The sequence below is a fragment of the Epargyreus clarus genome, unplaced genomic scaffold (assembly GCF_041222505.1).
Source record: "Epargyreus clarus isolate Ecla_fem2 unplaced genomic scaffold, WU_Ecla_fem_2.2 ptg000007l, whole genome shotgun sequence".
NCBI lineage: Eukaryota > Metazoa > Arthropoda > Insecta > Lepidoptera > Hesperiidae > Epargyreus > Epargyreus clarus.
The window spans coordinates 27,044,680-27,188,858 of NW_027332215.1; the positions used below are offsets into that span (position 1 = coordinate 27,044,680).

A 144,179-nucleotide genomic window follows, 5' to 3' on the forward strand; every position below is an offset into this window, starting at 1 on the left:
TATATATTTTATAGAGCGTAAGAGGTGGAGGTAACAAAATAAAGGAAATGAAAAGGACGCGATTAAAAGAATTTTACGGTCTTTCCCTTTTTACAATGATACCTTTTTTTAACGCGAAGAAATCCTCATGGATGCCCTTCTGCACGGGGGAACAGAAGGGGTATGTCGGACTCTTACCGACTAAAACTCCGCGGCGTTCCTCTGGACGTTCAGTGCCACGTTTTACAATGATACCTACCCCAACTCACCTTACAATTATTTTAATTAACGCGTAGAAAGACGATTTTAACACTTTTAATACTTTATATAATTATTCATATAATTTATTCACTAAATATAAATATTATTATTTAGTTCATGTAATTCGTTATTCGTAGTTATGCTCAGACTATGACTGTGAGATTATATAGGTATTAATCTTAACGTAGTGACAGTTGCATCCTCCCTTCCTCGTTTCTTACAACCATGAGTTGTATTACATTCGAAACAAATAAAGATTGATGAACTCATCAAAAAATATATATAAAAATGCTTCGATTAAGACGTCGTATAATTTTAAAGTTATCGAATAAAGTCAATATCAAAATATTTTGAATTTACCGATGGCATAAAATTTGGGCTTTCCATTATTTTAAATTGTAGCTATTATAAAATTGTAATATGGAATTCACTTATTTTTTATCTCTGTGTATTTTGACATAATAATGATTATGCAAATGGAAGTTATTTATCGTGGTTGACCTGAAGGAACTTATCGACTATCAGAAACATAAAAAGAATAGGTATCGCTCGAAACTTGAGTGCACATCATATCCATTTAAGTGCAAATTATGAATTAGCTCCAACTGAAGTAATTGCACCAAATAAAGAAATATTTTCCGTTGAGAGGTTGTAAGGTTGTTGGCAAGCTGATAAGCAGGGCAAGATTTTTGACAACCAAGTCAGTTTCTCAGTAGTAGAAGAGGGTCTTGTACCTTCGATTATCACCGACTGGCACTTAGTGCTGGAGAGAATACTTAGAAGAAACCCCAAGTCACTCCTAGTTGCATGCGCAAACACTATTATAATTAATTTTCTATTCATAAGTATTAAAGGGCTGACAATTAAATTTTATAGTCGAAGGAATCTGTAGCTACCGAGAACACTCTTCTTATCATAGTGGTTAGAAGCATAACAAATATAAGTTAATCAAATTACACATCCACTATAAAAAAAATATAATCTACTAATATTCGCGCTGTACACTAATATTGGTCTGATTGAATTAAAAATATTTATAAAATTTTGAAAATTTACCAATCTTTTTCCTTGCCTATGTACGCATGTGAAGAAACTCGAAACAAAATTGTGAAGTTCGGTTATATGCTTTGTGTGTGATTACGCTTTATTAATACATTTCGACTGATGTCCTTTATATTGAATATAAATGTTTTCAATACAAATACAAGTTCGAGTAGTGCGTTCGAGTAGTGCCTTCGAGTAGTGCGTAAAATAAGTGCGTGTAATTACAAAAATAGCGTAACTGTTATTATAAACCAAATTATATAAACGTGGCTTTAAAATAAGTTCGTAAGTCGTCAAGATGTTTGAGAGTGTAAGGCACGAGGCGGCGTAAGGGTAGCGGCAGGGCGGCAGGGCGCCAGGGCGGGCGCTCGTTTGCTCAGTCAGTCGGGCCCCGGCACGCAGACCAGTCGTGTAGAATGATGGCGCGCGAGTACACGCTTGTTCCCGAGTTCTATATCCACATGCACGACCTGCAGCCCCCTACCCCGCACTATCACCACCACCACCAGTTTGATCTGACCCAGTAAGTATAAATTGTAAATCGGACACTCACTAAATAACGCACGGAAAAGTTTTAAACTAGTATGAAAAAGTTCGTAAAGATTATTGTATCTGTAACGACTTATGCTTATTTGCAATTTTTATCAAAAACTAATTATCTTTTACTGAAATGTAAGGAATCGGAACTACAGAATCATAATGGTAGGTAATATAAACAGTGACACGTTGTATTCAATTATTTACTAAAGTGTTATTGCCAAATATATTGTATATTATCAGAAAAGTTTTGGAAATACAAGGACATATCAAGATAGATATATGATGAACAAAATCGGCTTGGAAAATGGCAGTTGCGGTGCTTATGCGCCTTGAATACTAAAATCTAAAATGTACTCGTAGTAATTGAATACTAAATCTTCTTCATAAATATTTAAAGTAATTATTGTTATACCAATTCTCACTAAAGCAGAGGCCCAGTTTATTCAGCACTGGGACAATAATAAATATAGTTCCAAAAACTAAAAAAACACGTATTCTATTTCATTCTTTCATACATGCAGGGTAAGATAAGGATGTATGTTGATCTATTTCTACTGAAAAACGGAGTTACTCACTGATAAACATACAAGTGAAGCTAATATAAAGCGTGTAAAAAAGTATATTTAATTGTAAAAAAGCGTGGGGTGCACACTCTCGTTAGTTATAAATATTTTATTGACAGACATGAGCAGAAGGACCCCACGCTTTTTCTACAATTAAATATATCTTTTTTTGTTGTTAATACAATTTTTCATTAAAAAGTTTATTTTATATTTTTTAGTTTGATTTCTATAAAAGCGTGTACTTTAGTTATTTTAAACTATATTTATTTTTTATTTTTTACTTAAATTTCTTATAAAAGCGAGTTCTTTAGTTTCTTTAATTATTATTTATTGTATTATTTATATTTCTGTTACACATTAAGCATCCACAAAGCGTCATAATTATAAGGATGTATGTTGAGCTCTTTCTACTGAAAAACGGAGTTACTCACTGACAAACATACAAGTGAAGCTAATATAAAGCGTGTAAAAAGATTGTAGCTTCGAGCAAATGTAGCGTCGTGCGGGGTGTTTTCGATATGTTGCGGCGGTTAGTTGCGCTTTGGAAATTTTATATTTTAAAAGAAATTAATTCATAAGTAACATTATTTATAAATGATAATTTAAACGAGTTCTGAATAATATAAGTAAATTAGCAGCAATTTCGTCACATAATTTCTTCTTTCATCTTTCAAGTGCAGCTTAAAATGTGGCAACTTGAAAAGTTACGCAGTTGTTGCAGTGTGTGTTGCGGCTGTACAGGCAACTTTTCTGGAACTAGATTACTAATGTGACATAATAATATGTACTTTTTACGTTAGATAGCAAGTGGAAAAGGATCTACACACTGTTATTATTATTCTCTTATAGTGAAATAATGTATTTCTTATTACTTTTTTAATTAAATCTATGATAATTATTATACTGCTGCTACCTATGATCTGATGTTTTACGAGTATTTAGTAGCGAATACAGTTCCCCACGAAACTTTTACAATGTATATTTTATAATGACTTTTCGTTTTTTAAAAATGTTTACTTTAATATTTGCTTAATTATTTTTTAATTACCTACTGTCACGTTTTAGACTTACAAACATTAATGAATATCATATGATTTTTTATTTCACTAAACACAAGCGCAGGCAAGAAATTACGGTTCAAGTGATAATAAGTTTTGGGAAAAATATTAATAATTAAATTGTGACAAGGTCGCAACACAAGAACAATCATTAAATCGTGTTAAAAACTGTAATTATTTTTTTGCAAAGTTCGTAATATAAATATATAATATAGATGGGTATCGCTGCTGGGTCCCGGTTTACATACATAGGTGGCGCTTAGACGACAGTGGTCATATAACCTAATCTAAATGCTCGTTTACTGTTTTTAAGGAAGTATAAAAATATACAATTACCCAAATATACTACTATATAAACATGCTTTACACGTTGAAAGTTGAAAATTATCTATCACACTTGCTAACTATGTGTACCTGGTTTAAATTCAGTGATTCACTTGTACAATAACCCTCGCAAAATATGATAATTTTGTAACACTAATTACTTTAATTAAAATATTTCGTATATGTTCGCGGCTGCTTGGTAATATGATATGATGAGGTATGATGATATGATAATATTGTATCAAGCATCGTGTTTTAGCCGAATTATACGATACGCACTTGCAGCCGGTTATTCAAGCAAATTATATGTTTTTTTTGCAAGAGGCACTATGATAAAAGGAATAACTCAGCAGATTGTCATATTGACGTCGAACACGATTAACGATTTAAAATACCAAATTCATCCAAAAAACAGAACCTCTTACTAGAAATTTAACTGCTTCTTAGTCGTTACTTCATGGCTGCATATCCAGCCAGTGTGCTCGGTCGTCTGCTTTTCTAAAGCACTCCGTAACAAACATAGAATAATTATATTTACGTGATAACGAAACCACAAAAGTTACGACAAAATATCATTTAATAATTGGCCAATTGCAAGTCGAATTCGCACACGGAGCGTTCCGTATTGTAGTAGCCATTGAAAGTAAATGTGTTGTGGAAATTTCAAAATTTTCACCTATTAGCGAAAAATGTCGAAAGAAACCGCTTTCTTGCGTCATGTATTTTGAACTTCTTTTTAATTTATTTGTTATAGCGGTCACCCATATACATACTCTGTAAAACTTTCAAGGGTTCAGGAGATAGAAGCCTGTGACAGACGGACATAGGGCCGACGGACAGACAGCGGAGGCTTAGTAATAGGGTTTCGTTTTTACCCTTTAGGTACGGAACGCTAAAAATGCTCTGTCAGTTTCTTATTTTTAACCGACTTTAAAAAGCTGTATTCGACCGCTATGTATGTATGTAAACTTAGGCCACCATTTTCTCAGACACTACTGATCCAATTTGGATGGGGTTTTGGTTATTTGAAAGTGTTAGGGTCCTGGGACTAAAATCAAAAAGTAGACTGTAGAATGCTGGTTTAATAAGGCCGCTTAATCACATTAGGGTTATCCCGGTCAAACAATATTTTTAAGAGTAAATCGTCCGTGGCCGACGGAGGTCGCAAGCGTGAGTAGTGTTCGGCTCGTACCGCCACCGCACCGCCCGCGCCGATGACGTTGCCCGCCTCCTCCGCCCGCGCGTCTCTTCCCGTGCGTGTTACGTAGGAATCTTAACAGAAAGCATATCCTACTAGGAAGGTTTTCCTATAGAACATATAAGGGACTTTTTGACAAGATTTCCTAGAAAATTGGGGAAAACGCGATTTGTCTAGAACTTGAATAAGTCAAGTTTATTTGCGGGGTGTTTGATTGCAGTACTTTCGTACCTTATATTATATGGGTATGGTCTTATTATGGGATCTACGAGTTATGGGGTGGAATTCTTCATGGCTACCTCTGTTTTTTTACTTAATTTACTTAGCTTCTGCCGAAAGCTATGTTCGAAACTTTAACCTTCAAGTTTTCAATTCTAATGACGCATAGAAACTGCTTACGAGGGGGAAACCTTCAAAAGGACGACCAACAACCGAGTCGTAGATGATTATTTAGGCATAGGTATGTTCGCTATCTCATATGCTAGACATATTCTACAATGGCGATTAAATTAGCTCGTTATGAGCAATTTCATGTCGCAATAGAAAAAAATACACGAGCAAACTGTGTGAGCGAACCTCATACAACGTACGCCGGCAGCGGCGCGGCGTGCGCAAGTCGCCAGGCCGGCCGGTTGTTATGTTCCGCGCGATAACCGACCGCGCACCATAACACAGCCTCGGCCACCTTAACTACTGTTATTGTTATTTCATCACCAACCTTTATTTGCTGTTACTACGCGACAATCTATGCGCCTTGTAATTAATGTCGCTTTATGATTGATATTGCTTGTTATTTTTACCCGACTGCCAAGGAAGGGATCTTTCAAACGGCGGGATGAATTTCGACAGTTAAGGTGCGTTCTATTTGTCTCAAATACGCAAGTGTCTTTAGATAGGTTGGTATTTGAGAAAAAAAGCAAAATGGCAGATTTTTGGCGCGAAATAGTAACAAAAAATAACAACACACAATAGTAATTGTTTGTGCGGACTGTTCAGCCTGAAACACACTGAAGCGCGTCCTTCGACCTAGAAAACATTCAAATTTACGATTGAATTGGTAATTGTCGCCGGTACTCTTACCTACATTACCTAAACCTAAATTCTGAAAAAGGTCCGTGATATAGTTCAGAATACATATAGCCAAAGACATATAGACGACCTACGACTAGTTTGGGTCATCTCTGTGTCTTCAATTTCTCAGTAATAATCCCTATAATTTTATAAGTAGTAAAAAAATGTTCAAGAACGCGCTGTGTTTAGGTAAGAAATGTTAAGTTGACGAATTAACCAATTATTATGATTTGGTAAAAATTTTGTTTTGACATCAATTACGAATGTGAGAATCCTCGTGACATACAGAGTTGAATGCAAGTAAAGGAGACGAGGTCGCGATTATCCCTACGGGAGAGCCCTCGGAGACTCGAGCGAAAACGGGCTTCGGCTAATTCGTATATAAAGTATTCTAATTTCAAATTATTTGAATAAAAATACTTTATAATGTTTATTTTGCCTTTCAAATATACTAATATATTGATTGAAAATTATTGTATTTACTTAGTTTTTGCAAGTTTTATGGTAAAAAAAACATAATTATATTTATATGTCTTAACTATTTTAATGTTTTGGGTTTTTGCAATAGTGTGTCTAATTCGCCTAACATCTGTGTTAACGCTACCGCTTAGGAATACGCTTTTAATCATAGACAGTTCCGTACTGTTGAGGTTATGTCGTGGTTATAATTACTCGTATGCAGGTACACTCGTATGTAGGTATAATGTAAGAAAAAAATATTTATAATATAACATATTTACAAGTAATAAATGCACCTAACGCGCTTAAAATGAATTCCCTTTTTTATATTTAATTCACAGCTGTAGCACAATTATGATGTTTTATTACTTGTAAATAAATTTTATCTTTCATAACATATGCTGGCCACAGTGGGTCTTGACCCAAATATAATTCTCACATATGTTAAAAGGAAAGTACATGTTATGTAGAGATTTTACCTTTTCAAGGACGTGGTGGCATAGTACTGGAATGTTGTTACTTGAGAGGTAATACCTGCGTACCTGATAAGTGCCTGGCAGAAAATATAGAAATAACAAATAATTAAAAGTAACGAAGAATAACTTTTGATTGGCACGCCAATTAAAACCCTTCATTATGATTTCCAGTAAAACCGAATCAATACTAAATACAGACATTGGTCCCCGAATTAGATATAGCAGATTTGTGTGTAACCTAAAGTGTTCGTTGGCTGGTGTTGGAGCTCGCCAAAATATTGCGGTAGGAAAGTATCTCGGTAGCTTATCTACGTGCCATCAGCTCATCAGTCCTGAGTAAATCGTTTTTGTAAATCTATTGCGTAAAAGGCGTACACCCCATTCATATTGTCATTTTGTACTTCAAAAAGGATATTTAGATCGTTAGATAGTTTTTTCTGCGAGAAAGCAGCGCCGGTGTTGCGTAGGTGAGGCGGTGATGATATGCTGAATTAATTTCTTTGCCACCCAGACTGAGCATCGCCTACAACATATTCGATTTCTCTTCTATCAATCTCTATTGAGCAGGTAAATAAATGTATCTTGTTGTTTGTTCCCCTCTTTTTACCCATAATGTGTTCTGATGCTCCTCTGTGAGAAAAAATATTTTTGTATTATTTCCCATCAGTATATAATTTTAATTGTCCTTTGAAATCTATTACGTCTAATTAATATTCCTAATGCATACCACAGTTCCAGATGTAGGCCTCGCGTATATGGTTCCGCTGAGGTCGTGCCTGTACCCTGCACTTTGAACGGTTGCTCGATGGTTTCTTTGAGACATCAATCAATCATCATGCTTCTCTACACTTAACTTGAAAACATTTCTTTCCCATTCTTTCTCACTTATTCATTTCAACCTGCAATTTTTCTAAGCTACGTCGGTAACTTTTGGTCGCCTATGGTTTTACATTGATTGTTTTATTATGTTTTGTTTTTTTTTAGTAAAGTCTGGTGGGTCGGTGCGCACACGGCACACTTTGCAAGTCAATGTCTCATCGCTATTCAAAGCCGTCCTTGCAAAACACCAATACATCGCTCACCCTTTACAATTGTCTTTTTGCGATCTCTGTCACACTACTCTCATCTCTGTCTATTTGACGTCATTTTTTTCTTGATAACTAGTTTTTTGTTGCGACTCGATAGACATCTAATCATATGAAGAGTTTTATGTCTAACCCGTCCGTTGTAGGGCTTTTCCATTACCAAACTAATTGTCGATCACAATTTTCGCAACAGCTAAACTTATAGAGTTTATGTAATCTACTTCCCTGTGGACGACATTACCTAAACATAATACGTATCACACATTTTAAAAAAATATTAAGTTCGAATCCATACGTGTGTTTGAAAACATACTTACACCGGTGGAATTATAATACGCAAAAAGTACAGATGGACAATTTGGAAAGTAACATCAATATAGCTGTCAGGCAGGATGACCTTCCGACGACCACGTCGATCCCGACTCCTATCCATCACAAGGCTATGTTAATTAAACGATCCGCAATTGACTTCGACAAGCTGTGATACCTACCTGAGATAACTACCTAACTAGCGCTTGTCCCGCTAAATTAACATGTGCGTAGGCGTACTAGATGAGTTTCAATCAATGATTAAAAATGTGAGCCGTCACGGGACGCCTGGCAGATGTGAAACATCGACATTATTTTGTAAAAGTAATATGCAGAAAAGAACATATTGTGATAGGAACTAAATATGTCATAATGATAAAATAAAATATTACGATTTTTTTCCAGATAACGATGACTATTTATTGAATAAACATTTATTTTCATTAAATACAAAAATTTACGAATTTATTTCAAATCGTGACTACTTAATTCGTTTAATCAGTGACTTCGTTAATAGTTATTGCGCATGGCGACGCGTCGCCACACCGTACACACTACTGCATATAGACTGTATATATATACCATCGTATAGCGTGGCGACGCCACGGTATGCGTCGCCACGCCAGAAATCGGTTTTACGTGCGGCTATAGATGTTTCACATCAAAAAATAATAATAAGAATGCATTTATTTAGGAATCATCCTTAAAACTAGTAGTCGGGGCTTCCTGGTAAGTAGTCAGAGACACTTGTGATAGGAACGCCTCGCTCTTCCACAGTTGGATTTCTTAATTAGGATTATACATAAAAGTATTGGCACTGAATTACAAACATAGGATTAACATAAATATTGATTAGATTAATAACAGTAATCATGAAAGCTATCGTAGTTACTTATCAATATTGTTCACTATTTGTAATGTTCTTGAAAATTTCGACAGGTCAAACTTTGATATTGGCTTTGAAGTGTAAACTTGGCATATATGACGCACATATACATTATCGAGGGTGGCGCAAAATTAATCATCCGTCCGTTTTATCATATTTTCCACGACTTTCCATAAGATTTCTGCCGGTAACACTTCGTATTCCATTCGAATGTTCTCCTCATTCACATTTTGAGAGGAGACTCGTGTCCAACAATGGGACAGTAATGGGTTGATGGCGATATAATTTTCATTCCATATTCAATTGTTATACAATCTCTTCATGTTAAGTTGATAATGTTCGACCAAACCCTAATAACCAACATATTCCGAAATAGTATCATTTAGGTAGGTAGTAGGTAAAGGAACGTGGGTGAAGGGCTTAGAACTAGCAAAATTATATTTGTTGCGTAACTTTAGGAACGTGATGTTAGGTAACTTTAGGAAAAACCTACGTAGGATTGAAGTCTGCGGCAATTCATAAAGCCTACACAAATCTATTACGTTGAGCTAAAAATATTTGTCTCGAATGTTGAAATTATTTTATAAGGAAAATGTTGAGACGTAACAGAAAAATATATTTAGCTACACACCCGTAAGCATCAACGTCTGAAAATCAAGCAACAAGGAGGAAAGTTATACAACGGTTGCGCAAGCTCAAACAGTCCGGACTCCGCACACCGCCCACAATGGAGAAGTTGGCTTTTATATAACATCATAACAACTCTTTTATATTTAGGTTTTATGTAATAGGAGCTTTTTCGCGTACTTGCAAAGTTTATTAGCAAGAACCTTATAGGTACTTACGTATAGGGTTTATTTCGCTGATTAAATTTACCTTCATTCTTTAAGCTATCAGCGTTCCACTGCTAGGAAGGCATCTCCACACACTCATTTTTATTTCATATCAATATTTTACAAAACTTTTTCGCTGATAGATAATTTTACATGCTCTTTAATATTTTATAATTATATCGTTTTAGATGGTCCCCTTAGTCAGTATTTTTCAATTGCTTTTATATCACAGCCCCCCAAATACGTGAAAATATTTCAGGAACCCCTTTTATCCGCTGCTTCTAACATGTATTTTATGGAGCTCCCAATATAAAATCTATACATACCTAAAGCTTATTTTACTACAATTATGTACTCACTCAATATATACTTTATTTGATGCCTTCAAATGTCTTTTAATTAAATATTAATTTATAATCTTAGCATAAATATCAAATAGTAAGTTATAGATATATATAGTTATAGTAAATTATAGAATTTTGCCACGACCTACACCTTCAATACAGGCTTTAGTGGTGTCAAGGTACCTATGATCAATGATCATGTCCTAGAGCAGTGACCTTGAAACACCATTGTGCTAACTATGTATACCTACCTATTTTAATTTTTTAGTCAAGTTCAGAAATTTCCAACATTTCTAATTGTTTCAATCATATTAAATAATTACTGTCAATTTGCATATTGTGTAATGTGGGTCTTCCGTCAGATATTACCTACACTCATTTATTTCTATTGATAGGTCGCGGACAGCGATAGTACAGACCTTTTTTTTTGTTTACGAGGGGGAAACCTTCAAAAGGTACCCGACGACGTGGGAGCGACGCCGGGCTATGTGGGATTTTTACCGCACTAAAACCCCCCCGGTGGCCGTCCTCGGCGCTTGGTGGAGGACTCCGGGTTCTCCGATGGAACACAACCGGAGTAGCGATAGTACAGACCTAGTGGGCTCTAATCCGCCCGCCGCCGGTTGTCCCTTTATGCAAACGAATTAGCTCGCATATTGCAATGTTGTCAAGTTCGCTGATATTTTTGACTTTGAAATAAAGGTTTTTGATTTGTTTTTTTATGCTACATTAATAGTACAATAATAAATTAGTATGCGTTTTTGTTTAGAGTAACAATAATTATATTGCCTATTTTATATTACTAAATTATAATTATAAGTAAGGAAGTCGCAAACTTAAAAGAACTTTCATTTTATGCATTCATGATTAAAGCTACAAAATTGTATTAGATTTTGAATCATCAAAAGATGTTACTGACACTACGGTAGTGGAAAAAATTATACTAATATAGGTACTATTGTATTACTACCTGTAGAACGTATGAAATTGTTGTTGTATATCTACCAGGGTAGATAATTATCGAAACCAAAAAAAATATAGCAGCATGAAACCTATTGAAATATCTTTTTACCTTTTTAAAGGCTTTTTGCACTGGTCTATTGTGTACAATTAAATTGTACAGAAATTTTGGAAAAAGAACATATTATTTTATTTACGGTTTAATATAAAATGATGAACGCATGCTTTATTGTTTTTACTCAAAGTTTTTGCGTTTAAGAACAAAAGTACACATAACTGCGATTTTCTCTACGTCCAATTTAACTGTATAAGCATATAAAATACGATACGCACATTGCACAAACCGCGTGGACAAAATGTATTTTAATGTAAATAGGTATTTTGTACTGCATTTTGCTGTGTCCACAAACATTTCACTGCTCCGTTATCTTTATATATATATTTATTATGTGCGTGTGTATGTCACTGAACTCCTCCTAAACGACTGGACTGATTTTGATGAAATTTGTTCTGTGTGTTCAAGGGGACTTGAAAATGGTTTAGATTCACAATTTAGTCTGTGGGAAAAGGTTGTTTTAATTAATTTTTAATTCGTAGGTAAGTAGTTGTTGTTTTTGGAATGTTTCACATTTGATTCGACAGACTTCGCTACCATCGCAGTAAATATTAAATAATCTATTTTAATGATAGTTTTTCCCAACAGTTGGCGCTGCGATCGAATTGAAAAACATATTTTGTTATCATTGAGTTATTTTCGAACACGTGCTGAATCAAATATTAAATCAAGAGGTTTTGAGTGTTAAAAGAGTTTTGAAGTGTGTATAAAAAGCTATACATTTTTCGAATTGAGTGGGAATCGTAGTGAGTATATTTCTTACTAGCTGACGCGACAAACTTTGTACCGCCTCAAAATCTATTTATCAAATATATTTCATACAAAATATAGCCTATGTCACTCGTGGATAATGTAGCTTTCGAATGGTGAAAGAATTTTTAAAATCGATCCATTAGTTTTTGAGCCTATTCATTACAATGAAACAAACAAAGTTTTCCTCTTTATAATATTAGTATAGATAAATTTTCTTATCAAATTTACACGTGTGTTGTTTAATAACCATCCTAACCTTCAAATTTATTTTTTTGTATACGATCTGCGTCATTTATTGCTGACGATTTTTTTCAATTGTTTTCATTAAAAATGTTTCCTTATTAGAAATATTTAGTTAAGAACAAAGCAAAAAAATAAACTTGTTACAATGCATTTTTTTTAGTTCATTACTTAAAATTTTATCTGTAATAAAAGTTACTTATATTCGTTGTATATTATTTTACAGTATTTTTCTTACTGTACTCCTCCGAAATGGCTTTACCGATTTTCACCAAATTTTTTATGCATATTCAGTAGGTCTGAGAATCGGCTACTATCTATTTTTCATACCCCTAAATGATAAAAGTTGTTCACCCTTAACATTTTTTTATTTATATGGCAACACAACGTTTGCCGGGTCAGCTACTAGTATACTTATATAAAAATATTGTTTGTGTTATCGTGTAGGATGTCAAGTAAATTGTCGACGTGATGAAATCCATTGTCGCGTTTTTTACACCCATTAATGAATAGGTATGTCGGTTATAAATAGTTCATGTTAAGCGTCTTAAGTAGGTGTTTACTTTTCTTATTAGATTGCGCAAGAATTTAAGATTAAATCGCAGGTTTTTCTCATTTAAATCATCAATGTTCTGTTAAATTGTAGAATGTGCCTATTTAAGTCACAGATAAAATGTACGACTTTCGGGATTTTACAATCGCAACTCGTTTCGTAGCTACCTTGGCGGCGCGGGGACGGTAAGAGGCCGGGACGAATAGTGCGATTGTTAAATTAATTAGTGTTATTGTATTAAGCGGCGCGTTCGATCGATAGTGTGCAGAAGCCCTATTGCTGCCGCCGCCGCCGCCGCCGCGAGGTCTTTGTGTCACCTATTTCCCTGAAACTGCGAACCTCAAACAATGTATCACCTGGCAACTCACCGTGATGTATGGCCCGATGTTTAAAAAACGGAAAAGCTCAATTATCTAAGATAACGTCTCGTAAAAACCGTTCTGGCATATTGTATTTATACTCATGCCGCTACTACTTAGGTACAACTAGAGTCACTTTGCAATTTTGTTTATGATTTCGATGGGAGGTATAGTTATCGCCATGTCCCTGTAGTCTCGGGAATAGGCTACGGTATCCCCTGCCTGTCATAAGAGGCCTTCCGGGGTTGCGGGCGGCAAGCGTGGGAGCTCGAACCGTCCAGCAAGCAACCCCGGGGAGGACCAACCGATGCGACCACACATACCGTCGTAAACACCAGACGGTGTGGGAGGAGCCAAAAGTGCTCCCCCAGGGCAGAGCCCGATCGGGGCATCGCGCTTGGAGGACTCCGGTTGTGTTCCCTCGGAGATCCCGGAGTTCTCCAACAAGCATTGAGGACGGCCTTCGGGGGGATTTTAGTGCGGCAAAAATCCCACATAACCCGGCGTCGCTCCCACGTCGTCGGGTACCTTTTGAAGGTTTCCCCCCCGTAAACAAAAAAAAAGGTATAGTTATCGCCAAACTGCTAGTCCGCTCTGAAGTTGTTCCGAGCAGGTGTAGTCGTACAATTTGCTATGGCGACGCGATTCATTTCTACATATATTCGGAGCGTCATGCGATACTTAGGTATTCCAGACTATTTGAAATTTCAGAACATTTATATGATTTCAATATAAGCCGGTAATGCTGGTTATCATTGACAAATTTGTCTGAAGGCACGGATTACACATTACACCTTGCATAATCAGATTATCGTATTGTTTACTTGGTAGTCATGGCGACGCGTGGTTAGCAGACTCAAGTAATAAGTGCGTGGGCGTGATCGCGAAGAACCCGCCCGACGCGCGCCACGCCCCCGCGTCCGCCGCCCGCTGACTGCAATCCACCACGAGGGATCAGTGCCCAACGCTGGGCTCCGATATTAACCTCTTCGGATGGCCGTCGAAGTAAACTTAGTGGTTAATTAGTGGTCCTTACTTTGCATTATGTAATATCTTATAGAGTAAGAGCCAGCGACGGCCAGACCTTCGTCATTTTATAAAAGCTGAAAGATTATCTGTGCACTTCCCCAACACACATAAGAACGAGCCGCGACTATGGAGTATGGATGATGGTTACGTAGAGACGTAGGAGGAAGCAAAGGTGTATAAAAGAGCACTAAGTTACGTTAAAGTGTGAAGCTCATTTTTTATATAATTTCGGAGGGAATACGATTAGAAATCACAATTTTCCATTGCCAGACACCCCTAAACATCGATAAATTATAGGTATACTTACGTCATAGTATAAAAGCTAAAATTGATATACAATACTTGGGGACATATAAAGATACATTACCTCAGCAGCCAGACATTTCAGAGTTTCGATGGTTTTAACATCTTGTCAGACACATTTAAAGTCTGCTGCATGTGCATTATTATCGAACATTTTAGGCTGTTGGCACCATTTGACGTGCGTATTCTGCATGAGGCATTAGTTCGTATTCGTACATTAGGAAAAATATTTTAGTGTTGCCTTACAAAAATTATTACAATAATTTTCATACATTTCTATTGTTGTATGTAATATTAATGGCTGTTGTCTCCTTTTGATGTAATAACAACGTATGAAGCGTTTGCAGGTACTACTCGTATTTGTCCCTGTAGTTCCGGGACCAGAATAGGGCTACGGTATCCCCTGCCTGTCGTAAGAGGCGACTAAAAGGGCCTTCCGGGGTTGCGGGTGGCGAGAGTGGGAGCTCGAACCGCCCGGCCAGCGACCCCGGGAAGGACGGCGGTATGTGTGGTCGCATACCGTCGTGCACATCACACGGAGTGGCGAGTTCCACGCTCGCCTGGGCGGAGCCCGACGGGGCAACGCGCTAAGAGGACTCCGGTTGCGTTCCTTTGGAGATCCCGGAGTCCTCTACGCAGCGCCGAGGACGGCCACCGGGGGGGTTTTAGTGCGGTAAGAATCCCACATAACCCCGTGTCGCTCCCACGGCATAGGGTACCTTTTGAAGGTTTTCCCCTCGTAAACAAAAAACTCGTATCAAATCCAACATTACGGTGAAAAATATTTTAGTATTGCCATAATATGGCATGTACTGCACATTATGTAGGTTTCCCCGCTATGCATCCACTTTTCATCTACCAATAAAGCAAGTGATAGTTAATTCTAATACGCACATAACTCTTTCAAAAATCATTGGCCTGGGTATTGAACCTCGAACCCACCGATTAAGGCCGAGTTGCAAGCACTGAGCTAACATGATTTTCTTTTACGATAGTACAATTTTGCGGTAGTGTGTATCTACCCTAAACTTGTAGCGAATCTTGCGTCGTATATGGCCTTGCATGTTTTTATTCACAAACCTGTTCTTATTATATCTAAGTTTTTGTTTTGATAGCAACTGGTTTAATAATTATCGTAATTTTGATATAATAATATAAACATGTTATGAGGCGATTTTGCTTCTTGCGTTGTTTATTTACCTAGATACCTATAATAAAAGGTGTGTAACATGGTACATAACTGATATACTTACCTATACATAACTATTGCATTACTAACGCGCTTTTATTTATAAAAAATGTGTCTGATATAAAAACGCAAGTATTTAATACATCGCGTTATTATTGTACACTTTTTAGTTCTTTTATATTAACAAGTAATAAAAGCTTGTTTTTAAAAAGATTTTTTAATTTTGATATTATTGCACAATGAGGAACTCAAGCCCGTTTAAAATCACGAAGGGATAAGGGTGGTTAAATGTTATAGAACACCCTGTATTTACTTAACGCAGTATTTTAAAGTGTGTAAAATAATAATTTCCATTAGGTACATTTTTTATTAAGAAAATTTTCATTTTCGATAATAAAAAATTTATGATACAAATAAAAAAAATATGATACAGCTGAGGATAGGAGTAGTGAAATATTTCATACAGCTAGGTAAGTAAGGGCATCATGCGATAAATAGGTAAGTTTAATAAACATTTGGGTAGCATATGGTTAATATATGTTTTAATATTCTGTAGTAGGTAGGTAACTGGCACGGGTGCAGGTAAAGTCAGCTAGGCTATCATTGTCTTAACCTTTATATTTCGGGGATAAACATTATCATGTTGTTATCAACCAAAAGGGGAAAATTTAATATATTTCAAGAACATCGCTTGTATTTTGAGTGATAAAAACATAATTATTACATATTTAATAATGTTAAATTATTTTAAGTCTTACCTGCCTAACCTTTACAACTACAGTATGTACGTTAATATAATTATTATCCAAAGCTGTAAACTTCCACCGAAGCCGTCTACTGTAACAACATTTTTTATGTTTAATTGTCAAACTACTTCCCTGAATTTACATTGAGCAGGTACAGAGTTAAAATAGATTCTGGTGCTTGGGATGAAATATGCACGATTAACTTAGAAAATAAAATAGAAAAATAACAAAGAAAAATTAAACGTAATATACGAAACGAATCGAATATGCCTAAAGGTAACTGAAAAATTCATAATCACATTTTTACCCAATAAGTACGAGTAAGAATACCTAGTTGAGATGTTATACAATCCTATTTACACTATATAAACCTACATGAGACAGAGTACATAAGATATGTCGTGTTTCCGTGTAGTTACGTATATCTATCGTTAATTGCAACGTAGAGCTGTTAGAGCGCGGGTGATGGCAGGCGAGCTGCAGCTGTGGAGAAGCGGTGCAAGGTCGCACGCCGTCACCACCACACGCGCCCCTACCACTGTTATTTACATACATTCACACAATCATCTCGATTGCCAATTCCGTCGAACATTTAAGAAATTACATTTAATAATAATATTTCGTCCATATTTATCTTTGGGTTGTCATTTCTGATTGAGATAAACATAATTTCTTCCTGAACCTCAAACCAACCTTGTGCAGGCGAGTACTATTAGGGACAAAGAAAACTTTGGCCACTTGCTATCACTTTGTTAAGTGTATCACGAGCCATAATATGAATAATACGGTATAAAAATATATATAATATTATTGTAATGATATTTATAAGTTTACGCGAGTTACATCAGTAGCGGAATGTATCGGTTACGTAACGCTAGCCTTGCACTCGAACGACGCGCGCTACTCATCTACTGGGAATGTATAATCATAATCAGTATTAGATGCATTTACCTATTTAATACTTTTATCTATTACTCGAGACAAATAATTACTTGGGTATGTTTATTATTTATCTATGTTTTTCGTACAAATAAAAAACTTTTAGATAAAAGGGATTTTGGTAATAGGCAGGATCTTGTAGGCACTAATTGTCAAATTTTGATATTTCGTAGGCAAAGCATTGGATAGATTGATTATTAATAACGGGCGTATATGTTGCGTTTTTTTTCTTTCAAAAAACGATAGGTAGGTAAGAAACTAAAAACTATAATTAAAAAAATCATCATTTATATAATTAGAAAATCATTTTCATAAACATATTTCCTTTACGTAATACGTAATAAACGTAATATGTTTATGAAAACAAACAAAAAACAAATTAAATATTAATTATAATGGAATTCCAATTGACGACACAGAGGGAATAAAATTTTTAGGTTTAAACATTAACAATAAAATGAATTGGATATCTCACATTGACGCTGTATGCAAAAAATTAAGTAAATATTCATATATGCTACGTAAACTACGAAATTTAGTTAATGAGTCAACTGTATTAACGGCTTACCATGGTTTCGTTGCTACTACTTTAAGATACGGAGTTATATTTTGGGGAAACTCTACCAATGGAGAGCTTGTGTTCAAAGCCCAAAAAAGATGTATCAGAGCAATATGTAATCTAAACCAAAGAGATTCTTGCAAACCTTATTTTAAAAAATTGCAGATACTTACTCTACCTTCACTTTACATATATGAATGTGCAGTTTTTGTGAAAACAAATATTAATAAGTTTCAGTTCCGTTCAGGGCCACGGCATAAAGATAAACTAGCGTCACTTCCCAGTCATACACGCCTGTTTTGTCAAAGTTTTTACGGAAGAGCTCCAATTATATATAATAACATACCAGAGTCTATACGATGTTGCAAGAATATTAATATATTTAAAAGTAATTTAAAAACATATTTATTAAACAAATGTTATTACAGTTTAAATACGTTCTTAAGTGACAACAGTAGCCGTTCCGATTTGTAACGAAGTGCATGGTTTTACTTTTAATCATTATTTAATTTACCTTGACGATATTCCCATTGACATGTATTATAAATATTTTAATTGTTTGGAATTTATTATAATGAAAATACGAATTTTGAATTTAAAATTAGATTGTTCAACCTACATATATATATTTGTAAGCCACTAAGTGGTAGAATAAGCGATCGTCCAAAATTGTTTTGACACCCAACAGCCATTATATCATGTTTACCTTATTCACAAATAAACTGATTTGAATTTGAATTTGTAATTTTCCAATAAGCGATTAAAGAGCTATTTCCAATAAAAACATTGCGAAATTATACCCGGTGGCGTGGGAGCGACACAGGGTTATGTGGGACTCACTCACGTGGGACGCACTAAAACCCCCCCGGTGGCCGTCCTCGGCGCAGCGTAGAGGACTCCGGGATCTCCAAAGGAACGCAACCGGAGTCCTCTTAGCGCTGTGCCCCGTCGGGCTCCGCCCAGGTGAGCTTGATGCTCACCACACCGTCTGGTGTGCACGACGGTATGCGACCACACATACCGCCGTCCGTCCCGGGGTCGCTGGCCGGGCGGTTTGAGCTCCCACTCTTGCCGTCCGCAACCCCGGAAGCCCCCTTTTAGTCGCCTCTTACGACAGGCAGAGGATACTGTAGCCCTATTCTGGTCCCGGAACTACAGGAACAGTGTCAAATTACCTAGCGCCATACCTACTTCCATATAGAGTCATTTTGTATTCCGTGAAAATGAATTCATTAGGCAACTAACCTTTTCACTGGCTTGACAATTATGTAAAAAAAAAGTGTTTAGGTACCTTATTTCTGTTTCACGAAGACGTCGGAGAAAATAAAAGAATTGAAATTAAAGATTTCAAGAATCAAATAATTAAATTGAAAATTGGCAACTTTGATTTGACTGACGTAGTTAGGGCAATATGAGACGTAATATTGTTGAGTGCGCGGAAGCGGCACTATTGTAAATCATATTATGATTGATGGGTGCCGGCGCGCCGCCAGTGCTCCGCTCCGCGCCGCTCCGCAAGCCGCCCTCGCCTCATGCCTCCGTGGCTAGTTGACCACACTGTACACTGGATTCGATCTATGAGGTTTCGCATTCTAATTTTTACTAAATTCTTTCTCGCCCTACAAATTTATGCCGCCGCCATAAATATATACTACCGCCCATGGACATCTGTAATCAACCCCAGATTGATTGGATTAGGTATTCCTACCTGAGGTCGGCCACAGATGCGCCGCTACCCCTGAGGACTAAGCTGGAACGCCTCGGAAAAGTCTGTCTCCCTTACCACACCCTTCAAACCGGAACACAGCAGCGCCTAACACTGCTGTTATTAGGTAGAAATAGGTGTGGCGGTGGTGCCGCCGGAGTCGAACCACAAAGGGTTCTACTATTTACTGTACCTTAATTGATTCCTAGATTGAAGATTATTTTTTGCTTTTTAGTTGATTTTATCATAAGAAGGTGTTTTTTAGTTTTTTAAACTATATTTATTTATATTCATTTCATTATTTTCAACTATACTTAGTTATATGAAACAACGCCATCTATTTGAGCCTAAAGGGTAGTCCTTTAGGCTTGAATAGTTACATAGGCCATCACTATTTTCTGACAATGTAGGTATCTATCATTATAGATAGCGTTGGGATGATGATGAATGATACGTGAACAACGTATAATTATATTGTTTTATTGTTCTTATTTGTGTTTATTATGTATAGCAGTTTTAGTAGAAAATGGATTGTAAAAAAAATCAACTGTCTTCCTACTACAGTTGAACTGTATGCCACATCAATGAAGTGAGTGTAAATAATATTGATTACTTAATAATTATTATGAGTTAAACAGTCGCATGAATTATTTATCTCTTACGTAATGGACTTTTATACGTTTTCAACAATGCTGCCCCGGATTTCTCGAGACGTCCCAAATTGTCGAGGATATTTCCACAAAAAATAGATCTCGCATGGCGTCAATACAAAAATACAATACAGGTGCTGTTATAATATAAATTCTCGATAAATTAGGTAAATCGTCTGTAGCAGGACCCTTTGTGAGCGAATATTTCTCACGTCGTTCATTTCCTTTTAACAAATTTTCCTACCTATATATTTTGATAAATCTTTTATAGGTAGGTATTATTGTGTGTAAAATGTGATAAAACTGGAAGTACCTTTTGTTTGAGCCAGATTATATGGTAGACGTACCTATTGATCTAAGCCCGTTATTCATAATCAATCTATCCAATACTTGGCCTATACATTGAAATTTAACAATTTCTCGCCAAACTTCATTTGTTGTGAGGTTTCTTAGTAAAGAGCAGTATTCGTAACTATAGCCGTCTCAAACGATTAAATATTAATATCTACACTAATATTATAAAGAGGAAAACTTTGTTTGTTTGGTTGTCATGAATAGGCTCAAAAACTACTGGACCGATTTTAAAAATTCTTTCACCATTCGAAAGCTACATTATCCACGAGTAACATAGGCTATATTTTATATGAAATATATTTGATAAATAGATTTTGAGGCGGTACAAAGTTTGCCGGGGCAGCTAGTAAAGAATTTAGATACAGTAAGATTGAATATATTTCATTGTGTCCTCAAATTTTAATTTATAGATCATCTTAGCACAAAATAAATTTAAATGAAAAACCATTATCGTTGCTTACCTCTATCAAGATATTTTATATTTGAATATTTAGGTATGTAATTGATTATAAGATTTCACTTTTATTTAAGATGGTTTATCAAATTAGTGTAAAAAATAAGAGACGATACGACAATATAGTCAATTTCACTAATTTTAAGATAAAGTATTATTTGAATATTATTAAAAAACCATTGTGTTGTCACATCGTAGCTACAAGGACGTTTGTGCATGCATGTGTGGACTAACTAACGTGTGGTTGTTTCTCCTGGTCGAGCACGGGCGCGTCGCCGTACGAGCTGACGGGGGGCGGAGGCGGCGGCGCGTGCGCGGAGGGCGGCGCGCTGGCCGCCGCGCACGTGCCCATGCAGCTCCAGCCGCTACAGCAGCACCACCACGATGCGCGCAAGAAAAAGACATCGCACTTGTGAGTATCCTGCACTCGCTACTACCTACTTCGATCGTCAGATCAGAAACACCTCAGATGAACAATTTAAATAATTATGTTTTTGAATAGGTCTCCCTCCCACTGAATCAGAACTGATATACCTAATTGGTAGGTGTTTGTCGTGCCGTGCGATGCCTACTATATCGCCACTCAATCGTTCGCCTGCGGTTTGTCTTCCTTGTCTGACCAGGAAACTCACTCTTTATAATATATCTACCTACAACTTACATGTATCTATGCTGAGATCAATAGATGATTGGAATGAATACCTTTTTAATTTATTCCAAAAAAATCCATCATTAGGGAAATCATTATCAGGCTCATCCACAACATCTTCAGGTCCACTTTGACTGATAGCTTTAGGGATAGTTGTTTTAATTGCTTAATTGAAGGTGCAAATTCTTAGTACTACGCGAAGTAGCTTAGTAAAATAAATAATAGTTTAAAAAAACTAAAAAAATACACTTTTTATAGAAAATCCAACTAAAAAATAGAAAATATTTTTTTTAAAATTTGAATTAAGAATAGTGTAAATAAGATAAAAATATTCTTAATTCAAATTAAAAAAATATATATTTTCTATTTTTTAGTTGGATTTTCTATAAAAAGTGTATTTTTTTAGTTTTTTTAAACTATTATTTATTTTTCATTTTTTGGTCGAATTTTTTATAAAAGCGTATTTTTTAGTTTTTTTTAACTATTATTTATTTTTCATTTTTTAGTGATTATTTTAGCGATTATTTTAACGATTATTACGTAGCGTATTATCAAGTGTATCTTTCGAATCAGCATCAGCACCTTTGCTTAGCAGTGCAAAAATGAATATTGGGTCATTGTTTAACACAGCTGTATGAAGTGGTGTTTTACATTGGTGTTTATTTTTATTGTTAACGTGAAAATCCCAGAGGAGTTGTTGAATGACATCCGAATTGCCAATGCTAACTGGTTTCTTTCATAATTTATACCATATCCCAGGTCCTCTATCTTGGATAAAAGTAATCACGGAAAAAGGATGATAGAGCATCTTTTAAAAACAGGCGCTGATGGCAATACTCAAGAGAAAAACGGTCAACTGCTTTACATCTAGCCATTTCAAAAGGACGTCGTCCAATCATCGATTTAATATTACAGCATGATGATGTTAATATCAAAAATAATTCTAGAATTTCTTCTCTTTGTGTTGCTGCTGCCTGCAGAGATTTTAAAACTGTTAGTAGTTTAATTAATTTTACAGCTCGAGTTAATAATATAAGTTGTGACTATGACGATGAGCTGAAATCTGAGCAAGAAATGGGAACAATGAAATAGTGGAAATCTTGTTAAAGGAAGGTGCAGATGTTGAATAAGGATGATGAGACACCGCTTCATGATGCTATTAACAACGGACGCGTCGAAGTTGAGGTCAGGTCAGGTCAGGTCAGGTCAGGTTAGGTTAGGTGATCGGCGCGCCTGGTAGATTCCTTTATTGGTCTTAACGCAGACCTTCCGGGTCTCAGGAAAACAAAAATCGCTGATCCTGATTATCCTGGTAAGGATAACGGGTCAGAATGTTTAAAATATTGAATTGTCATCGGTCCTTAATAAGTATGCCAAATTTCAAGTTAATCCGACGTTTTGAAGGGGGTTAAAATCATGTTCAAAGATTCCGTTACATACTAACATACATACGTCTGAAGCTAATAAAAGCATATTAATTAGGAATTTGTGTTGGTATCGAGCCATCGCCATTCGGACTTCGCCCAAACGCGGAAAAGGGCCATATAGGTAAATGCCCAGCTTGCAAATAAATTTCACTGCCAAACATCTAGTTTCATAAATTACAAATCGCGCAAAGCACGTCGTGCACATATGTATATGTTGCAACTTACAAGCGTGTTAGCTTAACGGCGAGCCAGGCGACTTTATAAACAAATTTATGTATTGATATAGGCAGAATAGCTATGGAGCCACATATAGATTAAGGACTGAGTAGTAAGATTTGTTGAATAAAGGAGTTCTGTACTGACAGCCTCTGGGAAAAGAAGTATTTTCATTTACCGAATCTCCCATACTTCTGAAAAGCGTCCCAGAATTAAGAAACGGCAAATCAAGTCATCCGGTTGCATTAGTGGCTATTTAGTAGCTCAGCGAGCGAGAGAGCCTGCGCTTGCGGCCAGTAAATCCATTGTATGCGGTTTATTGTACGCCGACCCCCATTTATTTCTAACCTTATTTTATTTTTATTTAGTATTTGTTGTTATAGCGGTCTACTAACTACTCTGTAAAAACTTCAAGTGCTATGTAGTGTTCAGGAGATAGAGTCGTGTGACAGACGGGAAGAGAGGCTTAGGTAAGAAACTTAAAAAACAAACCCTACCCTACAAATTCATATGATTCAATGATTCATTCAAATGAGTGATTCAGAATTATATAAAAATTACAACGACTGTTTATATACAAGTAACTTCTCCGGACTTTGTCTTAAAAGTGGCCGCATACTAGTGGTCGTGAACTACTTATAAAACTTTAAATGCTTTTAATTTAGTAACCATATTTCCTTGCAATGCACGAGGCAGTTTAGAACACGAGACCGCATCGTACTTTTGTACCACGAGCCACATTATATTCTATCTTAAATTAGATTCCCACACCTTCGGCGATTGTTTTGGATTTAAATTTATGTCAAAATTAACTGACTATTAATATTTTGGTACTAGTTACAGCTGGTATAATTAGATTATATAAAGTTAAGGAATCATAAGAACCCACCGGGGCGAGGCCCCTCGCCCTTATCTTCGATAATCTCGCTGCTTTAGGTGCGATTGCTGTTATTTCTCAAATACATAATTGTCTATCGATGACGTTATATTTGGGTGTAGGTTAGATAAGATTAAGAGATTAGTTATAGCCTAAAAAGTCAGCCCCTCATACTGAGCCGTCTGCTATTTAAATCGCTGACACAGATCGCAGACTTTTAAAATTTTTGTGCATTTTAAAAATCAATAATTATTTCCTTAAACGGAGACCGAAAACATCATGAGAAAACCCGCACGCCTGAGAGTTCTAAACAGAGCCGGATTAACCTTAAGGCAGAGTAGGCAACTGCCTAGGGGCCCAGGATCGACAGGGGCCCACTGAAGACTCCGTACTAACACGCAGCCAACCCGCGTTGAGCACGCATAGAGCCTGCGTATGTCTGAACCCGCCCTTAGGACGTCATCCATGCCTATATCGGGAATTGTATTCAGGAATGTGGGTAGAAGGCAAAAAAAGAAAACATTATTTAGTCAGTCCGAGTAGGTAAAGAAAAGGGGCCCGAAAATTGTATTGCCTACAGGCCCATACAGGGTTAATCCAGCTCTGGTTCTAAAAGTAGTCGAGGGGGTGTGAAGTGCACCGCACTTGGCCTCCCATCTCACTTTGAGATCCGTACCTATCGGGACAGCGGCTAATGTGTGGTAGTCATAATGCACGGTGGTGGTGATTGCAGCTCGAACGGGTTCGAGATGGCGACGTGCGAGACGCCGCTGTCCGCGCTGCCGCCCGCGTCGGCCGCGCCCGCCGCGCCCGCCGCCGCCACAAGGAAAAGGAAACTATCCTCATAGTGAGTCAAATGAAATGTTACAATTTGTAAGATACAAATAAATAACAAAATAAAGTAGCAAACGAACATGCAGTCAACCTGATGGTAAGTGGCTACCACTGCCCATAGACGATTGTGATAACTCCAGATAAGATTAGAGTCCTACCTGAATTCAGCCACAGATACTTTGCTAATCCTGAGGACTAAGTTGGATGCCCTCGGCTTACCCAGAATACAGCAGCGATTAACACTGCTGGTATAAGGCAGTACGAGTAATGTGTGAGACGGTGGCCACCACAAACCACAAACCACCGGAGTCGACCCACAAAGGGTCATATTTTATTATTTTTACTCACCACAAGTTATATTTTATTATTTTTACACAAATCTAAAGTTATGATGATCTTGATCGAACTTGATGATTTAAGTAATTACCCACTTCTAATATTAGTCCTTATAGAGCATTCCTGCATTCAAACAAACCTATTGACTGTGGTTAAAAATCGCGTTGTAGATTACGCGCCGTGTACCTACGGCCGTAGTGTTTGTTGGGTGTGAACAAAAGTTGCATAATATGAACGCGGCAGCAAACAACAGTTGATGGGGTTAGCGAAATAAGTTTAGTTTAAATGTTTAATAATTATTTTAAATATAATAATAATTTAACAAGCAGTTGCGCCAACAACCTGGCAACCGTACAAATTCGCCAAAGTTTATCAAAATCCTCTACTTGGGTTCGCGAGCGGCTCAACAATGCCACCAATTAACCGGCCACGCCGCCCACGACGGTGAAAATGAGCCGTTGCTCGGCGACCGCCCTCCAATTTCGTGGATAAAAAAGTCACAAACCCCTTTTATTCATTGTGTATTGTGATATATTTATATTTCTTTTTTCAAATATTTTTTTATGATTTCAAATAAGTTTGTTATTAACCGATTCATTTGCCGTTTGAAAATATATTGTTTTTCCAATATGAGACATTTATGTAACGAGCTGATCGGTACATTGTTACGACATAAATTAACGTATACCCGATCTGATGGTTGGAAACATTGAGAAGGTCATGCGCTAACCGCCGGAACACTCAATCACGATGAATTGCAGAAAGAAATAGATTTGATGAAGATCGACGTCTTGAGATAAGCTCAATTGGAACGTTTAACTGTTCGTAATTTGATCGCATTGATCTTGCTGGCCGACTGACCATAGAATCGTACAACCAAATTATATATCACCCTTGGTCTGTCGCATTAACACCAATCCACCTTTCTACTAACTAATTAAGATAGATAGAGAAGGCTATTAGTTTACTAAACTTTTAAAAACAATTTACTGAAGGTGGTAGAACTTTCTGTGGTTTCACTCCGGCGGCACCACCGCTGCAACTATTCCTGCCTAGTGCCTTGAAACAACAATGTTAAGCGCTACTGAGTTCTGGTATGAAGGATGTGGTAAGGAAGACATACTTTTCATTTTACTCTTACATCAAATCTTAACTGGGGTGGATTATAGATGTCCACATCTATTATTAAGTTGTTAAACGATATTTGTAAGTGTTCGAGCCGCATGGGCTACTTATAATTGCTTCTTGAAGTTCAACCCGAGTTTATCCCGAGAGCTTTGTGCATTGATTAGCTACAGCCTCTGCGACGCTAGACTCTTAATGTACGTGTAACGCTGTATGTTTGTATATGTTCACTATAAATAACAGCCTTTCTCTTCAAATGGCAATTATTACTCAGTATTAATTAGCGTCTTTGTTATAAGCAAAATCGACAATTATATTACATTTCTTGGAGAAAATAACAAATAATGTCATTTTAGAGTGTTTTCGTGTCGACTTTAAAGTATTATTTTTAACAAAATAACAAACTATTAGAAACTTTTATTACTTCTTAAATATATTATTATGGATGTTTAAGAAAAGATCGAAGTTTGAAAAAAAAATCGATAAATTAATTAAAAAGTTATGTCGCTGTTTATGCAGACGGAGATTAGGGAAAATCATGTTAGTTAGGATCAACTTTAAAAAATAATTAATGGCATTTTATTCCTTCAAGTATTCAGAAAACAGGGTTTTATTTAAAATTTATATTTAATAATGAAAACAAACCATTTCAATACTATTTTCGCCAGTAAAGCCTTCATGTCATCACGGCGCCCGGAGACCGATGTTCCATGTTCTGCGTTAAATTTAAGTTATAAATAATAATGGTAGAGTTCGGTGTATTGGGAGATTGTGTTGTAGATTTCCTGTTCATGCCGGATCTCCTTTTTAAAATACTTAAGTCGTAATAGTTTTTAATTTATTAACGAAATATTAAATTCATTTTCATTACATGTTATTTTGTTTTTAAAAACTGCATTTTTATGTGCTGGAAAATCCTTGAGATACATTTTTCTATACGTCATTCTGAATCGTGTAAGCTATCTCTCAATTTTTTAGGAGGTTTATATCTATTTTTGACTAGACTATAAGTTATAACTATATGTATCTATATAGTTTGTGCTGTTTTTTTTAATCCTTATCCTTGATGTTTTTTTTAGTTCTGCCATTACTGGACAAATTAATAGTGACTTAATTGACGTAAAAATGCAATGCCTAATTGTAGGTGTTCTCAGCACGGGGTACCTACTTATAACTTGAAATGGCCGTATAGCTTTAAGCATTGTGAGGTTGCCATGTGTTAAGTGTTGCGGTTGTCGTGTTGCAGTGCCGGCAGCGCCTACGACGACGACGGCACGGACGACGCGCGTTCCGCACGGACCTTGCCTGACAAGAAGTAAGTTATCCATTAACAGGTTTTTTGGATTTACCAACGCCATTTTGTTATTTATAACATTGATAATGTCATTAAAAGCAACAGTGCCAACGTATGCCGAAACTTATTTAAACGATTTAAAATAGTTGCCGTTTTAATTGTGATTTTAACGCCAACAATAATGTTCCATTTATATAATTCGATCACGAACTTTCACCATCATTAAGCTATCGATTCTGTTGATCATAATTATTAACAGAACTTTGGTTTTCATCACAAGCGTTACTAGTGAGCAAGGGAATCCTTCGACTATGATACGATATGAAAGGTTGACGCGTACGATACGTAAAAGGGTCGTGTTGTGCACTTCCAGACAGAACCACAGCGAGATCGAGAAGCGTCGCCGCGACAAGATGAACACGTACATAACGGAGCTGAGCGCGATGGTGCCGATGTGCGGCGCGATGGCGCGCAAGCTGGACAAGCTGACGGTGCTGCGCATGGCGGTGCAGCACCTGCGCTCGGTGCGCGGCGCGCTGTCGGCGGGCCCGCTGACGGCGCGGCCGCGGCCCGCCTTCCTCTCGGAGCGCGAGCTGAACGCGCTGGTGCTGGGCGCCGCGCGCGACTGCTTCCTGCTCGTCGTCGGCTGCGACCGCGGCCGCCTGCTCTACGTCTCCGCCTCCGTCACCACCACGCTGCACTACGATCAGGTACGCACGACGCTTGCTCAGATTTTTTAGGTTACGCCGTGCAGCAGTTTTGCTCGCATATTGCCTGTGAATAATGTGCGACAGTGAAAACGGTAAAAGTTATTCTTGCTAGCGTTCTTACGAAAATTTTATGTTTATTTGTCAATCCGTTTGAAAATATGAATTTATTGCTTTGCGTTGTAAATTATCATAGTCAACATATAACATACATGAAAATGAAATATGCAATTACACAATGCAGTTGTATGTAGGTATATGATAATTGGCACCGTTATTTGCACCGTAGTTGGGTGTTGTCGGGGAAGTGAGCGTGACCGTTTTCTCCACAGACGGAGCTGCTGGGACAGAGCCTGTTCGACATCCTGCACCCGAAGGACGTGGCCAAGGTGAAGGAGCAGCTGTCCTCGTCCGACCTCAGCCCGCGCGAGCGCCTCATCGATGCTAAAAGTTAGTCTGCTATGCTAAATTTTACAACTGGGAGTGAATGGCCAAACTCGAGTGTAAGGTATAACTAAAAATACAGCCTGTATTATTGGGTCATTCCATAGTGCGAAAGTAATAATAGAGGACAAATAAAGAAAATGCTATAATTGTTATATTAATTACACGGCACACCCGTAATTACTATTTTCAGAACAATATTCGACTTTAAAAAATTAAATAAAACAATCTAGCAGCTTAAGAATGCTTTTCCACCATACATGTATATAGCTAAGCGATCTGCGAAATCAAAGCTAAGCTTAAGCTAAGCGAGTAAGATGTACTATGAAATTACTGCAATACTTATCTCGCATATTTCCACACCAAAAAGCACAGGTTAGCAACAAAAGCCATCCTAAGCTAAAGAATTGAAACTGAAATACTTTCTGCGGTGAATTAGACACTCGCACATAGCACACTTAGCAACTTTATTGTATCAAAAAATATAAATTAGTAAAGTTAACTTAATTAATCACCTATTTTAGGGAAGTGTGTAATTTTGTTATAAGTTCGAATAAGTTTCGGTTTTGACCAAAACTGAGAAAGAAATCGAAGGTTCAGTTTCGGTTTGGGGCTGAAAAACACTGCTTTTTATAGAAGGACGTAACAGTTTAGTATTATCGCGAAGTAGAGTCCGTCCTAGGTAGGTACCGCTAGTATGTCGTGACTCCTCGGCACCTCGTTTGCTCTCGTCCACGGGGACATAGCTGCGTTAGTGTGCCCTTACGTTACGGAGTATACAAGTTCAGAACGGTCTAGAAGTTTGTCGCAGACATAGATTAGTATAGATTACTCACTCCTAACAAGAAAATGTAACAAGTTTTGACAATTGAAATGTCATTGTCATTTATTTTCGTGTTTGAAAAGTAAAAAAAAAAAATAGTTTTTAGATTATTTACGAATGGAACAATATTTCTCCGCACTTTTTTTTTGATTTCGTGTCTTAACTGCGCATATCGGCATTGTTCCGCGTAAATTACACCATGACAGCCATTAAACGGGTGACAGAATTGTGAGCCGTTCAAGCCATTTAATGGCTTCCTTCTATTAGAAGGCGGAGAGATATATATACTTATCTATGGTCACGGACTATACCTAATAGTTGTCCCCCCTCCCCTGCAGCGATGTTGCCGGTGAAGGCGGACGTGGTGGCGGGCGCGTCGCGGCTGTGTCCGGGCGCGCGCCGCTTCTTCTTCTGCCGCATCAAGTGCCGCTCGTCTCCCACCGCGCACGACGCACACGCCGCCGTCAAGGAGGAGGCCGACGCCGCCAAGATGCGCAAGAAACATGCCAACGAGAAGAAGTACTGCGTCGTGCAGTGCACTGGTAACTATACAAATCTAATCAATTGTTTTTATTCTAAATAGGTTCTTTAAAGTGCACTTTTTGAATGTCAATACTGTCACTTCACAAGGTGTTTCACTATGGAGAAGAAGCGGCGAAAGAAACTCCACAACACACATATAAAAATAACACATTTTTACAATGTTAAATCTGGAGTCGATCACAGATTTCCATGGGCGGCAGTAGCCGCTAACAATCAGGTTGACTGCATGCTTGTCTGCTACTCGATATTATAAAATTAAAAACAAAAGTATCGTAGAGGTGTGTAACCTGTGTGTGTGTGTGTGTGTGTCAGGTTACATGAAGTCGTGGGCGCCGGTGGAGGCGTGGGCGACGGAGGGCGGCGAGGAGGAGGCGGGCAACCCGTCGTGCCTGGTGGCGGTGGGGCGCGTGCTGCCGCCGCCGCCCGCGCCGCCCGCGCGCCCGCCCGCGCGCCGCATGCACTACGTCTCCCGGCATGCCACCGACGGGAAGTTCCTCTTCGTTGATCAGAGGCATGTATCACCTGTACTGTGTACGTATATTATACCTACGCCTAATCAATGTTTATCTATATGTATACTAACTAGATAGTTAATATAACTATCTGTACCATCTAAATTTAACCGTAACATGTAATAAAATCGAATAAAAATGTTCTATGCTCAATGTCCCTAGGATTCACGGTATCGCGCGTATCTATACAATAGACTTTAAAATTTATTCGTATTATTATTCATAAAGAATATTTTACAGAAGCCTATTTTCAGCTCAACCTCTTTGTACTGTATACCGTTATGTAGAAGTGAGGTCAACAAGAATGCTTAAACAAGCATTTAACGGGTGAGTAAAATTAACGTAACGAATATTGTGAATTTCACAATATATGTGGGTGAAATGATATGCTAATAATTCAATAATTTTATTCGTAGCAAAGTACAGTCGCCCGCAAATAACATTGTTTTGTTTTTATAACATTTTTGTTAAGTTTTTGTTGCAAATTTTTGTTATATTATCTAGGAATTAAAATACCTTACCGGAACACGGTTTTACGTCGACAAACAAGAAAAAATGTATATAATGTTTCGGAATTTATTGTGGCAGGAATAAATAATTATCTTCCTTTTTTCTTTCTTTATTTTTTTCATATATAGAAATGCTGCGCTAATAGATAATTGACACGATAAAATATTTATTGCTATTAATATACATATATTAAAAACTTAACTAGGAAATATATGTCCGAGTGTAGACCCGAGTGTATACAGTTGCTACACGTATGATTGTCGTGCGCGCAGGGTGACGCTCGCGCTGGGCTACCTGCCGCAGGAGCTGCTGGGCACGTCGCTGTACGAGCTGGTGGGCGCGGCGCAGCTGGGCGCCGTGGCGCGCACGCACAAGGCCGCGCTGCTGCAGCGCGCGCCGCTCCGCACGCCCGCCTACTGCTTCCGCCGCAAGGACGGCTCCTTCGCGCGCATACAGACGCACTTCAAGCCGTTCCGGTACGAGACAACACACACACACACACGCACACACACACACACACGTGGACCGTCGGAGATGAGGCTCACAGGAGCACACACACACATAAATACAAACGGATACTTAGGCAATTTTCTTTATATCAGTTACATATATCTTAGCTTAACACAACCATTTTGCCTCAGCGGCTATCAGTTCTTCAAAATTATTGTAAATGAATTCATGATACTAATAGTAGGACAACACGTATAAGGGCAGCAATTGAAAAACTCTGTAGAACATCCAATCAAATCATTTCTTTTTTATCCAAAATAGGTTTTTTACAGAGCACTTGTTGAATGTCAATACATCTACGACATGTCACAAGGTGCTTCGTTATGGAGAAAAAGCGGCGAAAGAAACTCCATAACCCACATCCATAAAAAAATGTTATTCGCAATGATAAACTTAACCTAATGGTACATGTGGAGCTGGATCTTTTTCAGACGACACTTATCAAATCAACACCGACTCTAATTATTAAAACCAACGTTCTTAAAACTCACATCAATTGTTGAATTACTTCACATAACAGGACCGATTATCGTGGTATTGTTTGCGCCAAACTACTGGTTTGCTTTGAAGTTGTTGCGATCAGATGTAGTCATGCAATCAGCTATGGCGACGCCACTCATTTCTATATTCAGAGCGGACTAGCAGTTTCGCGCGGACTATAACTACTCCTGCCATATCGGCACACAAAGTAAACTGTAACGTGTTTACAGTAACCCGTGGACAAAGGACGTGGAGTGCCTGGTGGCCAACAACACCGTGCTGTGCGACGAGCCGGCCGAGCCCGCCGACCCCGCAGACGACCTGCACTACGACATGTACGCCAAGCAGAGTGAGTTGCACTTACCCCACTACACTAATGGCCCATTTAGATGGAGATAGTTTCTCGTCTCCAAGATACTATTATAGAAGAAATATAAAATATTTTGTTCGTCGTTGTTGCTTCTTGCTCATTGCCTTGGGCGATACTTGCCTCGCATGGAATATTTTATTGCGTCCGTGTAAACAAAATTTCAAGGCAATAGTATTTCGAAATATTATGCCAGTTGCTACCATGAGTGGGTGAGGGTGTTTTAATTTTTAATTATATCTATTTTCCGTTTTATTAATACTTGTATTTAAACGGAAAAAGAAGAAAAGGTATTGGGTTAAAAAATGAACAGCGTGAAGAAATGGTTTGGGAGGATCCAACATGGTGTTCCTTGAATTACAATAGCATACTAACTCGAATGAGAAATCTGGCAAGGAAAACGATTCAAACTGATATGTACGATACTCGTATGAACTTCAACATATATCATACGAGATCGTGTTTATACGTCGAGATTCTCATAAGCAAAAATCTCCTTACTATAATTTCGTCGTGTAAACAAACGTGCGAGAAACTCTTTCCATCTAAATGGCTCTTAACACTCACTTTGTCGCTACCAAATTACTTGTGGTGGTCACAAATGAGATGCCCCTCTTACTTGACGTCTGCCACATATGTGTCGTTACCTCCGTGGATTGTTTTTATATAGTTAAACTCGTTTTTTTTATCCTTCCTTTCCAACTTTTATTTTCCCGAAGCGTTTATTGTTGTGAAATATTTACGAAGTATTTAGAAAAATATATTATTATATTTTCTGAACCACTATCGAGTACAACTACCGACTGTTATAAATATTTTCCTTTATGAAAAGTAACAACGGATTGCGGACATTATATAACAGTAGCGAACATGCAGTCCACCCGATGGTAATTGGCGACTGTCATCCACGGGCGTGTATAATCAACTCTTAATAGGATTGGTGTCCTACTTGAGGTCAAACACGCCAGCCCTACGATCCCTGAAGTTTGCATTGAAACGCCTCGTGTAGGTAATGCCTTTATCACACCCTTCTAAAATAGAACATTAGCGTTGTTGTTATTAGGCATAAACAAGTGTGACGCTGGTGCCACCGAAGTCAAAAACGTCCTACCTACCATATGTGTGGATGTGTACATATACATCTTATATATAAAATTCTCGTGTCACAATGTTAGTTACCGTACTCCTCCGAAACGGCTTTACCGATTTTTACTAAATTTTATGCATATTCAGTTGGTCTGAGAATTGGCTACTATCTATTTTTCATACCTGTAAGTGCTTATCACTTATTCTTCTTTTTCATACCTGTAAGTGTAGTTATTCACCCTTAACATTTTTTATTTTTGTGGCAACACAACGTTTGCCGGGTCAGCTAGTTATACATTTAACGATGGCGTATTTGTATCAGACGACGGCGAGGCTGAAGCGGAGATGCAACGGCTGATCGAATCGCACGTGGAGTCGCACAAGATCGGCGCCACCATCGCGGAGGAGGCGCTGCGGCGCTCGTCCGCGGACTTCTCGCCCGAGCTCACCGTCGACCTGCCGGCCAGCCTGCCCCCAGACCTGCTGCACGACGCCGTGTTCACTCAGCAGGTAATGTCCGCAACAATTTACGCGTACAGTTAAACTAACGACTGCTTGTAACTCAAGTTGCAACTGCTTACAGTTCAAACCCACTGCACATAGATCAGTAATAGCAAATTTTTAGTTGCCAACATGCAATCTGCCTGACGAAGCCCTAAGAATTAAGTACCATTACCAGGTAAGTATGGGTACCCATTATTGAATAAATTTGTTCTAGGAGTACTTATTTTACAAATTTTCTCTTTTTCTTGCACATTTATGGAAACGTTTAAAGTGATTGTGATCTTTTGCTCTTCATTGATTAAAACCAAATAGGTATACTCATTAAATGGAATCGTTGGTGTTGTCGGACAGAACACGCTGGTGGACAACATCCTGGGCGTGGAGCTGGGCGCGTACAGCCACGTGCGCAACAACGTGCCGCTGAGCGCGGCGGGCGCGCAGTCCCCGCCCGGCGCGCCCTCCCCGCCCGCGTCGCCGCCCGCCTCGCCGCCGCTGCCGCCGCACGGCTTCGACGGGAACGGCGAGGCCGCCATGGCCGTCATCATGAGCCTGCTCGAGGCGGACGCGGGGCTCGGCGGGCCCGTCAACTTCTCCGGGCTGCCGTGGCCGCTGCCCTAGGCGCCGCCGTCGCGCAGCTGCCGCCTCCCCATCGTGAACGTTCAAGCGACTCGCTGCGTTTAACGAAGTGGAGCTAATACTTTTATCAGTCAATGAAAACCCTATCTTGACAATCTTAGGACCTAACATTTCTCGTAACGATCTTCACTTCTTACATAATTATGCAACCCTCTTACTCATAAGTAATGGTCTTACGATTGATTATACGAATGTCTGTCTAGTAAGTTAATCATGAATACTAAGAAATTTATTAATAAGGATGATATAATTTGCTTGACAAATGACGCTTTTGTCGATTCATTTTGTCGGTCGCCTCGCGTCGGCTCCTTGCACTATCATTGAGGGCGTGCTAGAAGGTGCTCATTATCAAATTCATACATTCATATATTGTTAGGAATATTATATAGTTATAATATATTTTTTACCCGATTGATCGTCATACAGATAACTCGATTTATTAATCATATAAGTAATTTTGTCGATGTTGTTTTAAAAATGTCTCAGCGATTCTCTACAAAATTTAAAACTTATACAAATATCCGTCTATCTCCATTATTATTTAAATAATTTGTATTATAAAAATAATATATCCTTTGTGTAGTGTTATTTCAAAATGCAACAATCAAGTAGTTTGAAAACAGTTCCAACATTCCACAATATTAGTACATTTCTAATAAAATATTCAGCTATATTTTCTCAATTATCTACAAGTATTTAAGAAATTTATAAATATGTATTTTGTTAACAAAGTACAAATAAAAAAGATATTAGGATATGACATAAAACGTAACTTTAAGTTTATTTTTAAGTTTACAACGAAATGTTATTATTTGAATAAACATAATATACTACGATATCAGAACCTCATTTGGAGAACCCGTTTGCTTACGTAAGTACGTACGTTACTGCTTGCTTACTATAAATAAGGCGGAGAATAAAATATATAATCATAAGTTAAAAGTAGCATCATTTCATGGCGATCATAATAAATCTTAATTGTATATTATATTATAGTCTTTTTCTATAAATTTTTTACTACTAAGGTTTTATAAACTTTTAACAACATTATGTAGGTAAATTGTAAAATACCAAAGTAGATTTAATGAATTACTAATGTTTGATGCAAGGAAGCGCGAAAAAAAGTGCTATTGGTTGCAAATTTATATTTGGAATATAATTTATCTTACGCTGCCGACATTACTGCCGCAGCTAACATGGACAGTTTTATATATAATGTATGTATATTTAGAAATATCTTTCTATTATATGAGGAGTTTGATCCGTGTATACTAAATAATGTGCAATCGAATTTGTTACGTACATAGTTATTATTATAATTTAAAAAGTGACAATATGAGGTCACAGTCGGCGCTCTGCCACGCTGTAGTGACGCAGTGAGCCGCTAGGGCCAGCATGCCGGCCGTTGTAAACGTTGTTGTTTTGGTTATTTTTATTGTAGAATAAAGCGTTTGTTAGATGTTCCATTAATGTTGTTTCATTTACTTCAAATACTTTTCCTGTAGATTGCACACCTGCACAGAACAAGACATTACGGCACCGCAACAGCCAGTAGTACTTTATAAAAATTATCAAAATCGCTTCCATCGCGGTGCCTCTTGTGAATCCAAGGTAATAATACCGTGTATAATTGAAATCGCAATGTAGACTATATTGTTGACTGACATCATACAACACGCTATAAACATGATAATATATTATAGTAATTTTATAGATACCTTGATCATGATCCTAAACAGAACCTAATATGAGAACTTAAAAAGTATTTAAGTAAAAGAAGTCCCATCAAAAGGGAATAGGATTGGTGTACAATAATAAATGACAGATTTACACATATATTGAGTTCCATCTACTTTATTTTTTAAATTACAGTTGTACATGATTGTGATCTTACAATAATTATTTAAATACAGAAACAAGAAGTTTTTACGATACTGCCATTTCACTGAACACACTGACAAACAAACAGTTACAGAATCATCTATACTAATATTATAAAGAGGAAAACTTTGATTGTAATGAATAGGCTCAAAAACTAATGGACCGATTTTAAAAATTCTTTCACCATTCGAAAGCTGGATTATCCACGAGTAACATAGGCTATATTTTATATGAAATATATTTGATAAATAGATTTTGAGGCGGTACAAAGTTTGCCGGGTCAGCTAGTCTTTCATAAACACATAATATGGTTCCTAGCACCAGAGGAACCCTGGTTCATTTTGCCTATAACCTCCCTGATTAATAATGGTGGAGGAAGTTAATTAATAAATATGTATAAACGTTATAATATATGAATCGTATTATACATGTGACCTAATCCGCGTACAATATGTATACTACATGTATTGGTAAAGATACAGTTATCAATATACATATATGTATGTTTAAGACTATTTGCAAAATTTATGTCGTGTGTTTCAGTGTTGCGATTAAGATTTCTAGAATGGGCTAGTATTGTGCAGGAGTTACAAGATATTTGCTGTGATCTCGACTAGAAATTCTTCTATTCCATGATGTCCCCATACTTGTTTGTGGACGTGCGGGGCTCCGCCGTCCGAGGCCTGGTCACTATAGGAACTGTATTCGTCTCCACTCTGAAAAATACATCGTTGACTGTTAAAAATATTTTCACACTCTTAGCTCCATTTCGTCGTATCATTACAAAACATCTTATTATCGCGCCATAAAATTTTGTCATATAATTGATGGTATACATTCAGATAGTGTTGTGGATTATGGTAACATCCTCAATTATCAAATACACCATCGAAAACACACTGAATTGATGGTTGACGTAAAATAAAATAAAAACAATAGTAAAGTGAGTGTACTTGTAGGGATCCTGTCTAGCGTTCGCGTACTCGCCGCGGTTCTGTCGCCGCAGCTCGTCGTACGACGCGGACGGGCGCGCGGGCGCCGGCGACGCGGGCCCGCTCACACCTGCATCAGACGAATGCCACCTGCCACTCAAATAGTGCATAGCTACTAGCACCAATGGTGGAAAATGCAAATACTACTAAGAAACTAAATTAAGAGTATTTAACACCTGTAACTATATTATAAAACGTTATTGTGTCATTATCAAAATCTTCATGAGACTTAAGAAGCCATTAATTGGATTAAATTTAAAAACTTTTTAAAAGTTAAGTATCAGAAAGTACCGTCGGAGTCAGTGGTGGAAGGGCGGTAGGCGTCGTCACTGAAAAGTGGACGTTCGACGTCCAGGTCGAGCGAGCTGCCGGGGCCCGCGTCCGAGTAGATCTCGTCGGGCTTAGCGCCCAGCATTGGCGGCGCCGGCTGCATCCTCCTTATCAACAAATTATTTAACAATAAATCAAAAGCACGGGATATTTCAACGCTGTATACCATTTGATAGGATTTGTAACTTTTTTAAGTTCACAAAAAAAAGTGCAAGATCAAAGATGTAAAGCTATACTAGTCATGATATTATATATGACATGGCCGTTGCATAATAAGTATATCATTTTTTACATCACCAACTCTTTAATATCTTTATCTCTTCCAATAAATGAAGTTTTACAAATAAATAATAAAAAACCTTGGGCCTAAAACAGGGTCCCTTTTCTCCCGAAGTAGTTGCCCAATATAGCTGTTAGGGAGGGCCATGAGTTTCTCAGCGCAGGCTCTCTGGTACGACAGCTTGCCAAGGAAGTAGCCCACCACAACTGCTAGAGTCACTTTTGGGTATGGGCCAAACCGTGGGTTTGGCTTCAGGGTGCCTGTAACAGAGTGCCAGTGAGAGAACTTTCAATATTCTGACAGCTTTCATTAATATAAAATGGTAATGAAACCTCAATTCACACATCCACTACAGTGCGACCAGGTAACTTAGTTCTCGGCTGCGGTGGGAACCCTCGTACCCCTAGTACGTGGTCAGACTTATTTTGCAATGCATACACGGTAAAAAATTCGCGGAGCCATGTAACCATACCCTACGACGTAATCGTAATATATTTGCATTGTGTACAGTAAACTATGAAAAATATCTCATATGTAATTAATCAAATAGTAAGTATTTTCACTCTTCTCAAAAGTAAAGGCATTCTTTGAGTCTATTAAACCACGTCGCCAATTTGTCGTACATCGTACAATTGTCTCCATCTGATACTACTTGGGTATAAACATCTACTCGGGTATAAACGATGCAGCATAATTATTTTATAGCACGGCAGACCGTCACATTATGAACAATGAAATCTCAGAACTGAATCCTCCAGTATCACACAACGGTTCCAGTTGCAACCAACTCAATAGGATTTCAAGCGGGGTGATATGGATGTAGACGCAACACTACGTGCCCATAATCCTTCAGTAGTTCGTCAATTTTATATACATTATTAAAATGCGGTAAATTTGAGGAAAGCTTCTCATTGGGTCAATTTACTAAAATTTTCAAAATTCATATCATTAAAATAGTCCCCAGATTTAATTTCGATTTAAAAATCAAAAGCGCGTTATTTACTAATCCAGTCTAAGTTCCACAATGCATAATAATCATACACTCCACGTTCGTCTTTTGATTGCCGACTTTTTGAAATAAGGTGCATTGACTTAAGTTTCGCCCAGATTCGAAATGGTTCTTTCATCTTATATTTGATTGTTAAAAAAGAATAGCCCTTTGCTTTGAAGTTTCTTAAAATTAAAAAGCTAGATCACGTAATGATAGCCCTAAATATTCTTTACAATAGCATAATATACTTTCTTCTCAGAGTACAGCATTCAATGTTTTAAGAATTGGTACTTTTATATGAACTGTATAAAATTTGTGACTTTCCATCTAATAACTCATTTTGTGAAATCATCTATATCTATTGTTTTTTCAAATCTTTGCAATGACTTAAAACATTATTAGCTCTCTCTCAATGTCCTTCCCTCTTGTGCAATCTTAGATAAAGACAATCTTACATACAGATATTAGTAACTTCTGCTATGTTTATATTTTAATTGATATCTTGTTAATATTCAAAGTGTGATCCATTTCTTTTTAATATTCGTAAACTATTTGCCTGTCCTCACAACACCATACAAAACATGTGATTGATTGATTGTGATGTGATTCGATCATCAGAGGCGAGAACTGAGTTAACTTTGTCGCATTATACTCTTAGTGGTTTCACAGTTGGACATTTAAAAAAGATTTTAATTTAAGATCATTATTTTATCAATCTTAGCCTTCATCCTATGTACTGTGTACAATTAATTAATAGTACTTATTAGACACAACACATTTATGTCTACACAATATAAGAAAACAGTGTAGGGTAGAGAGTCTGGGTACTGTCACATATAAATGTCACACACAACTTATGTGCTATAAATAGAAATAATTAACTTTTAGTATGTTTCCAAATAATCAATTATTGCTACTTGGTGAGAAGGTAAAATTAGTTTATAAAATCAGCTTCCAGTACCTGCTTGTAACTATGCTTGATGCTATTCGTACTAAGCAACATTGAATTAACTTTACAGAAGACTGATTTAAGGTTGAATTATTTAAAAAAAATATCAAGTCACATAATTACATTGAAAATATATCTATGAATAGTTCGCGTAAAACTGCTAGTCCGCTCTGAATATAGAAATAAATTGCGTCTTCATAGCAAATTGTATGACTACATCTGCTCGCAACAATTTCAGAGCAGACTAGCAGTTTGGCGAGGACTATACCTATGTAAAAATCATTTCAATCCATCCAATTAGATGAGTTAATTGTATTGTTTCCAACTGTAAGGGACATGCCTTTCTAGCTTCAGTAGTGTGATTATAATAGTAGAAAACATCTACCTAATGTTACCTGTAACCTAATGTTAAAGTAAAAAAACAACCCTCTTGTTAAATCACAAACACCATATCAATACATTAATTCTCCATTTACCATAAACTCCACATTTTGTCAAAATGTTTTTTTTATTTATTTTGATTTCGTTCAACACCATTTACGATCGATACGAAATTCATGGCACAACTGTGGTGCCATCCGCACGGAATCAGTTAATTTTCTAACTTGTATTTTAAATATATTCGAAATATGCAACTGGTACAATTTTTCTAGCACATTGAACAATATTAGTGCATCGCCCTATACTTGAACTCAACTGTCAAAAGAAACCTACTCCTATTTAATCTCATACTGATGAATTATATTTTTAATAGCTTTTTGTTAGATTGAAGAGTTCAATTTTCCAAGACCTCGCGATTGATTTATAGTACCGGCCGAGACTTGAACCCGTCCTAACCTCCCATTAGCAACCGCACACATGACAGTAAGACGACTGACGACTGACCTCTCTGCACGGCGGCGTAGGTGCCGAGACCGAGCATGGTGCCGAGCGGCAGCGAGCGCTGGAAGAAACTCTCCGTGTTGCACTCGTTCAGCGTGCGGATCTCCTCCTCCGTAAACTTATATGAACCCTGCACACCACATCAGTTTTGATCCACCCCTGATCCACTTGGCTTATACCTATACTTAGCTAGTATCAATAACGACCGGTCTGCAATCATGTAGAGCACGATGTTTGTTACGTGCCATCGTGCATACGTGATGATGACTTGGCTCGATACGAACGAGTTACAAAAATATTATGAAATCGTAGTCATTCTGACTTGATCGGTTAAATTTGCAGTCGATCGGTTGACCAGTGAATCAAGGAATGTAATCAGCGCTACGTAATCAATTTAACCTCACCGGCGGTAACACGGTGCCGGGCGGCTGCGGCTGCCCGCCAGTCTGTCCGTCGTACTGGAAAGAGTCTTGATCGTTCGACGCCATGATTACTTCTAAAACTAAAATCTATCAGATTTTCTGTATTGAAGGAGAATAGTCACTGATAAAGTAAGTTCACAGCTATAACAGAAAATAGGAATAAATAACTATTCCACTGACATTAATAGACTCATGACGGAGACAAAGACGACCATAACCAATCATAATATTGACGTTGACGTTTACACTTTATCCAAAGTGCTACGAAATATTACGGTATTTTTTTAAATAAAAAGTTATTAGCTAGAAACAACTACTCAGAACATCAGTAATTTTCGGATTCGCATACTGCACTAGAATCTTCCTGTTCGCCACAGGTAAAGCACATTATCTTAGTTAACACTTTAAACTGTGTTATTGTTGTGATTGTCAATGTAGATAAAAGTTTTATGCCATTTTGGATAGCTAGTGAAATAGGGCTATTATTTTAATAATTTGTAGGACACATTCCATACATCCTTTATATGCAAATTCACTCTGAAGTGGAAATAAAAAGGATTCTTTTATTGAACTCTAGCAAATTGACCTCCATAACGTAAAGTTTAAGGGTACTACTACAGCGTATTGTCATTTTAAGGAAGTGTTGCGATGTTAGGTATAAGATTATGCACAAAAATAGGATCAAAATAGGACATTCTCTTAGGAGTATTTTATTTTTGCCTGATATCGGTACTTAGAAATAAAAACACAAAAACTTGAATATCTCAAAAAAAAATCACTATCGGCTAGGGTACTTAATGACAAAACCTATTGCAAATGAGCTCTACTTTTACCCCTCCAAGGGAATGTATCGAATTATCAGTAACCCTGTAATGCCCTGTATAATTCACAAACTTTCCAGCTCTAATTTGCTTTTGTTGACATGGTTCCGACTTAAGATGACTTTAAGAGTATAGAAGTACTTTATATCTCACTTAAAGAAGATACACACAGACACTTAGAGAAATTAATTTACACATATATCTTAAACCAGTGTATTGTTGCTGAGGAATTTATTTTAATACGTCTTTCGAAATTTAATCCGATTTTGTCACAGTTGTTTTTCTCAGCTCCTGGCTATTAAGAAGAAATCTAACGTAGGCTTGTCACAACAAGTGCGTCTATACACCAGCCTTTCGCCTGATCAGTCAGCAATACAAAAACAGTAGGTACTAAATACATTACGGGATGTTTTTCAGGCACATTTTCACATTTCTCTAATATCGGGAGATCGTCGGTTTCATAGTGTTAAGGTACACCTGGCCTGTAGGTAGACCTACGAAATGTCACTTCTTCCTTTGGGTTCGGCGAGCGCAACATCAGCGCGACGAATTAAGTCGCGCATTAAATCAGGAAGCAATATTTACGACTCGTTTATGTGAACAACTTTCGGGAGTCCCACGAAGATCCTTTAATCCTATAGAATAAGTTGTGTTTAACAAAATATTAGTTAGGAAGTTACTGTGGTGACAAATGAATCAGGTATAATCATCCTGAGCAAATACAACCAGATTGGAATACTTGGGAATTATCTGGGACACGATAGAAAATATCAACAACTTGTCATCCATAATGATAAATGTGAATCGAATATGGAATAGCATATTATATCTTCTGCAAAAGAATCGTCGAAATTGGAGAAAATTAAAATAAATTTTAAAGTAGAGAAATGTTACATCTGTCTGTAAATAGATTCCAAAATTTTAGAATCTTTCTATTCACAGAACTTCCTATCTACTTTCTACAGAACTTTACAGAAAGATTTAGATTTTTTAGCAGGAACTTCATCAGTGCTCTTCTTTACCGGTGTCTAGACGGGAACATAATATAATAATGCTTTAATTGAACAACCGAATGATGATTTACATCAAGAAGCTACATATCAACGAGTACGAAATCACTGAAATTATTATGAGTAAATTGAGAAGTTAGCTGCTTCTGCGAGCGCCACCTATTTCATTTAGTAGCTCGATGTATTCCTGACTTATACAGTGGAATACTATTGACTATACGATGAGATCGTCGTTGAGAGGAAAAATTCTACGAAAGATGCATCTAGAAGAAAGTAGGGTTATCCATGCAATGAAGAAAACCCGAGATAGACTTACTTGCATCGGAATCTCGTTATTTGAGTGAGATAATATATTGACGCGTTCAGCAAGAAGTGACGGTCCAGACTGTAGTGTATATTTCCTTTACCATCGCCAATGCCTCAGATACAACATTAATAACATAATGTTTGGTATAGTATAGAATATTTGCACACGTCGCTTTTCCACTTTGAAGTATTGTAGGAGAATCAGTTTGGATTACCGAAACTTCAATGTCAAGTAGGCTCTGCACTTGATTTTTCAATTGATGGGAAAATATTTTTGTTATACAAATGAACAGATTGCTCTAAACCACTGGGCTGAGTTTGGGTAGTATTAGACTGGCCCTTTCATGTGGAAGGATTGTCTAAGACCGAAAACTTTTTTAATGAGAGCTTATAAGAAGAAGTCGACTCTAAAATTTTTATACGTCATAGTTTATAACATTTTAAAGTTATACAAACATTTAAGACATCAAATCGAATGGATCAAGTAGTGTAGCTCAAGGTCTCAATACTTCAATAATATTCCGAAGTTCGTTACCAAAACTTTGACCAACCATGAATCTATCATTGTTAATTTTGTTAATTGAATCAGCTTGCTAAGTTGGCAAGGTTAAAAAGCTATTTTGCTTCTTATCTATCAGTAGCTAAAATAATAATCAAGTAGAGAATAGAGGAAAGATTTTATATGCTTCTTCTCTTCGTCGTTTTTAGATACACGTGCGGTTTATTCTTATTCAAGAAGTCAAGAAGAAGGGTTTATTTCCTTACACTTCAGTCTCTATTCAATGAAAGATGTGATGAAATATTATTTTCTACAAAATTCTGTTTGAAAACCGATTTGATTTCCTATGGTCTGGATGTTTACCCAGAGGTGGAAAAAAGTAAGGAGAGTTTGAGATTTATAACAGTTTATAAGGAATATAGTTACAAAAAGGCATAAATAATCCTTTTTTAACTTAAATAGAAATTATCAGACCTGTATCGCATACCTACCATGACAAGAATATGCGCATGCATAGTTTTTGTGCTGCGATTGCTACTTAAAACATAATTTGTTTGGTAATTAAGAAAATGAAACTCATGAGACACTTAAGTAGTCAACTATTTAAAACACTCTCTGTACACAGTAATTTACGAAATTCATAGTTTGAAGCCTAACATATAGACAGGTTAAAATTAATATTTTTCTTGTATGGAGCAATTAGTACCAAGATTTTAAAATATTTCTCAACAAAATAGAATTGGATTAATTTATTTTCATATTGAATAACATACAAGTAATAGAAATATACCCACATAATATAAATTTTAACGCTACTAAAATTAGAGTTTCTTCTCATATGGAGAAATTGACGGATTATTTAGTAATTATAAATTCGTTTTAACAAACTCGTTTATTCCAATCATTGTGACAGGATTTCGTTTTCGGCTGATAGCAAAATCATTGCATAGATAAAATCTGTAGCTAGCTAACTATTTTACTTAAGTCGTTTGGTTGAACTCATTCTGGGTAACCAGGTTCAATTTTATGTTTTTCTGTGTATTCAATAAGCTTGTTAATTATTTTTATTAAGTATAATAAAATGGCAAGATTATTACAGCTTTCTAGAGATTTCACAGTACGCTTAGGCAGCGCCGGCAGCCCCCCCGAACGGGCTGCCACCTTGTCGTGGTGGGGGGGCTTGAGTGTCCTAATGATCCCCGAGGCTATACGGCAGAGTTACTCATACCGGAAGGCGAAGGGTGAAGGATCAGACTAAGAGCGGCTCAGGGGAGCTCACCCCTTAAAAAAGATGCAAAAAAATGGAGAAGGCTAGTTGCAAAAGTAGTCCCCAGGTGGGTACCCGAAAGGGAGAATCCCACCCCTCTGCCACGGCGGAGGGCTGCCCCTCGTACTCTGGGGGGGGCAACAACTGCCTCGTAGGTCGGCAATCCGCCGACCTCCGTAAACACGATATTTGCTTACCCATACTGGACTCCGAATTGCTTAGCGAGAAGGAAAAAATCCCCGCTGTAGAAGCGACGAGAAGGAAGACACGGCAGAGCAGGGGTGGGGCAATAGCTCCCCCCACGCCAGCCGTCTCGTCTGATGCAGACGATCTGTCGGACTGTTCCCTGATGTCGGGTGTGTCAGTGCAGTCCACAGCTATGTCGGTCAGCGCCCGTAAAAGGGCTCTGCCGGCGTATAATAGTGAAGGCGAGAGGCCCAAGAAAAAGACCGTCAAGCCTCAAGTTAACAAGGATGACGGCTTCCTGGAACCCCTGACTCCAATAGCCAAGACCAGGGCAAAAGCTTCTCTCCCGAGTGCGGAAGAGCTGCGCCGGGAGATGAATGAGCAGCCCACTGATGACCTAGGTTCTCGCATAATCGAGAACCTAGAGATAATCGAGAAGGTCGCGGATAAATCCCGCAATATTAAGGGAGATATGGTGCAGGCCATTCGCCTTGCCGTGCGCCAGATTCAGGCGGCAGCGACCGAGGTAGTGCAGCAGGCGGCCACTGCACACCTAGAGAAGGAGAACGAGACGTTGCGCTCTCAACTCACCAGCCTGAGCGAGAAAGTCGAGACCCTTACGGCGGAACTTGAGGAGATGCGTCGAAGGAACGGACCTGGAGGACCACAGACCCGATCCCAGACAAATCGGGCAGGAAACGAGGAGGACGCTCTAATGCACAAAATCGGGTCTGTCATAGACAGAAAACTAGCGTCCTTCCGGGATGAGCTATTTCCGGGAAGAGCAGTCAGACCTCACGGCCTTAAACGGTGGCTTGTTGCTTGAAGTGGCTGGGGAGGGTTGTACAGAAAAAGCCGATGCCCTTGCGAGGAAGCTGCAGGAGGCAGTGGCTGAAATGGGCACCAAAGTGGCAAGACCCAGCAAACTAGGGGAGGCCAGGGTGATGGATCTTGACGACTCTGTCACCCAACAAGATGTCGCTAGCGCCATCGCCGTAATGTGCGGTTGTGTCGCAAGCGACATTAAATTCGGCGAAATTCGCAGGAGGGCTTCTGCGTTGGGGACAGCATGGGTGCGCTGTCCGCTCACGGCTGTCCGCAAGCTGGCTTCTGCGAAGCGGGTTCTCGTGGGCTGGGTCTCGGCCAGAGTGGAGGTGCTGCCTGCTAGGCAGCTGCAATGTTTCCGTTGCTTGGAGACAGGGCACGCCAGGCATCAATGCACCAGCGCAACAGACAGGAGCGCCCTGTGCTATGCATGTGGTGAGCCTAATCACAAGGCGAGCCAATGTGTGGCACCGGTGCCGAGGTGCGCTCTGTGTGCAGACCTGGGTCGTCCGGCTGACCATCGTCTCGGCAGCAGGAATTGTAAGCCTCCAAAAAGGAAAACACGAGGCAATGGTGGAATCGAACAGGCAGCCACGGTTGCCAGCTCGACACGGGTAAAAGGGCCTGCGCATAACAGCGCTTCGTCCCATTGCCCGCCAGAGGAAGTGATGGACACATAATGTATAGGTCTCCGTCACTTAAAATACTGCAGGGGAACCTGAATCACTGCCGCGCGGCGCAGGACTTGTTCCAGCAATGCGTTGCAGAGTGTTCGGTTTCTTTGGCAGTGGTGGCGGAGCCCTATACAGTTCCTGATCATCCTCGGTGGTTCGGGGACGACTCGCGCTCTGTCGCGATATACTGGGCAGGCGGCGAAGGAGACCCTCCATGCTCTAAAGTCCACGCAGAGCGGTGCTTGGTCGCAGTGGAGTGGGGTCCCCTGTCCGTATTGGGATGCTATATCTCTCCCAACTGTACCCTGGCAGAGTACGAGTCGTACCTGGGACGAGTGGCGAGCTGCGTCCGTGGTTGCCTTCCGCGACCCGTTTTCATCCTAGGTGATTTTAACGCCCACTCCAGGGCTTGGGGGAATGGCAGAGATAATGCTAGAGGTGAGGCTGTGCTCGAATGGGCGGCGGAACTAGACCTGCGCTTGTTGAACCGGGGCTCGGTCAGCACATGTGTGCGCTGGCATGGGGAGTCAATCGTGGACCTTTCATGGGCGACTGCCTCTGCCGAGCGTTTGGCAAGTGGCTGGAGAGTGGCGGAGGACATGGTGACATTGTCCGACCACCGCTACATCCTGTTCGACGTGACGCTAAGGCTCCCGGTTCACACTGGCCGTCAGGGCGTAGGCTTTCCACGACGTTGGGCTCTGAAGCGGCTCGACAGAGACATGCTCGTCGCCGCTGTCCATGTCGTGGACTGGTCTGGAACCGCCGTCGAAGATGCAGACCTCGAGCGACAAGCTGCCCGACTCCAGGCTGACATGGCCTCGATTTGTGATGCTGCCATGCCAAGGGTTCGATCCGGCAAAAGGGTACCGGCATACTGGTGGTCCGAACATATTGCGCATTTGCGCACGATTTGCCTGCGAGCCAGACGCAGGTATACCCGCGCCCGCAGGCGTCGAACCACCAGTGCCGAAGAGAAGGAGGAAAGGTACAGGGAGTACCGTGAGTCGACTGTGGCACTTCAGACTGCTATCTTTGATAGCAAGTCTCGAAGTTGGTCGGGACTCTTGGATGGTCTGGACAGGGACCCATGGGGGCGCCCGTATAGAGTGGTGCTAGGAAAGCTACGCCCATGGGTTCCTCCGTTGACGGAGACCCTCGACCCCGACTTTGTCGCAGCAGTAATGGAAAACCTGTTTCCTTCTCCTTCGGATGGCCCTGATGCCGTGAACGGAGTGTCAATCCCGTCGGTGTGGTCTGAGGAGCACACCATTACTGAGGCTGAGCTGGAGTGGGCGGTAAAACGACTGGCCGTGAGAACCACTGCCCCAGGCCCCGACGGAATCCCGGGTCGGGCATGGGTGGTTGCATTACCCGTGTTGGGGGATAGATGGCGGCGCCTCTTTACTGACTGCCTCCGCTTCGGAAAGTTCCCCGCGCAGTGGAGACTAGCGAAGGTGGTGCTCCTGCAAAAGGCGGGTCGCCCCTTGGACTCACCAGCGTCTTACAGGCCGATATGTCTGCTGAACGAGGCAGGAAAAATCTTCGAGCGGATAATTGCCGTTCGCGTCAGCAGGCATCTATCGTGCATTGGCCCGGACCTGTCCGACAATCAATTCGGTTTTCGCGTTGGGCGCTCGACAATGGACGCTATTCTACGCGTCCGGGCACTCACGGAGCGGGCCTTTTCCAGAGGCAGAGTAGTCTTGGCAATAAGTTTGGATATAGTAAATGCCTTTAACTCTCTGCCCTGGAACACGATAAGGGAGGCTCTCGTACATCATCGGGTGCCTCCTTATCTGCGGAATGTCTTGTCGGCCTATCTGTCGGACAGAAACATCATTTACCCGGGCCGATACGGGAGAGTCCATGAGAGGGGCGTCGTATGCGGGGTTCCACAGGGGTCAGTCTTAGGGCCACTCCTTTGGAACCTCGCATACGATAAAGTGCTGCGGACAGCGGTTCCTGCAGGGGTCACCATCGTTTGCTACGCAGACGACACCTTGGTCCTGGCGGAGGGAGGATCTTACGAAGGGACGGCGAGGTTAGCCGAACAGGGAGTGGCACGCGTTGTCGCTGAAATAAACGCCTTAGGTCTTCGCATAGCGTCGAACAACACCGAGGCGCTATGGTTCCACGGCCGAAGGCCGAACTTGAGACCACCCTGCATGTCAGTGCGGGTAGGTGACGCAGTCATTGAAGTGGGCAGATACTTGAAGTATCTCGGACTGGTGTTGGACAGTCGTTGGAATTTCGACGAGCATTTTGGCCGTCTCGTTCCCCGGATTCATAAGGTAGCGGGTGCTTTGCACAGACTGCTGCCAAATCTCGGGGGACCGAAGGAGGAAGTCCGTCGCCTCTACGCAGGTGTCGTGCGCTCTGTCGCGCTCTACGGTGCGCCCGTATGGTCTGATAGACTGTCGGGCTGCCGGCGCCGCGCGGCCAAACTGAATGCCGCGCAGCGTTTGATCGCGATCAGAGTCGCGCGAGGGTACCGTACCATATCGTACGAGGCGGCTACAGTCCTGGGGCGGTTTCCACCCCTGGACATTCTGACGGATATGACCGCAGAGATCTTCTTTAAGATCCGCGGTCTCCGCCAGAGGGCTGATCCTGAGACGGTCAAAATGCTTCGGACGAGAGCCAGCTGGCGCGCCCTAAGACGCTGGCGTGAACGGCTGCAGGAGCCACGGGGCGCACGCCAACGCGTAGTCTGTGCAGTACTGCCCAACTTCCGAGCATGGCTCAAAAGAAGGAAATGCGTCACCTACCGGCTGACACAGATACTCACCGGACATGGCTGCTTCGGTGAGTATCTGCATAGAATAGGCAGGGAAGCGACAGCGCAGTATCACCACTGCGGGCATGACCAGGATTCCGCGCAGCACACGCTCGAATATTGTCCAGCGTGGCAGTCCGAGCGGCGGATCCTGGTGCAACGGATAGGACCAGATCTCTCCCCGGAGGCTGTCGTCGCGGCAATGGTCCGTTCTGGCGAGGCGTGGGATAGCGTGGTTGCATTCTGCGAGCGCGTTATGGTCGCCAAGGAGGACGCCGAACGGGCCAGGGAGCGCGCTGATCCCGCGCGGAGAAGGAGGCGCCGAAGGCGCAGATAACGCCCCCCGGCGCGGTGTCCCTGTAGTCCCGGGACTAGAATAGGGGTAGCCCTATTCTACAGTCCCGCCTACAGGGACTACAGGGGATACCGTAGGGTATCCCCTGCCTGTCGTAAGAGGCGACTAAAAGGGGGCTTCCGGGGTTGCGGGTGGCAAGATTGGGAGGTCGAGCCGTCCAGCAAGCAACTCCGGGAAGGACGGCGGTATGTGTGGTCGCATACCGTCGTAATCACCAGACGGTGTGGTGAGTCCTGAAGCTCACCTAGGAGGAGCCCGAAGGGGCAACGCGTTCAGAGGACTCCGGTTGCGTTCCGTAGGAGATCCCGGAGTCCTCTTGGCAACGCTGAGGACGGCCACCGGGGGGGTTTTAGTGCGGTAAGAATCCCACATAACCCCGTGTCGCTCCTACGACACTGGGTACCTTTTGAAGGTTTCCCCCTCGTAAACAAAAAAAAAAAAAAAAAAAGGCAGCGCCGGCAGATAGTAAACACGTCTCAATGTGGTTCAAGCGAAGGCTCGAACACCTAAATAGAACCGTTTTACCCCCGAAGGGCATAAAACGGATATTTAGGTTTCAGCCCTAGCTTGAACCACACCTTAAGGGCCTTGCCGGCTTGTGTACTGAATCAAATGGCCGCCGCGCGCTGCCTGTCATATGCGAGAAAGAGACAAGGATACTAATAATGTTGAAAAACACCTATAGAAAGAGCGAGATAGCAGATAATTATGACGAATATTGAAGGGGTAATCTCAATGTGGTTCAAGCTACGGCTGAAACCTAAATATCCGTTTTATGCCCTTCGGGGGTAAAACGGTTCTATTGCTGAGTTTTTGTTACAAGGGTGTCTTGCTCTATTGTCAAGTGTACGTTACAAGGAAAAATAATCCACGGAAGTATACGTTTCACAGGTAAATGCGATTTTTCTATCCCAGGTTTTTAAGCAATATTTGGTCAAATTTCATATTAATTGGTTTCATACATAGTTGTTACAATTTTATATTCATTTATCTTGCTATAAATACATATTTGATGTTTCATAAATAGATGAAAAGTTACCAAAATATATACGAGAATTAAATTATTTATTTACGCTAGGGCTTGACAAAATGGTGACGTCATATTATATCGATAATCTGTCGATAATATAATAAAGATCATTATTTCATGCATCACAAAAGTAGTATAAAAGTAAACTTTGTTGACGTGTTGTAACGGAATTTACATAATGTATTCTGAATTTTTATGTTATAATAACTCGAATAACATTTGTATCACCTATATCTTTTCAAGGATACCAAGTCGATCAAGTGAGGTATGTGAAAAGTGGATATAAATATTAAATCGGGCAGAATGGACTCCTATTAAATCATCGGTAATATGTAACAAACATTTTGAGGGAAAATAGTTTATACCAAGGAAGTCGTCGTATTAATTTGTATATTATAATACTTGTTTTATAATATTAATAAATAATCATCTATGAAAATATGGTATTTTATTGATTTGTGTAATAATTTGGATACGAAAGCTACGTTGCCACGGCAGGCTCATCAAATTAATACTGGATGTCAATCGATAAAAAGTATGAAGGTAACAACACTATTACGCACACATACATCTATGGTGGGTAGTGTGTACCCTTACTTTGCCTATACTTTATAATGCATTCTCTCACTTTTACCACAGTATAAGGATATATACAGTATTTTATATTCATACAAACGCACGAAACGCAAGTCACGCCTACTCGCCTCGAGTAAGTATTCACTTAGTATACTAACACTTAGTATAAACACTTAGTATATCCTTATACTGTGCTTTTACTGATGGCAAAACATCTTATAGTGGGGGTACGCTCTACGCACGATCTGGCTGCACTGGTTGTGAGTGTATTAAGACGTGTATAGAGTATGCTGCAAAGGGACTATATCTATATGTTTTTGAGCTTGTTTATTTCAGTTAATTTCAGTTAAATAAGCTTTTTTTGCGTCTGTTTTGATAATCGTACTTAAGGAGTAAACTCCAGTCGTGCGTCGGAGCTGACACACACAATTTTTTTTTGGAGCTTGGAACAATGATATACAGTGTGACCGGTATGTACCACGACAAACATGAGAAGAACATAGGTTCGGGCTGACCTCTCAGTGAAAAAAAAAACCTTAGTGGCAACCATAGATAAGTAAAGATCACTCACTCCTAACAAGAAAATGTACCCAGTTATGAGAATTGAAACAGTAGCGTAAAAAGGTTTTGCCACGTCTCCATGATAAAATATCCCTAAAATATTTGAAATAATTATTTATTTATTATGTAAATTATGCAGTATTCGTTATTTATTCGTAAATTTTCTCTTAAAATGATTTTATTTGTCAAGAATTCCAAAAAAGAACTTACTAATAAGCCGTTTGTGGCTTCATTCAATTTCAAGGCGGCGAAGTATCTTTACTAATCTATGGTGGCAACAAAGTAGCACCGTTTTTGAAGTATAGATTGTTTTATAATTTTGTCAAAGTTCTGCACTCTTATTCGTTAAACGTTAAATAAACACTTGATTTGCCATTATATATAATTATATAGCAGTAATTTACAAAATGCTATAATTTTGAATACGTGTAGAATAGTAAGAAAAAAATTACAAATAGAATAATAGTAGTACAGACATTTAATTAACGAGTAGAACAGAGTCACCATGTTACCCGAACAAATCAAGTGGGCATGCAATAGTAAGTATTGTACGTTTAGTAAAAGTTTTAAATGGTTTATACATGCTGTTGATAATTTCGAAAACTTAAGAATAAATTATTTACGAACGAAATAGCAGTATTTATAACTGAGTGATAGCAATTACCTACTTATAATAATAATACTTGCTGAAAATACGATATTCCATCCTTTTTTAGCGTCCTAGACGTGTGATTTTTGCAGTTTTTAAACGAACACTAAGGCGTGTTTATTCTCCGATCGTTCAATCACTACTAAACTAAAAGCGCACCCAAATGTATAATTGGGCGCTCTTTTCGTCACGCCGTTTTTTTGTCGCCGATTGTATTCCTATTAGTGATCGAAGACTCCCCCCATTTAACAGTCACTTGGTTTTATAAACCATCGGGTTTATAAACCCGAGCTTTTCGAAGAAAATAAATAATAATAATAATAAAAAAGAAAAATAATAATATAGGTATTATAAAAATGGATATCACTAGTGTACTTATATCACGTCATTAATTGTTGTGTATTATTTTAAGTATATACATGCTGACGAAAAATAACTGATAACCATGCCTAACTGGTAGATATTGTTACTTTCTGCATTCAATCTATTATGATGGGAAAAAGAATTTCGATTAAGAGACATTGTAATTTTATATTTTAAATCATCTGTGACTTATGCGGCTTTATTTCTTTTTACAATCTTTCGGCGGATTCTTGTCGAAATAGTACTGCCGCATAACGTTTCCCAGGTGGCTCTGTGGCGACAGTCGCCGGAGCCGCGCCTCACACTCTGGGATAAACGAGAGCCGTCCGTAACAATGACCCAAAAAGGCCGCCAACGCCACCTTCGGGACCACACCGAAATGCGGACTTTGGTTCAGGATCCCTAAAAGAAAACATTCACAGAAGTAAGCGATTGTAAGGAACGTCAACGAAAATTTTTAAGTAAAGCAATTGACTTTCTGTAAAATAAATCTTACTTCTATGAAGTTTTCGTGGCGTCCCTAACAATACTCTCGAGTTGATCAGAATGGATAAATTCTCACCATGTTTTATTCCGGCGTACGTCAGTGTCGCGAATAGGGTACTAAATGGCAAACAGCGGTGGTAAAAACTTTCCTTGTCGCACTCTTCTAGTGCTTTCATCTCCTCCGGGGTGAATTCATAGTAGCGCTGCAATAATAAAATTCTAAGTTATGAACATACAACCGTCAGCGAAGATCGAGTTGATCAGTATCTTACCAGGGGGTGTGTAACGTTGCGCACCGGCGGACATGACTTCTTGTTCCGTGACAACGCATAGCAGCTACAATCCACATCATTTTCGTCTCTGTTTTTATTACTCATTACGAATTTATTATTACTAGAAAATTTTCAACATCATGGAAAGGAATGGAGTATCATTATTATATATATATATATTTTTAAATTTTTAAGCAATTTTTTTATATCCAACTTATTATAATGCTATGTAACATGTTGTCATTATTATTGACGTACGTAACGAGTTTTTGTTTTAGGTACCTATTCAAACTTTATACTAAACAGGATTTTATATACTTTGATTTTAAAAACGAGTATCTAGACAATACTGATATTGTACGGTGGTCACAAACATTCTTATATAATTCGTTTCGATCGACCTAATTTATTTTAACATTCCTAGTTAATTAATGTCAAAGTTAATTTAATACTGGCTTTAAAAATCATTTAACAAAGACTAATCATTGTCCTGGTGGTTATTTCAAGTAGCTCCTGAAATATATCAATGTCAAATTCGTAGTCACATTTTCAGGAATTATGCCACAAATTACGTACTTAATTCAACGTGCACCGCCAATTTAAGTTTGGAAGAAATAGACAACGAAGATTGCTGGAGCTATGACGCGCGTGCTTCTGAGAATACTCAGTATTTTAGAGTGTGCAGTGAGTCTTATAGCTGTGCGTTATGGAGACTACTCGGTTGTCCGCATGCCCCAATACGGTGGACAGCACGAGGATAGTGACCTGGCGGCGGGGGCAGAGGACTACAGCGACAAGTCCCCGGACGCACCAGCGCGCCTTGACTACAAGTACGAAGAGGATCCTCATGGTAGGCCTTCTGTAATACTGTTATGACTTTTAAAACATGCAGAAAATATGAACTAAATACTAATAATGTATTTCAGGAAAATCTGATGATGTATCGGTGACAGACATTGACGAAGAACGAATATGGAACAAGAAAAAGGGGAAACCTATTATCTCCCAGAATAATCGTAATTTTGATGTAGATAAGGATAGTTTTGATGAAGTAGTACCGGAATTTAAATCAAACAGTAGACTTGTCAAGCATAGATCTCGATTTCAAAGTAGAAATCTTGATGGGCATTTAAAACATAATTCAATAGACCGAAGTGATGATATTGTTAATATAGAAAATAAAAATGGTAATTTACACGAGGAACATACAGATAGAACTGACCTTGATGAGTTTGAGGAGCATCGTCGACTTCGGTATAGTGTGAGCACGCAGAAAAAAGCAAGGCGTAAACCAAGAGACAGGGCTCTACATCAGATGGAAATGGAAGGAGACCAAAAACGTCTAAAATTAGACGATGAAAACGAATATTTCGAAAGTAACAGAGCAATGAGGCCTGGCTTGATTATTGAACAACCCAATATGAGCAAATCAAAGAAGAGGAATTATGATTATGATGAATATTATGATATGAAAAGAGTACTTGATATGAAAAATCGACTACCAGCTCTTTTTCGACCGACTACGGAAACTTCAGGTAAGATAATGCTTGGACTTTTTACGTTACATTTCTTTATATACAGATCCGTAATTAACGCGGAGAGTAATAAAATATATAATTACGTAAAATATGTATGTAATCTCACATAAGTAATTAGCAATGCTTTCGTACTTCATTTCAATAAAAAGCGTTATAAAAAAAACTGGTGAACGTAGATAATTATAAAAAATACGTATTTTTTACAATATACAAAAAAGTCTGGTTTGGGTTGAATGAAAAATAAATAGATTTCTCGGTGTTGTTTAGTAAGATTAAGATTTACTTTACTTTTCTTTATTTAGAAACTTCTTCAATATTATTTTAAGCTCAAAAGAAATGAAAACTGGCTTGCATGGGGTCAGGCCTCTGGGCAAATATTATTTTTTTCCTGCATATGAAAATTTTACTGTTTAAATTCAAGGCGTATCTAAAAACGTTTAATTTCAACAGTGTTATTATATAATACTTACTTATATTAAGAATGTTTATACGAGGTGAAAGTGTTTTACGGTTTCTTTTTTATCGAATTGAAGAAATCCAAGACTAAAGTTAGGTTTATGTGTGCCCAGTGAGGACGTCGGAGGCGCAGAGTACTCGTAGCCTCCAACCGCGGCTGTACCGCCGCGCAAGCTCGCCGGCCGTAATCACCGGGAACACCAATGACGTCAGCACTCACATGGCGAGCACGTCACAAACGTATTCACTAAAGACTTCGTCATCGACCGCGATTACTAATAAAACTGTAGAAAACTCCACGGAATTGTCACTTGCCGAGAAGTCCAGGCTATCGATTTTAAAAAAAGCACAGAGGAAGGAGAACCCGAGAAACGTATCCTCGACGACGAAGCCGCCGGTGCTAATGCAAGTGACGCACAAGATGCAAACTGTGGTGGTTGTGGAGCCGAAGCCGGCGGCGGTGGCGCTGCGGGCGCGCGAGGTGTCGGAGGACTCCCCGGCGCGGTTGAAGCGGGCGCGCCGCCTCATGCGTCACAAGCTGGTGGCAGGTGCGCGCAGCATTCACGATCTCACAGATAATTGGGACGAGATGGTGTGCGATTACATTGATGTCGCCCTACTCGACGCCGACGCTGCATTTTTCATAGAGCTCGATAATTTTATTGTAACATTCGTCCTCTTGATATGGTCGCTATTTATTATTTTTTAACGCGTTTCATTTTATGCTTGTATAAACATTATAGCTTGTGTAAACATTTACTCGTTCTTTATTTGTAATAAATGTATTCTATCTAGATTGTATTTTTTTTTTTCAATTAATTTAAAAGTATTATTTAAAGCTGCTCAATAGGTTGACACTTTTTTTTAACATGTTGAGTATACCTATTCCCTTCGGTTATTTCATACAAAAATAGATTTTGGGACCTAGAAAGTTACCCATAAAAAAATATTTTGTTTTTATCGAATCGATGTAAACTCTGTCGGTTATGATAGTCTAGTTTTTCAGCTTGTAGGTACACGCTGACAACTCTTACATGTTCTAATTTAATTCTCCATAGGGTTCTGCGTTTAAACCTTTGGGTATGGGACTCTAAAAGTGGGCAATGAATTTTTCGATTATGGAAATAGTTATGTAGATTATGGAATAGATTGTTTACTGCAGTTCTATAGACTGATTGAACTAACAAAATATGAAAAAGTTCAAGTCAGGAACTCTGTTGTAGAAGGAATGAAGCTTTGTCTTGAAAATTCTTACATTAATTAATCCAATTCGTACGACACAAAAAAATGCCTTAGATATGCGTAGTACATACATATTTATTTTGGTATATACCTATTTATTTTGGTTGTCGTTAGAACCGATGCAGACAGCGGGCAGCGTGGCGGAGCGCGAGCTGCGCGCGCTGCTGGCCCGCCAGCGCAAGGACGCGGGCGACGAGCCGCCCCCGCCCCGCACGCCGCCGCCCCCGCCCCAGCCCACCCTCGAGCCGCACGCCCTCGACCCCCGTTTCCAAGAACAATGGAACCGCTTCGTAACCTCCGGGCAAATACCCTCTACGTCGCGAGAGTACGTTTCGTTGCACTGTTTTTTAGTTTTAATAAACTATTTACAAAAATGTTATATTTTGTTACTAATTGAATATCTAGATAGAAGGCGGTAGAATCATTTTTGGTTCGACTCGAAATAGGTACTCTACAGACTCATACAATTGCATACTCATACAATTTGCATAAATTGAATAAAACGTAGTTTGTATGTATATCTGCGATATCAAAGCGCGTTTCTTTTGTCCCATAGTTATAGTAATATAGTATGGAGGCGCACGCATTGTGTTTAACCGCATTCGGTTTTTTATTCAGTCTCGATGGGCGAGCGATAAACGTCACACACGCTCTTCGCCAAAAATCCATGATGGTATTGCAATAAAATTAAGCCAGAATTTGAAGGTGGTAGGACCCTTTGTAGTTCGACTCCGGCGGCACCACCGCCACACCTATTTCTACCTAATAACGGCAGTGTTAAGCGCTGCTGTGTTCCGGTTTGAAGGGTGTGGTAAGGGAGACAGACTTTTCCGAGGCGTTCCAGCTTAGTCCTCAGGGGTAGTGGCGCATCTGTGGCTGACCTCAGGTAGGAATATCTAATCCTATCTGGGGTTGATTACAGATGTCCATGGGCGGCAGTAGCCACTTACCAGCAGGTGGACTGCATGCTCGTCTGCTACTCTTATATTATAAAAAAAAAAAGCCAAAAGCGAACCAGAGTTCGTTATTGTATGAGTTTTTGCGTTTTCAGCTATTTCTATTCTGCTTCCGTTTAATATTAGTGTGTGCTAAGCCTTACCTGTTTTGTGTTTGCAATTTGATATTATATACTCGTATTACCAAATAAAACATGTACGGCGACTTTGGTAAACGATAAATAATCTGACACTCGGTTCTGGTTCCGTCTGGAGCATCCATTATAACAATACACGAGAGCATTAATTGGAAGATGTATTTTCGTTACGTATTCAAGAGTTTTCATTTTATGTAAACATAATTTTGTGCGGTAAGTTTATAATAGAAAGAAAATTGAATAATATAGTACTTTATTACTAATTTTAAATATTACACAGCTTATATCTAGTATATTAAGAGGTCGCTCGGGATTTGTTACTGACGCGGGTTGCGCGACAGTACGCGGCGGATGTGACGGCAGCGGCGTCAGGGACCGACTCCGACTACCCCGGCCGGGCGTGGCGCGCGGGACGCTCTGGGCTAAAATATACAACCCGAGGAAATTGTTCGGGAGTGCGGTATATGTGTTGCCGCGGATTCACGCCCAGTAGATGCGGAGGGGGTGTTTCACACTCTGAGATATAGTGAAAACTCGGAAAGGGGGGCGTTAACAGACGCAAGGAAGGAGGGAAATTCGGTGGGAATATAGGAACCCGTGGGATGGATGGAGGCGGGGGCATAGACATCTGCGAGGGGGAGCGAGGTGGGGGTCGAGCTGGCTGCGTGGTGGTGGGTGGGTGGTGAGCTGGCGGGAACAGACGCACACGGGAGGCGTAGGGATGCGCGAACCGAGGTACCTGCGGGGCGGGTGGAAACAGACACAGAGGATCCAGTAGGTGAGCGGGAGGTGAATGAAGAGGCACATATAAGGCGGGGGGCGGGAATTGAGGACATGGTGAGGCGCTGGTTGTCTTTAATGGCATCTGTGAAGTGACGGGAGGTCGGCGAAAGGGTACCCGTGAAAGGGAGGGTGGCGGAAACGGAGGAATTTGCGAGGCAAAGGGGAACATGAGCATCTGTGAAGATTGCGTGGAGACTGGCGTAACAGGAGCTCCCCGCGGGGCGGCGGGGGGCGGGGCGGAGGCGAGACGTCAGTCCTTGCGTGTGATGTCCACTCGCCGCGCTTGCTCCTCGAACAGCACCTTGGCTATCAGCGAGGCAATGTACTTCTCCCCGAGCACACTCTGCAATTATTTAAATCATGATCTCTTTACAAACCATACATTAGTAAAGATACTTCGCCGCCTTGAAATTGAATGAAGCCACAAACGGCTTATTATCGTAAGTTCTTTTTTTGAATTCTTGACAAATAAAAACATTTTTAGAGAAAATTTACGAATAAATAACTAATACTGCGTAATTTACATGAATTTACATAATAAATAGATAATTATTTCAAATATTTTAGGGATATTTTTGCACGGAGACGTGGCAAAACTTTTTTACGCAAGTATTTCAATTCTCAAAACCGGGTACATTTTCTTGTTAGCAGTGAATAATTTTTACTAATCTATGTTACAAACACTGTCTTTTTTGTTAAATAACCATAATCGGTCAAGACATTTTACTAACAAACAAATGGAATTATTACTAGTTAACCGATATACAATAATTATAAATATAAATAAATAATTTTCACAAAATAAGTGAAAATAAGCCACACCCACCTTATTAGACTCTTCTTCCCCGACAACCGACACCCTGTTGTTGGGGTTCAGCTTGGCGAGGTGGTCTAAAACACCCTGAAACATGACAACTTTATTTATTTTTATCGCTAACATAATAATATGTATCACAATTAAGTATATAGGACGAATTTTTCAAGTTGGATTCCATGGCCAAATCCCATTTTAGACGAAATAGTGAAAAAAGCTGAAAGTATGATAATTAAAAATTAAAACTTTGATACAAACTAAAACCGTCTAATTAGATATCTATTTTGCTAGCCGAAAATCGAACAAATACGTTTTGAAGATAAAGTACCTGTATTATTTCACCATCGGATACTGTGGCTTACAAGGAACAAATTTTGGGAAGTAATGATAAATGAGAAGTACATTAAAAAAATCTAATTTTATCAAGATCGGACTCGTAACTTCTTTCAATGTTTTTCTATATATGTTATAGTTTCGGATTTGGCCCGCTTCAACAATTCACCCTCTAAGTTGACATTTACCTTGCTTTTGTCGTTGTTGATTATGTTGAATAACGCACTGGGAGCCGCGGTTGCAGGTGAGTTTTTCTGTAATAAAAATTTCGTGGAAATAATAAATTAACGCATTTACATTACAATAAGTTGCAAGTATTCTGTCGCAAACGATTACCGTTTTTTTTTAACCCAAAAGAGGAATTATTCTTGCTCAATATAAAATAAGAATATAAATTGACGAATTCCAGTTGATTGTTAGACTTATATACACGCACACACATACAAGTCACGCACGTACGCAAACACATGCATGCACACCACAGCCACACTACAAATATGGTACCCTTACCATGAGTGTTTAAAACATCCCACAATTTTACGTTACGTTTACTCAATCCATTATTCGCTTCCGTTTTCTTAAGTAAAATAAGTCGTCCAAAGCGCACCACTGAGTAAACGTAACCATAAGTAAGTACTCAAGTGTCGATGAACTTTTTGTCTCCCTCACATGTTCACAAAAAAGAGGGACAAAACATAAAACGCCATTTTGTCAATTTAGACATTTTATGTTACGTTACGTCACTATAGTTCTGATATAATCCGCTAGGGGCGCTGGTTGAAAATACGTAAATACCAATATCTCAAAACGTAAAAACTCATGGTAAGGGTACTGTTCCATATTTCTACTTTGCCACAGTCCCGGCGCGTCCCGGCACGTACCGTCAGCTCCACTACTCCGGCCAAGATTGCGCTCAGCTTTTCCTTCTTCCTCTCTACGTCGTCAGACTTTCTTTTCAGTTCATCAACAACTTCCCGCTTTTTATCAATTATGCCTTTATGATACTGGAATCTAAAATAAAAGAAACATATCACAAATATATAATTAGTTAATAAGAACAGTAATTTTCTATGCATATCTAATACATAATAACACAATTATGTATGTAGAGCAGTGATAGCCTAGTGGTTAAGAAACTCAGCCCCTCGATCGAGGGGTCCGAGGATCAAATCCCAGGCACGCACCTTTGATTTTCAAAAATTATGTGCGTATTAGAAATTAATGATCACTTGCTTAAACGGTGAAGGAAAACATCGTGAAAACCTGCATACCTGAGAGTATTATAAAAAAAAATCTCAAAGGTATGCGAAGTCTACCAATACGCACTTGTCCAGCGCGGTGGACTATGGTCTAATCTTTCTCATTCTGAGAGGAGACCCGTGCCCAGCAGTGGGACAGAAATGGGTTGATGATGTATGTAAAATGTTCAACAAAAGTAAAATGTGGTCGACCTTATATCCCCGATGTCGCAGTACCTGCACTTCTTGTTGAGCGGCTCGCCGTCGTCCGACTCCACCAGCTGCGAAACTGCAACAACATAACACCCTCTAAATATCGGTATATTATTTATAGGTATCTTTTTACCATATGTATACCAAATAATGAGTTATTGTAACAAATTGTTTTTAAAAGTACCTTTTAATCATTCAAATAAACCACTTAGCTGAAATTTCATCCTACCTTGTCCATTTAGACTGGCCGAAGCTATATTTGAACAACAAGCCCCTTTCATTTGATATGCCACTTTGGAAAACAAAAATTACTGTTTGTAAAACTTTTATTTTGTACATTTTTCATTTAGTCCCTAAGAAGTCACCCCTCAATTCAAAATTTAGTTATTTACGTTATATCTTCGTCGGTTCACGGAAAAGCACATGTTCCAAATTTCACCCTTTTTGGTCCATTAGTTTCAGAGCAAATTAACTGTGACAGACTGACAGACGGACGGAAGCACGTGTGATCCTATAAGGTCTCCGTTTATTGTTTTTTTTACGAAACCCTATAAACCGTTCATTTTATAAAATATCAGTAATATCGATACTAAGGTAATATGAGCGATCAATATCACTAATTTAAGCTGCTGGCTGCTGATAGCTGCTTCGACATTCCTCTTTTTTAAGCCCACCAAAGGGCAAAGAGGCAAACGTGAAAGACTCCTAGTCCCATTAGACTTTAAAATAATTCGTTTTGATTACTAAAACGAAAACATTCGATTTTATTATTTACATTGTTTCCTTAAAATAAACATTGTAAAATAGCAGTTTAACATAGAAATAATACATACATTCTTCCCGGAATATCCTAGGGTCTGGCGTGTTCCCATGAACAACCACCACAGAGGGGTTAGCCTCCACACTGTAAAAAAAACAATAAAATTGCGTATATTGAGGTATCATTTTCTACTTCGAACTATGACAATCATAGTTAAAATGTCGTTAAAGCTTTTATAATGTGCAAGAAACAACCGAGAATGTACTCCACATGCCAAACATGGACATCAATAATAATCAACCTCAGATAGGATTGGATGATACACATAATAAGAATTTAGTTGCCGTGTGTCTCTACCTTAACATATCGTTCAATCCAGAACACATTAGTGGTTAAAATTGCTGTTATTTGACAGAAACAAGCGTGGCGGTGGTGCATCCAGAGTCGACCCAGGGCACTACCACCTTGTAAAATTACCAACTTCAAAAATATGATTGTCTTAAATATTATCTTGTTGAGTTCTTTAGTACCTTGTCGTTATAGATGGAGGGGGATGTGAAAAATTTGTAGGTATTTCGGTTCGGCCTTCTGTAACAGAAAAAAATACATTTGTAATGATGTAATCCGATAATTTTATAATAGATTTTAAGGATTGTACTTTAATATAACAACAATAATCTAAGAATATAATAATAATTATTAAGCACTTTTGTTCATTCTGTTTATTACCTTTATTATACTTCCAACTGCCTGTAAGTGCACCCACATAGACAATTACGTATAATATAAAACTATTCAGTTCCTAAATCGACATATTACTGGTAAATTTTCCATGACTTTACTTATTGTGTTGTACACTTAAGCCGCTAGAGATAATAAAGATACGTTACTAGTAGGCAAATCTTGAAACATACAAAATACCATAATTGTATTATCTTGAGGAGAAATAAATGCGTGTAAAATAACATAATAATATATTGTGACCTGGCGGCGTGTCGGGCGGCGGCGGCGGCGGCGGCAGGCTCTTCTGCGTCAGCACGCGCGCCGGCAATTTGCCGGTACGATAAAACTCCTGCTCCTCGAAGATCGACGCGTGCACGTACTTGCAATTCGGAAGCGTGCAGATCTTGTTCTGGAAGTTTCTGCAGAACGTATAGACGCCGAACAGTTGCGACGTGTCACATTTGTGAGCATATCTGCAAGTGCCCGGTCTCTTGCAGGTGCCCCTTACGAAGTCCCTGCACATAATGGTAGATTCCGGTTCCTTACGTCCCGGCTGTTCGTTATTCGACGCCTCGTAATCGGCCGTCATCGCTGTGGTTTCTTGGCGAGGAAAAGGTTCGCCCGAATCCCCTTCGGCCGCGGCTTGGTATTCGTCGCGTTCGTTTTCTACTTTGGTGGCCACATTTATAGCGGCCGAGCCATCGGCGTTGTTGGGGTCCAGCGCGTCGGCGGCGCCCTGCACCTCTGGCTTGATTCTGACGGCGGAATCCATGTGGGAGGCCACCGGTGCGTCCTGTTGATTGTTAGGTGATGATCGGTTGCTCGTTTCCGTATTGTCTACTTTAGACATAATAAATTTTTTCATTCCTTGAAAATTTGGTGATGATCTAAACATTATAAGCTGCTCATCCACTCCTACTTTTTTGCTCTTACTGCTTTTATCTGTAAATAAAATATATACGGTATGAGAAGGTATATTGGTATAATATACAAGTTTAATTCATTGTGGTGGGTCCAGAATGACATATATGTTTGTCTTATATAGGAGGTAGTGCTGTATTCGGGCTTGAAGAGTTAATAAAATACTCTTAAGTGCACCAACTTAATCCTCAGGAGATGTAACAATTCTGTAACCTAATGAATGTGCCTATATTGACAGACTGCTTAATAATTAATTAAAATAATTGCATATAGTCCATAGTTGACCATAGTCCATAGTAATTAAGTAATTACATATAAGCCAGCAGTTGCTTTATTTTGTACCAAATGCCTTTTATCACGTCTACTGTACTATTTTTCTTCAATGTAGAACTATTTGATTTTTACTTGCAATAATGATATTAATTAATTTCATAAACGCATTGATACAGGCATAGCATCACTAACAATTAAATGCAAATGACATTATATTCATGCAAACAATGTATGCTCTTTGATGTTTCAAATTTGTAAAAAAGAATTATGTCATTTAGTGGAATACCGCTAACAGATTTATCAGCTACTTTTAATCATGTAATTTTCAATCTAGGAATCAATTAAGGAACAGTAAATAGTATAATTGTGGAAAAGTGTGGGGCGCTTTTCGAAAACTGATAAGTGGAGTATGATTTTCTACTTTTTAGTTGAGTTTATCATAAAAGCGTTTTTTAATTTTTTGAACTATATTTATTTTATTAATTTTTAGTATTTGTTGTTATAGCGACCATCATTATGCATCATCTGTAAAAAAATCAAGTGTCTATCTATTACGGTTTAAGAGATAAAGCCCTGTGACTCACGAACAGACAGCAGAGGGTTTCGTTTTACCCTTTGAGTACGGAAATCTAAAAAACATTCTACAAGATGGCATTATAGATATGTTGCAGTCCATTTGAGTTATAGGGAAATAACATTATTGTTTTTCAAAACTAAAAATCAATCTAGTAACTTTGCTTGAACTTTCCATAAGGCGCTTTCTCTCGCCTCGATATTGGTTAATCCTGAGGATGTTGATAAGGACAATGGTATAAAATTATTAAAATCGAGTATTGTCATCAGTTTTTGATAATTATTCAAAATTTTGAATTAAACTGAATGTTCAAAGTGGATAGAAATCTGGTTCAAAAATTCCGTTACTGTTACGTACATACGTCATTAAATTTTGTACACAAATGTAGCCCGGAGTCAAAGGAATTAAAGGGTATTGGGTACCTTTTATTCCGAAAAATATGTATTATCTGGAGGGATAGATAAAATTCTCTGACCATGAGGGAAGCCGCAGGTAAATGCTAGTCTATTATATACTGCCTGTCACTTCACTTTAACACTCTTACATCTGATCCACAACTAAACGGTTCCCACCCCTGTTTTATAATGTAGGAGTCACAGACAAGCATTCAAACACCTGATGATATGTGGCTACTACCGCCAATGGATGTCAATAATCAACCCCAGCTAAGATTCAATCCTACCTGAAATGTACAGATATACTGTTATCCTTGACACTTCAGCTGGCACATATCGGAAAAGTATGTCTCTTACCACACCCTTTAAACCAGAACACCGCAGCATTAACACTGTCGTTATCATGCAGAAATAGGTGGGGTATTGATGTCGCCTGCTATGGTATCCCTAATATATTTTGGTGTGTAGAGTTTGACAATATAATAATGTGTTTGTTAGAAATAATTTTGATATGACATCTTGATAAAACCATTTAAATGTGTTTTTATATACTTATATAAGAGTGTCATGTGTAAAATACAATTCGCTGATAATTATGTATCTGAGGAGTATAAAAGCAACAACATTGGAGACACAAACCTATGATTTTCTGCGGTAACATAGAAAGATATATTTTTGCAAGTATCTATTACCGAATCACTAGTTACAGATCTTGATTTTAATATCATCAAGTAGAATAAACAAACCTACAACAGTTTCATTTACGATAAGAGGGTGGTTACACATGTTAACACTGGACTGAGAGAATAATGCTTTTCATAGCCTAAGATTAAAGCAATTTTGCACCTTTCTATAGACTTATCACTTCCACTCAAACCATTTTAAGTTGTGTATTATTTTACAAAATTTTACCCCACTGAAAAATTTTGCAAAACAAAGGATTACTTTAAATACGTGGTTGTAATGTGCTTTCATTGTTTTCAATTCGTTTTCTGGTTTACCCTGGCTTGGATGGGTAAACAATACATTTATTTTAACGTGCTGCAGCTTTTGAGTCCTAAAATTAGGTACGCCTAGCCCACTACGCAATAATTTTGGATAAAAATATTTTGGCTTTTATAATATTTTAACTAACATTCAATTTTCCGATTATTTATATACACAATGAGCAATTTTTAGTACACGTAGTTAACTGATGGTAAATGTATTACAATTAAAAGTTAAATTGTAAGATCATACAATATATTGTCGTTCTTACCTGCCTGTGGATCCTGCATTTACTTAGGTCGTCGGTCCCGCTTCTGATGATAAACAATAACACTCGTCAGCCGTGTAGCTTTATATTGTTTTGGACAAGATAATCGGAGGTCAAGTGATAAAGAAGATAATCAATTTTCTCTAGAGCATATTGCACCGCACTTGCAAAAATGCATACAGCTCAAACATATAAATCGATAACCACAGACCACAGACCAAATATGTCATATAGATTATAGATGGGTCAAAATAGGCAATATGCACATTTTTATTTTATTATTTTAAACCACGTATCACATCGTTTTAACATAGTAAAAAATATAAACAATTTTATTAGTGTTTGAAATAGTTTTTAAAAAAATATTGAAAGTATCAATAAAATTTGACACATTTGAACGCCGCCATTTTACGCGCTCTTTGAATGACGTCACGTAGCGTGATTTGTATTGATATCGATGATAACTGTATACACATAAAGTTATTATTTAACGTTTTCAGATTTCATCGCTATTTACACCATGGGAAAGGCTAAATAACCACTTTATAAATATTTCCTAGAGTTATTGTGCAAAACCATTACTATAACTACATTATATAGTATTTTTCTGTTGCAAAAGATGCGAAAATACGAAAAATTCGACTGCAGTCTTTCCTTGTTCTAGTAGCGAGCCTCGCTCGTAAAATTTTATTGCTTTTATTGTGATTAGTAAATTCAACTTAAAATCTAATGCATGGTTGCACAGACTTATTAAGACTATGGCAAATCATGAATTGGTGGCGGGCCGGCCCCCAGAAGTACCTATAGGTAATTAAAGACAATAAAGAATTGATAATAATTCATTAAAATTGAAAAATAATTTATTAATTTGAAGCGTGTAGCAACACGTAAAACTGCTTCCAAACTTTCATTTGCAAGGCTGTTTCGATTTTTTGTTTTATTATTATTTACTTAGTATTGAAAAAGTTTGTTCACATATATAGGTAGAACCAAATAAGCTGGCTCATTTCAGAGCGTTTATGCGCAACTCTTCGTACATATTTTTATCAATGCAGCGGTAAAAGTTCAAAGCAGCAAGTCTCCTTCGCTGAATTTGTTGCGTAAATCTTGGTCGTTTTGAATGTCGATAATTTCTAACTGCATTGACTCTGGCGCATTTTCAATTGAAATCGTGAAAGGATTGCTGAATATGTCCAACAGAGGTTTCACTTTTTTAAACTCCGAAAATCTGTCTTGAAAATATTGAATCAAAATAGCTAGCTTTTCTACATAACTGATATTAATCGCAGTTTTGTTGAATTTTTCTTTTCTTATAATTCGGAAATAGATTGTAATTTCCAGAATTCAATTGTGATCTGAAAAGTATCAGCTTGCATTGAAAGGATGATACATAAGCGTAGAGCTGGGATATCAGTTGATTTTTGACTTGACGCCGTGTGTTCAAGACATTCAACTTATTTGTAATGTCAACTAAAAAAGCCAAATCACACAACCAATCAGGATTTTTAAGTTCCGGGACATCCCTTTGCTTTTCCGCCAGAAATATTCCAATTTCTTCTATTTTAGAAATCGCTCCAGTGTCAATCCACGACTAGCCACCTTACTTCTGTATAATACAGTAGATCTCCGTATTCGCTTTCTATGTCATCAAGGAATTGTTTGAATTGTCTGTGATTGAGACCTCGTGATTTTATGAAATTTACAGTCGTAACTACTACTTTCATGACATTTTAAAATTCATTTTTTTAGAACAGAGGGCTTCTTGGTGTATAACATTAGTTTACAAAATTATTTTTTTTATCTGTTGCCGCCAATTTTATGAATGTAAATGTTCATTTATAACTCGGTTTTGATATATATAGGTACTCTCAAAATTGATTGTATAGCTCGAGTTCTTTTGTTTTTCTTCTTTATATTTTTTCTTATTTATTAGTCCAAAACGAGCATATTTTACTGTGTTAAGAATAATATCTGAATTTTTTGTGACATGAATACTTCAAGAAGCAGTTGTTTAATTAATCCAAATAACTTTTACACCATTTGCGGAGAGTACGTGTTTAAGAATTGTCGGAAAGTTATATCAGAGTTGGTTAAAAAAACCTATATTCTGTATTTTAAAATGTCTTTGGATAAAAATGACAAGTCTTGGGCGCTTATTGTTTTTGTAAATCGTGTTTTGGATATTTAAGATTATGGACAAGTCGTAAAAGAAATGCCTTTAAATTTGTTACACCAACTATTTGGCGAGAACCATAAAATCATCTCCATGACTGTTACTTTTGTAGCACAAACATAAACGGCATAAACTCCAAATATCGAATTTAATGGCAATACTCAAGTACTACTTGTGGTCAGCTCCCAGTGCAACATTCATCTGACTTGTTATTGTAAAAAATATAACTGGACCCTTAGAAGAAATTGACACTGAAACACCATGCTCATCACCAAATGATGTTAATTTTGGTATACCAAATGAGCCGAAATGCTTTTCCCAAAACGAGTTAGATGATCTTGTTAGAGATTTGGATCTTTCTAAACGAGATTCAGAATTGTTGGCATCAAGACTTCAGTTCGTTCAGAATTCCCTAGCAGCTCGTGACAAAATCATCCTTCCGCCATTGCATATAAAATTGGGCATCATGAAACAGTTTAAGTCACTAGATAAAAACAGAAATTGATTTAGTTTCATTTGTCAAAAAAATCCTCAGCTTACTACCGAAAAGATTAAAGCCAGATTTTTTGATGGGCCCCAAGCTCAGTCATTGATTTAAAGATTCAATGACTGAGATTGAATTAAGAGCTTGGATAGCTTTCCTCTCTGTAAAGCAAAATTTTCTCAAAAATAAGAAATCGGAAAATTATAATGACCTTGTTGAAGACCTTATTTTACAATTAAAAATATGGGGTGCAATATGAGTATAAAACTCCACTTTCTCCATTGTCACCTGCACAGCGAAGATATGAGCGAAGAGCAAGGAGAGCGTATGCATCAGGACTTACGCGTGATAGAAGAACGTTAACAGGCATCCGAACATGATGTCTGACTATTGCTGGTCTCTGATATGCCATTTTTCTAAATCAACATATAACAGAAGAGCTTTAAAACGAAGTTTTTTAGATCTCAATGTTTAATTCAATTTTTTATTTATTTTGTTCCCTATAAAAACTTGTTTTTTTTTCTGTTTTAAGCGTATATATTTGAAACTGAAAAACTAAAGCTGATAAAAAAAATACTTACATATTTAAAATGTCAATAATATGTGTACTCAAGAACAGATATTTTTTTTCCGGCAACAGATGTACTGTAAACTAGTGTAATGCAGTAAGACTGCATGAGAACTTCAGCGTTTATGTTTTTTCTTGCAGATACTTCTTCAGCAAAGTAACTAGCCCGGAATTGATACCAATCATCGAAGAAGCACCGTCAGTCGCAACTCCCGATAATTTTGATAAGTCCAAATCAGTTTTTGAACACTCATCCAAAAGTAAATTGAGTATATCAACTTCTTTGGTTTGACCTTTCAATGAACACATTCCTAATATCTATTCTAAGACTTCAAAATCTTGAGTAACACCTCGTATTCATATGAGAAGTTGAGCTGGGGAACTAATATCAGTGGATTCGTCGAGTGCTAATGAAAAAAATTCAATGATCTTAGTTTTTTCAATTAATTGTTCCGCAATATTACCTGACAAAGACATAATGCCATCAAAAACACTGCTTGTAAAAAAATCCAAGCCTCGCCATTCAGCTCTTCCACCGTAAAAAGTCGTGAGATCCATGCAATCCAAGTCGATTCATGCAGTCTCTACTTAAGAGACCTTCTGTCTTAAGGTATTATCTCACTATCTAACCTAACAACATCTCATGGGACCATATCAATATTAAAAATATTTTATGTTTCAAATAAATAGATTGGATTTGGCAATCGTACTAAACAAACTAATTTAATTTAATATACATATACTTGTGATATACATTGTTTTTTTTATAATACAGAGGAAGCTGACTAAGCTGGAACGCCTCGGAAAAGTATATCTTCCTTACCACACTCTTGAAACTAGAACATAGCAGCGCTTAAGACGCTCATATCGCAGCACACGAGTAACATTACTACGATTGCCAAGTCCAATCTATTTATTTGAAACATAAAATATTTTTAATATTGATATGGTCCCATGAGATGTTGTTAGGTTAGATAGTGAGATAATACCTTAAGACAGAAGGTCTCTTAAGTAGAGACTGCATGAATCGACTTGGATTGCATGGATCTCACGACTTTTTACGGTGGAAGAGCTGAATGGCGAGGCTTGGATTTTTTTACAAGCAGTGTTTTTGATGGCATCTCATTCCTTTTTGTAGGTATGCCTACTTTTTTTCCTTTCCGGGACCTTTTATTACTTGAATGTCAACAACAGATTTTTTAAAGCCCCCTCACTGTCCTACGAGAATGAGCGTTCTTTTTTGTAGGTAATATTTGTAGTTATTGTAAGAATTATTATTTGAAGAGTATATTAATAAAACATATTTTCCGCTAGACCACGTTTTTACTCATTTCTATTTTAATCTTGAGTCACCGAACAATATCATTTTATACACAACCAGTAATATAGATTACAATATATATTAAAAAGGTTCTTACAATACGCCCCTTTATCTTTATTACCCACCTATAACAAAACTCTACATAAATACTACCAAACATAACGTGGTACTTTCGTGGAACTGGCTAAATAGTTGAATCTCCCCACTAAACTCTGACACGGTAGACTACTGTTACTATCTGAGTTACCTTTTGTTTATTTCAAATCAACCTCCATTGAAGTTGACACGGACTTACAAACGGACATACCGAACGCTTGCAATAATTTTAAAATACATTGTTTTTGGTCTCAAATAATCACTCAGTCATCTATAAGCATGCTATCACGCAGAGGTTCAACAAGAACTCGAGTTTGATTTTCTTTTAGTACAAATTACGATCAGGCCTACACTCAGGCCGTTACAGGACCACTCTCTGAAATTAAATCACATGTTAAAAAGTTGTAAAATTCAGTTTGTTTCCTCTCTCTAACAGGATAACGCCTATTACTATCATTACTTATATCAACAGATTCACGTACCATTACCTCAGGCTCGCTTACATCCGTCATAGTATTAGTCACATTACTTACATCACTTGTATCCGTAACCACAGGCACACATACACCTATATCACCTGTAACACCAGCATCAGTCATGGACTCTTTTTCATGACAATAAATTAAATCGAAATGTTACTATTTTGACAACTGGAATGACTCGCGTTATCCTCAGGAAAAACATATTTTAAAAACTTAACACCTCGAATGTCTTCGTATTAAATAATCATATCTTCTTATGAATATCCCACAAAAATCACTAGTTTTGACTTTGCATCCACTTTCGTCTTTTCTGTTTGGTATAAGAGTATACGCTACGCTATATACGTATATCTCTACGCTATCCCAGTACGAACCCAGTACAACGAACCCTTGCCACTTGTTTTGTAGACACCATTTGAAAGCAATAAACTATTTTTATTTTATTTTATTTATATTCTATCAGTAACTTATTATCTGTTAGAAAATTATATATCGTGAATCTAATTTTAAAATTTCATAAAGATCTACCTTTTGATAACACCTTCCTTGATAGGAGACGTTGCGATATTGTAGCACCCTCCCATGCGGTTCGAACCATTTTTGCTCAACGTCCATATTTATCACAAGCATCTTATCTATATAATAAAATCAACCGATTACTGCAAATATACCCTTTAACTTCACACAACTGTAAATTAATTCTAATAAGGTGGCTGCAAACACTAAATTATACAAAGGTCAAGAACCTCCTTGTATCCTCCTAAAATAACATCTTCAACTAGATAAAAGAAAATGTATGTGGACTTAGCTTCCGATTCCTAGGATATCATTATGAGTCCGTAGGGTATGCACGAATAATATCTCAACATTGTACTCAATATGGTGTAATATTTATGTTAATCCTATATTTGTAATTCAATGTCAATACTTTTATGTATAATCATAATTAAGAAATCCAACAGTGGAAGAGCGACGCATTCCTATCACAAGTGTCTCTGACTACTTACCAGGAAGCCCCGACCATTAGTTTCAATGATTTTCCTTAAATAAATGCGTTTTTATATATTTTTTTATGCGCTGCACATCAAAATAAGCACAAATGGGTAACATCTACTCGTTTCCCAGACCATTTTTGTAGAGGCACACAGTCTTTCGGTGTCTTCGTCGGAATCCGGTTTTTGATATAAATCTTAGTACATATTTAACGCTCTTGCACAAATTTGCTTAAAGTTATAATAGACTTCTCGCTTTTTCGATAATTATAATAGTTCTGTTAGCTCTTTCAACCATACCATTCTGTTTGGTGGTATATACTACATATCGCCTTCTGATGTAGAATTCCATTTGTTGACAAAACGATATCGTAAGCTATATTACAAAACTTCGTTCCACCATCTCATCTCATACACTTGTTCGACTTGCTAATTGCCTTTTCAACGCGAACTTTATATTTTTGAAATTTTATAAAGTCTCACTCTTATGTTTGAGAAAATAAACATGTGTCATTCGAGTATATATCGTTGATAAATAATAACATGTACCATGAACCGTTGAATGAAGTAGCTTCCAAGGGACCACATAAACCCGTATGTACGATCTCCAGTATATCGTTCGCTCCCGTTCAGAGATTTGGAAATGATTTCTTACATCTTACTCTTAGTCGACATATCCGTCATAATGTTCACATCATTAAGACGGGTCACAATATTCTTTAAAATTTGCATATATTCCGGATTAGTACGGGCTAGTTTTCTATGCCAATATTTATTTGACGTTGTCAAATTACATATCGGTGATTTGACAAATTATATATACTATGTACGTTGTGGCCAGTTGCGATGATATTATCCATAGACTTACTAATAGTGCAAACGTTTTTCAGGAAATTAACAGTAAATCCTTTTTCAGTAAGTTTACTCACTGATAACGAATTCATACTTAAATTATTAGTCTGTATTTGTCTTCTGTAGTTATCTTTAAAATTTCATCTCTTCAAAATATTCAACCTGTAGTTATTTTTAAAATTATTATTTGCAAAGTATATTAATAATACATATTTTCAGCTAGACCATATTTTTATTCACTTTTTAAAACTTAACTCGCCGAATTTTTCAAATAAGCCTTCAGGGCCAAATCCGAATCTATAACTGTAGTGTATGAGAAGTAATATGAAGGTTCCGTCGTCTCACGTGTACACGCCGTGAACAATGGTATGGTGTGAACGGGGCATGGTTCCCCCCTCACTCTGCTGGAAGCTGTGGTGTAAGATGGATGTGCGTGCGGGCACTGCTGAGTGAGCCGATACTTTAACCGGGGATCGAACGAGTTCATTTTGAAAAAAAATACGCCCTCTATATTATTCCACTATATCATAGTGTTGCTTATAAGGATTAAATTCTGGAAAGTATTGATAAATGACAAAGTAAAGGAAAAGCCTCATTTTTAAGAAAATTCAATTTTTTTCATAATATTTTGGCAGTTAAGTTTCCGCCATTCATTAATTTAAATATTTCGCATATTAACAATTGTTTGGCCTTATGTTTTAAATCATTCGAAAGCCCACAAAATAAAAGCTAACAGAAGTCAATCTTCATACAAAGTGGGCTCGAGCAACGCACACATAGACCTCGCTTACCGACGCGTTATCTCGAGGGGACTCGGGCGCATACGTGTGCGACTGTCAGTCCGCTTCTAACACGCTTTTGTAACTGTTGTACAAGCAATGGAGCAAAAGAAAGTTACCCTAATTGTGTAATGGACGGTTGTTTAAATTCAACATTCAACTGTGGATTTCGTTTTTTTTATAGCTATCAATTATCAAGCCACTAGGAGCTGGACTTTTGGTGATCATGGCAAGAACATGTCATCTAGTGGCTATCTAAGCTCGATTTATATAACAGTTTCCTATTTCGAATCATTTGAAACGAACTTAACTAAATTTTTGTAATATTGCGTTGTAATATTACGTAAGTTGAAAACATGATTTTTTGTTTGTGTAGATATTGGTTTGCCTTTAATGCCATTAGGTAGGTTTAGGTCTAAAACGGATAGGGCAAAAGGAATTGTGTAATTAGGGTAATCCGTTTAGAAGTTATTAGGGATTTTCCATTGTGAACATTGTAATTTTTTATATGTAAGCTTATTTTCGTACAGACATTTATTTAAGCGCAATAAGGCCGAAATTTGCCTAAACACTTGTTTCCTTGGAAACAGACTTATTATTATTTTATAATACGGTGACAGTTGCTTTACCTCACGACAGTTATTGTATTTTGTGTATGTTACCGTTAGATTGTAGAATACGTTTGCATACACATTAACTAGGCAGTCTTAAGATTAGCTAGAAAATATGCAGATTAACTATGTAGTTAAAATTCGAAACATCTTTTCAGACTTGTTCTTAGGGCTAAAACACATGCCTTTTTACGACACGACGACGTATCGTGACACATAGCGACATCGTGCTGCAAAGCGATATTGTTTCGTGAAAATATACAATGTTTGTCGTAAATTCATGACACGACGACGCATCATGGCATGCACGGGTCGACGTCAAGGGGTGAAAATTGATACAATCTCGTTTTGTACTTTAGGTAATGGACAAGCTAATCTGCGTTTTAACTGATTTAGGCACATTAGCCGTAACATCTAGTTTTTTTCTTATGACATTTGTCAGAAATTCGGAATGTTTTTTATATTATATAACATTTTAGGGTTCCATACCCAAAGGGTAAAAACGGAACCCTATTTCTAAGCTGTCCGTTTGTCTGTCTGACATAGAGCTCTATTTCTGGAACTTTAATAGATAGAAATTTAAATTTTTTACGGAATATGTATAATGGTGGCCGCTTTAACAATAAGTACTAAAAGTAAAAAGAAAAACTTTCAAATAAAGGAGAGTTGCCATACAAGGACCTTCTTTTTCTTTATGAGGAGGAAATCTTCAAAAGGTACTCAACGACGTGGGAGTGACGCCGGGTTATGTGGGACTTTAGCCGCACTAAAATCCTCCGGTGGCCGTCCTCAACGTTTGTTGGAGAACTCCGGGATCTCCGACTGAACGTGACAGAAGTCCTTTAAGCGCGATGCCCCGATCGAGCTCTGCCCTGGGAGAACAGATTTCGCTCCTCCTAAACTATCCGGTGTTCACGACGGTATGCGACTACACATACCGCCGTCCTTCCCGGGGACACTTATTGGACGGTTCGAGCTCCCTCTTGCCACTCCCAACTCCGGAAGCCCCCTTGTAGTCGCTTCTTACGACAGGCACGGGATATCGTAACCCTTTTTTAGTCCAGGAACTACAGACACAAACATATAAGGACCTGCTATTTTTTAGCGTTTTTCATTTGAAATGTTCACAATGTATTATATGGCTGCTATAACATCAATTAGTAAAAATAAAAATAAAATAAACAAATATTTTTGTGGTACGGAACCCTCAGTGTACGAGTTCGATTCGCACTTCACCCATTATTTGAATTGAATTTAAATTGAAGTTGGAATTGAAAACGTCTTTTGTCTCGAGAATAAAAACAATTGACGTCACCTATAATAGTAGGGGAGCCCAAGACGGGATTTCGAGAGTGACTCGAACGCGGCAGATTAAGATATGGGAGATACCTTACATCCTATAGAGTATCTTAAACTATCCATTTAGGGCCTTCAACCAGGGAAGTCCATCAGACTATTAATAAAAAATCGTATTATCTTTAGTAGCTTAATTACATGCTGAATACAATAAATTTATAATCTGATGATTTGAGGGCGGCGTTAGGGAGTAATAAGGTTGCAAAGAATCTATACCTGGACATACTCGAGTGCGGTATTTTTTTTAATACAAAGGAAATAATGCTAGAAAATATGCACTATCTGATAGCGCCATTTATTAGCATGGATCCCTGGAAAGTAATGGTGTACAACAAACTAAAGGAAAAGGCAAATTTTATGGAAAATACATTATTCTTTATATATTCTCATTCTATTTTTTTTTTCAAATCGTCAGTATAAAAAACCCCTCCACTAAATCGTCAGATGAAGGGTTATGATAAGTAAAACATCAGCTGGAATTTCCTGTATAATAATCTTACGCCCTCGAGTGTGTCAAGATAACGTTTTTTTTTGCATTTTCGAAGAGTCACTGACAGTCTTTCGAATCGAATAGTCAGTCTTTCGAATGGGGGACTCATCTGGGGTAACTTCATATCCTCTTTGAAAATCTAATGTGCTGGTTACTTTTTTTTTCTATTTTTACCTCTTGTATGGCTGTTCCCCTATGCAAACCAGCAGATAAACATATTTCCGGCATCAGAGATATATACTCTATCACTAACCTGCCGCGCCTTGAGTATGTCTGACTCTGCTTTTTACATTTTTCGAATCATCTAGAAACTATTCCCACGGTGAATCGAAAAATATCACACAAACTTTTCTTCATTGTAACGTGTAATCTACACAATCGTATACGTCTTATTGACGCTCGAGTTTCTACCCATTTAACATCATGGGCTCCCCTACTACTCGTACATTTCGCGGACAGAAACACAGATTCATTAACTGCAAATGTAACTTTGTAATCCTATATAACTTATATAGGATACAAAGTTATTTAATGTAGTTGGTGTATCTAGATAACTGGACAGAAATTGCAAAATATTTTAGTTTTTCCATGAGTTATATACTAAACACTAATTGTATTCTCAATTTCAACCTTCTATGTCTGCTGGAAGTGCCTTAAACTTTTGATGATCGGTCAGTCAGTGAGTGAGTGAGTGACAAAATTACGAACTTTAACTACTTGTAATTCTTAAACTACTGGTTCAAATTGAATGAAATTTGAAATGTACCGTGTCTATACAATGCTTGCTTGGCTCCTGAAAATTCAGGCTTCTAGCTTCATATGCAACGAAGTTACAGGGGGTCAAAAATGGGCCGAATTGCTTCGGGAAAAGTATGGTACGGCCGTGCCGGTTCTTTTGGCTCGACTTGGCGGAGGCACTGCCGTGCCTCCAGATTCGTTTTTGGATAGTCATACGATTCAGTTGATTTTTCTCAAACTTTTTTGCTGCTTCTGGTTTTTTGCTACACATTTTCTTAGCGGCAATTTCTATGCATTATTTTACAAAATCGCCATCATTGAAGGGGCGACTTCGCTTTGCTATCTTTCGAGAAATTTCATAACTGACTTCTGTAGCTGTTTCTGAATCTTGATTGGGTTTAGTAAACATAGCTTGCTGACTAATAAGCTCCCGTTTTAAAGACAACATTTTTTGCTTTCTTAATTCGCCTGTAAACTTGGTAAAAGAAGGATTCTGCGTTTCATAGTGCCTTTTTACATTATATTCCTTTGCAATCGCAACAGAATTCTTGCACATTAAACAAACGACTTTGTTATGCGACCATACAAAAAAGTATTTCTCAGTCCAAATTTCTTGAAACTGCCGATTTTAATCTTTAACCTTACGTTTTTTTACTAGGTCCTGGCTTCTCCATGTTGCGTTCTAATCCTGGCTAGGATTAACACAGCACCTAAAAACAATTACACTACCTACTTAAATTACGCATCCTTTTTTAAATTATCAAAAATAATTGATTAGATATTATTCCTCAGAAATTTTAAGATTTTTATACAGATTTTATATCTAAAATAATGACGTAATTATTACAGTTAGAGAAATTCTGATAAAAAAAATAGTAATTTATCTGTTTTATTTTAATATTTGGCCAATATTAAAGCTAAATTTGATTAAAATTGATTAAATAGATAGAGAAACACTTGTTAATAACAGAGTTTTACTTTGTTTGATTTCACAACACAATTATACACGGCACTGACGGGTTAACACTGTAACAGGAAATCTACGTTGAATGTGGATCAAAATATATGACACCGGCTAGTCGAGTTAAAATCTACACTCGTACCACAGTATAAGGATATTATACTGTGCTCTTAGTGTGGACGTCGTGCGGGTAGGACAGTAGTGAACCGATTTGTATTATATTTGTACTAACCGAACCAGTACAAGTGGCGACCCTGCCAGTGACGAAAAACAAGAAGGAATGTGCCGAGAGAATCATAAAAACTGATTTTAGGGGTAAGTCAGTAAACATCTTGTTATTACTGGCTTTTCAAGTCTGACATTGTTTTACTGTATGTGTTTACCCTTTTGCTGGATTTATAAAAAGTATGCTTGTACTTATGTACTCGCGTATGTCGTTAAGATTCTCTGGCATAATTAATAACATATTTTAAATCAAAAATTTTATTGAGTACACGGCCAGTAGCCGGGGTTAAACACAACAGATGAAAACCTGTTAAAATACACGTCCATTTATAATGTCATATGATTCTAAAATTGCCGGGTGGAATGTTAACCGCCGAAAAGGTTAAACCTTAAGAAATAGGTAAACCTTAAGAACACCATTTGAACATAATAACACTTAGCAATAATAATACTTGGCAAAATAATAAAAGGCCGATTATTATTTAAAATAATAAAAGGTTACATCATAACCTGTTATGTATAGATAGTGCGTATTATAATTACCATATTAACATTAATATGGATACCCAAGAAACTAAATATTTAAAAATAATAGTTTAAAAAAACTAAAAAAATACACTTTTTATAGAAAATCCAACTAAAAAATAGAAAATATATTTTTTTAAATTTGAATTAAGAATAGTGTAAATAAGATAAAAATATTTTTTATTGTAAAAAAAGCGTTTTTTTAACTATTATTTATTTTTCATTTTTTAGTGATTATTTTAGCGATTATTTTAACGATTATTACGTAGCGTATTATCAAGTTTATCTTTCGAATCAGCATCAGCACCTTTGCTTAGCAGTGCAAAAATGAATATTGGGTCATTGTTTAACACAGCTGTATGAAGTGGTGTTTTACATTGGTGTTTATTTTTATTGTTAACGTGAAAATCCCAGAGGAGTTGTTGAATGACATCCGAATTGCCAATGCTAACTGCTTTCTTTCATAATTTATACCATATCCCAGGTCCTCTATCTTGGATAAAAGTAATCACGGAAAAAGGATGATAGAGCATCTTTTAAAAACAGGCGGTGATGGCAATACTCAAGACAAAAACGGTCAACTGCTTTACATCTAGCCATTTCAAAAGGACGTCGTCCAATCATCGATTTAATATTACAGCATGATGATGTTAATATCAAAAATAATTCTAAAATTTCTTCTCTTTGTGTTGCTGCTGCCTGCAGAGATTTTAAAACTGTTAGTAGTTTAATTAATTTTACAGCTCGAGTTAATAATATAAGTTGTGACTATGACGATGAGCTGAAATCATATATACCTTTACATTTGGCAGCAAGAAATGGGAACAATGAAATAGTGGAAATCTCGTTAAAGGAAGGTGCAGATGTTGAAGTGCTGAATGAATAAGGATGATGAGACACCGCTTCATGATGCTATTAACAACGGACGCGTCGAAGTTGAGGTCAGGTCAGGTCAGGTCAGGTCAGGTCAGGTCAGGTTAGGTTAGGTTAGGTGATCGGCGCGCCTGGTAGATTCCTTTATTGGTCTTAACGCAGACCTTCCGGGTCTCAGGAAAACAAAAATCGCTGATCCTGATTATCCTAGTAAGGATAACGGGTCAGAATGTTTAAAATATTGAATTGTCATCGGTCCTTAATAAGTATGCCAAATTTCGAGTTAATCCGACGTTTTGAAGGGGGTTAAAATCATGTTCAAAGATTCCTTTACATACTAACATACCAACATACATACGTCTGAAGCTAATAAAAGCGTATTAAAAACGATCGTTTACGTACGTAATAAAATTATAATCCTCATTTGGTTGTCATAGTAGAAGTAAGTTCTATGCCATCAAAAACACTGCTTGTAAAAAAATCCAAGCCTCGCCATTCAGCTCTTCCACCGTAAAAAGTCGTGAGATCCATGCAATCCAAGTCGATTCATGCAGTCTCTACTTAAGAGACCTTCTGTCTTAAGGTATTATCTCACTATCTAACCTAACAACATCTCATGGGACCATATCAATATTAAAAATATTTTATGTTTCAAATAAATAGATTGGATTTGGCAATCGTACTAAACAAACTAATTTAATTTAATATACATATACTTGTGATATACATTGTTTTTTTTATAATACAGAGGAAGCTGACTAAGCTGGAACGCCTCGGAAAAGTATATCTTCCTTACCACACTCTTGAAACTAGAACATAGCAGCGCTTAAGACGCTCATATCGCAGCACACGAGTAACATTACTACGATTGCCAAGTCCAATCTATTTATTTGAAACATAAAATATTTTTAATATTGATATGGTCCCATGAGATGTTGTTAGGTTAGATAGTGAGATAATACCTTAAGACAGAAGGTCTCTTAAGTAGAGACTGCATGAATCGACTTGGATTGCATGGATCTCACGACTTTTTACGGTGGAAGAGCTGAATGGCGAGGCTTGGATTTTTTTACAAGCAGTGTTTTTGATGGCATCTCATTCCTTTTTGTAGGTATGCCTACTTTTTTTCCTTTCCGGGACCTTTTATTACTTGAATGTCAACAACAGATTTTTTAAAGCCCCCTCACTGTCCTACGAGAATGAGCGTTCTTTTTTGTAGGTAATATTTGTAGTTATTGTAAGAATTATTATTTGAAGAGTATATTAATAAAACATATTTTCCGCTAGACCACGTTTTTACTCATTTCTATTTTAATCTTGAGTCACCGAACAATATCATTTTATACACAACCAGTAATATAGATTACAATATATATTAAAAAGGTTCTTACAATACGCCCCTTTATCTTTATTACCCACCTATAACAAAACTCTACATAAATACTACCAAACATAACGTGGTACTTTCGTGGAACTGGCTAAATAGTTGAATCTCCCCACTAAACTCTGACACGGTAGACTACTGTTACTATCTGAGTTACCTTTTGTTTATTTCAAATCAACCTCCATTGAAGTTGACACGGACTTACAAACGGACATACCGAACGCTTGCAATAATTTTAAAATACATTGTTTTTGGTCTCAAATAATCACTCAGTCATCTATAAGCATGCTATCACGCAGAGGTTCAACAAGAACTCGAGTTTGATTTTCTTTTAGTACAAATTACGATCAGGCCTACACTCAGGCCGTTACAGGACCACTCTCTGAAATTAAATCACATGTTAAAAAGTTGTAAAATTCAGTTTGTTTCCTCTCTCTAACAGGATAACGCCTATTACTATCATTACTTATATCAACAGATTCACGTACCATTACCTCAGGCTCGCTTACATCCGTCATAGTATTAGTCACATTACTTACATCACTTGTATCCGTAACCACAGGCACACATACACCTATATCACCTGTAACACCAGCATCAGTCATGGACTCTTTTTCATGACAATAAATTAAATCGAAATGTTACTATTTTGACAACTGGAATGACTCGCGTTATCCTCAGGAAAAACATATTTTAAAAACTTAACACCTCGAATGTCTTCGTATTAAATAATCATATCTTCTTATGAATATCCCACAAAAATCACTAGTTTTGACTTTGCATCCACTTTCGTCTTTTCTGTTTGGTATAAGAGTATACGCTACGCTATATACGTATATCTCTACGCTATCCCAGTACGAACCCAGTACAACGAACCCTTGCCACTTGTTTTGTAGACACCATTTGAAAGCAATAAACTATTTTTATTTTATTTTATTTATATTCTATCAGTAACTTATTATCTGTTAGAAAATTATATATCGTGAATCTAATTTTAAAATTTCATAAAGATCTACCTTTTGATAACACCTTCCTTGATAGGAGACGTTGCGATATTGTAGCACCCTCCCATGCGGTTCGAACCATTTTTGCTCAACGTCCATATTTATCACAAGCATCTTATCTATATAATAAAATCAACCGATTACTGCAAATATACCCTTTAACTTCACACAACTGTAAATTAATTCTAATAAGGTGGCTGCAAACACTAAATTATACAAAGGTCAAGAACCTCCTTGTATCCTCCTAAAATAACATCTTCAACTAGATAAAAGAAAATGTATGTGGACTTAGCTTCCGATTCCTAGGATATCATTATGAGTCCGTAGGGTATGCACGAATAATATCTCAACATTGTACTCAATATGGTGTAATATTTATGTTAATCCTATATTTGTAATTCAATGTCAATACTTTTATGTATAATCATAATTAAGAAATCCAACAGTGGAAGAGCGACGCATTCCTATCACAAGTGTCTCTGACTACTTACCAGGAAGCCCCGACCATTAGTTTCAATGATTTTCCTTAAATAAATGCGTTTTTATATATTTTTTTATGCGCTGCACATCAAAATAAGCACAAATGGGTAACATCTACTCGTTTCCCAGACCATTTTTGTAGAGGCACACAGTCTTTCGGTGTCTTCGTCGGAATCCGGTTTTTGATATAAATCTTAGTACATATTTAACGCTCTTGCACAAATTTGCTTAAAGTTATAATAGACTTCTCGCTTTTTCGATAATTATAATAGTTCTGTTAGCTCTTTCAACCATACCATTCTGTTTGGTGGTATATACTACATATCGCCTTCTGATGTAGAATTCCATTTGTTGACAAAACGATATCGTAAGCTATATTACAAAACTTCGTTCCACCATCTCATCTCATACACTTGTTCGACTTGCTAATTGCCTTTTCAACGCGAACTTTATATTTTTGAAATTTTATAAAGTCTCACTCTTATGTTTGAGAAAATAAACATGTGTCATTCGAGTATATATCGTTGATAAATAATAACATGTACCATGAACCGTTGAATGAAGTAGCTTCCAAGGGACCACATAAACCCGTATGTACGATCTCCAGTATATCGTTCGCTCCCGTTCAGAGATTTGGAAATGATTTCTTACATCTTACTCTTAGTCGACATATCCGTCATAATGTTCACATCATTAAGACGGGTCACAATATTCTTTAAAATTTGCATATATTCCGGATTAGTACGGGCTAGTTTTCTATGCCAATATTTATTTGACGTTGTCAAATTACATATCGGTGATTTGACAAATTATATATACTATGTACGTTGTGGCCAGTTGCGATGATATTATCCATAGACTTACTAATAGTGCAAACGTTTTTCAGGAAATTAACAGTAAATCCTTTTTCAGTAAGTTTACTCACTGATAACGAATTCATACTTAAATTATTAGTCTGTATTTGTCTTCTGTAGTTATCTTTAAAATTTCATCTCTTCAAAATATTCAACCTGTAGTTATTTTTAAAATTATTATTTGCAAAGTATATTAATAATACATATTTTCAGCTAGACCATATTTTTATTCACTTTTTAAAACTTAACTCGCCGAATTTTTCAAATAAGCCTTCAGGGCCAAATCCGAATCTATAACTGTAGTGTATGAGAAGTAATATGAAGGTTCCGTCGTCTCACGTGTACACGCCGTGAACAATGGTATGGTGTGAACGGGGCATGGTTCCCCCCTCACTCTGCTGGAAGCTGTGGTGTAAGATGGATGTGCGTGCGGGCACTGCTGAGTGAGCCGATACTTTAACATAAGGTGAAACACAAACAGTACAATAAAGATTAGCGAAAAATGCTGAAAGGAGTTACGAGGCCGATTTTAATAAAAACTAAAACTGCATCATTCGTTTTTTTTTAATATTTTTTTCCGTAGCCGGGGATCGAACGAGTTCATTTTGAAAAAAAATACGCCCTCTATATTATTCCACTATATCATAGTGTTGCTTATAAGGATTAAATTCTGGAAAGTATTGATAAATGACAAAGTAAAGGAAAAGCCTCATTTTTAAGAAAATTCAATTTTTTTCATAATATTTTGGCAGTTAAGTTTCCGCCATTCATTAATTTAAATATTTCGCATATTAACAATTGTTTGGCCTTATGTTTTAAATCATTCGAAAGCCCACAAAATAAAAGCTAACAGAAGTCAATCTTCATACAAAGTGGGCTCGAGCAACGCACACATAGACCTCGCTTACCGACGCGTTATCTCGAGGGGACTCGGGCGCATACGTGTGCGACTGTCAGTCCGCTTCTAACACGCTTTTGTAACTGTTGTACAAGCAATGGAGCAAAAGAAAGTTACCCTAATTGTGTAATGGACGGTTGTTTAAATTCAACATTCAACTGTGGATTTCGTTTTTTTTATAGCTATCAATTATCAAGCCACTAGGAGCTGGACTTTTGGTGATCATGGCAAGAACATGTCATCTAGTGGCTATCTAAGCTCGATTTATATAACAGTTTCCTATTTCGAATCATTTGAAACGAACTTAACTAAATTTTTGTAATATTGCGTTGTAATATTACGTAAGTTGAAAACATGATTTTTTGTTTGTGTAGATATTGGTTTGCCTTTAATGCCATTAGGTAGGTTTAGGTCTAAAACGGATAGGGCAAAAGGAATTGTGTAATTAGGGTAATCCGTTTAGAAGTTATTAGGGATTTTCCATTGTGAACATTGTAATTTTTTATATGTAAGCTTATTTTCGTACAGACATTTATTTAAGCGCAATAAGGCCGAAATTTGCCTAAACACTTGTTTCCTTGGAAACAGACTTATTATTATTTTATAATACGGTGACAGTTGCTTTACCTCACGACAGTTATTGTATTTTGTGTATGTTACCGTTAGATTGTAGAATACGTTTGCATACACATTAACTAGGCAGTCTTAAGATTAGCTAGAAAATATGCAGATTAACTATGTAGTTAAAATTCGAAACATCTTTTCAGACTTGTTCTTAGGGCTAAAACACATGCCTTTTTACGACACGACGACGTATCGTGACACATAGCGACATCGTGCTGCAAAGCGATATTGTTTCGTGAAAATATACAATGTTTGTCGTAAATTCATGACACGACGACGCATCATGGCATGCACGGGTCGACGTCAAGGGGTGAAAATTGATACAATCTCGTTTTGTACTTTAGGTAATGGACAAGCTAATCTGCGTTTTAACTGATTTAGGCACATTAGCCGTAACATCTAGTTTTTTTCTTATGACATTTGTCAGAAATTCGGAATGTTTTTTATATTATATAACATTTTAGGGTTCCATACCCAAAGGGTAAAAACGGAACCCTATTTCTAAGCTGTCCGTTTGTCTGTCTGACATAGAGCTCTATTTCTGGAACTTTAATAGATAGAAATTTAAATTTTTTACGGAATATGTATAATGGTGGCCGCTTTAACAATAAGTACTAAAAGTAAAAAGAAAAACTTTCAAATAAAGGAGAGTTGCCATACAAGGACCTTCTTTTTCTTTATGAGGAGGAAATCTTCAAAAGGTACTCAACGACGTGGGAGTGACGCCGGGTTATGTGGGACTTTAGCCGCACTAAAATCCTCCGGTGGCCGTCCTCAACGTTTGTTGGAGAACTCCGGGATCTCCGACTGAACGTGACAGAAGTCCTTTAAGCGCGATGCCCCGATCGAGCTCTGCCCTGGGAGAACAGATTTCGCTCCTCCTAAACTATCCGGTGTTCACGACGGTATGCGACTACACATACCGCCGTCCTTCCCGGGGACACTTATTGGACGGTTCGAGCTCCCTCTTGCCACTCCCAACTCCGGAAGCCCCCTTGTAGTCGCTTCTTACGACAGGCACGGGATATCGTAACCCTTTTTTAGTCCAGGAACTACAGACACAAACATATAAGGACCTGCTATTTTTTAGCGTTTTTCATTTGAAATGTTCACAATGTATTATATGGCTGCTATAACATCAATTAGTAAAAATAAAAATAAAATAAACAAATATTTTTGTGGTACGGAACCCTCAGTGTACGAGTTCGATTCGCACTTCACCCATTATTTGAATTGAATTTAAATTGAAGTTGGAATTGAAAACGTCTTTTGTCTCGAGAATAAAAACAATTGACGTCACCTATAATAGTAGGGGAGCCCAAGACGGGATTTCGAGAGTGACTCGAACGCGGCAGATTAAGATATGGGAGATACCTTACATCCTATAGAGTATCTTAAACTATCCATTTAGGGCCTTCAACCAGGGAAGTCCATCAGACTATTAATAAAAAATCGTATTATCTTTAGTAGCTTAATTACATGCTGAATACAATAAATTTATAATCTGATGATTTGAGGGCGGCGTTAGGGAGTAATAAGGTTGCAAAGAATCTATACCTGGACATACTCGAGTGCGGTATTTTTTTTAATACAAAGGAAATAATGCTAGAAAATATGCACTATCTGATAGCGCCATTTATTAGCATGGATCCCTGGAAAGTAATGGTGTACAACAAACTAAAGGAAAAGGCAAATTTTATGGAAAATACATTATTCTTTATATATTCTCATTCTATTTTTTTTTTCAAATCGTCAGTATAAAAAACCCCTCCACTAAATCGTCAGATGAAGGGTTATGATAAGTAAAACATCAGCTGGAATTTCCTGTATAATAATCTTACGCCCTCGAGTGTGTCAAGATAACGTTTTTTTTTGCATTTTCGAAGAGTCACTGACAGTCTTTCGAATCGAATAGTCAGTCTTTCGAATGGGGGACTCATCTGGGGTAACTTCATATCCTCTTTGAAAATCTAATGTGCTGGTTACTTTTTTTTTCTATTTTTACCTCTTGTATGGCTGTTCCCCTATGCAAACCAGCAGATAAACATATTTCCGGCATCAGAGATATATACTCTATCACTAACCTGCCGCGCCTTGAGTATGTCTGACTCTGCTTTTTACATTTTTCGAATCATCTAGAAACTATTCCCACGGTGAATCGAAAAATATCACACAAACTTTTCTTCATTGTAACGTGTAATCTACACAATCGTATACGTCTTATTGACGCTCGAGTTTCTACCCATTTAACATCATGGGCTCCCCTACTACTCGTACATTTCGCGGACAGAAACACAGATTCATTAACTGCAAATGTAACTTTGTAATCCTATATAACTTATATAGGATACAAAGTTATTTAATGTAGTTGGTGTATCTAGATAACTGGACAGAAATTGCAAAATATTTTAGTTTTTCCATGAGTTATATACTAAACACTAATTGTATTCTCAATTTCAACCTTCTATGTCTGCTGGAAGTGCCTTAAACTTTTGATGATCGGTCAGTCAGTGAGTGAGTGAGTGACAAAATTACGAACTTTAACTACTTGTAATTCTTAAACTACTGGTTCAAATTGAATGAAATTTGAAATGTACCGTGTCTATACAATGCTTGCTTGGCTCCTGAAAATTCAGGCTTCTAGCTTCATATGCAACGAAGTTACAGGGGGTCAAAAATGGGCCGAATTGCTTCGGGAAAAGTATGGTACGGCCGTGCCGGTTCTTTTGGCTCGACTTGGCGGAGGCACTGCCGTGCCTCCAGATTATAAATTAGCTTGAGGTAATATATTGCTAATTGATTTATTTAATAGAATGGTTGTTGGATAAATAAGGTTACTTATGATCTTATAAATAAAAATGAGGCTTCATGGTGCCATTAGACTCATTGGTCAGTCATATTGTGCAGGCCCTTAATGAATGTTGTGTACTGTAATATATAAATAAAGGTATTGGGTTAAAGTGCCTGTAGGTGAACTAAGGAAAGCTTGGTTTACATAACATAAATAGTTACGTTACAGTGCTATCAATATACATTCTTACATTGCTGTGATGGCCGAATTTAGTTGACTGCCTTATCTTTTGGTATAAAAGAAAAATTAAAAGAAATATGGCGAAACATTGCGTTGACAACAATTGAGTTTTATGATGCTTTTAGTTCAGTTCAGTATTTGTAAGCTAACGACCTTTCTTACTTAGCCAACCATCGTAATAATGAAAAAATAAAAATAGTGATAGTGATGACGGAATGTTGACTCTATTCAGCGTTGTTGAGTCATCCTGACCACTGATTTATGTGTATGGGTTCGAATCCCAGGCAGCAAAAATATTTGAACCCATAGATATGTGTGAGTGTATTGGCGTTTATTTATTTAGAAAGAAAATAACTTTATTACGTAATGTATTGTACACACGCATAACAATGGCAAATTATCTTAATTATTTACAAAATAGTGGGATATAGGTAAATCGAAAACTTAAGATACTTAAAATGGCAACACAAACGTATAAAAAACATAATAGTTAAGTAAATACGTTACAGTATATCCCTATGCTTGTATGTATACATTACATACGGAAAAGGCACTCACTCAGCATTAATGCCAGGGAGTATAGCACCACGGCGCTGGTTTTCAGTGAGTGAGGGCTCATGTGGCCCGAATGAGTGACGCACGGATATGCGTACAGCAAAGAGAAGTAAGGGGTAACAGGTGAGCCGCTGAGTTCCAAAAAATTGTTATGATGCGAGTAGACGCGTTTTGTTCATATTGCTCAATATCAACTGTGCTTGTGAATAAGATAAATTATTATTAATAGCATTTTAGGAGTGTATGCCTGTAACAATGTGGTATTTTATGTAGTTATATGAAATTTCCAAGTTGTGAAGGATTTAGTACTGTTGGGTTACCTAAAAACTTAAGTGTAAGTTCTAAAATAATTAGAACAGTATCTATAAAACTTAAGTGTAAGTTCTACAATAATAAGTACAGTATCTATAAAACTAAAGTGACAGTTCTACAATAATTAGAACAGTAGATATAAAACTTAAAGTGGGAAGCTACAATAATAAGAATAGTATCGATAAAACTTAAAGTGGTAGTTCTACAATAATTAGAACGGTACCAATAGAATTCTAAGTAGCAGTCCTACAATAATTAGGGCGGTGCCGATAAAACTTAAAGTGGTAGTTCTACAATAATTAGAACGGTACCAATAGAATTCTAAGTGGCAGTCCTACAATAATTAGGGCGGTGCCGATAAAACTTAAAGTGGTAGTCTACAATAATTAGAACGGTACCAATAGAATTCTAAGTAGCAGTCCTACAATAATTAGGGCGGTGCCGATAAAACTTAAAGTGGTAGTTCTACAATAATTAGAACGGTACCAATAGAATTCAAAGTGGCAGTCCTACAATAATTGGGGCGGTGCCAATGGAATCGAAAGTGAAAAGTCTACAATAATTAGAACAGTACTAATAAAATTGAAAGTGGTAGTTCTACGAGAACTACGACACCAATACAATTTAAACAGCGCTATATAAATTTCTATAGAAATTAGAACGGCACCAACAGTCTTAAATGATGGTCCTCTTAACAGAGAACGGTACGAACAACATTTCGTCATGAAATGAGCAGTACCCACCGAAATTCCTATTGCAGGTAGTCATAGTATATGATATCACAAGTATCAAGAATATATTTATGGAAAGTGGAAGCGACGCCTATAGCTGTATCTCTATAAAACTAAAGTCGTCGCAGTAAAGGTAAAAAGACATCGGTTTTTACATATTTAAGTATACCAACGGTATTCCAGGATTTCAACAAAGAATCTAATGCTTGTGAATAAGCGAAGGAGATATGTAAAAAGTTTTTATTAAACTTAGACGGAAGATTCTCGGGTTCACCAGCCCTTAAGGAGTTTATTTATTAGAAGAATAATGAAAAAAATAATTACTATTGGCGATGACTTCAATTGCATGTACCTATTGTTGTATTCATGGTCTTCTGGGCTACGCCTTGGTATTTGGAGTGTTTCAATTTATTTTTAAACATGGAGCTACTTCTTGTAACGTCACGAACTATACAAGAAGTACTAAAGAAGGACAGGCGGGTTTTGAGTGGCTTTTATACTGATGGCTAATGTTGTCATTGTCAGTTCTTTCAGGTGATTGTTTCGACTTGATTGATAGTTACAAGTTTATTTCAGTTGCAGTTTTCTGTGAAAAGAAACACAGACAAACATGATTATGATGCAGATGGCTTCGGGTCCTGAGGAAGGCGCCGTGTTGAGTTTGGTCCAGATCCGTCCTTTAAAGAGATGAACACACCTATTTATGGTAACATTGGATTTAGTCATACAGTCCTTTCAGTTTGCTGTAGTGTGTTATTAAGTATGGTTCACCACAACACTAAGGTCCTACGGTGTGAGTTTTATTCGTAGTTGGCTCATAACAAATGGTTCGACAGATGTGACCCTGGAATAGGTTATTTTGCGACTATAGAATGACCTAAGAGGCCGACGTGTGATTGAAAATGAATCACACAATCATTTCCCAACACAAATTAGTTTTTACAGATAATTTATTATTGAAAGAAAAAATATTCTTTAACATTATTCATTAGCCTTGATTCCTTTTAAATTGGCTTAAAAAAAGAAAGAAAAACATGTAATCTACATTATAATTTGTAAAATGAAGGCTATGAAAATCTTTCTATTTTTGGTTTCATAGAGGTGGAATCTAATCAAATATCTTTATTGTTTCAATGTGGTAGTTTATAATGAACACTTTGTTGCTTAGTTTATTAAATATTTAGATGAATTAGAAAAATATTAAATAAATATTCTGTTTACAAAATATTAAGTAATCTTTACAATACGATGTGCGGTTGTAATATATTTGTCGTAAAAATCGGTTTCTTTGGTTTTCGATTTGTATGTCACATGCTTAGAGCCTAGCGATGGCATGTTTCAAAATGGGCCTATTAATTGTGGCGACTATAATGGAAGAAATGAATTGTAAGACGTCTACAAGTACTCTCTATTGTAAGACCTCATTCTGTAATTTATAAGAAAAAATTAAACTATTTCCATGACTTTGTTAGTATTGCTTATGCAGTGATTAACTTACAGGACTGTATAATAAAAATACATGATTTGCTAATATTAGTCTTTTATTAACCAACTTCTGTTTATTTGGTTTATATGGTTCTATTATTGAGTACACACAGTATAACTTTTGTATATATTTATCATTATATGTTACAGTTACAATAATTAGTACAGATCACCTCAAAGCATTTTGAAGCTATTATTTACTTGTATATCGAAGGTCTTGCTAAGCTAAATTTTTGTGCTTCTTGCGTGTGTGCTTTTCTTCATTCCTAATTTTTTTCTGTAACAACTGGATATACTGTGGTCATTTTCAGAATTGAATGTGTAGTTCAATAACAGCAACTGAATGGTCATGTTCTTTTCTTTATCTTGTTGGGTAGGTTAAGCAAGTAAAGAACTACTATTTCCCATTTCCTTTATTATATGTACTTCAGAGGGCTGCCTTCTTTCGAAACTTTTGGCTCCACACTTCTTCTACAACTCCACATTAAAAATGCTACTGCATGTTTGTAGCATCCTTGGGAGGCAGGACAGTCATCCCATTTAATAATACTTTCCTTTTCATATACAATTAAGGACACTGGGAATGACTTTTGATGTATGTTGTTCTCAGGACAACTTTTACTTTTCATGAAACACAAACTTGGACATACCATATAGCGTTGTCACTATACAACTGTCGCGAAGGTCTGAAAATATAAATAATACCCATTAATAACTTTAAAGCAGTTCACATAAGAATATAAGTATAGTTTAAAAAAGCTTGATAATCACTTAAGGACAACCTTTCTTCTATAGTACGTCAGTTAAGAAATGTTTTGATACGCTATCAGCTTTAATATAGTGTTGATTCATTTCGGTTCACAACATAAATTCAACCAACTTTAACAGCAAACGATATAATTATTGTTTGTCTTGTTTTGTTTTCGTGTGGTGACGTCACATTTCAAGCAGAACCGTCGCCGTTTTGGAATTCGCAATCCACAGATAGCAAATCGAAAATTTCTTTTTGAAAATTAAAGCACTTAGAATGTATTAAAAATTAAACTAAATATTGCATAATTTATGTTTAACTACTTCAACTCCAAATTAACTAAAATTAATTGAAAATAATAGCTCGCGCCGTTATATACATAGATGAGACAATACGTGTGCAGTGTGTGAGTTGGCAACCTGATATAGTTGAACCCAAAATGAACAAGATGGCGTTACAGGTAACGTAGGGACGTTGATTTCTTATATTTGGACGCCCTTTTATATTAAACTTTTTTATTTTTAGTATTTGTTGTTATAGTGACCCACGATATATTAAATATACATCGTAAAATTTTCAAGTGTCTATAGTCGTCACAATTTAATAGGCCCATTTTGACGCAGGCCATCGCTAGGCTCTAAGCATGTGACATACAAATCGATAACCAAAGAAACTAATTTTTACGACAAATTGATTACAACCACACATCGTACTGTATAAATTACTTAATATTTTATAAACAGAACTAGCAAAACCCGCGGCTTCTGATATGCGGAAAAAAATATGATATGACATACAAATAACTGTTATCGTAAATTAATATTTATTTATAGTAGCATTAATATTAATTAATAAAAGCTTTTTTTTCGTCACTGTGTACCTAAGTTGGTCAAGCTTTCGTCAGAAACATACACTAAAACTCTAATGAGTGGACTGTAATGAGACTTTCTTTAAAATATAAGTTTCATGTAGGATAAAATAATTATTATTTACACTATTCCGTAGGAACCGTCCATATGGCGCCTTACATACAGTAGTTCTTTCCAGGGTCTCTGACTGGGCGGTTAGAGCTCCCATTCTTGCCGCCCGCAACTCAGAGGTCCCCCTTTAGTCTCGTACGATTGGCTGGGAATACTGTAGCCCTGTTCTAGCCCAAAATTTTAATCCAATGTCTATGTGTCTACCACATCACCATCACTAATCCACGCATAACCACAACCAAACATTTTGTCCTGCCGTAGGGGGCAGGACAAAATGTTGGTATACCTAATCAGTATACCAAATACGCGCGTTACTAATAATTGGCCAAGTGCAAGTCAAACCCGCACCTGGAGGTGTACAACCAAAATTTTCTTTTTCTTAATTTCTAGTATTTAATATTGCAGCAGCAATTAAAGTACACATATTGTGAAAATTTTAACTGTCTACCTCTAACGGTTCAAAAGTTAGTTGGAAAAATATCGAATAGCAGTTTGTTGTATGGGGACCCCTTTTTGTTTTCACCTTTTTTATTTTTAGTATTTGTTGTTATAGCGGCCACTGTTATACATCCTCTGTAAGTATTTCAAATGTCTATCTATTACGGTTCCAGAGATAGAGCCCTGTGACACACGGACAGACGGACAGACAGCGAAGTCTTAGTAATAGGGTTCCGTTTTTTTATCCTTTAGGTACGGAACCCTAAAAAACCGCTGTTCTGCACTTCAGCACGCGCAATACATTCCCATGTCATTAAAATATATGTAACGACGGCCCGTGGAATTTCGCCCTACACTAAACTTCTCTGCACTCTGTTCTTTTTCCAGACACGCCAAAGAAAGTAACTTCATTAACGGTTTTAAAAAAAAAACTTTACTTATAGTACCCTAATGGGGTTGATTGTTGAGTTGCTAAAAATGCTGAAACAGAAAAAACAGTGACTCAGATGCTTCATTAAGTCCAATGAAAATTTTTCATAGTGGTTGCTTCCAAATTAACGGATTATAAAGTAAAGTTACAACCCCTATTTAACGACCTTAAGGGTTGATTTTCCAAAAACTGTAAAATAAGTGTCCTATTATTTTCAATCAGAAAGCCAAATAACAATTTTCATAGACTTTGCTTAAAAAGCTGCGGACTTCTAAACGAAGTTTCCACCCCTATTTTACCCTCTTAAGGGTAGATTTTCCATAAATGGTGTTAAAAAGTTCTATTATTTCCAACAGGAAAGCCAAATGCAAAATAGGTGTTTAATTATTTTTTATCGAAAACCCAAATACCGATTTTCATACATTTTACATCAAAATTGAGGGAATTTCATAAACTTACAACCCTTATTTAACCCATATAAGGGTTGATTTTCCATGAGCGGTAGAATGTAATTTCCACTATATCTAATCAGGAAGGCAATGACTAACTTTCACAGTGCTGGCTTTCAAATTGGCAAATTTTAATATAAGCTGTCAACCCCTATTTAACCACCTTTAGGGTTGATTTTGGAAAAACCCTTAGATTAGATTTTTATTACTTTAAATCAGAAAGCTAAATACCAATTTTCATCCAGTTTGCTTTAAAACTGAAGGACTTTTATACTCACTTTCAACCCCCATTTAACCCCCCTAACGGTGGAATATCAAAAAATTCGTTCTTAGTGCGCATCTACATTATAAAATGAAGCTATATTTCAAATTTCATGATTGTAGTTTCAGTAGTTTAGTCAAAACCTTGATTAATACGTTTTGAACGTGAGTGTCTTTTCGCTTTTATATATATAGATGTTTATTCTATATTTTTCTACATCAGCTTAATGTTCAATAAAAAGGAGAAATGAAAATAAATTCTAGTGTAATTTAAAAAATTAATCATTTTTAGAAGGTAAATAAAGTATCGCTAGTAAACTGGTTGTTTTTTCGTTTTATCATTCACTGAGAAACAAAGTCTTGATTATTTTATTGTTGTTATGATAACAAACGGATAAATAATTAGTTATTGGTAATTTTAAGTTTCGATTATTTGAAAGTTAATCGATTATGGTTGCTTCCGAATGCTTTGAAGCCGCAAGCTCTAATAGTCACGTATCATCTGCTAATAAAAAGTTTTTTTTTTTTTTTGTTTTTGCGATGGCTTCTCGGTCTTATGACCATTTTGCCAATGTCAAGTTGATGTACGTTTAAAAACGGGGAAATTCAAAATATAAAAAAGTAAAGATCGATTAATTTGGAAAAGGACAAGGATCAGGGAAGTTTAGGAAAATATAGATAAATAGGAAAGGAATATAAGTATTAAGTAATTATCAAAGGTTGATATTGTTTGTAGATAAATAAGATGCTAAGATTGAATATATTTGTGGATTATCAAATATTAATAGGGTAGTAATACAAAGAGGAAAAGGAACACGGAGAGAAATAAGGCTTTGCAACAAGGAAGAGCGGTCATAAAGTGGACAAGCAAAAAATATATGATTTAAATCCCCCTCATCAACACCACAAGGACACATTGCGTTATTAACAATACTAATTCTAGCTAGATGTTTGGGAGAACAGACATGACCCAGTCGTGAACGTATCAAAATAGATGTAACTTTTTTACCAAGTTTAACCCTAGAGAACCACGGTTTAGCTGGAATGTTAGGTTGAATAAGTGCATAAAATCTACCTTTAAATTTACAAGTTTGAAACCAAATTTCATTCCATGATTCTCGAAGGTAAACCTTAGGCAAGGTGAGTAAATCATAAGTATAATTGATGTATGGACAAATATCACCACATTCTATAGCATCAGTCGCAATCTCGTCAGCCCTAACATTTCCTTTGATGCCGCAATGACTAGGTATCCATGCAAATGATACCTCAGTATGATTAATGGAACAATTTAAAAGTAATTTTCTAATTTCCATAATTGGAGGACAATTTTTAGCTTTAAGTGGAAATTTAGCTAAAGCTTGTAAAGAACTTAAAGAATCAGTAAATATGACGGCTCTCCTTAATTTCATGAGTAATACATACTCCAAAGCCTTCAATAAACCGAAACACTCGCCTGTAAAAACAGAAGATTCTGGTGGTAATTTAACTTTCTGTACAATCTCATACTGCTGATGATACACACCCACACCCACGCATCCAGCGTTTGACTTTTTTGATGCATCCGTATAAATAGAATGCCAGCCATTCCAATTAGTTGCCAGAATGTTATTAATTTGTTTATCTATTTCTTTACTGTATTTATTTACACCAATATTGGAACATATATTTGGAGATATGGTTATACACTTATAGTCGTATTTATAAACAGGTAAAGTAACTGACCGGAATGTTGGAGATGATAAAGATTTAAATTTTTGATAACTATTAACAATACAGGTTTTATGTTTCCAAAAAGTTGATTTATGAACATTTTGTGACAAAATTTGTAATATAGGAAATAAGGGATGTTCAGAAAACTGTAAAGATCTAAATATGAAACGATCTGATAAGTATTGACGTCTTAAACGCAGAGGAGGATCATTACATTCAACTTGTAAGGCGTTTATTGGACTCGACTTCATACAACCTGTTATTAATCTAAGACATTTTGATTGAATATTGTCTAATTTTTTCCAACCGTGTAAACAACCAGGCTCTAATAGAAATGTACCATAGTCAAGGACGCTTCTAATTAATGCATTATATAATAGCTTTAATGAATAAGGGTGAGCGCCCCACCAAACTCCCGTGAGACACCTTAAAATATTAATATTACGTTCACACTTAGAAGCAATATATTCACAGTGTGGAAGACCAGTAAGCTTCGAATCTAAAACTAAACCAAGAAATTTGGTTTCTGACTTTATCGGGATTTCATCGTTGTCAAAAATAATTTTTACCGCAGGGATGCTTCGTTTTCTAGAAAAAATGACTGTAGTACTTTTGGGGGCAGATATATCTAAACCATTTAAAATTAACCAAGACTTTAATGAATCCAGTGAATGTGAAAGTAAATCACAAGCAATGGGAATTGAAGCATTATTGGTGTATAAAAGAAGATCATCTGCATACTGTAACATTTTTACGGGACTTATGATGGAGTGTACTATGTCATATGTATAAATATTGTACAAAAGTGGACTGAGAACAGACCCCTGTGGGAGTCCTTTCCACACAAGTCTCTCAATACAGGCGCCGTCATTAACAAACAATTTAATTTTCCTCTCAGTGAGGAGGTTTAAAACAAAGTTCGTGAGCATCTCCGGAAGACCTAAATTATTCATCTTTTGGCGTAACACTGGAAGAAGGACACTATCGTATGCAGATTGAATGTCTAAAAATACAGCTACAAGTGACTCACTATTTGTGAATGCAAGTCGAATATCGGTACAAAATATAGCAATGCTATCTAATGTACTTTTACCTTTTCTGAAACCAAATTGAGTGCTTGAAATGAAGTTATTATGTTCAATGAACCATTCTAAACGATTTTTTATTAAATGTTCAGCTATTTTTGCTAAAACGGATGATAAGGCTATAGGTCTATATGATGTAGGTAGTTCAGGGGGTTTGCCCGGTTTCAATATAGGAATAATTATCTGTGACTTCCATAAAGGAGGAATTGTGCCTGATAACATTACAGAATTAACGATATCTAAATAATAACTACGCATAGATTCATTAAGATTTACAATAAAAGAATAGGGTATAAGATCTTCACCCGGGGCAGAGTCCTTAAGATTTGATAAAACATTATGTAATTCAGACATTGTAAATGGGGAATTAAGACCGATTTGCTCATCGATTGAACTATTAAGATGCTGAAAACATTCCGCTTTTTCAGGAGCATAAGGTGGAGCTAACTTGTCCATAAAATTAAAAGCAAGTGTTGTCGAAAGATAAGTGAAATTGGATTCTTTGTAGACTGAACGGAATCGTTTAATATTTTTCCAAACAACTGAAGATCGGGTGTCGGGTGAAACTAATGAGCAGAATGTTCTCCAACCGTTAGACTTTTTCTTTTTCAAAAATTTATGTGTATTATTAATAGTTTCAGATAATATTTTGAAGTTCTCAGGTGTCATTTCACAGCTATATTGCTTTTCAGCCTCTTTTCGCTTTTTAACGGCCTCCGTACATTCTTCATCCCACCATGGTGGAGATGAAATTTGGCAATTTTTTGTAATGTCATTTCGTTCGGGAAATATTTTATTAGCTGCCCCTTGCAACGTGCTTACAAAAGCATCATTGCAAAGAGGTTCGTTATTATAACATACTTTAGGAAGCAACGTGAATTTAGAATCTGTATAATTTTGATAATCTGCCAAATTTGTTTTATTTAATCTATATCTGGGCCGAATCATATGTTTTTGTGACAAGTTATGGCTAAACGGTGAAGGCATGTTTATTAAAATTGGATAATGATCACTGCCGTATGTAAGAGGAAGTGTATCCCAGGATAATACCGAGGCAAGGTTAGGTGAACATATGGACAAATCAACAGCACTTATATTCTCAACGGGACTAGTACGGCGTGTAGGCTTACCTGTATTTAAAATACACAGATTATTACTGTCTATTATTTCTAACATTTGTTCGCCGTAATAGTTATTTATGGCGCTGCCCCATGTTTGGTGATGACAGTTAAAATCTCCTAAAATTAAAATTGGTTGCGGCAGGGTTGGTAATATTTCTTTAATTGTATCAAATACTAGTAGGGAAGGATGAGCAATGTAAACTGTCACATAACATACATTATCTATAGATATTGCGAGAATTGGAATATGATCATTAACAGGGAGAGAGACAGAAGAGAAATTTACAGAATTTTTGACAAGGGTGGCTATGCCACCATAACCATCTGATCTATCCTTTCGGAGACATGTGTATCCAGGTATTTTAAAGAAACTACCCGGTGACAACCATGTCTCCGAAAGGGATATAAGTAGTGGGTCATATTTATTAATTAAATAAGCAAGATCAGTTTTCTTGCTTATTATGCTTCTGCAGTTCCACTGCAGGATTTTGGATTTGTGATCCATTATCAATTGTGATTTGTTTCATAATTTCAACCAGAGCAGCAGCGTTGTTCGGTGAACATATATTATTTTGTAACAAAAGATTTATTAAAGATACTATTATTTCATTTACATTTGTTTGTTTATTTATATCTACATTTGTGTTAATTAAACTGCCATTACTGGGCAATGGAATATCATATTCTCTAATCATAGATTGATGTGTAACTTGATCATATCCTTTCTGTTGTTTAGGAGGGGAGCGAGGTTTTAAAAATACTGTTTTCTTATATGAAGATCTATTTTGTTGGACAGTTGAATGATTGGCATGACTTAACTTATTTGAATCCTGGATAACATATTGTTGCTGAGGTGTTTTTAAAGCATCTGAGTAAGACTTTGGGATAGGAGGATGCAATTTTGATGCTTCTGCATATGATATACAACTTTGAGCCATAGTTAATTTTATTTGTTTTTGTCTAACAAATTCGGGACAAGACTTGTCAGTTGCAAAATGAGCACCAGTACATGAACAACATAGCGCACAATCATCCTCAATATCACACGAATCACCAGTGTGGCCTTCACCGCACTTAAAGCAGCGTGGCTTGGAGCGACACTGGGTCTTTGTATGACCATACCTACAACACTGATAACACTGGATGGTAGGGTAGGTGTACAGTTCAACAGCAAGGGCATTATAACATATATAAATATGTTTTGGTAAAATTTGACCATCAAAAGTTAACACAACAGTTTGTGAAGGTTTCCACACAGGAGAGCCATCAACCATTACCTTATAATTAAGACGTCTAATTCTTATTATTTCTCCACAACCAAATGGTACTGTTATAGATTCTTTAATATCTTCAGGCGACCATTCTACTGGCACACCTCTAATCAAACCCATTCTAGTAATACAAAATGTTGGAATAAAAGCTTTTAAATTATTTGAATTTAAACTGGAGTGTTGTAGGAATGTATTAGCATCAACATAGTTTGAAAATGCTAGGGAGATCTTGTTCCTGCCAATCTTTTTAATGCTGCCATTGATAATATTTCTAAAGGAGAATTTTTGAAGGAACCTTCCAAATGAAACGGGATGAAAAGTAGTTGGATCATTAGGGGACAGAAGATTACGTTGCACATGAACTATGTATGGTGAAATATCTGAATTTAAAAATACTTCACGATATATTGTTGTGGGCTGTATAGGATTTGGATTTACAGATTTTTCTATTGTACCAGATTCAGGTTCAACTGTTTTGTTACGATGTGATGAATTTTCATCACTATCACAGTTACAATCGTTCTTTGTGTGTGATTGTGAATGACTGCTTTTCCTTTTTTTATTACAATTTTTACAAATTTTCTTATGTTTCGGACGCTTGCGATAGCTTACATTTATGGAGGCATCTGTATCTACACTAGAATCATTGTTGGAAATTGTAACATTACATGCAACCGGAGGAACTGAACCCCCGGGGTCCGGGGGTTCGTCCATAGTAAATAAAAATATGAAGAAACTAAATAATGTAAAAACTTACCAAGGAATATAATGAAATAAAAGAAACTAATAGGCTAATAGAAGTAGTTAAGAAAGATAATTTTACAAACTCCACTGATCAATGTTTAAAATTTAAAATTTCTGCTAGAAAATGCTCCCGCCGTCTTCAAGATTTCCCGCGCTTTTTCTAATAAAAAGTTAGTTTAAGGCATTAATGACATTGGGATGGCATGTGTCAAAATGGGCCTATTGAATAGTGACGACTATAACTATTACGATTTACGAGGTAGAGCCCTTTGACAGACGCACAGACGCACCGACAGCGGAGTCTTAGTAATAGGGTTCCGTTTTTACCCTTTGGGTACGGAACCCTAAAAACTACAACATATATGTTAACATAAGCTGTAGCCAATACACAAACGTTAACAAGCACGTAATTAGTGATAAAAACCTAAACCTAGACTGAAATTTAACTGAAACTTTTAGTAGTCTACTAAACCTAGAAAAGTCAGTACTTAAAACTAATATGCCCATGGTTTAGGCATGCTGTATCCCTGCACCAGGGCTCAGAAAATCAAGGTCATCATTTGTCGAAATACATTTCCGTCAAATGATGACCGTGCTTAGGAACCTTATTTATATTTGTAAGCAGTAAACGTCAAATTACTGTGGTTTAGGCCAGTAGTATGCCTGCGTCATTTAGTATTGAAGACTTGAAGGTCAAATTTTATATCATAATAATTAGATATGCGCCGAATAGTGGTTTCACCGAATAACCGAATACCGAATAATATTCGGTTTAACCTTTACCGAACCGAATATTCGGCCGAATTATTCGGTTTACCATTTCTTTATGTCATTTTGCCAGTTATCTGTCATTTTGTGTATCCATTCAAACTTTACAATGTTGATTCGAGTTTTAAAAATGAATACTGATTTTAGGTTTAAAATAAATGTTGACTATACTAACTATAGATTAAGTAATAAATGTGTTGACTTGAGGTTTCAAAATAAATGTTGATTTGCAAACATATTCTTGATAGAATTTGAGATTGACTTATAATATAACATAAATCTTATATAAGAAGTATTGTGTTTTAATCCTGTACCATGTCGTGTATACAAGAAAATAGAAATACTCGAACCGAATATATTCGGCACTAAAACCGAATAATTCGGCCGAATACAAATAGCAAAAAAGATGCCGAATACGCCGAATACCGAATACCAAACGAATATTCGGCGCATCCCTAATAATAATATAATATGTCAATACAAAGTCTAGCTTTGATACTGTTTATAAATATCCGAAAGCATCAAATGTATAATTCATACGGTTTAGGCGAGTTATATTAGTTACGTTACGGTTAGACCTTGAAGGTCAATTTTTCCATCGCATGTCTCTACTCAAGGACCTTATTACATAGTCATAAGCTCCAAATGCCTAACTCCTATGGATGAGGCAGGAGGCACCTCTGCATTATCAGGGTTAAAGAGTTGAAGATCGATTTTTCTATCATATATCTCTGGTTATCAACCTTATGAAATATTCGTAAGCTTCAAATGTCTAACTTGAATGGTTGAGGCAGGAGGCACCTCTGCATTATTAGGGTCGAAGAGTTGAAGGTCAAGTTTTCCATCATTCATCTCTGATTAAGGATCTTATTACATATTCGTAAGCCCCAAATTCCTAACTTGTATAGTTTAGGCAAGAGGTACTTCTATATAACCAGGGTTGATGAGTTGAAGGTCGAATTTATGGAAAATTCGATATCATCATATCAAGTTAATCTAAATACTCAATGTTCATTTTAAGTTTCATGAGAATTTGGTGGGCAGAAGGCAAGTTATCATGAAAGGTAAAAAACAGGGGTATTGTGACGAGTTTCACCCGATAACCCAAAGTTCTAATTATCAGATCATACCCATGTCAAGGTAGGGAAGTACCAATGTAACACCCTTTCATATGAAAAAAGAAAATTGAAATTTGTTAAGAAACACTCGAGTTATTCAAGTTTAAAAGAAAACATTTTTTTTTTCAATGTTCCCGGAAGACTGGAAAATATAAGCGACTAATATTAATATGGATAAAGGAAATGCTAAATATTACACATGACTATCTATTTAAGTTCTTATTATTTTTTATCCGACTGTTTCATTTACGTAGGTAACATTTCTACGTAGTTTTCACTCATGAAATTAGATGGCGTTGCGAGCCATTCAAGTGTTCAACGTATACGCGTATACGCATTTTAATTTCACATTAGAATGAGAAATATTTTTCAAAGCAATAGAGAACAAAAATGTTTTTCCATTATTATAATGATAATTTAATTTTATGATAATGACTTTTTCGGCTAGATAGTATTTTTGAATAGAAGTTCAATAATCATGGTCGTTGTTGACTCAGGGTACAAGATGGCGCTGGTGCGACTAACGCCGTGGGCGGATTGATTGCGCGGATTGAGGCCGAGAGAAGCGTGCAGCGACTGAGTTTGAGAGCCGAGTGCGGTTCCGTACTAAAGCATTTATTCGCCGCGCGAGCCGCGGGCCGGAGGTCGCTCGTGGAGTGTGTGCGGGGCCGGCGTTTCCCCGTCCCGGTGTTATCGTATCGTCCGCGGTCGGTGTACTAAGTGTTTATTATGAGCGACAGGGACAGGTCGTCGCCCTCCCTCACGGACACCCCCCTGAAAACTTACATCGGCCGGCACGACGACGACTATCCCCTAATAAACGGAAACGGTGAGTGTTTTATGCGTGTGCGTCTCCGAGCGGTCGAGGGTCGAGGGTCGGGAGCTCGAGCGCGTGCAGCGCTACGCGCGCATCACGCGCTCGGCGGCCGCCGCGCTACCTACTCGCGCTGTCAGCGGGGCAGTGGGTCAGCGTGCCCAGAGCTTGCCCCGGACCATATGCGCCCCCATTCGCCCCGCTCTCTCCTCACGCTCCCGCTTCCTGCGACACTTGTACCCTCGAGCTCAGTTTGCCGCATTGAAGCCGTCGCAGGTTCGATCGACCCGTCGACTTTTGTCTGTTTCCAAGGTCCATATCGCATAGACATAAGAATTTTGACTGAAAACGGGGAAATCCCAAATTCACGTTTTTAATAGATACGTTCACTAAACAATATAAATGTAAATCTTTAAGAAGCGGGGTCGTGGTGAGCAGATTGACGGTGCGGGCGTCGTGGTGCGGTCCTCAGCTGTAGCGGATCGATATCGGATGACCTTAAAACCCAAACCGAGAAAGGGTAGGTTTTTGGAATATCAAATCCTTGGCAGTTAGCGGGGCGCTCGGGCTTCCGGCTCGTTATAGAATGGCATTAAGGTAACATGTCTTATCAGTTTGAGGATATCGAGTGATTTGACCCATTTTTCTTCTCGATGTCATTCTTACATTGTTATAATTTCCTAGCGGTCGTATGGCTGCCGTTCAATAAGATATCGGTTTGCATCTGCCTGGCACCGGCCGCTGGATGAGCTCGTAAATAATCGTCGAAATAGTTCAGTTTCGAGTCGACCACCGATATTTGTATATTTAGCCTGTTTTCCGCAAGTGGAATGAGTTGCTTTCGGACTGTTCGGACATTCCAAGGAAAGCCTCGCACAGTGATACCACGAGGAGCCCTGCTTTCGTCGGTAGGAAGTCATTATTTTTTCGGTGTTAACTGTTAACATTGCATAGTGTAGGTATATTTATGCTTTTCAAAACACAATCCTATTGTATGATTGACGTGTTTGTTATTGTGTCAGTAAGTGCAAAATGACTGGCGCGTTGTAGCTCACTTCAGTATCGAAAATCTCACGTGACTGTCGCGCGTTCTTGTGGTATGCTAAATTAATTTCAATTTTCAATTCTATGAATTATATAGAATCTTTAATATTAATCACGAACTAAACGTTTACAGAAATAACAAATTTAAAAGTAATCGTGGAGTGGTATAAAAATATTTAATTCCGTAAAACGAGTTGCTAATCGTCATTGTAGTTACTCATACGGTAAACAAATTTATATCTTATCGTTATGATAATCCTATATTATTATTAGGTATAACATAAATGCGTTAACGCAACGCCAATTTGACACGGCTACACCGACGAACACTGATATTTCTGTTGGTTTTTGACGTAGTTAGACGTGGGAATGTGGTATATTCATTACAAGTATTACCGTTTGGAAGCTAGATCTTGAGAAAAATGGTTATTTATTGTATCAAAAATAATATTATTTTATTGTATATATCAGTGACTTTCAAGTAATATCACATACCTACATAAATACCGTCTACATCATGACGAGTCGAAAATTTGGACATCGCCCTTCTTACTTGCTCGATGGATTTTGACGAATTCTGATTTATAGTTTTTAATAACGTTCCCCACTTCCTCTATGAAGTCGTCTTTGGATTTCTACAATTTGGCGTCGCTAAGAGGTACAACCACCTTGCCAGCTGACATACCCTGGATGATTGGCTAGCGAGACCCTGTGTTTTAAAGTTAACATATAATTTTTATCAATGTATAGTCATATCCAAGCCAAGTTGTTGTAACTTTAGGTCATGGAAATTAAAGTTTATCCTCCCTTGGTGTCACGTGGTGTCTGCTATTTCGTCACCGACTAACATATGCTAAGTGACTGGCCCCTCACCAACTCACTTTCACTGGGTGGTGGAGCTAATCTCAAGTCTCCGTTTTTTCAAGATTTTTATCTTTGCGTTTGGGGTCGCTTCTTCGTCTTTACTATTTCACGTCTCTCAAACTTTCTTTTTCATTATTACCGATACCGAATCACCGCTACATGTATACTCGCTACCCTTCGTGATAACTTATTATTTAGTTAACTACCAATACGTAGGTATACTTAAGTATTTCTTTATACCTTGAAAGGCATCCTCAAATAACCTGCTCTCCCGCTAGTATTTCCTATTTATACAGGTTGTCCCGTAAGTACCACGACAAACTTAGGGAGAACATAGGTTAAAGTCCGACTTCTCAAAGGAAAAAAATCCTTAGTAAAAGTGTCACAGTTTTTGCACTACCGATTGTTTTATATATTTTTTTAATTCAGCCCTCTTCAGCTCCTTTCGTTAACTGCGCATACAAATTTGATTGTGCAGTGTTTAATTTTTCTGTAGAACACTATGAGATAGTTGGTCTACCATATTGAAATGTAAATTGGTTAAAAGATGTGAAGGAACCATGAAAAAATAGGGCTATTTTTAGGTTTTAGTTTGTTTTACTATGCAATGTGCACTTATAGTTCAGTAATTTTTTTTTCACCGCGAATAGTCAATTTTGGGAAAAAATATTAGAAAATTTTAAATCTCAAAATAACTCTATTTTTTTCATTGTTCCTTAACATCTTTTACATTCGAAATAATGTTACACCTAGCATGAAACATTACAAACTAGTTCCGACAAGTAAACCAAGAATTAACCTGTAATTTAGTAGAAATGCAACTCCAATTTGTAATTTCGGAACTGGACGAATGAAATACACTTTTCTATAGATAGAGTAGAAACTCTTGTTCCGTTTGCATTTGTTAGCAAATTATTTTTAATGAAATCTGCACCCTCTGTCTATATATCTAGATTTTGATACTGAAAAATTGTAGATAAATTATTAAGTGATACATAGAGTGTTAAGTGTTAAATAGATACTTTAGATTTTTGTTCGTATGTATTTCGTCGTTGCTGGACGACGGTGAAAAAAAAAAGATTTCATATAAATGTATCATCAGGTCTTTTAAGTCTAAAACGATGCTCAAATATTACGCAACTAAATTTAATTTTTGGTCATCAATAATCTACTGGATGTTCGGCGGTAGGTACTCCACGTGGCTGTTATACATAAGATTTCCCTTGATAGGTATTTATTTATCTCGTGCATTGCTCATAAAGGCAACAAAAAATACTATCGGGCGTAATTAAAAAGGGTCGGCAATTGCGTATGTTATTTACTCCAGATAAGAGGCTAGTATTTCGTAAGACGTATAATGTAACATCGCTATCGACACAGCGAAGCTGGATGATTTGCACGTACTCGGTAATTATCACAGGCTTATCTTCACCTCGAGATAATCCGGCCGCAGGCTTATGGCTAGTTCCTCATGATGTGCTTACTTTTTTTTTTTTTTTTTTATAATATAAGAGTAGCAGACGAGCATGCAGTCCACCTGATGGTAAGTGGCTACTGCCGCCCATGGACATCTGTAATCAACCCCAGATAGGATTAGATATTCCTACCTGAGGTTGGCCACAGATGCGCCGCTACCCCTGAGGACCAAGCTGGAACGCCTCGGAAAAGTCTGTCTCCCTTACCACACCCCTCAAACCGGAACACAGCAGCGCTTAACACTGCTGTTATTAGGTTGAAATAGGTGTGGCAGTGGTGCCGCCGGAGTCGAACCACAAAGGGTTCTACCACTTTACTTTACTTTATACATTCGTTTGTATTTTACCATAAATTACTGCGATATGGGTGACATTTGCAAGGAATCCCTTTAAGACAATATTTCGATGTGAACGGACACAATAGGGCTTTATACGGGTTTGTTTTAACAATGTTCGTCTAGATGGGTATCCGGTGGAAGGATCTGGGTGTAGAGCAGTTAGGGCGGGCGGGCTTTGCGGGCGGCGCGCGCGGCGGCTGGCACGGCGGGCTCGCGCTGGCACCGCAGCGCTTGGCACCTGATGAACTGCAATGCTCAATTTAACATCAAACGCCTGCCATTGAAAGGCCCGTTCACTGGTCGTACATTCTGTGAACTACCAAGTGGCGTCCTGCTGTCGAAGTACCTACCTATTTGTTACGTTAAAAGTAAAGTAAAGATCACACATGAAATCGGGCGAAAGGCACGCAAACGCTCAAAAAGTGATATAACATAAATGTCGACAATATGAACAAGGGAAAATTCCACTAAATTTAAATAAAGTCATACAAATTTGAGGAAAAGTGATTGCAGCAGGAAAGTCGATTGTCTGGTCGCGAACGGCGCGGGCGCGTAACGCAATTAGGTCCGGCCAGGTGCGGCTTGCCGCACTTCTCACAAACCAGATTAACACCAGCCCTAACTGGATCGGCTCTGTGGCGATGTGACTCGAGATGTTTCGCAACACTTAGTAACAGGGTAACAACGAGTCGCCCTCGTTACCGCGTTGCGAGCTATTCCTATTCCAGAAAGGAGTTTGTTTACTTGCCCGATGTAAATGTGTTTGTAAGTAGCCAATTGTAAGGGTTACATCGTAAGCCTTTAAATATTTATATTAACTAGTGGTAGCCCGGGGGTCGAAATTCGACCATAATTATATAAAATTGTTATCAGAAATAAACAACAAAACAGCCATAAACAAAAGAGTATATATGTGTAAGCTAAGTACCTTCGCTTAATATACATCCAAGTAGGTTGGATATAATGTTAATGTTTTTTTTTCATGATAAAATATAACATTGTCAATGTGTCATTATCCTTCATGTCAATTTGTCATTTTATAAGAAAATATTGATTACATCAGTAGGATAATAATCTATGGATTACATACTTTGTAAATTGTATGTGTTTGTGTCAAATGCGTGGTAATGTGTGTAATGTGTGTTTATTGATTTAATGTATTTTCTATCAATTATTTAAAAAAAATATTACATTCTGCACTTCTTCGGTAAATAAACTATAACTGTGGCAAATTTCATACTCGTCCGCCCGCTTAATTTTCATAAAAACACGTACAAAGTTTTTGCTTCGTATTAATATATAGAGATAGTATAAAATGTATAGAGAGATATGAGCCGGTTCAGGTGCGGGTGCGGTGCGGTCCGTAGCAATCGAGCGGGCATTATATAAAAGAAAAAAAAAGATATTATTTAACACTTAAATAACATAGATTGGTTTATTGTACAAAGTAGTTCAATAAGAATAACTAATTAACACATTGAAATCTCACCCTATCCCTATGCATTACACATATGTATGTCTTTGTTTTTAATCATCTGAATCGGAGTATTACCCTGATACTCAGATATCCAGAAAGCGATGTTCAAATAATTTGATAAATATAATTAAATTTATATTACTAATACAACAAGAAATCGTGTCCATTCTCCGCTCGCGTGCAATTACAGCAAACTCAAGCACTCGTTTTCATTAACTTACAAATAAGTGTTTCGCTCCTTTTAAAAACATTATCCGCAGTCGGGTATAAATAATAAATGAAGCAAGTATCACCTGTTCCATCTATTTTTGACTATTGACATTTCAGATTAGCCAAATAAATGGTTTAAATTACGTCTTGTGTCTTTGCGATTAAACGTATAATCTTACGGCTAAAATACTAAATATTTGGTTTTTACTACGAAAACGAAACTAAAAATACCCACTTCCATTATATTTATTAGTATGAATATCATATCATCATATAAAATGTCAATACCTTTTAATTTTTTTGTATGAATGTTCTATCCGCCTAACTGGTTTCGGCAATGCAATTTCGGAGCAATGGTATTTTTTATTTGAACTCGTCGTTGTCAATGGAATGTTGTTATGTATTTATTAAGTGTTAAAATAATTAAAATAATAAATATCACTACTGTTAATTGCTTTACATGATACATTAATGAAAGAACACAGTTGTCGTAGGCAAGGTCAATAAATGTGGTGTACGGTCGTAGGTACGTTTGCTCTGACTTTATGGAGGCAGCTCGGCGCTCGCCGCTCGGAGCGCTCCTCGTGTTTGTTTTGTGCGGCCGCGAATTGCTGAAAACAAACCTTACACTTCTATATTTGCTCTCAAATTACACTCTAGTTTTTTACTTTTTTTAAACGAACCTTAGTGTTGTAAACCGGGCGCACAGTTGTGAAATATTAATCTGCAATTATCGCATACCGTCCTTCTTCCAATTAGTTGATAACAGAGTTTAATTAGAAATTTTCTGTGCTTATTAGTTTCATATAGTAGGTATTCGGTGGTTCGACTCCGGAGGCACCACCGCCACACCTACTTCTGCTTAACAACAGCAGTATTAGGTGCTGCTGTGTATCGATTTGAAGAATGTGGTAAGGGAGACATATTTATACGAGACCAATTTGATCCCAGATGTTCATGGGCGGCAGTAGCCACTTTCCATCAAGTTCTATCGGCTCAAGGGCTATAGGCTCGTTCGCTACTTCTATATTATAAAAAATAAAATAATTCATGTTGTCAATTCATACTTATGAAAGTCTTAATAATATAAATCCACACATTTTCAGTCGGGAAGCCTTAAAATAATGTATCCAAGTATTGGTCAAACCTTTCGCTGATTTCTGCTTGTAGTCGATTTTATAAATTCATTGCAACTTAAAAATGTAAACCCTACTTTATATCTGAGAAATCAATGGGCATGGGTAGTATGGGTGAATCCTTGAAATGTGGCCCCTCAACTGGAAATATGGCGTGTGTTCGTGGTATTATTACTAGGAACTAACAATTACGATCGATTAAGTGAATCGCTGTCCATGAAAATTTAATACGCCTACACTTTGTGTCTACAGCAGTAAGCCAGAAGGGTGCTTAAATTTTGTTCATGTGTATTGTGGATGGATTAATAAAATAATCAGTCTCCGCTGAGGTCCACGAATGACAATTATTTATTTATGACGGAATTTATGCATGTAAAAATTGCACAAACAATAAGTTGTGATGTAACTTCAGTGGAGACTGCATCGTCATCGCCGAAGCGCTTCAACCGTGGCGATAGTGCAATATAAATTTCAGTAGGCACGGTACATGGAACGCGGGATGGCGCGATAAAGTGGCTTTACTTACGACCGAATATTGGTTTGAAAGAGCAGTTATTCAGCCCGTAGCGAGCGTAGCCCGCGGGCGGCGGGAGGCGGCGAAGGGCGGCCACGTTGGGCGGCGCCTACAGAGAGGCTTCTTTTTTGACTCTGTCATTTTGATGTCGTAAAATATTTAAAATAGTGCTTATTCGATTATCTTTATTTTAATTAATTGGCTAAATGTTATTATTATAACTACTTTTCCAAGTTTTAAAATAAAAAGTTGATAATTTAAAGAAAGTTGTTTATATTTATTTAATTAATTTAATATGTACATTATTTCGTATATTAATATATTATGCATACGTAATTGTCGTGATTTAAATATTATTATAAGTAGGATTGCTATAGAAACGGTTAAATGTGCGATAAAAGAAAGATGGAATTTTCGTTTTATTGTCTCGTAATTTCAGTTACGATCTCTGTTCAATTATTAGGCGTAAATTTTGTGTGTTGAATAATATTTTTATTGTTGATTTATTTAACTATAACCTAAAAACGAACATGAGTACACACTATAAAATCTTCAGGATTTTATATTCGCTACGTTTGTGTCAGTTTCGCTTTTCGACCCATTAAAGTTTTCTATACGTATATCTCTTTGTGACTGATTTATATCTTATAAATTAATGATATACTAGCAATTTATTGGCTATAAATGTGTAGATGAAAATGGACTTCATTCACATTCACTTTGGCCTATCAATCTCGTTTTTCTCTCCAAATTGTTACTATTCATATTTTCTCTATGCGTGCAGCAATTTAACAGGACTTACTTACATATTAATGTTATTTCTAAAAGTATTTTTTCTTATATTCAATATTTTATTCTTCAATTTATCCCTACAATCGCTATGTTGCTGTGTTTTCGTGCACTTGCTTGCAATTCTGATATTTTGTACATGCACCATACTAACATGGAGCAAAGTCAACGCTGGTAGTGGCCGTGTTCAACTGGGTCATATGCCGCGGACCCACACCGGCGCAGCGTTATTTGTGTCGTCGGCGTGCGCGTGTGTGCGTCCATCTATTCGCCTTTTGTCTTTTTATTTTGTTTCAGTTCTATTTGAGAAGCGTTTGGGAGAAGATCGGCGCGTGGTCGAGCGCTGCGGGTCGCCTCCCTAAATAAACTGGCGGCTCCCTGCAACTCGGACCAAACTGGAACTAAGTCGCTACTGTACACTATGACCAGATACGCGTTTGTTATTTTATTGTGTCCTAAGTCCCATAGAAATGGTTCCATGTTAAATACATATAATTACCAAATTGCCACATATATAGTTATATACCCATTATCGTACAAGTACCTACTTATGTATGTTTTTATAAAGTAATGATTTCTTTGGTATTTGTTGAATATATAATACATAAAGATATTTTACAAAGGCAGGATTATCTTTTTAGTAAAAAAGTCATTTTGTTGGCTGTATCATAGTGGTGCATGAGAAATATTCGTCCGCCATTGGGGCGTCTGCTATATCGAATTTAGAATAACGTCCCTAAAATAATCATGCATTGTGGTCTATTCCAAACGAATGTGCAAAACTTCAGCTCCACCTGGATTTGTCCTCCGAATTTAAAACAGTTAACCCCGACAGGTTAACTGGTTTATAAAGTCAGCTGCAAGATTTGCCTCACATACAAACATAAACTAATACAGTTAAAGTTAAAGTTAAATAAACCTTGTAAAAAGGAGAATCCTATGTTATAATTGACAGAAAAACAATAAGTTTGATAAAAAACATTCTAGTAGGAAAGTATATTAGTTTAATTTCGGAAAGTCTATATTTTCCATCAGAATGTTACATCTGGTTAATACAACTAGGTATACCAATGTTAGCTATAACAGATTAATCCAGTATTGTGCTCACCTTGGTATTGCCTAGCAGAGCTTTCATCTGCCTTCTGACCGGCAGGACTTATCGAAGCGTAATGCGTATCAAAAGATAATACACAATCACATCCATCCGCTGGCCTTTCCCCACAAAGGCGGCGGCGCCCCTACGCTGCCGGCGCTACGCACTCGAACGAGCCCCTTTCCTCCGCGTCTCGTCGCTGTATCGATAATCCTATTCCCATGAAACTCTTACATTGCAGTTATAAAATGTAGAACCCTTAAATATTCACAAGCACGATAGAGAAAATGTTCGCGGAACTTTTCACGATCAAGTGACACATTGCAAACGTGGGCAAGCGCAGATGTTCCTGATATTTCATTAGTGAACGATGTAATTTTGCTAGGTTATTTTACCGCAAGAAGCTTGCTTTTTAAAATGCTACATTAATATTTATAGAATAATCAGAGAAGCAGCATTCAATCTCGACAATTCTCTATAGATAGAAAATAATAGACGAAATAATTTCCATTAATAGAAAACTCATATTTTATGTACAGAAGCGAAATGAATACCGTTCTAGCGATCAAGTTTCTTATTTGATTATGTTTAAAGGTGTTGAACACATTGAAATATTGTGCTTGAGTGGTCCATAACTCAATTTGGTTGTACCATAAGGTGCTAATTTCTTGTCATCCATAGAGTGATTGTTATTATAATGACAACACTGTACTCGTTTGAAATATTTCAAGCGTCGTATATATTATTCCTTTCGTTCACATGAAGGAATAAGCAAAGCGTTCGTATTATTTTAACGATCGTCAGTAGGGTAACCTGTCTCACAGTTTGTGGGCAGCGAGGAGTCAATCGAGGGAAATAAAGGTACTCGTAAGTTATATATTTAAATTTTAATTAAAGGTACTAAACGAACAGTGTTACTCTCAATGAAGGTCTCGCACTTCTTCGAATCGATATTGTCGACACACTTGTAATTACATTCGAATTAATAACGTTATAGGCGTATTAATCTGTATTAAACGGAGAATATGTTGTGATCCCATCAGGAACTGTCCGCTGTGGTAGAATCAAGTGTGTTAACGCTGCTTGAGATACCGCTCGAGTAGGTGTCACTAATTACTGTGGCATATCTGTATCCTACTCGGTGGCTTCTCGTCAGATTACGGAAATTGTATTAGTGTGCCGACTACCGTACATACTAAGCTCAACCAGCCTCCAAGAGATCTGGGAATGGAAAACACTTTGCTTAAGCTCTCTCCGAACATACACAAATAACAATAGTGTCGCATAGATACATGTTGTCAAAAGTCTTTGGCCCTTTATTATACCTACTTATCAAAAATACTGCGAAAAGGTGGCGTGCAGCCTACGCCGGCTCAAACTCAAACTTTTAGATAACGTGAAAAATGTTAATACATTCCAAATTTCTATCACCTAGTTCATGTGAATCAAGAAGCTTCTTCCTACTGTAATTCACACAATACCTTAATGAAATGTATATCTGAATCTTGTTCATGAAGGTCTTGATCGACTGCTGAATACTGCATTAAAATCGGTTCGTAGAGACAGACGGAGGCGGCGGAACACTTTTGTTTATAGATTCATGTCTCTCTTTCCCACAGAAAGACAATCTCTATTTCGATCGTGTTCAAGTACCTACTTAAGGTACGGTAAAAAAGTAATTTTTAAGCATATCAAATTTTAAGCATTGTAAATAACATAATAGTATAATAACTAATTTAATTTCATTCAATATGGAGTAGCATTATTAAAAGCAGAGTAATGCTACGCTTTAGAATGAAGCGAATTAATTACTTGTCATATTTAAAATAGGCACTATTTATTACGTTATTTGGAAGGAAAATAAACTGCACTGTTTACCATATTAAATTGAATGCCTTGATGTGCAGGATTTAAATGTACTATTTTATAATATTTAACCGCTTAGTTTGATTCCGGAGGCACCACCGTCACACCTATTTTTGTCTTGTAAAAGTAGTGTTAACACGGCTTTGTTCCCCTTCGAAGTGTGGGGAAAGGAGGGAGGGATTATTCAGGGCATTCCAACTTACTGACAAACGTATCTGTGACCGATTTCGGATAAGACTCTAATTTTATCAAGAGTATAACCCACCATCAGATTGATTGCAACTTAATTTGTTACTATTTTATAAAGATTGCAACACGGCTTTTTCACAAGTTTTAAAAAATGTAGCGCGCACGTCCATAGCACGATTAATTTTCACGGTAATAAACCTTGAAAATGAACGAGCTGTCCTTCATTGCAGCCGAGATACGTGTCATAAACGTCATTAATCTGGCGTGTTTGTACTCATAAGAGCTTTCACGCATAATTTTGTTTATCAATGGACGGCAAATAATGCAACGTACAATCTCGATGAATATTAATCACGTTCGGCATTAATAGAGCTTTGTTGAATTAATGTGTCAAGTCATGTTGCCGCAGGTGTCGTGTATAACCTTGTTTGTTGATAGCTTTTTGTTGTGTTTGTTTTTGAAACTGGTAGAACCCTTTATGGTTCGACTTCGGCACTACCGTCACACCTATTTCAGCCTCATGTAGAGTTATGCGCTGCTGTATTCTGGTTTGATGGGTGTGGTAAGGGAGACATACTTTTTCCGAGGCGGTCCAGTTCAGTCTTTAGGGGTAGTGGCACATCAAAGGGCGACCTCAGGCAGGAATATCTAATCCTATCTGGGCGTCTTAGATAGCCACTTATCATTAGATAGACTGCAATCTGCATGCTCGTCGGCTACTCCTATATTATTAAAATCTTTTACGGTGATTGATAATATCGTACAGTAACGTTATGAATTACAGTGAGTTTTTTTAATTGATCTATTACTGTATCTTTGAAAGATTACCCCTCGTAACATAAATGTTCCTATATGTAGTTTTTCAAAAACGCATTCTTCCTTTAAATATTGCTGGTTAGAAACGGTAATTGTACAGGTGGTGCCTTAACAGTAATGAATTTCTATCAATAATTTTTACTGAGTGCTCCATGGGTCCGGGGAAACCGGAAGCATAACTATATATTTATAGGCGGTGATATTGCAGGTAACGGAATCTGTTCCGATGACCGAGTAGGATAGAGATAGAGCATGTTTAAACCCCGGCAATAGTATAAAAATACTTCTTGCAAAAAATCTAGTAACAATGAAGCAAAAAATATCTGTAGTAGGTAAGTATAGCCGTTTAAGTTAAGCTCGATGGAATTGTATAGTGGGTACATTGCGTGTCGATCGGTACGCTCCTACAGCCAAGGTCCGCCATGTGGTAGTTACAACGTTGCTGTTGTCGAGTATGTAGGTAATGTTTAAGTTTTATTCATAAGTACAGATCGGTATTGCTTGTTCAAAAGTATCTTATTTGAACTGGACTAAATACTTAACTATCATTGAAAATATTAGTACAATATTTCTATTACTCGTTTACAGATGTTGAAGTTCGTAAACGAATAAACGGATTAAATGACTCGAAATACTTAGCAAATGCGGCTCAAGCTCATGATAAATTTTGGAGGTGAACACATCTTGAGATAAACTAGTTAGAAGTCGCATCACGGAACGTAAGCGTTCATTCGATAAGTCTATATATACAGCCAGACGGACAGACAACTAACAATTTAACTTACTGAAATCTCTTAAAATTTCTAACAGATATCAGCTATTTATTTAAAGTCACCATAAAATAGGTTCGTTAATGAGCAGTTAAAGATGGTCACGAATGTAGTGGCAACATGATGCGGACGTAATTGTCCGGAGACACGACCGCCGATATGATACTTGAGCAAGTTTTTGCGGTCGCAGCCCTGCGCCGCTTCATTGAGCAGTGGTATTTGCAATTAGGCATGCCTAGGTTTTCGCCCGCATCTCTTTTGGACTTGATTTATCTTGAATAAAAACCGGCTACAAAAGTATCAAGGCATCTTATAATGTATGTATTTATGTCGGGTATCAAAAATTTACTTATTTATGTAAATCCGCTAGTTTAAGAAATATAACTATCTTTAAACCTGCTCTAATCCTGAAACATTGAAACATTTAAAAAATCAGGCCTTACTTAGTGGTGATTTCGTATTCGGTTTGAGTATAAGTTTGCTTTTTATCAACATACTGAAAACATTTGTTAAGATTTATTTGCTTATAATTGTCAATACACCATAACCGGTTCTAGTTCATACCTATTAGCAACATAGTAAATTACCACATACATTACATAATATCTGAACGTGAAATTGCAGAGGCTGAATACAATTTAGCCAAGCCGTCCGCAGTTTAAGTAATTATCTGGCGTATGTCGCCTCCGATGACACATCGCGCTATTGTGCGCGCACTTTACACAAACAAAGCATAAACAGGAATGTAGTTACAACTTCCTCCTTGCTCCCCTTTTTATGGAAAAAGGGAGAGAAGGATGTGAGTGATCTTATTAACTTGACATCGATAGTCTCTCGTGGTCGGATATACCTAGTTCTTAGCGAAACTTTGCTACCAAATAATAGTAAATTGGCTTAAAAATAAAGTATCAAACCGTTGTAGGTCATAGCAAACTTATTTAGCAAAAAGCGATTGATAAAATTGGGTATAGTGACTGACTAAAACAAACAAGGAGTGGGGGCGGGCGGCGCGGGCGAGGATTTTTTCAGGCGTCGAGCCGCGGCGCGCTCTATCGGTCCGAGGGGGCGCAATCACATGGACACGTGAAAAATCAAAGGCCATATTTTAATTTATTGCCTTCTCTACGAGCCCGTCGAGAATGAGACACGATACCAATAACGCATCGCTGTATATAAAATAAAGAATAAACTGACAGTGCCATTGATTTAAAATGAAGTTAAGCGTCGATTAAAACAACAACTATTATGACTTAAGACAGTGTCTACTGTTTACTAACATCAATGCAATACTTACAAAGATTGCTCATGGTAAGCTCTGGGGCCCAGTAATCGTGTGGCGTCGCTGACTGTTGTGCCATTTGAAGATATGTCGATGTCGACAGGTACAAGTAAGGGATCCCTGGCCAATTGATTTATTCCAAAACAATCATAACATTGCAGGAAAAAAATGCAATATATTCCAAATACAAATGCAGATTATATAAAAAAGCTATGTACCTATTATGTTAATTTTTCTATTTTTTTATATATCATTATCTGCTCTTGGCACTGCATCTGCATCTGAAAGCCACTTAAATCAAATTATTTATTTGACTAACGTTGTACGTCTGTATTTATTTATTTATTTATTTACTTTCTATTGATCATGTTAAAAACAGTGTGGTGCAAAAGGCGGACTTAATGCTAAATATCATTATCTATCTCCCAGTCAACCTTATGGATGTGCAGAAAAATTTAATTTGGGTCACAGAGATGTATAATAATGTGTACCAAATTTATACTAAATCATCCTTTTTTTGTTTTGACCGGATCCTAAAAATAATAATATAATGGTTTTATTGCGGCGGCACTACTTACTGTTGGATTTAATTTGATAATATTAATTTAAATATTATTGTGATAATGAACATGAAATATTGCACAATTTCATTCAACATTATTCATGCTTCCCGGACACTATAAATATTATCGTCATAAATAATGTGGTCCATAATATGTATATACATCGCATGTTAGTCGTTAACTAAGATGTACGATCGCGTGGAAAGCAATCATCAGTTGCTACGCGATGATCTGAACATCACGTTATACTAGCTATGAATGAACTCAGAACTTAAATACATAATAATTAGTGAGGGTCATTTGGGAGTCAATGTGAAAACTCAGTATAATTATGAGGTGACAGCATTTTAATATTCAACCGGTGTAAGTACGTAGTGTATGTAAGTTTTAGATCGTAGTTGTATATTCCTCTTATAACGACCCATTGAACTCTGGCAGAGTAGACGAGCAGGTTCCGTCGGGTTATCGCAAGTATCACGACGTCGTGAAGTTATCTGATAAGCGTCGGGGCGGCCCGCCGCCGCTCTATGAAACTTTCCCGGTGACGTCGACGTTGTTATTCAATATCTGCCAAAGTTTTGTGGAACAACGTTGATCGAACACAGCGAATCTCGTTACTGGCTCCCCTGCTATTCCGGCTGTACTCGTCCAGTTTGAGCTTCAATTTACATTTGTTTAATATCCTGAAGTGTTCCGAATTATACGCATGCCGTTGTAGTAATCTAATAGGATAAATCTGCCGTGGAACCGTACCTTGCCACTTTTGAGGGTCGAGAAGTGACATTAATTTTACACTAGATTGATGTTAAATGCTCGGAAACGTTGTTTCATTTTTGAGTTATATTACGGTACTGACTAAGCGATTTAATACGAATAATTTACTTATATTCAAAATAATATTTTCAAATGTTTTTTAGTTTTCACGTAAATAATTACAGTAAAGATTATCATATAATAAAAAGAACATTATTGTAAAGATGCAAAGTTTACCGAATTATAATTGCCAGGAACAAGAAAATACACATCAGAAAGACGAAGAAGAAGAGATCGACAAGAACACAACTCAATATTTATGCGTAATTAAGGGTTTCTTCTAGTTAATGTATATATACCACATTATATAACTTCTATTACATATTATCTAATTATATTACTGTTCATTCATATTGGTACTATGTTCTGTGTTTAAAGTTTACATAAATATTTGTCTCTCGTTTATAATGTCCTCAATAACGGGGCCATAGATATATTTTTCCTATGGGCAACAGCACGGGATGTTTATAAATACCGACAACAGTCAAGAAGGTGCAAATCACCACAACATGTAATTGTATGATATACTGGAACAACTCACTTTAATAACTGAAACAATAACTAGTTTTTATTTCAAAAACGACAACTTTTATATCTATGACGACAAAAAGTGGCGGAGCTCTCGATGAAGCGGTTTCGGTAGTACTTTCTTCGATCTTCAGTCAGTCAGTTGCTCCTTTCTTATAATGTACGTAGATATAACTTGTACGGATGAGAGGCGCAACGCTCAGCTGTAGCTATGGATCGATGGACGCGTGTCTCACTCCAATAGCCATTAATCCCTCTGAGCGTTCATGGGCCCGGAAATAAAACTAGTGGCTAATCGTCTGCGTAAGCGGCTGCTTGCTCGCGGCGCCACTCGGGAAGATTTTCTTGCGGAGCGGCCCACCGCGGCCCTCTGCTTTATCTCAGATATTGGATGCCCGCCCACATTTCGTCGTGGAGTAGGTATACGGTGTTCTCAAAACTTTAAAAGATTGGTCCTTGAACCTGTGACTAAACTCTACTAATTCAGTTACGCAATCCCTTCCCACCCCTGTGCTTGTAAAGGATTGATGAAATTTTACCTGTTACGTCTAGTAGAATATTTTTGGGCTCATTGAATTTTAACGCCATATTTAAAGGCATTTTAACATTACACGGGTATGAATCACAACTACACGCCTTAAATAAAAAAAAAACAGCAAATACAGAAAGCACACAAAAGTAGCAAATAATATTAGAAATTTTGGACAACTTCTAACTTTAATAATATCAAATAGTTTATAAAGTTAGAAAAGTCAGTTGATTTAGGATAAAGCTAAAACCTAGTTGGACGGGTCACATCGTCCCTCAGTCGCCATTATGAAGAAGGGATGCAAATCGTTTTCACCTTCAATCAGGCAAACTATTCATCGCATAGACAATTTGTAGGAACAACTATGGTCTTAGATTGAATCATCTAAAACATTGGTTTTGTAACTAACTAATGTGTGCGAGTGTCAATTCGACAGATGCCATTATTTCGCAAATTTATTATTTATTAAAAAAACAATATCCTCATTCGTCTTTCTTACCTACTATAAAAGACTGTACGAGTGTATTCTAAACTTCCGATACCTGACAAATTTCACATTTCTCAAAGTATTTCTTTTGATTAATAACAAAAATTAAAAAAAAGTATGCAACGAAAATCATAAAAATGAGCCAAGTGTGAGTGGGAGGATCTTGTTGTTTGTTGTCGCGGGTGTCGCGGTCGACGCTCAAACAGGATTACCCCGCGCTGTAACATTGCGCAATACGCGTAATACTATGCTATAAATATTTTTATCTTTTATGTTTACCGCTTTATTGTTGTCATGATTTGTCTCCAATTGTGAAATTATTTGTGGTCACTGTATTTTTAATTGACAGACGCCGTCTAAGAATAGAAATAATATCGTACCTATATCTCGGTGTTGTTATGTGGTGTGGTGTATACATATTGGCACTGTACACAAATAGCGTTCGCCTAATGTGTTTCAATTGGATGAGTTCTACTACTGAACTAAAAAGGGATAGAATAACTTAATCGACTTAATACTTTCTAATTTCATTGAAATAAAACTGTCATACGGTTGTTATTTTCACTAAAAATATTGTAAATGGAATTGAGTCACTTTGCCATACAAGGTTTTTTTGAAATCCTTAACTAGAAAAATTGGAAGCGTTGCTAAGGTTATCGACGTGCATGAGCTAGTCGCTTAACGTCAGGCTTTTCAAATATATTTGTAACGGGAGCAGTGCATGCGAGCGACGCGCGGCTCGCGAGCGGCGACCGCGCGGCGGCCGCGCGGCGACGGTCGAGGGGAAATTGGAGATCATTGCCGCTGGTAACGGACGCATGATGAAGTAACGTTTGTTGTCCGTTCTAAACATAGGCCGTATGGTTGCCAGCGTACAGTTGGCAAGCGGCATCATTAAGCCGATTGCCTCTCATTAGGCAAAATTATTTGAACAGAATTCTGATGGACAAACGCCGCCCCGGACGAAACGTATGCTCTGAAGGACTCTTTTAACCAGCATTCAATTCCATCTCTGTATTATTAAAAAACAATACGCTTAAAATGATAAGTAAACCCACCCGAATAAATATTTATTCTGATGATTACAAGCATCTAAAGGATAAATTATAATAATAAGTACAAAATGAAGAAGGTGTCAACCCAGACGACCGTCCAAATCAATAACTCCCAGTTCCTGAAGTCAGGCAGTCAGTGTCAATATAGTGCAGAACACAGTTGAATGTGTTACCAAGGTCATACTCATTTGTCTACTCCGGAATTCATTTGAAAGCTCAAGGTACTATGGTAAAATCCGTGATCGTTATTTATCTATGAGGTAGTATCAACGTCGATGTAATTAGTACATTAAAAAAGTTAACATTTTTTAACTCTACAAAACACTACTGAAATTGATTCAGGTTCAAGGTCACAATACTGAAATAGGTAATAGGTGAGTTACAATACTTTATCAGCTAATACATTTCATAACCACGCTCGCCTTTCGTAACAAAACATGAAAATTTAAAACATTCGCTCTGAGGGACTCGAAGTTGTAAGACGGTTTCTTAACCCTATATTTAAAATCGTTGCCGATGGTATTGACGGTAAGATTAACATCTTGAATTGTTAGATTTGAGTTAAGTAAAGATAAAGAGTTTGTTTATGGGTGAACAAAATAAATATTCGTCATAAGAACGTCAGAGAGACGAAAAAGCAGTGGCCTTTAAACTAAGGTCATTCATTACCTGCTGCCGGATTGAATAATGCTAAGCACGCCATACTGCTTTTTTTAAACTATAAATAACTATAAAATGTTTTGATATTTTCTGATAATTTATTGAAATCATTTATTATTAGGAATTGTTGCGATCTTACTGCGAATATACTTTAGTACTTCAACGGTAATCACTAGTCAGTGTAATTTACATCTACATTACGTCATCTATTACCTACCACGTCTATAACTAAACTTTGTATTGAGATGTTATAGTTCTCCTAACATTATAACTATTACAGTAAACTTAGGGTTATTTTACCATAGTTTTTATGTTACTTTCATAGTTGTAACCTAAATAAATTACAAGACGTAGCTAATTTATTACGCCATCAGTGTACAAGATTGAAAGCGTAAATAAATTTGTCAAGATAACATAGTTTTTACACGCTTTGTTCAGAAAAGTGAAGTTGATAATGGAGATGCCTAATAGGCATGGCGTTTTCCATGCCGTACAATTAAGAAAAAAGACGAGGATAAGAAATTATATTCTCTGGCATGTGTACTTACATACACATATTATTCACCTAGTTAGGCTGTGTCATGTACATGTAGTATGACAACGGATATGACGCTCGGTGAGATTTCCGCAACATGGTGCGCGCGCACCGTAAAATTTACTCTCATCAGTTTTCATTGGGGACCAAAAGAAGTATAGCTTCAAAAATATTACTTACAAATAGTACAGACATTCGACGTGATTGCTGTAATCTGCTGGCCTGAAGATAAAACCGAAGAGATTAATAAATCTGAGATAGGTGGCAAGGTGTAGGCAAGCATCGCGGGTCGCTATCGTGCGCCACACTCGCTATGTAGGACGCGCACTGCCCGAGTACCACCAAACTTGGGATCCGCGACTACTGACTCAGCACTAAACAGTGTCATACTATCTTAAATGTCACTATCACAGCTAGGATATCTAAATCCAAAATAAAGGTAATATGAAAAATAATTTGCCAACTTTCATCATCTCCCACTTCATTTTACATACAACATTTTACGCAATTATAATTATGTTATGATGAAATATTATTAAATACCTGAAGGGCGGCCATTAGGTTATATATTTATAATGACTTGGGTACTTTATCACCTCGGATTTTTTTAAGTTAAAAATCAGAAGTTAACAATGAATTTTAAAGCAGCAAACAAAGTCTTGAAGCACATGTAAAGAAAACCTTCGAAAATATTTACTGCAATAATAAAAGCGAATTTACTATTGCAAGTTTGTTATTGGTGGTCGAGCCTGTTATTAACTTATTATTTGGCGTTGATACGAAATCAACGGTGCGCGAGTCCAACTCGTACTTCGCCTTATCTTACATCCCATACCTACGTTCAGTGCCCGTTATCGTAGGTCCGTTCAGAAGGCGCGTAGACCGTCATATTGCTGACGGTTTCGGCCAGCTGATTATAAATATTCGTGGACGCGTCACGTGACCCGCGCGCCTTGCCGACACTCGGCGACTCCGCTGCTAACAATACGAAACAACTTTCTGAAGATGACCACTCGTTTCCCAGCTCACGGGTGACGAGTAACCGTCACTACACAATGAACGGTATTCAGTGGAGGTAAAATTAATTGTGACCACGCCACTTTATCCTGAAACGCAATAGTTTCCTTTTATTTTGAACTGTGGTACAGCCAGGGTACCGGACCATTTCTATTCGAAGTTAGTTAATACCGTAACAGACATAAAATAACCCTGTCGTTATTTATTCACAAATTATATTACAATATGCCTTGGACATTAGCGATAGACGTAAAGCAAGTAGCATTAGCAATAGGCGTAAAGTTAATGACTGCACTGGATGGATTGAGTTCTGGTTTCAAACAAAATATCCGATATTTTGTTCTACTAGAAATATTTGGTCGAAATAGTTTATAACCCCAGGCAACAAAAGCTTTTATCGATAGGTTGTCTGGACCGAATTCTCCATGGCCATATATAAATTTTGAGCATTCTGCATTTAGAACTCGGATCTATCAATATCTGGTGTCCGCAGCTTGTTTGTGCATGCCCTTATCGCACACGTTAGCGAACAGACACCTTCAGGTAATTACTGCAGTGTTATGTAACTTGAATGTTATATAACTCAGAATATATAGATTGTCCATGTAAATAAAAATCTCAAGATATTGGATACTAATATTGGGATTGTTATAGACGTTGTAATAGTTACCTACCACTGAAACGTTACGTTCACCTAAAACTGGGACACCTGAAACTGTGTAACATGATGGTTCTTTCGCGGCAAAACAAGTTTATTGTTCCATGGGCGTTTCATACATCATAGAGTGAGTAGAACTGTACGTTACTTAATTACAAATAATTAACTTCTTCTAAAAAAATGAACCAAATACAAGATAAAGAAAGAAAACGTTTGTTTGTTTTTGACCGACGTGTCTGTCAGTAATCTATCAGATATTTCACTTTATTAACTTAATTATTTTATATATGAATGTAACAGTTCAAACTGTAACATATATAGGTAATATGAAATTATACTTATTTAAGCGTGTTATAAACAATATAACTATGAAATTTTAACGCAAGCGCGCCTATGCACAAACGTCTGACAACATGAAGTTGCAATATCTGTACAATTTTGATAATTTAGGTTTGACAATTGTTATAAAATATGCTAGTAGCGGCTAAACCATTTTAACGATAGACAATTCTATCGATGTTAAAGTTTTTTAAGCAAATATATATATGAATACGGAAATATAGTATGAAGTAGCAGTTTTGAGTATGGGTCGGCGTCCGGTTGAGGTATTCAGCCCTCGTCGCCGTGCCAGGTGGACTATATTGCGCTAGTTAAGTTCAGGCGGCCTCTTAAATAAAAGTTCACTGTGACATAAAAAGAAAGCGCCGTGCTTTGAATTGCCAGGCAGCAAAACTTAAAGGGGCGATACGAGAATATCACATTCCCACGAACATACTACGACCACCTGAACCGAAGATCTAATCATTTTCTGTACGTTGTTTGAACGCGTACGATGCGAAGATAAATATATCTGACGGTTCTCTTGGTTTTAATTAAAACTTTTATGGTTTTAATAAAAACTTTTAACCAAAAATCATTTTATTTCACACTAAAACCTTCGGGGAATAATTGAACGTTGACATATGAGTACCTATATCTCAGGACGACATACTCGCCATTGGTAATAAATTGTGAATAGTGTTCCTCCTTTATTTATCCTATGTCTGTTGCTTCAATGTTTTTGGATATAATATCTCATTTTCATTACTTTCTAACACTAGGAAAATTAGGATCGTAGGATACCTTTAAAACTTGGATTAAAGTATTTTTCAAATACAATAACATCTCGAATGTAGTGGGTAGTGATGGTAAGAGAGACATTATAACTTCTCTTAAAGCGTCTATTACGATTTTTTAGAATGTTCCTTGGTAGCAGGATCAGGCGGGCGATGGCCGCCATTAACGTGACGAGGATACAGGGCTCGGCAAAGCCTCTAGTTAATCTAGTTATCCCTAATCTATCCATCACATTACGGCTCGGTAGTCCTGTTTCATTAATGTTTATTGGTACTCTTGTATAAACAGTATTATAATTAGAGATGCGCTGAATATTCGGTTGGTATTCGGTATTCGGCGTATTTTTTGCTATTTGTATTCGGCCGAATTATTCGGTTTTGGTGCCGAATATATTCGGTTCGAGTATTTCTATTTTCTTGTGTACACGACATGGCACAGGACTAAAACACAAAACTTCTTATGTAAGATTTATGTTAAATTACAAGTCAAACTCAAATCCTATGAAGAATGTGTTGAATAAAGCTAATAAAATAAAGCGATTAAACTTCAAATCACTATTTATTTTGATACCTCAAGTCAACACATTGATTACTTAATCTATAGTTAGTATAATGAACATTTATTTTAAACCTTAAATCAGTATATATTTTTAAAACATTTTAAAGTGTTAATGAAACCGAATATTATTCGGTATTCGGTTATTCGGTGAAACCACTATTCGGCGCATCTCTAATAATAATGTATTCATTTTTTTTTGTTTCATATTGTGGCATTATATTTGAAGTTGTTGGTAGTAAATGTAGTTTCAAAGTCCGAATTCTCATGGTGTGCTTTGAAGGTAAGTAGGAATTAGTCTTTCTTCTATATACGATTGCAATAACAGTCCCATGTTATAATATTGAAATTTTACTCATTTTCACATATTTTAACAGATCAGGCAATAACATCTGCAGAGTTAGTAAATAGGTATAGAATGTTTTTGGTTGGATCCATCGATGAAATAAGAAAATGAAGAAAGAAGAAAGAAACGATAAAGAAAGAAAGACATTGAAAATGTATGTAACGTCATAGAGATCATTTATCATGAAATAAGCTACTGTGGTCTTGTGAGACTTTGTATAGAGATAGACATGTAAAGGCGTTGCTCGTCACTTATCAATAGTATGTAGACGGTTACCAACGTCCGTGATGATGAGTTACAACTAGTAAGAACAATATTGTTGAAGCTCAAGTGACATAGACAAACGTTCGTTCTGTCAAACTGGGGCGCGGGTGTATATGTTGTGTGCGTGCTTGCATCGCTTATCTAGCACAGTCAGGTGCGGGCATCACGAGTCCTTAATATGAAACTTGTTCCGAAGCGTTACAGACATATCTAGTTATTATCAGAAGGCAGCAGTCGGGTCATCTGGGGGTGTCAGGTATGCGACAGGCGTTTTTCGGCAAAGGATTGCTACCGTTTGCATTGCGTACCGGTCTGTCCGCTGCGCTCTCACCTGCGAACCGGCAGGCCGTTTTAATTGCTTTCATTACGGCACTGCGTCGAAAGAATTCACTCAGGCCCTTTACCCGGTTCCTATATGCCGGACGACTAAAAGAAAAATTGGAGCTTTTTGTCGCTCATCCAATTTTTGGAACGGCGTCATAAAAATCGGTTTGCTGAATTTCTACGGATTGAAAAGCCAAAATATTGTTTTTCCTTCTTGGGTGTCTGGTCTCTAGCTTGTTTATTATGATCAGAAATATTATGACGAACAATGCATGAAAACGAACAATGTATCAGAAAGGTACTAGTTGCTTACACTTTCGGAACGGAGATTGTCTAGATTTAAAATGTGTATTAAAACTTCTAATGCTCCTGTAAAAGATCGAAGACGCTTGCAAATTGTTCGCGTCGCTAACTCACTTAAAGATCTTTTAAACTCCTATCACGGGATACTTGACCACTTTGGAAAGTCATGAGGAGGGCCAGACGTTGACAGATTAGATTACTTTATCATTATCTACATTATTATGATAATGCAGTTGCCATCTGTATTATGAAAGATACCTCCAATCTAGTATCGTGTATGTGACAATATTTATAACAGTGTTGTCGTACTTAGTAAGTATTGAGTATACGATTTCTCCAAATCTCGGAATATTTTCAATTTGATATAGATAGCGCGTAAATAATGTGGTGCGATGAGCCATATGTTGGGCGGATATAGCACTTAGGCTGTAATTGCTAGTGTTGGTTCGTTGTACATAATTACATAGAAGACGCGGCGCCGCCATCGTTACCAGCTCGCCACCGGGAGGCGCGGCGCCGCACACGTGTTCGCTGCAGTAATTGCTCCTTTCAAACTTTTATACAATCAATACATACTAATTAAGATTAGTATCGATGCAAGTAATATGTAGGTATTAGTGGATGTGCCTTACTACTAACATTCACAAACCTTCTCAATCCAAATGGCGTAAAAATATATATTAGAAAATGTAACCTACCAAAATTGATCCTTTTTTCACGGATAAATCAAATTAAGCATGTCAGAATGTCAATGGAATCTTTAGCTAAATGTTTCCTTTTAACAAGGTTATGTTAACATTAACTCATAGTGTGATGTATTTGGCGTTATTGTACATATATTTCAAGAATAAGAAGGTACATGAGTGCCACTAAGCCTGCGGCTTGGCAACGGTCGCGCGGAGTCGCGTGGCGGCGCGCTCGCTTGTACCATGCAGTGCGCAGTGGCGGGCTGCCGGCGGCCCGGCGGCCCGCCTGCCCGCTGCACACCGACGCGGCCACGCAGCGACACCCGCAACCTTAATTAACATGATCGATACAACGGTAGCTATGCACATGTGTAGCGCATGCGGCTTCTAAGAACCTTTGCTATGCATGATACTTGCTTTGCCGAACACTTTTGTACCGACACGTAACCTCCGGACTCATTAGTTAGTGTCTCTTTTCACATCTTTGAATCCTATTCAACAGCCATTATAAGCTTACTGTTAGATACAGCAAGAAAAGCGTGTCTAGCCTTACTCATTGTTGCTGTTACAATAATGTGACTCTTCTAACTGTGAACATAAATATAATGACCTCACGTTACTAGTATTAATAGATTTTTTTATATAAATAATTGTACATGCATAGGTACATAGCTTAGTTTCGCGAATAAAATTTAATAGCCTTTTAACATTTGACGAATTAAACCAGCCGATGAGGCAAAACCTGTCAGTTTAATCCAATCAGTGTCGTGGGAGCGACCCATGGTTATGTGGGATTTTTACCGCACTAAAACCCCCCCGGTGGCTGTCCTCACCGCTGCGAAGAGGATTCCGGGATCTCCAACGGAACGCAACCGGAGTCCTCTGAACGTGTTGCCCCATCAGGCTCCGCCCAGGTGAGCCCAGGCACTCTCCACACCGTCTGGTGTTTACGACGGTATGCGACCACACATTCCGCCGTCCTTCCCGGCGTCACTTGCTGGACGGTTCGAGCTCCCACTCTTGCCACCCGCAACCCCGGAAGCCCCCTTTTAGTCGCCTCCTGCGACAGGCAGGGGATACCGTAGCCCTATTCTGATCCCGGTACTACAGGGACAGTCAGTGTAATTCCTGTAGGCACATACAATGACGGGTTATGATAAGACGGCGAAGCGAAGAGCTCCGGACGCCAACCTATATGATTTCAAGATTTTCCTACTTTAAATGTAAAACTTCATGTGATCGGACAGGCCAATGCGATGTCCGATGAGCTTCTCAAAAGAGATGAAAATTCAAATCTCGCTGCGCAGTTAAAGTTTATTTGCGGGGAAACGTGTTGTAGAAAAAGGTAGGCGATGCGAACGTTGTTCAGTTTTAACAGAAGGATATTCAAGAGATACCAACGTAAGGCGTACCAACCAACTTAATCTTAATGGGTAGCATCGTTTCTATGGTCTACCTCACGACTATTGTATCACAAGAGTGAGAATGAGGGTGAGGAGCGCACACATACCTACATAATATGGTCGTAGTAATAGTGTAAATATTATTAACAAGCTGACCGGGCAATCTTTGTACCGTCTCAAAATCTATTTATCAAATATATTTCATATAAAATATAGCCTATGTTACTCGTAGATAATGTACCTTCCGAATGGTGAAAGAATTTTTAAAATCGGTCTAGTAGTATTTATTACAACCAAACAAACAAAGTTTTCCTCTTTATAATATTAGTGTACATAAAATATTTTATGTTCTTATATTTATGAAAGAATTTTATTGAAATGTAAGAATTTTATTTTTCTTATACATTAGAAATTAAGGTCGCCCCCGACCAGGTGGACCGACGCTCTGAACAAGACGGCGGGAACGGCTCGATTTAAACGGCACGGGACCAGATGGAGTGATGCCAATTAGGGGAGGCCTATGTCCAGCAGTGGACCTTAAAAAGCTGATGGATGGATAAATCAGAAATGTACCTACTTAATCAAAAATAAAAGGATAGGGATGGCGATCTGAGATCGATTAATGGAAAAATCGACCTGTTGGATCAAAAAATTGATTATTTTAGATTAGACTAGTAATGGATAGATTCAGTGAATAGATATTTTATTCTAGAAAATTCGATTTTTTCTAAGTTGATTGCATTTTTGTTGATTTTGCTGAAGGATATGTATTATATTTCAGGAGATTTTTGGAGAATCGATTCTTTAGGCCTCGATTATTTTTGTGAATCGATTTATTTCACTTCGATTCGACACGATTCAAGAATCGATTATTTTCAGACTTGCCATCACTAAGCCGCGACCTCGCCGCTCGCCACTCGAGGAATAGGCTTTGTTTAATCGATATAGCGGCGCTATTTCTGTTTCTTTATTATCATACTTTGCTAATTTAAATAAATTACTATTCTACAGTGTAATTATACAGTGCACTACATACGGGTCAGCATGGCTGATTCCATAATAATAAAACTATTGACGAGTAGGAATTTAGTTCAATTTAACTTTGCAACTTTAAAAGATTCTTATCTACTACTATTTATAATAATATTAACATCTCGCCATATGTGTTAAAATAAATTCATATAAAAAGTTTTTCAAAACAAGCTTTTATTTGTACGAACTAAAATGTAGTAACATAATATTTTTATGCAATTAACAACAAATAAATAATGATATTGTTAAGGAATCATTAAATAAATTAACAATTAACCGACATTCCTTTGCACAGATGTAACGAAACAAGCTACAACAATGTAAATGGCTCGATGAATGAGCAAGGGTGAACGGGATTTGTTTTTTATAACATATTTAAGCGATGTACTGAACTAAATTTCATTTAAAAAATCGCTCAAATTTGATATTGCTTTCAGAAACGATAAAAGTACATACTGCAACAAATTGTAGAAGCAGCCAACCGCGCCGTCAGCCTCACGAGCTCAAGTCACAATCAAAACTTTACTTCACACTTTAAAATAATCACTAAACAATAATTACTTTTACTCGTATACTATTACTAGGCCACGATCACGACTATTTTCGACATCTTCTAAAATTAAACGAATTTCTATATCTGATTTTGTTGACAGTATCTTTATTGAAATATACGTAGATATGTAGAGATGTTCAGCCCCAGCATATATTTTTAATCGATTTTCTAACCTGCGACGATGTGAAGCCGATGTGATTCCAAGCTACCGAGCTTCCGTAGTAGACGGCGTAGTTCACTGCCATGTGGACGGTGGCAAATAATTCGCCAAGTAGGTACGTGTCGAATTCGCACATGTAGGCACATACCATATGTTTTATTGTTCTTATTTGTATTTATTATAATAGCAGTTATAGCAGTAAACGTATTGTAAAAATTTCAACCGTTTTCCTAGGTACGTTTAACAATTAGATCAAAAATCGCCAAAATATACCTGTTTGTTGTATGGAAACCCCCTTTAATATTCAACTTTATTTTATTAGTACGTAGCTTAATAGCCTAATTGCTTTATAAATATCGCAACCTGTAGTTATTGGATGACGCGTGCGGTTTGTCAAAATGTTCCCATTATTCCGTGAACTTTGAACTTCAGAGGTATATCTGATAAAAAAAGTTAAAACAGTAAAAAAATAAATGTGCGCGCATAAATTGAACGCAATCACGGTATGGATCCGTCTGTCTGAAAATATCTATTTTGCTGAACTTGGAACTGGGTCAAAGTGCAAAATTATTTTTACTACCTACAGTGGGCCACTTTTAACTTTTAGGTGATGGTCGGCCTATAAATGGATCAATATTAGCACACAAGCCTGCCATTGTACTCGTGACTGGACGTCAGTATGCCACCTAGAAGCGTCCTACCAAAGTAGAAGAAAAGTGTGTATTGCTTTTAAAATGACAACGAACATATTTAAATACTTTAGGGATACAATGGATTTGGAATAAACATGCAATTATAACCTTGATGCGGATAATCGAATAATGAATTTGGCAACGAAAGTAATATTCACACATTTAACTATGATATTAAAATAATTTTATGTTTATGAGCTCTGCTGTAGAGAGAAGCATCGGGATGTTCGCTAATAAACTAGTTTTGGACAGAACGCATTACACTTAATAATTCTGGTTTCATTTGACGCATTGTTTCAGAACAGACTTTACGTAGTTTAGTAAAAAGCAAAAATATATACACACATATATGTATTTTATTATTCTGTGAGCAAAACGTTTAATATTTACAAAACATTAACTCTTTTGTAAAATATATCTATCCGAGTGGCGTTGCCACCGTCGCAACGTCTGCCTTTTTTAATCACTGCTTGATTGTAAATACAGCGATTTTGTATACTGCGGTTTGTTATTATTTGGATAACAACTGTGGTTCATTTTATTATTTCAGGCGTTTCAAGTTCCGCAAAGTAAAATATATAATGACTGGCGGGTGATACGTGAATGAGCCGGAAAAGGGTACGTTAAGTAAACAGTAGAACCTTCCGGTCGTTGAGCGTTGTAACGCGAACTTAGTTCCCATCGTAGCTCTCAGTGATGGTTGCAGACACACTGCATTTCATGGTGTCGCCTTTATACAGTACAAATTGTTATGTTATAGCCAAATCCAAGCTAATCGGTAGGTCCTATGTTATATACGCACTAGTAGTGCTCGCGGCTACATATAACTGAAAATTTGTAACTTCATTGGAATGACAGTGACGCCATCTGTCGAAAATTGGTCGTATCAACTAAGAAAACAACTTTACTAAAGATAATCACGTGATCCAATGCATAGTTTACGATTCTATTCAGGACATGCAGACAAACTATCATTTTTATACATATAAAATTATATAAGTATAAAATTTTGAATTCACTTTAATTGTTATTGTTATATAATATATGCGTATACAACAATAATAATTAAAGTGAATTCAAAATTTTAGATCAACTTTACCTTTAATATTTGCAATAGTTGCGATGAATCGCCCTCCTCTCTGTCGTCCGGCCGCTACATAGGTACAGTACTCGTATATCTGAATGGAGCTAGCACTGAATTGCTTCATTCATGTGCGTTATACGGCGTTGATTGATCAGTTATCGGATCCAACTCGAGCTTTGTGCCACCAATCAATTATTGAGCCCTACGGTTCACCGGTTCATTCGATCTGTCAAATGATTGACTAAATGGCTATATCGACTACAGTTGGAAAGTGTATCGCAATTTCTTGATATAGTAAGTACGAGTATATAAGAATGCTTTTGTGGTGTGAGGTGCATGTTGTCAAATGTATTTATTTATCTTTTCAGACTTATGAGGTATTATTCAAGTTAATGTTATATATTTCTTAAACTGCAATTATAGAAGGCAAACTATAATGATTTAAGTCACAGATCTACCTAAGTGCTAATGATAAAAGATTGAAAATTATCCGTGATTCCATTGCCGATTTTATTTACTTCTTCCGTTTGATGAAGTTCATTAGATAATTGTGTGGCATTAAACCAGTCAGAATATTGCATCGTAATTGCGAATTGAATCTTTTTAGTTGATCCATGGGAAGTTCGCATTATATTGACGACCCGCGTGGCGGAGCGGCCACCATACCGGTCTGACGCGCAACGGGTCCCGGGTTCGATCTCCGGCCAGACAGATGTCTAAATGATGAATTTAGATTTCTGTTTCTGGGTCTGGGTGTTTGTGTATTTGTCTATGTGTGTGTCCATGGCACCCACGACACAGGAATCCTAATGTGGGGCTGTGAGTGTAGAAAGCGTTTATTATTTATTTATTTAACCGACAACAAACTGGGTTTTACGAAATATTAAGATCGCTGTATGCCGCCGCCATAACATTGAGTCGCGGCGTGTGGACGCACCCACAGACAATGGCACTTCTCACAATAGGTACGTACAGGCTGCCGTTACCCTACTTAAAACTATATCGCCTACAGCTAGATTTCAGCGCACATTGTGTTGTACATTAATGGTTACAGAAGTAATAAGTACCGCGTACCGTGTATGTGTAGAATAATTAATAAGTATTGGTGAATAAGCTGAATATTGCTTTTGCCATTAACCTTATTAGATAATAAAATTGATCTTGCTTTGGTAAATAAGTCGTTCATAATTGACATGTTTTTCAATTTGCCTTTGTAGCTTTTGTAGCAAAAATTTTTTTTTATCGTAGGAAGCAATAGTAAATTCATCGTATGCTCAGATATATTAAGTACCTAGTTTCAAAAGAACGCCTTGGCTGTTATTTTGATTTATTATTCTTATTAATCGTTAGGTCTTCAGAAGAGGTGTCCCTGTAGGCCCGGGACTAGAATAGGGCTACGGTAGCCCCTGCCTGTCGTAAAAGGCGACTAAAAGGGGGCTCCCGGGATTGCGGGTAGCAGGAGTGGGAGCTCGAACCGTCCAGCAAGCAATCCCGGGAAGGACGGCGGTATGTGTGGCCGCATACCATCGTAAACACCAGGAGTGTACGAGGAGCATAAACTGCTCCTCCAGGACAGAGCCCCATTGGGGCATCGCGCTTGGAGGACTCCGGTTGTATTCCATCGGAGAACCCAGAGTTCTCTCGGAGGACGGCCACCAGGTGGGGGGTGGGGCGGTTTTAGTGCGGTAAAAATCCCACATAACCCGGCGGCGCTCCCACGTCGTCTAGTACCTTTTGAAGGTTTCCCCCTCCGACCCGACGCGGGTAAGGTGGCAGACCTGCTTACGCATGTGCATAATTAACGCTATTGAGAAAGAAAAAAATAAAACATTCATGTTGGAGTACCTATTACAGAATAACGTTCACGTTTATGAATTTTGGATGACATTATAGTGTTTGACCAGAGATGGAAAACTTCGTAGAACCGGCCTCAACTGGCTTTTAACCATCCTAATCCTGATGAAACACGCAGCGGCGGCTTGCTCACCGGATCATTTAATTAATGTAGGAGGTATTATACCGAGTACCGACTTCCACTTTTAATTTCGTTAAATAAAGCATAAAGCCAGAGCTAATAGTTGGTACCGATTCAGGTAAACCTTCATATAAATTATTGTGCTAACCTATTATAGTAAATGTATTCACATTTAAAAATATGCAAATAAACAAAATTATTTTTTGTTTTTGCAAATATAAATATGTGCCAATTTCAAAGCGCATATTATTTGCATGACACCGAAAGTGTCGGTGTGGGTCATCTTGGAAATAGGAATATAAATCGGATTTTAGATTTTAAATTATCACCAAAACAGGTAACGTGAAATATTTTTACTTTATAAATATCTAGGACGCTAATAAAATTTCATACAGGGGAAACTCAATTAACGGAAAAATTGTCGCCGTCAGGCATTCGGGTAATCGAAAATCCCGATAATTGAATGCACGCAGGAAACCTATTTTTGTACAAGTAGGTACGTTATTAACTCCAGAAAATGACTTTTTAACAGTTTTCATGTTAGGTTTAAAAATCAAGTAATTTAACAATATATTTATTTTTATAATTACGTTAGTAGCTGTAAACTACGAGTATGTAGTAATTTGACCCTCGTTTCGAATTGGGTCTTCGCTCTCATAGTTGCCCAAATTATTTTGGACACACGTGGATCATTTGCAATATTCGTGTGGCCGCTATGTCAAATAATTTGACCTATCGGGAACGGGATCGATAGCTATAGTATGCTGTATTGAATTTGACCCAGGAAGTTGTTACTAACATTGTTCTATATGTACACTACATTGTATATACATAATATATGTACGCGTACATATACATATATACCTACACAGCATAATTAAGGTTACAATTAACAAAATTTAAATCCCTTTTAAAAGATATTGCATTACATGTGCGGGTATATTTCGATATGAAGACTTCATTACGAGTAGAACTAGACGACATAGGTACTCGTATGATATCTATAGTAATGGGTTACAAACAAGAAACGCCAATACCGTAACACGGTATGAAATGAAATCGGTATATTTAGTTTGTATAAGCCTACGGTGGCACTTACAAATTATTAGTTACAATATTTTTTCTTAAACTACTACCGAATCGGAACGCGACTTCAACCGAGGAGATCTGGTAAGAAACTCTTTTCACATGTCAATACTACGGAACGATTACGGAATTGTAAGTATATGTGATAGTGTATCGTGCGGGTTGAGTAGTATCGCAGTCAGTAAGTGCTCAGTGTAATAGGTCCGTGCCGGCGCCCCGTCTCCCGGGCAGCGCGGCCTTCGCCCGGCCGGAGCGCCAGACGCGCCAACGACGTCCTACCCGCCTTTAATCATGGATGACACTTATTTCCGCTACACTCCGTCGCACGTACGACGTATTCCGCCTATGCGAGTGGATCTCTTCATTCGAGACGACGCTCTGCGTACCTATATGAATATCTATATGAAATACTTCATATCGCATCACCGAACAGTAAGTATTTATTAAGGAAAACGTGTAACACGCAGTTCTTCCATGGCAGTGGAGTGAACATTTGTTCAATGCATCTAAAGAAATGATATTCCATCTAATAGTAAATGGACACTGCCATTGGCTTCTGTAACCATCTCTCTCTGTAGAACTCTATTCATGTTCTTGGTCCTGATATGTTTCATAAGATGGTCAGCCAACATCCACACCCCTTCAAACACAGATTTGCTTCACCTAGAAATAGGTATATCTATGGCACCCCCGTGCCTTTATCGAACCTGGTTGTATCGTATATAAAAAATATCTATTACTGTATACCTAATAACAGATAAAGATTTGAAATTGTGGCGAGTGCAAAAAGCGAAGCTATTAAGTTGAAAAGCAATTTCCGGACAAGCCTCAAAAGTCGGTTACGTAAGGCAGCATCGATATCTGATTTGAGGTCGGCCGCCGCCGATCACGACGCCACGAACCGCGAGGCTACGGATACGAATCATCGCAGCTATATAGCGCTATCGTCATGAGGATTATTAGGTTTTATAATTTTCCGCTTACCAGACCTCGGTTGAAATCGACTACCGACAAACCGCCGATTTGCACAGAAAAGGGCACGCTGCTGCAGCAATCGTCGCACCGCTCGGCTACATCGATACGTATCGAGGCGGGGCTGCCTGGCACGAGTTCAAAGGCATAGGTCGTTGATAAATCTGTCCAACCAGGTTGTCGCAATTGATGTGTCGAGACGCACTGCAGGGAGCCGCCGCACATCCCTTCCCGCAGTTTTGGACATTAATTTATAGAGACGTTTACAAAGTTTGCCGCGGTTATTGCTATTTAGAAAACTAATAGCCACCTCGTAAAAACTTTGAGCTTTAAAAGTATAATTTGGCTACAATGTTCGACATTATATTATTGCCATTGGCCGTGGTCCGTGCCTAATTTCTAAATTTCTTGGTATCATAGGGTTCCCCGTAATATGTACGCACAAAAAAATTAACAAAAACATACAACCGGCTTATATGTCATTACAAAGTAAATAATAATTGAAATAAATGTTGATTTAGTACATATTTCTGAAGTCAGCTCTCAATATAACGGCGTAAACAGCGTGTATAGCGATTTGAGCGCCGACTTCAGAACTATGTGCTAAACTAATTTTAATTCGGTTGTATTTTTTTGTTAAAATTTTTTTCGTCCTTTTTAGTGATGACATACTAAAGTTTATTTTAATATAATATACATTAGGTAAAATTTCTTAATGAAAAAACTTACAAACGCAGTAGTCGCCCCTACGATTTAGAAAGTTCCCCTGGATTTCTCTGTTCTGCCATCATTAGACCCTGATCTCCTTATAATAGGACCTCCTTGGATATATCTTCCTTCCAAATTCAAAAATTCGTTCATAAACGACGAAGTTATCCTCGAACAAACATAAATAACATATATACGGTCGAATTGAGAAACCTCCTTTTTTGAAGTCGGTTAAAAAATATCGATGACACTTTTCAACGCTCAAATAGCAATGAATACGTTGTATATAATGTATAATTAAATTGAAAGTCGTTAAAATATCTTTACTAAATAAACGAGCACTTCTGTTAATCTGTCAATCGTGTTTAATTTGGTTTCTCAAAAAATTAAATATTTTTAATGTAATCACCGTCTTGAGCTTTTTGTTAACACGCTTTTATTAGCTTGGGTTGTATGTATGTATGTAGGTATGTATGTAACTAAGTAACGAAATCTTTGAACACGATTACTATCCACTTTGAACGTCCTGTTAAATTAAAAATTTTGTAGAATTATCAAAAACCAATGACAATACATGATTTTAATAATTTTTTACCATTGTACTTATCGACATCCTCAGGATTAACGATTTTTGAGGCGATATTGTTCGAGCGAGAGAAAGTTCATTGCAAAGTTACTAGATTCCAACAATTATTACTTTTTAGTTTCAATAACTGTTATAGCGTGATTTTTAGTTTTGAATAATAATGTTATTTCCCTATAACTGTAATTTTCTGAAACATATCTATAATGCCCTCTTTAATGCACTTTTCAAAAACTGATAAATGGAGCACCCCACGCTTTTTTCACGATTATACTTTTTACTCTTCCTTAATTGATTTCTAGATTGAAAATTATAATCTACTTTTTAGTTCATTTTATCATAAAAGCGTGTTTTTTTAGTTTTTTAAACTATATTTATATAACTTGAACAACATAACGTCGACATGAGACACTCATCTTCTCCGTTTAATCTCTTAATCACATCGTACCATTTCCATATCAAGAAACCACATCCGGTTTATATTCTAGGTCAATGCCACTCGATACGTTCAACAACGTAAAATTACGAGTACGTATGCGTCGGTAAAACAGGTTGCGCGGGTAGCTTCCCACCCTCTAGCTAGTGGGACGATTGGCAACCCTAATCGCAAGACACCCTACGTACCTACATACATCGTACGTGAAAATTATTTCGACTAAAGTGTTCGTGAGCCTGAATACAGATCATAAGCTCAGAGTTCACATCTAGAATAGAACTTAGGAGGTCTTGATTTTCATTTCACTGATAAGATAACTACTAAGTTAGCCGGTCCACATCTATTGATGGATCTTATTGTAAATCATATAAATATTTGTATTGAATACTAAATCCACAAATTTTACAGTCATCCCATGCTCGTTATAAATAATCCCTATTCAATGTCTTTGTTACACAATTTTGACATTTAACATTTGTGAACATTTGGACATTTCTGAATACTAGATATTAACACATTCGTAACGTAAGAATATCATTATTAAAGTCGTGATCCACCGCATGCATGATCATTATTAGTCATCAAATGTATGTTCCCACGCTCACACATCTGCCTGGTGGTAAGGTCTCTTCGTGGGATCTGCCTGGCTAGCTACCACCCTCAGGCCGGATTCTACAGCTAAAAACGCTCATCATGTTGATTGGCTGGGATCCCAGACCATCGCCTTTGCCGGAAGATCTGCATATGACTTCTCCTTGGCATATGGGTTCTATCAGGTTGTTTCTGATTTCACTAGGATACCTGATGTCTGTACATCAGGTATACTAGGTACCCATACTGTCTCTTTGCTGGACCTACTGCTGACTACCCATCCGGTGGACTACCAAATAATGGTCAAGGCTCCCCTTGGATCCTCTGACCATTGCTTGGTAAGTTCGACTGTGCCCTTGTCATACCCCGTGGTGACTCGTCCCCCCGGGAGACGACAAGTTTGGCATCTCCACTGTTCGGTTTGCAGGGTCTTTTTTGCCGCTTACGTGCAAAAAGTGGAATGAACTTCCTCCTGAGGTATTACCTCAGGACTATGACATTTGGCTCTTCAAGAGGGGTGTTAAAAGAACTCCCCTTCAAAGCCGGCGATGCATTGGCGACTCCTCTGGTGTTGCAAATGTCCCTAGGCGACGGTGACTGCTTTCCATCAGGTAGCCCGTCTGCCTTATCGTTAGGTTAAATATAAAAAAAAAGAAAATTTCAAGCGGATTAAAGTGTTTAATATTCATTTCCTTTTGGTAATTAATCACAATGTAATTCAATTTATTATACGTATTTGCATGGATTTGGTGAACATTTTGACAAAGGCCTTAATTGCATGCAGCCAATGTAGGTATAGTATACGTAGTATTATAATTAGGCAGGGCGAGCACAAATGGGGATACAGTGTGCCTGCCTAAATTGCGGGCGTTAAATATTCGCTACATATAATATTAATACGCGGTTTATGCACAGCCGAATGGGTGGACAGTTAAGCAGAATTTACACAAACAAGGTACAAGGGCGTTACGTAAGGATAACAAAATGTTACATACATTTATGGTTTTCCAATAAGCACCTTCGGACGCAGCTTACAATAAAAAGGAAATCTCACGTTATTATACTGTTGTTCATGTGTACGTGTAATATTTTGCAGGACTTGGGAGGTCAGACACAAGTCTAGCGCGGAGGATGGAAACTCCCTCCATCCTCTACACTAGTCTTGTCATATCGGCTTTTTAATTAAGGAACTAAAGTCTTTCGCTTTCTTTTATTTTGTTTTCTTATATTAAGGGAAAATCTCATTCAGCATAATGATTAACCGACGGCAACCTCTATATATCCCAGTCACTGCTGGGCTCGGGTCTCGCGTCAGAAGTGGGTCGGCCTGATCCGTCCTCCATCCAGTTTTTCTAGTTCTTATTGGAATGCATATTGCTAGAGCAACCGTATCGGCTTTGTGCCCCACCCGTGCCGCTGTTTTCAAAGTTATTATAAGGCCTCCGACGAGGTTCAACGAATATGACAGCAACCGGGACTGACGGTATTCGATGCCTGAAATTCGTAATCGCGCAACTTAACCAGAAGCGGAAAATTTCTTTCGCGCTCTACGTTGTGTAGCTCGATAGGTTCAGACGTACACAAGCGACGCGTCGGGGGGGGGGGGCTATGCCTGCTTTACCGACATAGTGAGGCGCGACATTGAACCTAAACTAAGGGTCATCTTCGGCGAGTGTACTTGTATAACCCAGGATAATAGTACATACTGAATCATACCAATGTGACGGCTAATTCATTGACTACTAGTTAAAATTTATTGGCGTTGAATTAAATGTAGCATAGCGAATCTCCATTAGGCTGAACATATGAGCCAAAATTCAGATTAGTATAATATATTATATGGGTGTATTATATGTGTTGGATAGATGTACAAAGTATTGCGAGCGTCACGCGGCCGAGAGCGTTTACCTGCAATTTGACGATGAGAGGCGAGTGCGATCCGCCGCTTGCGATGCCGCGCGCGTGCCGCTCCATCGCCTGCCAAATAACAGAACCCATGTCGATTGTACATCGGTCACGATTGTCGCTATTGGAAATTAGCGCCGCGCCGCTCTCGTGAAGGCATGCGTTCCAAGTTCGAGTTCCGTGGGTCACTGGTAATATTGAATTGTTTTTTTTATAAAATGCTTTTGAAAAATGTTGGTAGTATTTCTAATATTGAGTGTCTTGAAATATAAAATATGAAATATAAAATTTTGAAGGTGAAATATAAAATTTTGAAGTAGAAAACCCTTTGTGAAAACGACTCCGGCGGCACCACCGCCACACCTATTTCTGCCTAATAACAGCAGTCTTAGGCATTGCTGTGTTCCGTTTTGAAGGGTGTGGTAAGGTAGACATACTTTTCCGAGGGTTCCAGCTTAGTCCTCAAGGGTAGCGGCGCATCTGTGGCCGACCTCAGATAGGAATATCTAATCCAATCTGGGGTTAATTACAGATGTCCATGGGCGGCAGTAGCCACTTACCATCAGGTGGACTGCATGCTCGTCTGCTACTCCTATATAATAAAAGAAAATGAAATGTCCTTAAGAGACCCGTAGTCAACATGACGCTCTGACGGTACTTGACGATGTAGGCAAATATAAATAACTAAATTAATTCGTGGAACTATGGAATAGTTGGATTTTAATGTTATGGCTATTATAGATTTATTTCGTTATTAAATTTGATATTCTTAAGATACTAACTTTTTGTCGGAAATAAAACCTTCAGCAGGAAATATTAAAAGTTATCCTCAGTCGAACAAAGAAAGAAGTTTAACTTAGTTGAATTCGGCTCGAAACAAATCTTACGAGAGCTTAACTTTTGTTTAATTCAGAATCAAAAATATATAGGTATGATATCAATTGAGCGTTACAAATAACAAAGATCAATTAAGCAATATCATTGACCGGGCACGTCTGTTCGGGGCGGCGGACAAGCCTCGGCATTAATGTACCGCATTTAAACATCAATTATTCAATTGCGTTGTCGTGTTATTTACCATTAATTAAACGATTCCCGTCGGAGCGACAAGCGGCCGCAGATGGGTGCAGGCTGCAGCTCGCAGGTGTTTACTTGAGAAAGGTTAATACTGTCGTTTCCGGGAGTATTTAGACCGCTCGAAAAAACTTTTAGACGGTGTTTCTCCGCGGACGATCTTTTGTTTATAAACAGAGAGTCCGGTAATCCTTTGTGCTTCCGTCCAATTTAGGCATTAAATAGTTTTTACCCAGCGAGCTTCTCGAGATACTTGTACGGCTAGCGCCGACACACAAAAGGATTCTTGCAGACTTTTCTCGTTTACAGTGAGTTTGAGTATTTAAATATAAACAGAGTTCGTAGTGAAAATCTTCCTAGAAAACGGAAAAGTGGTAATACAAATAAAGTTGTCCCCGCGGTACGCTGAAGACATAATTTTCATGACCACCTAAGCGCAAAGGTCTCCAATTAGGTGGCTCCTGGTAGCATTAGTTTTTTATTTTCACCCGTCAATAAAACGTCCGTAGAGTGCTATAACATTTTTTCTTCTAAAGTTTCTGTATCACTGACTATATAAATTTTTTAAAATTTTCTACATACCACATCCAATTTGATGTCATGTTGATTCATGTCATATTTGGAAAATGTTTAAATTAAACTTCAATATAATGTCTATAAAGAAACTATTCCCGACACCTAATGTTATATAATGCAACGCATACCGTTATTTTATATATTCTTACAAATAGGAATATCCTTACAAATGTAATTTCAGACTCGCAATGGAGTAATGCACATAAAACGAGAAGCTTTCTTTTCCTACCACCATTAAAATGTGCTATACCACCATATAAATTGCTATGAACCGGCACTGCCTTTTCGTCACACGTCGCAAACCCTATTTGCTAAAATAATGTAACTACTATTTTATGCGTTACAAACGAACATAACATACAGCCCATGTGACAGATATGATACGATACATTATGTGATTCTCTCGCGATATTGTTAATAATATGTTTGTGTTATATACTTGAGTAAAAATAGCTTTCGACCAAGATTTCTGAAAATTGCTTCCTGCGTATATTTGAAAGCATATCTAAAGTATATACCTACTTAAGTTTTCATTTTAAAATATACCGTATACACGACGTTACTAACGCCACTATACATTATTTTATTTAATGGTTATGTCTCATAATAAGCTTTTAATTAAAAATAAACCGATCGTGTATTTTTGCATCAAATAAAGAAACAAATAAACAGGTAGAGGTACAAACTACAAAGATATACGATTTTTATTTTATTACAAGTTCCATCAAGATAAGGTATCTGCTAGTTGCGTGGCTGCGTTTACGCCATTGATAAGTAGATTGGTAGCTAGTGTCCCGAAAAGGAAGTTTTAATAAAAACGAAATGCATATAGATAGTGAAAATGCATAGCTACGCGCCACCTGAACACTAACTTTTGTTAATAAGAGACCAGGTACCTGATCGACAGCAGTCTGCAAGTAAATGCATGCGTGTCTGTAATGTGTCATCTAGGTATATGATATGAAGTACTTTTTCTCCGTAGCACTCTAGTAGGAGACTTGGGATAAA

General features: G+C 37.5%; 5 protein-coding genes across 11 annotated transcripts in view; 3 read left to right on the plus strand and 2 right to left on the minus strand.

Moving 5' to 3' along the window:
* Positions 1–1,448: 1,448 nt before the first annotated feature.
* On the plus strand, positions 1,449–36,684 carry cyc (basic helix-loop-helix ARNT-like protein cyc). Its single transcript, XM_073075337.1, has 12 exons — positions 1,449–1,807; positions 21,595–21,750; positions 25,241–25,354; positions 28,049–28,117; positions 28,470–28,806; positions 29,136–29,253; positions 30,409–30,612; positions 30,926–31,124; positions 31,908–32,111; positions 32,856–32,974; positions 34,401–34,588; positions 34,934–36,684. The coding sequence occupies exons 1-12, from the start codon at positions 1,701–1,703 to the stop codon at positions 35,198–35,200; spliced, it is 2,082 nt and encodes a 693-aa protein (XP_072931438.1). The 5' UTR covers positions 1,449–1,700; the 3' UTR covers positions 35,201–36,684.
* Positions 36,685–37,044: 360 nt separating this feature from the next.
* asrij (OCIA domain-containing protein asrij) lies at positions 37,045–54,870 on the minus strand. Of its 2 annotated transcripts, none has more exons than XM_073075358.1 (6): positions 54,605–54,870; positions 54,409–54,535; positions 38,781–38,961; positions 38,383–38,528; positions 38,053–38,161; positions 37,045–37,815 (listed from the first exon to the last, which is right to left on the minus strand). In XM_073075358.1, exons 1-6 carry the CDS (start codon positions 54,707–54,709, stop codon positions 37,725–37,727), a joined length of 759 nt encoding a protein of 252 aa, XP_072931459.1. In that variant the 5' UTR covers positions 54,710–54,870; the 3' UTR covers positions 37,045–37,724. The 2 variants fall into 2 exon arrangements, with proteins under 2 accessions (XP_072931459.1, XP_072931460.1); XM_073075359.1 differs by lacking the exons at positions 54,409–54,535; positions 54,605–54,870 and adding exons at positions 41,527–41,653; positions 41,928–42,456.
* Positions 54,871–55,021: 151 nt separating this feature from the next.
* On the plus strand, positions 55,022–57,394 carry LOC140743771 (uncharacterized). The gene is made up of 3 exons (XM_073075338.1): positions 55,022–55,454; positions 55,531–56,139; positions 56,712–57,394. Exons 1-3 carry the CDS (start codon positions 55,244–55,246, stop codon positions 57,305–57,307), a joined length of 1,416 nt encoding a protein of 471 aa, XP_072931439.1. The 5' UTR covers positions 55,022–55,243; the 3' UTR covers positions 57,308–57,394.
* Positions 57,395–59,169: 1,775 nt separating this feature from the next.
* Positions 59,170–67,424, minus strand: LOC140743772 (uncharacterized). Of its 2 annotated transcripts, none has more exons than XM_073075340.1 (9): positions 67,219–67,424; positions 64,059–64,739; positions 63,605–63,662; positions 63,148–63,218; positions 62,339–62,390; positions 61,745–61,874; positions 61,052–61,117; positions 60,543–60,617; positions 59,170–60,059 (listed from the first exon to the last, which is right to left on the minus strand). In XM_073075340.1, the coding sequence occupies exons 1-9, from the start codon at positions 67,235–67,237 to the stop codon at positions 59,967–59,969; spliced, it is 1,245 nt and encodes a 414-aa protein (XP_072931441.1). In that variant the 5' UTR covers positions 67,238–67,424; the 3' UTR covers positions 59,170–59,966. The 2 variants fall into 2 exon arrangements, with proteins under 2 accessions (XP_072931441.1, XP_072931440.1); XM_073075339.1 differs by having other exon boundaries at positions 62,315–62,390; positions 67,219–67,423.
* A 36,393-nt stretch (positions 67,425–103,817) lies between these two features.
* The window catches only part of Pdp1 (PAR bZIP family member Pdp1), a 166,323-nt gene continuing 125,961 nt past the window's right edge, over positions 103,818–144,179 (plus strand). The window contains exon 1 of one of the 5 annotated variants that reach the window (XM_073075344.1): positions 103,818–104,057. In XM_073075344.1, coding sequence (XP_072931445.1) covers positions 103,958–104,057 — 100 coding nt within the window. In that variant the 5' untranslated portion in view covers positions 103,818–103,957. The remainder of the gene's footprint in view (positions 104,058–144,179) is intronic. The other 4 variants (XM_073075348.1, XM_073075351.1, XM_073075347.1 and 1 more) reach the window with 4 other exon arrangements.

Excerpts from the sequence above, each read along its gene's own strand:
- asrij (XM_073075358.1), bottom strand. The coding sequence starts at position 54,709 with ATGAGTAATAAAAACAGAGACGAAAATGATGTGGATTGTAGCTGCTAT. Across the intron at positions 38,962-54,408 it reads GTACGCCGGAATAAAACATG|GCACCCTGAAGCCAAACCCA; the intron begins GTGAGAATTTAT and ends ACTCTGTTACAG. Across the intron at positions 38,162-38,382 it reads TTCCACCACTGACTCCGACG|GTGTGAGCGGGCCCGCGTCG; the intron begins GTACTTTCTGAT and ends CGTCTGATGCAG.
- LOC140743772 (XM_073075339.1), bottom strand. Across the intron at positions 62,391-63,147 it reads TAGGATATTCCGGGAAGAAT|TTTCGCAGCTGGTGGAGTCG; the intron begins GTATGTATTATT and ends ATGTTGTTGCAG. Across the intron at positions 60,060-60,542 it reads GGGAAGAAGAGTCTAATAAG|AGTGTGCTCGGGGAGAAGTA; the intron begins GTGGGTGTGGCT and ends AAATAATTGCAG.
- cyc (XM_073075337.1), top strand. The coding sequence starts at position 1,701 with ATGATGGCGCGCGAGTACACGCTTGTTCCCGAGTTCTATATCCACATG. Across the intron at positions 21,751-25,240 it reads AAGAAAAAGACATCGCACTT|CTCGAACGGGTTCGAGATGG; the intron begins GTGAGTATCCTG and ends TGGTGATTGCAG. Across the intron at positions 30,613-30,925 it reads CTGCGTCGTGCAGTGCACTG|GTTACATGAAGTCGTGGGCG; the intron begins GTAACTATACAA and ends TGTGTGTGTCAG.
- LOC140743771 (XM_073075338.1), top strand. The coding sequence starts at position 55,244 with ATGACGCGCGTGCTTCTGAGAATACTCAGTATTTTAGAGTGTGCAGTG. Across the intron at positions 55,455-55,530 it reads GTACGAAGAGGATCCTCATG|GAAAATCTGATGATGTATCG; the intron begins GTAGGCCTTCTG and ends AATGTATTTCAG. Across the intron at positions 56,140-56,711 it reads ACCGACTACGGAAACTTCAG|TGAGGACGTCGGAGGCGCAG; the intron begins GTAAGATAATGC and ends ATGTGTGCCCAG.